The following is a 142,274-nucleotide window of genomic DNA, read 5'->3' on the forward strand; positions in this document are numbered from 1 at the left end:
ATTCCTTTAGGGCTTTATAAATGTCCAAATTATTTATATCCCATCTATATGTAAGAAGGAAGGTGATGGAATCCCAGTTGAGCTATTTCAAATCCTAAAAGATGATGCTCTGAAAGTGCTGCACTTAATAGGCCAGTAAATTTGGAAAACTCAGCAGTGGTCACAGGACTGGAAGAGGTCAGTTTTCATTCCAATCTAAAAGAAAGGCAATGCCAAAGAATGTTCGTACTACCACACTTCGTATTGCACTCTTCTCACAGGCTGGCAAAGTAATGCTCAAAATTCTCCTTGTAAGGCTTCAACAGTAGGTGAACCCAGAACTTCCAGATGTTCGAGCTGGATTTAGAAAAGGCAGAAGAACCAGAGATCAAATTGCCAATATCTGTTGAATCAGAAAAAGTGAGAGTTCCAGAAAAACATCTGCTTCATTGACTACACTAAATCCTTTGACTCTGTGGATCACAACAAACTGTGGAAAATTCTTTAAGAGATGGGAATACCAGACCACCTTACCTGCCTCCTGAGAAATCTGTATGCACAACAGGAAGCAACAGTTAGAACTGGACATGGAACAACGGACTGGTTATAAATTGGGAAAGAAGTACATCAAGGCTATATATTGTCACCCTGCTTATTTAACTTACATGCAGAGTATATCATGCGAAATGCTGAGCTAGATGAAGCACAAGTTGGAATCAAGATGCTGGGAGAAATATCAACAACTTCAGATATGCAGATGACACCACCCTTATGGCAGAAAGCGAAGAGGAACTGAAGAACCTCTTGATGAAAGTGAAAGAGGAGAGTGAAAAAGCTGACTTAAAACTCAACATTCAAAATACGAAGATCGTGGCAACCAGTGCCATCACTTCATGGCAAATAGATGGGGAAACAGTGGAAACAGTGAGGGACTTTATTATCTTGGGCTCCAAAATCACTGCAGATGGTGACTGCAGCCATGAAATTAAAAGATGCTTGCTCCTTGGAAGAAAAGCTATGACCAACCTAGACAGCATATTAAAAAGCAGAGACATTACTTTGCAGACAAAGTTCTGTCTAAAACTATGGTTTTACCAGTAGTCACGCGTCGATGTGAGAGTTGTACCATAAAGCTGAACGCTGAAGAATTAATGCTTTTGAACTATGGTGTTGGAGGAGACTCTTGAGAGTTCCTTGGACTGCACAGAGATCAAACTAGTCAATCCTAAAGGAAATCAGTCCTGAATATTCACTGAAGTACTGATGCTGAAGCTGAAGTTCCAATACTTTGTCCAGGTGATACGAAGAAGTGACTCATTGGAAAAAACCCTGAAAGACTGAAGGCTGGAGGAGAAGGGGACGACAGAGGATGAGATGGTTGGATGGCATCACTGACTCCATGGACATTAAGTTTGAGCAAGCTCCAGGAGTTGGCGATGGACAGGGAAGCCTGGCGTGCTGCAGTCCATGGGATCGCAAAGAGTCAGACATGACTGGACTGAACTGAACTGATACATAAGAAGGAATCAAGACAAGAAAAAGAAAAAAAATTCCTGAAGAAGTAACTCTTCTACTAAGATGTTTGTGTTAGGTAAGAGTTAACAGTTACAAAAGAAACAGGCCAGACTCAAACTACCTTTAGCAAGAAAGTGATTTTTATGATAGAGTTACTGAGGTGTTTTATCAGATTCAAGCACAGAGAAGCATCAAGGCCCCAGGTACCACCAGTGCCGGTGCCGTGGAGTTCCCCTCGCTTCAGTCACTGCAAACAGGCTTTCTCTGTGGTGCGAGGCAGGACTGCCGTCTCAGCTGAGCTTTCCATCTTGCAGCTTTTACATCTGAGAGACTCTGCTGATGCTTTCTCTGGTTCTAAGTTCAAAAGTGCTGAAACATCTACACTCATCAGGATGGATTCTATTAAAAAAGGAAATCGTAAGTGTTGAGGAGGATGTAGAAAGTTTGAAACCCTTGTGCACTGTTTGTGGGAATGTCAGATGGTACAGTTGCTATAGATAACAGTTTGGTGTTCCTAAAAATTTAAAAAGAGAATTGCCATCTGATCCAGTAATTTCATTTCTGGGTATATACCCAAAAGAACTGAAAGGAGGGTCTTGAGGTTTTTATACACTCGCAGTCATAGCATTATTCACAGTAGCCAAAAGGTTGAAATAACCCCCACATGTTCATCGATAGATGAACAGATAACCAAAATGTGGTATATACATACAATGGAATATTATTCATCCTTAAGGAAGGGAATTCTGACACATGCTGCAGTTTGGATGAACCTTAAGGATATTATGGTAAATGAAATAAACCAGTCAAAAAAAAAAAACTGTACAACTCCACTTACATGAGGTATCTGAAGTAGTCAAATTCATAGAGACAGAAAGTAAAAAGGTTGCCAGGGCCTGGGGCAAGGAGGAAATGCGGAGTTGCTTAATGGGTATAGTATCAATTCTGCAAGATGGAAAAAAGCTTTGGAGATTGGCTGCACAACAATATGAAATGCTTAACATTACTGAACTGTGCACTTAAAAATGATTAAGATTGTAAATTTTATGTTATGTATGTTTACCACAATTTAAAAATAAAGGTCCCAGGAAAGGGGTTTATTAATTCAGCTTGGATCTGGTGCTTACCCTGTGGCCCATCAGCCAGGGTAGGACGGAGTCTTGAAAGAACAGGGCAGTTCCCATGGAAACCAGGTAGGTGGATGTGATTTCCAGAGGTGGAGCATGGGGGTTGCTGTGAGGGAGGGTAACTGGTTGTGCAAGCAGTGAATATCCACTGTGGAGAAACTGCCTTCTAGTCAGCAAGATGCTTGTTTTTCAAAGCAGCAGGGGTGATTATGTTGTGTCCAAACCGCTGGGGTATCACTTGCATTTATCTTCATCAGTCATCTGTCACAGTCACGCCTTACAGAGATACAGCTCACTGGGGTTTAACAGAGTTACATATCTCATTAGTCTTTGACAAAAATCTTTGAAATAGTTTCTACAAATGAGCAATCAAACTCACAGTGTTCAAGTGTTTTAATGTAGAGGTGGTGTCAGCTGTGAGGGACTCAAAGCCAATTTGAAATCATTTAGGTATAAAGAAGGATGTACTGGCTCATGGAACCTGTGGACAAGTGAACAGCCAAGCCCCTCCTGAAAGGCCGGTCAGGTGCCTGTGGTATCAGGAACAAGTGCCGCCAGGGACTCAGGCACCACCAGCACGGTCTGCCCCGCCTTTCCGTTCTCGTGTGCTGACTTCACTCTCTCCTCCACGCCCACCAGTTTTCTTCAAATGATTGCTGGAAGCTTCTACACCTCACATCAGAAGTGGACCTGAGCCCCAAGTTCAGAAATCCTAAGGAGGGACTCTTGAGTGGAGCTGAATTCTGTTGTCCACCCCCTACTCCAGATTAATCAAGAGAACTGGTCACTTGAGAACATGGCAGCTCATTATAGAAACACGTGACTAGCTTGGGGCTTGAGGAAAAAACAGTTTTCAGAAAGATTGATGCTGAGTAGAGAGAACAATCGGTGTCTGCAGCAGTGACACCGAGCCAGTTAAGTGGCAGATGAGAGAAGCTCAGGTCATCTGACTGCAGCCCTCAGTGGCGCGCATGCATGGACACACACACACACACACACACACTGCTGAATGCTTTTCATGCAGAGGAAGGCCCTCTGTGTGCAAGGCCCGCACATGCACACACACACACGCTGCTGATGCTTTTCATGCAGAAGAAAGGCCCTCTGTGTGCAAGGCCTCCAGGACAGTGCATCTCACCTGTGAGGCTGGGGTCAGCCTTTGAGTCACCAGATTTGGAGTGATGAGCCATCTGAAAGTGAGACTAGACAGAGAACCGTTTAGGCCTATATTTTTGGTCTGAGCTTCCTTGTTCATTATGAAGGGGATAGAGGGATACAGACCATTGTATAAATGTTATTTGTGGATTCAGAAATGTATCTGGGTCCTGTTAGATCTGAATAATGAGGTAGAGTTGCATGAAAATCACTGAGTTCTTGATGGCAGATAGAAGTGCCAGTCTACCTCCCCAGACGTTCACAGTCAGAACCCTCACATGCTTTTTAGACACTGCCTTCTTGATAATGACACTCGTGCCTTTCAGTTGTTCTAAATGTGAACATATAAAGAGAGCAGGGACTTCAGTGATCATCTGGTTCAGTTTTCATACTTGCTTTGAATGTGAATCCTTTAGGTTTTTTTTTCCTTTCTCTAAAGAAAACGTCACCTGAACTCCAATATATATAATATAGATAAGAGCAGAGTGACTTGGGGTCTAGGTAGGTCACAGAGGACTCTGAACTGTCTGATTCAGTCCCTTCTCCTGTGGAACACACTTTGAGAATCACAGATCTAGAGCAGCCTTTTATTTCACAGGTGAAAAAATTGAGGCTCAGAGAGGCTAAGTGGGTCCCTGAAAACACCACAAAGAGCAGCAGAGCTGTGACTGGAAGCCTGGTCTCCTGCCTTCAGAGTTGTGTTCTTTCTGCTATTTGACGCTGCTTCTAGCTATTTGGAATGAGCACTCCAACAAAGTAGTTGTAGTTTCCTTCAGGCACACGATAACTTGAATTGGACTAACATGAAGGCAAGTAGAGAACTTTGGGAGCCTAATCCAATAAACAGATAAAAGCTTTATGGTTAGCAACATCTGTTTAAATTGTCCGACAGACTTGATGGGTGCTTACTATTCCCCATTTCAGGTGCTGTAGATGTATCAGTGAACAGGACAATTCCTGTCTTCAAAGAAGTTCAAGTCTTCCAGGCTGTTTCAGTGAATGTGATAAATGCTGTCTGTAATAGAGATGATTGTACCTGACCCAGTTCAGAGGAGCCTGGGGAGACTTTCTGAAGAAATGACATCTAAGCAAACACCAGAAAAAGTGACAGGAGTGAGTCAGATAGGGGAATGTTAGGAGAAAGGCTGGCTGTAGGATTTAGGTCATAGAGGGCCCTGTAAACGATTAACCCCAAGATAACAACCTCAATGGGTTTACTGGAGAAATCACTCTAGGTTGGAGGCAACCTAGAGGCAATAGAGGCAGGGGGATGGTTCTAGTGTCAGTATTGATCAGGTAGAATTGGCAGGACTTGATTGGTTAAATGCTGGTGGTGAGGCAGTAAAAAGGGTCCTTTGGCCAATACGGAGAGCACCTCAGGAAGAGAATGCCTGAGGATTGGCTGGAGGCATCGGACGAGTTCCCTTTGGAACTTGAGATTGACCTGTCTGCAGAGAATCCTAATGGGAGCTACTGTATAGAACTGGATATTCAGGTTGAGCCTGGAGAGAATTTGTGTTGAGGGAGGTGTTACTAGTTTAGGTAGGAAAGTCAGGGAAGACCCTCTGAGGGATGATAACACCTGAATGCAGAATGCTGTGGGCCATGCATAATTCTAATTGCCACTGGAAAGAGTTGAAGAGGTCTTTTTGGTTTGTCTTTTGCTGTTTTGTCTGTTTGATTTTAGCAGTGGAAGAATATAATCTGATTTGCAAGTTAAAAGATCAATTTGGCGGCTATGTGGAATATGGACTCTAAGGCTAGGGAATGTGGAAGCAGGAAAAAGATGTTCTGGCTGGAAGCCTGGAGTTCAGAAGTTCTGAGTGGGTTGATGGTTGTTACCTGCCTCCCTGCCTTGGGACAACCCCTCCCCAGTTTATCTAATCCCATTTATGATTAGATGTGATCATGTAAATTAGAGATCACTTTTACATAGACATCTTTAGTTCGAAAAAGGAATCAGAGAGTCCAGCCCTCTGTGAGATAAGAAACCCTGCCCCTGGGTTCTAGTTGATTAGACAAGTGTAGGACCCAAGGCTGAGTCAATCAGACTCCTCCTCCCAAGGATTTCAAATTACAACTCAATCTTTGCTGGGTATGTCGAACACGGAAATGTAATGTTTGAACACATACACAAAATAAATATTGGTTGTATGAACGGGTGCATGGCAAAAAAGATCTGCAGAGAAAGAGGAAAAAAAGCTGATATGCCAGGGAGGCCCAGATGAAAGAGCTTACTGCAGGCTTCCCACCCACTTCCTGGTTTCTGACCCTCCCTAAGCCTCAGGGGCTTCCTGGGGTTCCTGGACACCTTCATTTCCTTTTGAAAAGTCCCAGTTTTGCTTATGTGAATTTCTTTAAAGTGCAGTTTAAGGAGCCCTGCTCTGGGGGTGTGCACCCGATTATTGCTGCTGTCCAGATGCCCATGATGCTCTTCTCACCTGCAACTGGCGGGGCCCTTGTTCCCCACAGCCTCGTCAACTTCGGGCTTCCTTACCTCTTTTTTTTTTTTCCGCCTAGTTTTATAGTCCTGTAATGTTGTCTTAAGGCAATTGAACTTGCACTCACTTTATTCACTAGTGAAAGTAAGTGAAAGTGTCACTTGCTCTGTCATGTCTGAATCTTTATGACCCCACGAACTTTAGCCCACCAGGCCCCTGTGTCCATGGGATTCTCCAGGCAAGAATACTGGAGTGGGTTGCCATGCCCTTCTCCAGGGGATCTTCCCGACCGGAGGATCAAACCTGGGTCTCCTGCAATGCAGGCAAATTCTTTACAGTTTGGCATTATTCTAAGATAACTTTGTATTCATCTTGTTTGCAGTTTAAGCCCTCCCTGAGTGAAATCCAGTTTCACACATACTTAATTTAGCTCTCTGAAAAATAAGTATGTATTTGGTTTCGTGTTGTTGTTTTTATTGGTACACATATTTCCCCACATACTCTTTCTTTCCTTTTAATATTCTACAGAAGATAAAACACAAATCAAGCCAGTCATCAAGCATCTGTGGACTTCTCACTGATCAACCCTGGGGATATAAACTGAGGCTGTCAGGGCTCCCCCGCCCCCGCTTTTGCACCCCCTGTGGAAGCTGGTTTCGCTGGCCCTCCTCTTCTCTAGGGCCACAAGTCCTCCCTGCATGATCTCAATGATCTCATCTGCTCCCAGGCCTCGGCTCCCGCTTGTTTCGCAGGAAGAGCAGGCTTTGGTGTTTGCTATGTTTTTATGATATGTGACTTTCACCCTATGCACTTTGTATTCAGAGTTTGAATGTTTGGTTTAACTCATGGGAAACTCCACCGAGTTATTTTTGTCCCTGTCAGAAACACCGTGGTTCTGTCCCCAGCTACCCCGAGGTGAACTGGCTTGGGCATTACACTGTGTCTTCAGATGGCCCAGCGGATCCGATGGAGCTCACGCAGATGTGGCTCAGCAGAGCTCACCTACTTGGATTTTCGCCCTGCGCGCTGCCCTGCAAGCCCTGGCAGCGGTGAGGCTGCCTGTGCCACCAGGGGTGACACGCTGGGCACCTCTTGGGAGGAGCCAGGCTTGCCTCTGCCATCTGGACTAAGTCTGCCACCCAGTCCAAAGAGGGATATGAGGAGTTTGGGGGGAAATGGATACATGTATATGTGTGGCTGAGTCCCTCGGCTGTCCCCCTGAAGCCATCACAACATTGTTAATCGGCAGTTGTTGTTTAGTCCCTGGACTCTTCGGCAGCCCGTTGGAGAGGAGCCCAGCTGGGTCAGGCTGTGCTAGGACAGTCCAGCCAACGTCAGTCACCATCCATGGCGCTCTGCGTCCGCACTGCCGTCACCCGTGCTGAGGAACACAGTCCCCGCTCTGCTCCTCACTTGCCGGTGAAGGCCTTCTCTTAACAGCTGCCTGCCGTTGCCCTGGAATCCATCACCCAGCCGGAGATGGGGGCCCACCCATGCCATGCCCCAACAGAGCCATTTCCTGTGGACACTCACTGTCCACAACAGCTCAGGAACCTTATAAGCCTCAAAAAATGAAAAGGGTGGGATCCTGTCACTGAGTATCAGAGTTGTAGGAAAGTCTTCAGAACAGACACTGAGGCTGTGACCCTATTTCCCATGGCTACACCCCAAGCCAGACTGAGCCCCTGGGAAGGAGAAAGCACTGAGTTGGATTCATCACTGTATCCCTAACACATGGGTGGTGCTTGGTAGACATTTATTATGTTGAAAGAGTGAATGAAAATCACAGCTTAGTGGGGAAGACAGATACACAAGCACATCATTCTAATACAACACAATCACTGAGATAAAAGATGATGGAAGAGGAAAGGGGTCCAGAGACATAGTGATTTCCCGAGGCTATACCAGAACTGGTGCCCAGGTTTCTCAGGCTCCCTGCTCCGGAGCACCACTGGGGCAGGTGGATGCTCTGGGGGATGTCAGCCTGCCTGTGCTGCTGTCTCCCAGCACTAGCTGCAGCTGATGGGCTCTGGGTGCATGACCCAGACTAGGGAACAGGTTCTCCCTTCCCTGCTTTTGCCGTTGGGCTTCAGAGATGCCAGTCCATTTCTGAGCTCATCTGCCCCGAGAACTGAAAGCTGGTCACGTTTGGCCATGTGTTTAAGGAAGTAGAAAGTGAGGCCCTGAGAGGGAGAGAAGCTTGCTCTCCTCTCCATGTTTCCCCCACCACACACACACCTATATTTATTTATATATTTATTTGGCTGCATTGGGTCTTAACTGTGGCACTCGGGATCTTTGTTCAGTCATGCAGGACCTTCCATGGAAGTGCACAGACTCAGTCATTGTGGCGTGTGGGATTAGTTGCCCCACTGCATGTGGGATCTTAGTTCCTCAGCCAGGGATCGAGCCCACATCACCTGCATTGCAAGGTGATTCTTAACCACTGGACCACCAGGGAAGTCCCCTGCCCCATGGCTTTAAAGAGCCTGCCTTGTTCCCTGGAGGCCTGGCTGCCCCCTACCCTTGGGTTCCTTGAGACATCTCTGAAGACTTGTATTAAATTCTCTTTTATTCAGCTTGGCTGAGCGGTTTTTGTTCTGCGCAGCCAAGAGTCTTGGCTAACATTTACGTCATTGATGTCACCATCACGCTCTCAGCAAACACTTCCACACCTCCCACCTTGCCCCACACTTTGGTCTGAGAGCTCTACATGCAATAACTTGTTAAATCCTCATAACATTTCTCTGAGGTAGGTAGCACTATCATCTCATTCTCAGATGTGGAAACTGAGGCACAGAGGGTAAGTAACTTGCCCTGGTCACACAGCTAGGAGGTGGTGAAGCTGGGATTCACTCACATCCAGACAGAGCCCATGCCCAACACTGCAGTTTTACCATATATTGTTGAGCTGAAGTTTGTATTTTTAGACATCTTTAACACATTCTCTTGGAAGAATTTCGTTCTAAATGCTAAACACCACCAGGAGCCCTGAGTGAGTCCTAAATGAAGCTGGGTGGGTCCGAGAGCCTAGATCTCTCTGTCTGCCCCCCAGGTCCTGCCTCTCGCTTTGCCGGGCCTGGCAGAGGAAGCGCGGGAAGGAGCTGCCAGGCCAGGCCAGGGCTTGGCGGCAAAGCTGCTTGTGCGCGGGAGGCCAGAGCCGCGCCCTGGCACCTGGCAGGCAGCCCGGCCCCACCGTTGAGAAAATACCTGGAACAAAGGCGTCCTCCCGCCACGACTGGCCGCCTCTCCTGTGCCTGCAGGGCCGAGGCTGAGGAATCTGACCCCCGGGCCAGGCCAGGCCGGGTCCTTACACGGCCTCAGGAGGCCCAGCCGGGAACACCCGCCGGGCTTTCTGGGGTGGGCATCCCAGGGGGTGCTCTTCCTCTCACCCCATTTTCACCCAGGGGCTCTTTGGGCTGCCTGGACTTCCGGTTACTGCCACTCTCCCGCCAGGTGTCTTCACAGGGCAGGTGGTTCACAGCTCTAGGGCCTGGCAACCCCCAGCCAGGAGGGCCATCTCATAGCCCTGGCTGCTCAGCGGAGCAGACTGGACGGGTGAGAGCCCCTGGTGGAGAGCCAGTGGCCCCACAGAGGAATCTGAACTAGGGGCCCGGGAGAGTGAAAGGTAGAAAACTCTGGACACCCCCCTCAGGGTAGTGGCGTGGTTCTTGATGGACATATCTTGAGCAAAGCTGGACACTCCTCAGAGGGGAGAGCCAGCCTCCTGAGCGGGTAGCCAGCCTATGGCCCATTCCTTCTCCTTTCTCCCCTCCTTCCTGTGAACAAGACTTCGGGAGCATGAATATGGGCAAGAGACCACCCCACCGCAGCTCTTTCATTCAAAAAACCCCGGAGCCCCAGGCCCAACTCCCAGCCCCAGCCGGCAGCGCGCCTTTCCCCACCCCTGTGCTCTAGTGACCATGTCAGCCGGGCCACCGCAAGCCCGTGTGGTGCTTCTGGTGACTCAGCTAAAGAAGCTGCTTTCTCCAGGTGGACGCAGCCTTCCTCCAGGGCCCCCAGCTGTGCCAAGCGGAGCAGGGCGTGGAGCTGGACTTCAGCCCCTGCTTGCTTCTCGCTCTGTGCGTGTGTGCAGACCCAAGCGGCGGTGCTTCATGCAGAGCAACAAGGCCTGGGAGGAAAATCCCCAGCCGGGACCCTCGGCCCCTGATTCCCAGGCCAATCCCTGTTCCCCTGACCTGGATATTCCCTGGGCTGGATGAAGGAAGGCCATTTCAGAGGTGGTCCTTCTTCATGGGCCCGAACCAACTCTAGAGAGCAGGGCAAGGATTCAAGAGGGGTTCCCTAGAAAAAGCTCCCAACACCACTGAGGGACGCCTTCTCCGCAGGCAGCACCTCCTGGCCCCGGGGCAGCCCCTGGAGGAGGAGCTCCCAGCTCCTTTGGTGGCCTCAAGGCCACTCTGGGGGCAGGATGCTAGCCGGGACATGCTCTTACGCCTGGTGTGTTAGTCTATGTGGACGATCAGGCAGAGGCGGCACGGAGCCAGCACCCTCTGGCCCGGCTTTCTGGTCCCTGTGCTTACTGCTCCGTGCTCGGACCCAGGAGCCTGGAGGCTCGGGGCCTGGCCAGCCTGTTTCTGCTCATTTCAGTCCCTGTAGTTCATCACAGAGCCCAGGACATGGGGCCCTGACCCACTGCAGAGCCAGCTCAGAGCATGGCCTGCACAGATGAATGAGAGAATCATCCAGAGAAAGAGGCCCTCATGAGGCCACTGGGGCTGCCAGGGCCTGGGGTTCCAGGACCATGGCCCCAGCCTTCACTGCAAGCAGGACTTCCTAAGCCTCACGCCCTTTTCTACAGAACGGCATCAATGACGCCTGCCTCCCTTGGCTGCTGCACAAATTCCTATTAATAATAACAGCAGCAGTAACAATAATATACCACCACTTCTCGAGCACTTCCTCTCTGTTAGAGCTTTGCATGAATCCTCACAACAGTGCAGGAAGGAGTTGCTCTCCCCATTTTACAAAGAACTTGGTAATGACTTAGTGAAAGAAGCCTTGCTCAGGAAATGCAGCTGGATCCCTTGAGTGTGCAGGGCAGTGTGGGTTGTGTGGGGCCCCTGGTGTCTGTGGAGTTCACAGCTGGGGAAGGAGCCCCCACCATGGTCCAGAATCCATGCTCCCACCCTGTCTTCCCCAGGTCACCTAAGTCTAGGGCCAAGGTCAAAACTGCCAGGAGGCTGGAGTCCTGGGCTCTGGTCCCCCTTGCGCTCCTAACTGGCTCTGCCACCTGGGTCGGTCACTCTCCCTCCCTCACCCGGTTTATCCTATTGTAACGTGAGAAACAGGGATCAGATCCCTGATACCAAGATCTCTCACCACAAAGAAAGGCTGGAAGTTCAGGCAAACATGGAGCCTGTGTCTGGATGTCTGGCTACTCTCTGCCCCCTGGTGGACACAAGCAGCCTAGCACCCAGGGGGAAACCCGTGCTACGTGCCAAATCACTTGTCCTGTTCTACTCTTTGCGACCCCATGAACAGGTATGACCTAAGTCAAATCCCTTATACAGTGGAACTGAAAAATAGATTCAAGGGATTAGATCTGATAGAGCGCCTAAAGGACTATGGACGGAGGTTCGTGACATTGTACAGGAGACAGGGATCAAGACCGTCCCCAAGAAAAAGAAATGCAAAAAAGCAAAATGGCTGCCTGAGGGGGCCTTACAAATAGCTGTGAAAAGAAGAGAAGTGAAAAGCAAAGGAGAAAAGGAAAGTTATACCCATTTGAATGCAGAGTTCCAAAGAATAGCAAGGAGAGACAAGAAAGCTTCCTCGGTGATCAGTGCAAAGAAATAGAGGAAAACAATAGAATGGGAAAGACTAGACATCTCTTCAAGAAAATTAGATTCCAAGGAAACATTTCATGCAAAGATGGGCACAATAAATGACAGAAATGGTATGGACCTAACAGAAGCAGAAGATATTAAGAAGAGGTGGCAAGAACACACAGAAAAACTGTACAAAAAATGATCTTCATGACCCAGATAATCATGATGGTATAATCACTCACCTAGAGCCAGACATCCTGGAATGGGAAGTCTAGCGGGCCTTAGGAAGCATCACTATGAACAAAGCTAGTGGAGGTGATGGAATTCTAGTTGAGCTATTTCAAATCCTAAAAGATGATGCTGTGAAAGTGCTGCACGCAATATGTCAGCAAATTTGGAAAACTCAGCAGTGACCACAGGACTGAAAAAGGTCAGTTTTCATTCCAATCCCAAAGAAAGGCAATGCCAAAGAATGTTCAAACTACCACACAATTGCACTCATTTCACACGCTAGTAAAGCTCAAAATTCTCCAAGCCAGGCTTCAACAGTATGTGAACCGTGAACTTCCAGATGTTCAAGCTGATTTTAGAAAAGGCAGAGGAACCAGAGATCAAATTGCCAACATCCTTTGGATATTGGAAAAGCAAGAGAGTTCCAGAAAACATCTATTTCTGCTTTATTGACTATGCCAAAGCCTTTGTGTGGATCACAACAAACTGTGGAAAATTTTTCAAGAGATGGGAATACCAGACCACCTGACCTGCCTCTTGAGAAATCCGTATGCAGATCAGGAAGCAACAATTAGAATTGGACATGGAACAACAGACTGGTTCCAAATCGGGAAAGGAGTACGTCAAGACTATATTGTCACCCTGCTTATTTAACTTCTATGCAGAGTACATCATGAGAAATGCTGGGCTGGATGAAGCACTAGCTGGAATCAAGATTGTCAGGAGAAATATCAGTAACCTCATATATGCAGATGATACCACTCTTATGGGATAAAGTGAAGAAGAACTAAAGAACCTCTTGATGAAAGTGAAAGAGGAGAGAAAAAAATTGGCTTAAAACTTAACATTCAGAAAACTAAGATCATGACATCTGGTCCCATCACTTCATGACAAATAGATGGGGAAACAGTGGAAATAGTGGCAGACTTTATTTTTGGGGGCTCCAAAATCACTGCAGATGGTGACTGCAGCCATGAAATTAAAAAGACGCTTACTCCTTGGAAGAAAAGTTATGACCAACCTAGACAGTATATTAAAAAGCAGAGACATTACTTTGCCAACAAAGGTCCATCTAGTCAAGGCTATGGTTTTTCCAGTAGTCATATATGGATGTGAGAGCCGGACTGTAAAGAAAGCTGAGCGCCGAAGAATTGATGCTTTTGAAGTGTGATGTTGGAGAAGACTCCTGAGAGTCCCTTGGACTGCAAGGAGATACAACCTGTCAGTCCTAAAGGAAATCAGTCCTGAATATTCATTGGAAGGACTGATGCTGATGCTGAAACTCCAATACATTGGCCACCTGATGTGCAGAACTGATTCATTTGAAAAGACCCTGATGCTGGGAAAGATTGAAGGTGGGAGGAGAAGGGGACGACCGAGGATGAGATGGTTGGATGGCATTACTGAAGCGATGGACATGAGTTTGAGTAGGCTCCGGGAGTCGGTGATGGACAGGGAAGCCTGGCATGCTGCAGTCCATGGGGTCACAAAAAGTTGAACATGACTGAGCGACTGAACTGAACTGAACTGAATGCAGGAGACCTAAGAGATGCCGGTTCGATCCCTAAGTTGGGAAGATCCCCTGGAGAAGGAAATGGCAACCCATTCCAGTATTTATGCCTGGAAAATCCCATGGACAGGGGAGCCTGACAGGCTACAGTCCATGGGGTTGCAAATAGTTGGACACGACTGAAGTGTCTTAGCACATGTCCTACAAGTAATCCACTTTATTAGTTTTTTATGTATCCTTTTCAGGTGAGTAAATACTATCAAATATGGATATGCATTCTTATTCAGTCACACCCCTCTTTTACTCAAGGGAGGACATACTAGACTCTGCATCTTACCTTTTTCACTTAAAAAAGTGTTTTGGGGACTTCTCTGGTGGCCCAGTGACTAAGACTCTGTGCTTCCACTGCAGGGGCCCTGGGCTTGATCCCTGGTCAGGGAACTAGATCCTGCATGCTGCAACTAAGATCTGGTATGGCCAAATAAATAAATAAATAAATAATTTAAAAATATAAATTATATTTCAAAAGGAGTTCTGTAGTTTAATCAGTCCATAGAGAGCTTTCTTCTTTGAGCTTCCTAATACGTGATGGGGTGTAGCAGAGTTTATCGGCCAGTTCCTTCCTTATTACACTTGAGCTGTTTCCAGACCCCTGGCTATCACAAACAAGACTGTAATGAGTGATCTTACCTGCCCAGGGCTGATGATTAGGCAAGTGTCAAGGGCACAGCAAGAGTGTCAAGAGCACGGCAGTGGCAGGGCTGAACCAATTGTTAAAATATTGAAATGCTTGTGTGGTGCCTGGTAAATAGTACCACCGCATCTGTAACAATCAATATACTTACAAAACTCTGCTCGAACGCTTCAGTTCAAGCTGTGCTTCTAGGCTGACAGGACCTCCTGGTTGATTAACAATGTCAGGACCAGCTGGGAGGATGGCCCATGCTGCAGGGGGACTTTGTGGCTGCATTCAGCATTCTTTATAGAACATTTTGTATTTTAGAACATTTGCCGGTTTATCATTCTCCTCTAATTATCTAGCTCCTACTGCTTGTATATATTTTAGTTTTCACTGAGCTTTTATTGGTTCATTTTAATTCTTGTTCAGTAAGATGCATGCAGTGCTTTGATATCTGTAAATTTAAGACTTATGGTAAAGTGTTAAAAACAAACACCAAAATGAACAAACAAGAAATGTTGGATGTTTCTGAATATTTCTTTTAAATAGTTTATGTGAATCTTCCTTTCTCGGGAGGAAGAAGAAACAACAACCATAATCCATCACAGCCTGGGGTAGCTTTTTATTACTGTGTCCAAATCTACAGAGACTGGAGAATTTATTGATATGCAAGAATCAGTACAAAATCAGACAAATAATTTACGTTTATAGAATAAAAATATTGATAGTTTTGTGCTTCAGATTATTATGGACTGGGTACGTGTGCTAAGTCACCTCAGTTGTGTCCGACTCTTTGGGACCCCGTGGACTGTAACCTGCCAGGCTCCTCTGTCCATGGGATTCTCCAGGCATGAATACTGGAGTGGGTTGCCATTTCCTTCTCCAGGGGATCTTCCCATCCCAGGGATCCAGCCAGCATCTCTTACATTTCCTGCATTGGCAGGCAGATTCTTTTCCACTAGCGCCATCTGGGAAGCCTGGGTGATTCAGATCAATCTTATTTTTGAGGAAAAGTTGGACATGTTCACTTAAAAATCATTCTATCTAACACCTGAATGGGTTTAAATGAGTCCATTGGGAATTCCATCGTGGTCTGATGGTTAGGGATTCATGCTGCCACTGCAAAGGGCATGGATTTGATCCCTGGTCTTGGAACTAAGATCCCACAAGCCAAGCAGCTTGGCCACAAAAAGAAAAAAGAAAGAAAGCACCTCAACTCTATACCATCACAATCCCTGAAATTGTACTAAGAGCATCCTAGATTGCAAATTTCTCCAGGTGTTGGGCAAAAGCAAAAGAGTAAGTCCCCTCTGGACTTGGTCTCTGGAGGAAGATAACACCACTCTCAGCCTGAAATTGTTTCTGTAAGGAATGGTCCAAATACAGTGATGACCCAGTACATGCACATATGTAAACACAAACACACAGCAAGCACATGAGGAGTTAACATGAACAAAATCAGTACAACAATAGATGAAAAAAAAAACAGACCTCAGAGATTTCAGGTATTGGAGCTATAGACAGATCTTTATTGTATTTTTCAAGTGTTTTTCTTTTGGGCTATTATTTTCTTTTTTTTGGCTGCACTGTGAGGCATGAAGGATTTTAGTTTCCCAACCTGGGACTGGGGCTTCCCAGGTGGCACCATGGCAAAGATCCCACTGGAGAATGCAGGAGACTTAAGAGATGTGGGTTTGAACCCTGGGTCGGGAACCCCTGGAGTAGGAAATGGCAATCCACTTCAGTATTCCTGCCTGGAGAATCCCACAGACAGAAGAGACTGGTGGGCTACAGTCCATTGGGTCGCACAGGGTCAGACACGACTGAAGTGACTTAGCACACAGCACGCAACCAGGGATTGAATCCCTGCCCTCTGCAATAGAAGCACAGAGCCCTAATCACTGGACTGCCAGGGAAGTTGCCCAGTATTTGTCTTTCTCTGTGTGACTTAGTTCACTTAGCATAATGCCCTTCAAATCCATCCACGTTGTTGCAAATAGCAAAATTTTGTTCTTTTTCATGCCCCAGTAGTATTCCACTGTATATATGTACCACATCTTCTTTATCCATTCATCTGTTGCTGATCTTTTAGATTGCTTCCATACCTAAGCAATTATAAATAAAGCTACTATGAAAATTGGGGTGCATGTGTGTTTTCAAATTAGTGCTTTTGCTTTTTTAAAATAGGTACCCAGGATAGAATTGCTATTTTTAGTTTTTTGAGAAACCTCCATACTGTTTCCCACCGTGTCTGCAAGGGCCTAGCACTTTTTGAAATGAGCAGCAAGCCAGTCTCATCCCCTGGAGAATGAATGGGCACATCAGCCTCCTGTGGTCTCCTTGACCTGCCCCGTCATCTCTCTGATAAGCTGCAGAGACTGCTCAGTGCCAGGTAGTTTGATTGAGTCCAGCAAGGATAGACAGGGGCTCTCAGGGCCCAAGGTGGCTGCCTTTCCCAATAATCCAACCCCTCAATGCTCCACATTTGTAAATGAATTCAAATTTTCACATGAATAGACCATCCTATCAGAAATTCAGATTAGACCCCATCAGCAGAAGCCCAATCGGCCATATGAGTCCAGGCTGCAGTAGTGACCCAGGCTCCTGGACTCAGCCAAACGAGTAAGTCCCAGAGGGATAGGTAGGGGTTGTTTCAGATAACCTGAGCTTCCTTCTTTGTGCTGTAGGTGGACTGTTCCGCTTAAAGAAAGAAAGTAAAGTCGCTCTGTCATGTTTGATTCTTTGCGACCCCATGGACTGTAGCCCACCAGGCTCCTCCATCCATGGACTTTTCCAGGCAAGAATACTGGAGTGGGTTGCCATTTCGCTTAGACTATGGCATTAATTCAAATTCACATGCATACAACCATACACCCACAAGGGAGTATAAAGCTAGACTCCTAGCCATTGCAGCCACACAGGAGAGCTTAGACAGACCTGCTAACCTTGGACCTGTGCCATCTCTGTGGCTCCGTGGCTAAAGTAAAAGGTGCGTCTCTGGTTTTATTTTTTTTCTGGCTGCGCCATGCAGCTTGTGGTCTCCTAGTTCCCTGATCAGGGATCGTGCCCCTGCAGAGGAAGTGCAGAGTCCTATCCACTGGACCCTCAGGGAATTCTAGGTGGGTAACTGATTATGGTCTTGGGATCATGGTCTCTGTTGACAAGGAATGACTCATACTGCTATACAGAACCGGGGTCAGTGTATGCTCCTGGTTCCTAGAACCCCCCTTTATCTGGGAACCCAACAAAGAAAATGTGACCCAAGGGGCAGGGCAATTGTCAATAATTACAGAGGGTGATAGATAAGTCAGAAAGCAACCCCCATCCTTAGTGGGGAAGCATTCATGCCTCACTCTCCCCCACATAAAAACGTGCACCTCCAAGACTTTTGTGGTAACAGACTGGGGCCAAGTTGGAAGCTATACATGCAGTGGGTTTCGCCATAGCTAAGGGACTTAGGGCCAAGGGCCCAGCACATTTTGTTGGCGCAAGTCAAAGAGGTTATTTGAACAAAAGCAAAACATATAATGAACTTCAACTTTGGGACTTCCCTGGTGGTCCAGTGGTTAAGGCTCTGAGCTTTTACTGCCAAGGGCAAGTGTTCAATCCCTGGTTGGGGAACTAAGATCCCACATTCAGCATGGCCAAAAATAAAATAAAATAATAATAAAGGAAACAAACCCCCAGACTCAGCCTTCAATGTTTTCAGATGACAGAATAAACTCTTGTAAAATATGCTATTAAAAAAAAAATTCTTCTGGCTTATTGAGCCCTGAAACTTGGTCAAAGTATGCTTATAAAGCTATGTGAGTTGAAGGCAAAAGAAAAAAATCAATAACATTAAGCCAATTAATCAAGTATGACATTTAAATTAATGATCTTCATGACTGGGTTGATAATAGAGATATTCTATAATATATAAAAACCTCACACACCTACTAAACTGGAGAATATCAGTAGTAACATTTCTAAAGAAATTCTCAATTTCATTCACTGTATGTTTTTTTCTATTCAATTTACATGACTTTATATAAAAAGGTAGGACCTTTCTTGTTACCTAGTCCAATAAACAACCAAAATAATAAAAAAAATCTTACACAGTATTATAATGGTTAGAATAACTTTGAATATAAACAGTTAGTTCAGAACAAGCTAAGAAAAGTTTTAACACCATGAACAATATCACTGCTTTTGAAGAAAAATTCTCTATTGAGAGGACACAGGACCTAATAATGATCAATTTTTTTTAAATGATGATCAATTTAATGGAGAAAGTATAAGAAGAGTTTAATGTCAAATCATGGCTCAGATGACAGTATCATTTAGCTAGTGACAATTGCATTATATGAGTAACATGCTCACATTTTCTAAAAACCAATATATGATTTGGAAATCATTAGAATAATTTGATGAATAGGTTGTGTACATGCTCAGTCATGTCTGACTCTTTGAGACCCCACTGGGCTGTTGACCACCAGGCTCCTCTGTCCAAGGAAATTTTCCAGGCAAGAATACTGGAGTGGGTTACCATTTCTTCCTCCAGGGAATCTTCCAGAGCCAGGGATAGAACTCACATCTCCTGCATTGGCAGATGGAGTCTTCACCATTGAGCCACCTTAGAAGCCCATAAAGAAAGATTATCACCTACAATTTTGTGTCACTTGTTAATCATAGAAGATGTAGACAAAAGGGAATATTTTAAAATTATTGCTATACAAGCATATAGACAAATACACATACATTTTAATGATCACACCCACTTGTTATATATTTTGAATATCATCCTTTTACATATATCATTTCTCAGTCCAGAGACATGTCTATACAGCAAATTCTCGCAAGAAGGATTGCTGAGTCTAAGTGCAAGTGCATTTAAAATTTTGACAGATACTGTCAAATTGCCCTTGGTAGACACTGTACTATTTTTGTACTCCCATCAGGAATTTATGAGTACCTGTTTCCTTACAGTCTCATCACAGCTGTATTGATAAAATTTTTGATTTTTTTTTGTTCTTTTGATAGGTGTGAAATTTTAGCTCAATGCAATTAAAATTTGTACTTTTCTTATTATGAGTGAAGTTGGCATATTTTTTATATATTTAAAGATTGCTTGCATCTCTTTTCTTGTGAACTGTGTATTGATGAAGGTCATGTCAAGCATATTAAATTTTATTTATTTTATTTTTTTAATTCTAAGAGCAATAGGAAAGTGCTATAGGGTTACTTATTGGGAATGAATATATGCAGATTTGCACTTTATAAAAGCACTTCTTGGACTTCTCTGGCTATCCAGTGGTTAAGACTCCATGCTTCCAATGCAGAGGGTATGGGTTTCATCCCTGGTCAGGCAACTAAGATCCTGCATGTTGTATGGTGCAGCCAAATTAAATAAATAAATAAAATAGAGCAAGCACCTCTGCAGCTATATCCTAAATCTTCTCCCTTCACAGTATCCTGTTTCCCTGCAAAGAATAGTGCAAAATTCCCAGAAGCCTGGAGAGATGGAATTCTGAGCACAGAAGAAGTGTCCTTGGATAGGAGGGAATTAAGGGAGGAGAAGGCAGTTGTGTGACAGCTTCTATTTTCTCTGTCAAGTAGAACATTCCATCATTTGCCAAGTGTGAACAGGTTAGAAGAGAAGATAGAAGTCTGAGAACAGTGTATCTAAACAAAACATAATAAAAGTGAATAGCAGCCTTGAAATTGGTAACTATGAATTTACAGTGTCACTTACATGCCCTGTAGTTCATGTTCTTCGGCAATTGAGCAGCATGGATGTAGGCACAATGGAGATGGGTAGCTGGGTTCACCTAGAGTTTGGAGTTTTGATGTGTAAGTGGTAAAGGCAATGGGGTTCAGATTGTTTGAGGAGGTGATGAACAGGGGACTTCCCTGCTAGTCCAAGGGTTGAAAGTCCGCCTGCCACGGCAGGGAGCGTGGGTTCGGGCCCTGGTTCGGGAAGATCCCACATGCCACAGGGCAACTGGGCTTCCATAGCCACAGATACTGGATCCTAAGAGCCCCAGAGCCAGTGCTCACCAGCAACACGAGAAGCCACCGCGATGAGAAGACCATGCACTGTACAAAGTGTGGCCCCCGTGCAGCAGTGAAGACCCAGCACCGCCAAAAATAAATAAGTAAATGAAATAAAACAATAGAACATGAAATTTAAGTTGGTTAAAGAGCAAAGCTGAAACTAATGCTGAAGCTGAAACTCCAATACTTTGGCCACCAGATGCGAAGAACTGACTCATTTGAAAAGACCCTGATGCTGGAAAAGATTGAAGGCAGGAGGATAAGGGGATGACAGAGGATGAGATGGTTGGATGGCATCACCGATTCAATGGACATGAGTTTGAGTAAACTCTGGGAGTTGGTGATGAACAGGGAGGCCTGGCGTGCTGCAGTCCATGGGGTTGCAAAGAGTTGGATACAACTGAGCGACTGAACTGAACTGAACTGAACTGAAAGAGCAAAATGAAGTCAGAAAAGAGTTGATGGATAGGGAGAAATTGGATGGTTCAGTGAACTGGATGTCTTGAGGAGGTTCAAGAAGAGAAGAGTGTGATGGGTGGAGAAAAGCAAGTTGGAAAGACGCAAAACTGTGAGCTTACAGTGACTCTGCTCTTTGACAAGGTACAGGGGGTTGTCACAGATATTAGGGGTACAGGGAAGTTCAGAAGACAGTGAGGAGGTAAGGAATAAGGAATCCGGGAGGGCAGAGTCATGGGCCATGGTCCTGTGCCTTTCTTTGCAGATAGAAGCTTTTCAGAGGATCTTGGCCACACTTGTGTGGAGAGTGTGTGGAAGCACAAGAGTTTGCATTGTGTTTCAGTTAGAATTTTTTAAAAATTTATTTATTTTTGCCACACCACACAGCTTGTGGGATCTCAAGTTCCCTGACCAGAGATTAAAATCAATCCACAGCTGTGAAAGCCTGGAATCCTAACCATTAGGCTAACCCATAGGGTTAGAATATTTTAGAGAAATCATTTCTTTCAAGCAGTTTCCAACGAATGCAAATGGAGCAATTACAAAAATAAAGCATGTGTGTTAAAAATTATAAAGAAAGCCTCAACAAATTCTAAAGCGTTAATGTCATACAGTCTAAGTTCCCCAATCATGATTCAGTAAAATTGCATATTATAATGGGCTTACATGTTTGGGAACCATCCTACTGATAAATACATTTTGTTGAAAAAGGAAATAAAAAAGAAATTTGAAAAATATTTAGTTCTGAATGATAATGACAGAAGTACAGGTCAAAGTTTGTGGGACACAGCTAAAGCAGTACTAGAGGCAAATTTATTATATTAAAACACATTTAGTGGAAACAGTGAATGTATAAAAATTAACAAGCTCTCAAGAGAATTGAAAACATACATTCATACAAAGTGTAAGCAAATGTTCAGAGCAGCAACTGTTTAAAATAGCCTCATAATAATGCAAATGTTTTAACTATTGTATACATATAGTACAAACAATACAGATGTCCATTAAATGGTGAATGGATAAACAAAATGTGGCATGTCCATACAATGGAATGTTTCCACCATAAAATGGAATAAAGTACTGCTACATGCTACAACAAAGATGAACCTCAAAAACATATTAAGTAAGGACACATATGATTCCACTTTTGTGAAATGTCCAGAAAAGACAAATCTTTAAAGAGAGGAAGTAGATTGGTGGTTGCTTAGGGCTGGGGATGGAAATGGGAATAAACTGCAAGTGGGTGTGTTTCTGTCTTTTGAGGGTGATGGGAAATAGTTTAAAATTATACTGTGGTGATGGTTGAACAACTCTGTAACTATACTAAGAATTATTCAATTTTATACTTAAAACAGGTTAATGTTATGGTGTATAGATTATACCTTAATGAAGTGTTAAAGATTAATGAGGCAAGCATTCAATTTAAGATGGTGAAGAACAGCAATAAAACAAACCCCTAAAAACAGGAACAAAGGAAATGATAAAGTCACAAATCAAGGAAAAAGAGCAAAAAAAGAAGGAAAAATATTTTAAACTTATTTTCTTGAAAAAAATACATATAGTTGGTAATTGTCCAGAGATGGGGTAGTTATCATAGAGCCTGAATCCATTTACAACTTAAGTAAACAACTGCCAGTAACAAGTATGTCCTAAAGCTTGTAGTCATTACATTCTTCACTGATGATAGGATTTGCCAATTCAGTTGTAGGATCTGGCTTCTGTTGATTGGCTAGTCTGTGATCATTTCTAAAGTCCAAGCACTTCTCATGTATTATCTCTTTGCATTCTCAATAATAGCCCAAAGAGGTAGGTATTATTATTATCCACATTTAATGGATCTCAGAGGAGGGGAGCCTTGGCTGAGGTCACATAGCTCTGGGGTCTCTAGTCTATTTCCCCCAGGTGCTAGGCTGCTGGTGTCCACCAGGGGGCAGAGAGAAGTCAGACATTCAGACACAGGCTCCACGTCTGAACTTCCAGCCTTTCTTTGTGGTGAGGGATCTTGGTCAAGGATCTGACCCCTGTTTCTCACGTTACAACAGGGTAAACCTGGGGAGGGAGGGATAGTGACCAACCCAGGTGGCAGAGCCAGTTTGAAGCACAAGTGGGACCAGAACCCAGGACTCCAGCCTCCTGGCAGCTTTGACCTTGGCCCTAGACTTAGGTGACCCTCCGCACCCAGGTGAGACAGGATGGGCATGGATTCTGGACCACAGTGGGGGCTCCTTCCCCAGCTGTGAACTCCACAGACACCAGGGGCCCCACACAACCCACACTGCCCTGCACACTCAAGGGAGTCAGCTGCATTTCCTGAGCAAGGCTCCTCATCACAGTCATTACTAAGTTCTTTATAAAATGGGGAGAGCAACTGCCTCATAGCACTATTGTGCAGATTCATGTAAAGCTCTAACACAGAGGAAGTACTCAGAGAAGTGGCTATATCACTGTGGTTGTTGCTCTTTTTATTATTACTAAATTTTATTATTAACAACACCAACCAAGGGAGGCAGGTGTCACTTCTGCCATTCTGTAGACAAGGAGGTGAGGTTCAGGAAGTCCTTTGGCAGTGAGGGGTGGGGCTGAGATCCTGGGACCCCGGCCTTGGGCTGGGGTGAATTAGGGACAGCTGTCCTGCTGCTATCATAGCAATCTAGGTGCATACAATTATGATCCCATCTTACACATGAGGAGTAAGAGGAGGTTACACATAAGGAGGCTGGGGATATGTGTCACAGCTGGCATGGACCTTTGATAGGAATTCCTGCCTGTCTGACTCCAGAGCCTGTGCTCTTGACCATTACCTTACCCTCAACCATTGCCCTCTGCTGCAGCAGTGTATGAAGTAATCAGTGCAGACTTTCGGTCATTAGGGTGTGTTCATGTGCATAGTTGTTGGATGATAAGATGTCTGAGGTACTCTATACCTGACCCCTGCACTCTGCTTAATCCATCTAGAGTGTGGTTTGAGTAAAAATGTCTAGGCGTTACTCTTGGTCAGTTTTTTCGTATGGTAGTAAAATATACATAGCATGAAAGATACCACTTTAACTGCTTTTAGGAATACAGTTCAGTGACATTAAATGTATTGACATTGTTTTCCAACCATCACTACCAACCATCTCCAGAACTTTTTCAGCATCCCACACTGACTTTCATACCCATTAAAAAAAAATAACTCCTCTCTCCCCTTATCCCCTGGAAACTACCATTTACTTTCTGTCTATACAATTTTGATGACTCTAGACATCTCATGTAAATGAAATCATATCTGTCCTTTTATGTCTACCTTTAGTTAAGCGTAAGGTCTTCAAGGTTTGTCGATGTTCTTCAGTTCAGTTCAGTCGCTCAGTCATGTCTGATTCTTAGCGAATCCTGCAGCATGCCAGGCTTCCCTGTCCGTTACCAAATCCCGGAGCTTGCTCCATTGAGTCAGTGATGCCATCCAACCATCTCATCCTCTGTCTCCCCGTCTCCTTCTGCCTTCAGTCTTTCCCAGCATCAGGGTCTTTTCCAATGAGTTGGCTCTTCACATCAGGTGGCCAAAGTATTGGAGCGTCAGCTTCAGCATCAGTCCTTCCAATGAATGTTCAGGGCTGATTTCCTTGAGGATGGACTGGTTTGATTTCCTTACAGTCCACGGGACTCTCGACAGTTTACTCCAACACCACAGTTTAAAAGCATCAATTCTTTGGCATTCAGCCTTCTTTATGGTCCAACTGTCATGTCCAAACATGACTACTGGAAAAACCATAGCTTTGACTAGATGGACCTTTGTTGGCAAAGTAATGTTTCTGCTTTTTAATATGCCATCTAGGTTTGTCATAGCTTTTCTTTCAAGGAGCAAGATTCTTTTCATTTCTTGGCTGCAGTCACTGTTCACAGTGATTTTTGGAGCCCAAGAAAATAAAATCTGTCACTGTTTCCATTGTTTCCCCATCTATTTGCCATGAAGTGATGGAACTGGATGCCATGATCTTAGATTTTTTGAATGTTGAGTTTTAAGCCAGTTTTTTTCACTCTCGTCTTTCACTTTCATCAAAAGACTCTTTAGTTCCTCTTCGCTTTCTGCCATAAGATTGGTGTATATCTGAGGTTATTGATATTTCTCCCCGAAATCTTGATTCCAGCTTGGTCTTCATCCAACCTGGCATTTTGCATGATGTATTCTGCATATAAGTTAAATAAGCAGGGTACATTTCCCTAATGACTAATAATGCTGAACATCTCACATGCTATTGGCCATCTATACATCTTCTTTGGAGAAATGTCTATTTAAGTCCTTTGCCCATTTCTAAATTGGTTGTTTGTTTATTGTTATTTAGTTTTATGAGTTTTTTATTTATTCCGGATATTAATTTTTTATCATATACATGACTTGCAAGTATTTTCTTCCATTTTGTGGGTTGCCTTTTACCCTATTGACAATGTCCTTTGATAAACAGTTTCAAATTTTAATGATAATTAAAAGTCCAATTGATCTGTTTTTTCTTTTGTTGTCTATAATGTTATTGTCATCTTGATAACTTTTTTTTGTTATTAAGCCATCCCACATGGCTTGTGGGATCTTAGTTCCCCTGAGCAGGCATGGAACCTGGGCCATGGCAGTGAATGTACTGATGAGTCCTAATCACTGGACCACCAGGGAATTCCCATCATCTTGATAACTTTTAACTATATTTCTAACCATTCCAATATGGAGGTCCTTCTCTATATAGATTTCAAGCAATATTCCTCTTCAGTTGGGCCATTTTCTTTATATAGATTTCAAGCAACATTCCTCTTCAGTTGGGCCATTCATAGAAGAGATTGTGCATGTGTTCTCAGATGCTCAGTCGTGTCCAAGTCTTCATGACCCTATGGACTGTAGCCCACCAGGCTCCTCTGTCCATGGGATTTTCCCGGCGTGATTACTGGAGCAGGTTGGCATTTCCTACTCCAGGGGATCTTCCCGACCTGGAGATTGAACCCCCATGTCCTGCATTGATAGGCGGACTCTTTACCACCTTGCCTCCAGGGACACCCCATAAGAGAGACATCCCCTTGCCAATGGTGAGGTTTGTGTGCTCGTCTCAGGCAGCACAGGTTGGAGGAGGCCCTGCTGATTTCAGGCCAGTTCATGGACGCTCTGCAGGCCTTGTTCCTCTGGTAGTACAAGATGAAGCCAAAGCTGGCTGAGGACCAGCCTGTGCATGGGAATCTCAATCTCATCACGAACCTCATGGATGCCCACAAGGTAAGGGATGAGATCTGGGCTTAGTGGAGGGCAAAGCCATTGGGTCCTCCACCCATGAGTGCCTTCTGCTTGTGCTGCTCTTCTAGGGGAGAAAGAAAGTTTCAAAGAGTCTGCTTTTTGGAGAGGGGGGTCTCCTTCCTCTGTGTGTTTAAGCAAACTCCTGCCAGAATTCTGCATCAGTCACAAAGAATTGACCAAAGTTGGTTTGATTCAGATTTGGCAATGTGTGAACTTCATTTTGAGAGGTTTCTCCCACCTCCACCCCCATCCCTGGTCCAACCACCCACTGGTATCATTCGAGTCACAAAATGGATTTAATTTCATGTGGATAGATGCCCTTTTCCATTGACTCCCAAGATAAATGTGAGGACCTTTTAACCACTTTGGAACCATAAGCATCAGTATTTAGAATTGCATGAGTCTGTCATATTTAGCTGCACAAAGCCTTCTGTTTCAGTAGGGTGGATTCACATAAAGTGACACTTTATCATTATCTCTGATTAACATTTTGCATCTTGAAGTCTAATGTCTACCTGATATTAATACAGCCCCTCCGGCCTTCTTACTCTTTTATTTGCATGATGTAATTTTTCCACCCATTGACTTCCAACTTGTGTTTTGTATTTACAGTGAATCTTTTAAATGATATGGTTTTGAAAAGATTATGAAAGTGAAAGTTGCTCAGTAATATCCGACCCTTCACGATCCCGTGGACTATACAATCCATGGAATTCTCCAGGCCAGAATACTGGAATGGGTAGCCTTTCCCTTCTCCAGGGATCTTCCCAACCCAGGGACTGAACCCAGGTCTCCCGCATTGTAGGCAGATTCTTTACCAGCTGAGTCACTGCTGCCAAGTTGCTTCAGTCATGTCCGACTCTTCGACCCCACAGACAGCAGCCCACCAGGCTCTGCCGTCCCTGGGATTCTCCAGGCAAGAATACTGGAGTGGGTTGCCATTTCCTTCTCCAATGCATGAAAGTGAAATGGGAAAGAAGTCGCTCAGGTCGTGTCCAACTCCTAGCGACACCATGGACCGCAGCCTACCAGGCTCCTCCAACTATGGGATTTTCTACGCAAGAGTACTGGAGTGGGTTGCCATTGCCTTCTCCAAGCTGAGCCACTAGGGAAGCCCAAAAATACTGGAGCAGGTAGCCTATCCGTTCTCCAGGGGATTTTCCCGACCCAGGAATCGAACGGGGGTCTAGCTTATCATTTGTTCTTGCTTTCCCCCCACCCTAAATCATTTGACAATCTCTGATTTTTAATTGGTGTATTAACAGGAGGTAACCTGACCCACTGGCTGGACATTCCCCATGAAGACAGGACTGTCTCATCGTGCTTAACACCTTGAGTCCGTAATGAACTGAATAAACGCGGTGAGAAAGCGCCTAGGGAAGAGCAGGCTATGCAGAAGGGGATAGTCAATCAAAGAGTTTCCACGATGATTCTTCTCTCAAAAATCGCTGAGGGCCGTAATAATTAAGACGCGCAAAAAATCAGGAAGGGCGCCAGAGCTCCTTGACCGGTGGGAGGCATATCTCGCGCGCGGCTGGACCCGCACCGGGGTCCGAAGGGCGCACAGCAGAGCTGGTGGTGATAGCGCCGCTGCTGGAGCTGCTGGGGCCGCCCGCCAGAGGCGCTGATCCGGAGCGCGCCGGAGCCAGGTGGGTGGGCGCGCCGCGAGCCGTGACCCAGCGAGTGTCAGATGTCCCGGAAGGAGCCCCCCAAAAGCGCAGAGGCTGGTCAGGAGCTGCGGTGGCGAGGAACTCCTGCCCGGATACTACTGGCGAAAGGATGCGCCCCACTCTCTAGGCTTGGCTGGCACCTGCGAACCCCTCCACCTCTAGACTAGCCTGAGGCGTTTCGGGCCCTGGGGCGACACCCACGCACCAGGCAGGGCTTTCGGGTCACTCCACGGCGGGACAGAGAGTTAGGATCACGCCCCGGCAGGGCGATCAAGAACATGCCCTGTGCGAGCGCAGGGTCCGATCTCAGATCGCGCCTATACCCTGGGTTCCCCAGGCCCAGTCCCCGCGCCCTCCGGACAGCGCGGCCAGAGTGGGCAGCGGAACCCAGGACGACAGCTAGCCCCTGACGGCTGGGCTGTGGACTCCTCACTTGTCCCGCCAGCCACCTACAGGCGGGTCTCACCTCGGGGCCGTCGCGACCCGCCACCCAGCGCCCCTTCCTGGGGCACAGGTTCCTAGCCTTGTCTCCGCCCCCGCACCCCCATTGGTCGGGTAGGAGGGGCGGGACCCGACGGCTCCCAGCTGGACTGAGAGAGGCGGCCGCTGCCCCTCGGAGAGGTACACACTCGGCCCGCGCCTCCCGGAACCCGACCGCCCGCTCTCCCTGCGCCTCTAAGCTGAGCGGCCTCGGCAGCAGCCGGACTGTCGGGCGCAGCGGAACGGACAGACTAGCCGACCGTCCCTGCTTCCCGGAGGAGCCCCTGCCCGAGGCGGTGCGGCCGCAGCCGACGGTCCGGGAGCTCTAGGGACCGCGCCGCGTTCGCGGGCGACCCACGCCCCGTCCCGCCGGCCCCAAGCCAGGCCCGCCGCGCACCGTCGGGGCGGCCCCGACCCGGGCCCCGCTGGGAGCGGATGCGCGCGCGGTGAGGCCGCCGCGTCCCGCCATGGCCGCGCGCCCCGGGCCGCTCTGGCTGCTGGGCCTGGCGCTGTGCGCGCTGAGCGGCGGCGGCGTCCCCGGCCCGCGCCCCCCGCTCGGCTGCCCGCATCGCCGCCTGGGCCCGCGCGAGCGCCGCGACCTGCAGCGCGAGATCCTGGCGGTGCTCGGGCTGCCCGGCCGGCCCCGGCCCCGCGCGCCCCCCGCCGCCCTGCTGCCGGCGTCCGCGCCGCTCTTCATGCTCGACCTGTACCGCGCCGTGGCCAGCGACGACGACGAGGACGGCGGGGCCCACGAGCGGCGCCTGGGCCGCGCAGACCTGGTCATGAGCTTCGTCAACATGGGTGAGCGCGGGTCCCGGGCGGGCGGCGGCGACCCCGGGAGAAGGCAGCGAGCTGAATGGCCCCACGGGGGCTGCGCGCGAGCGGCTGGGGCGTGTGCGCCACCTCGGGCAGGGGGAGCGCCTGCTGGGGGCGGGGAGTCACCTTGTCGTGGACAAGGACCTGCGGGAGGAAAACCTGCCCGGCTCAGGGATGTGGGGGTCGGTGAGCTGCTGGACCAACTGGGACGGACGAGGAATGTGAGTCCCAGAGGCATGTACCTTCACCCGCCCCCAGACACCCCAACGTAAGATCCTGTAGTGTCGGGTGGACCCGGGTAGTGCCAGGAAGACAGTCTGGTCCTGGCGAGACGGATGAGTAAACAGAGGCCGTGATGCTGTCCCTGTGATAAGGGCGGTGTGAAGAGCAGGACAAAGGTCAGAGTGGAAAACCCTGTCACGGCATCAAAGCAGCAGAGTTGAGGTGAGGACCCAGATGTCCTGAGCCCACACTGAGCAGCCTCTTCCCTGGGCCACCTAGGGGTGGGGTAGGGGAGGGGAAGGCATGGACTGAGCTCAGTGGGGCAGAGACTGTGGTCTTGTCACCCTGGGCCCACATCTGGGACTTGGCTTGTCAGGACTGAGTGTCCAGGCCCAGTGAATGACCCGATGGGCAGTTTGAACCCGCTTTGTTCTCCAGGCAAAGCCCAGCTTTTCCTCTCTGCAGGAATTATACTCCAAATCATGAAACCATTTACCCTTAAAGTTCTCAAAGATCACTTTGTCCATAACTAAACTTTCTTTAATTTACATTCATGAACATAGGTCTCCCATCCGCTTTGTTTCCTGTCTGAGGCCAGTGAGGGGCGGGGATCTGGGCTGCGGCAGACGCCAGGCTAGACCTGGGGACCAAGGACCATAGATCAGGCCGAGGTGGGAAGAGCCGTGGGACCCAGGGCGGGGACAGGCCCCTGGCCAGGAACACCAGCCTCCCTTCACCTTGTAACCCTCCCAGCAACCCTGTCGGCAGACATGATATTCATCCCCATCTCCCGGATGAGGACAGTGAGGCTCAGAGAGGCGCTGTCTGGCTCAGGACAACGTGACCTCTGTGTGGCTGAGCCAGGACAGGCTCAGGGTGTTTGGTCTCCATCCCTGGCTCAAGGAGGTGACAGTTCTGTGTCAGGAGGTCAGGCTTTCATGGTGGAAAGAGCTGTCAGAGGGGTTTCGGCAGAGGGATTCATGGGTCAGAGTGACAGCAGATTTTATGCATCTTCAGCCATTTGCTTTCTCTGGTAGGGCAAGAAGAGGGGACAATCTGGGAGGCCTGTCCCCTCAAACCAGACCTGGTGATGGGTTCAGGTGAGAGCGAGCCGCAGGAGGCAGCCGTTAACCTCTGCTGAGAGCCCTGTGCCAGGCTCAGGACTTGGGCTGGTGGATTCTAGATGCCACCTTCGTGGTTAGAGATGGACAGGGTGGGGAGCTGGGGACAGAGGCATCCATATGTGGAACTGAGGCTGGAGCTCTGTGCTGGGGACAAGCTGACTCCGGGCACAGGACCAAGAAGTCCTGTGGATACAGTCCCCCTGGGAATGCCCTCACAGGAGCCCTCCATCTGCGTGAGTCACCACCTAGCCAGGTCCCTCTTCCCCAGCACCCCCCGGGCAAGGGGTACACGGCCCTGGTGGGCACTGCTGCTGTGAGTGAGCAGCACCCCGAGCTCAGGAGGACCTGGCTCCCCTCCTGCCTCTGCTGTGTGGTCCTGGGGACGCCCCTGCCCTCTCTGAGCCTCAGATCTCTCCTTGCAAAATGGGGCTCCTCGTGATCTGTCTTCAGAGTTGTTGTGAGATAGGTTGATAGAGGGGGAGGGGCAGAAAATCAGCCCCCTTTTAGGGGAAACCAGCCCTGGTGAGTGTTGACCGCGGTCTCTCCCAGCTGCTGCTCAGCCTTGGTGTGGATGTATGGAAATGTCCTCACCTGTCTATAGACACACAAGACCCAGAAACAGATTTTTAAAGCCAACCAAAGGTGTCTCTGTTTTTGAACAATTGAAAAATTAACATTTGAAGTTCCATAGTCCTTTTAATACTCATTTCATCCATGTAGCAACTTGTGAAGCTGTTTTACCAGCCATGGGCTCAGAGAGGTTAAATAAGCAACCCAGGGCTACACAGCACATCCGCGGTATCATCCAGACCGTGGATTCCAAATTCCAGTTTCTTCCCACGCCACCTCTGCATGTTTCATGGAGATCTAAGGCTTGTGACGCTGTGGATTAACAAGCCGATCTTTGTTCAGGGGAAGCCTGGTGTGTGGGCAGGTCCAGCCAGCTGTCAGAGGGCCTTCTTTATTCTGATGTACTAATTGCACTAGTAAAACTCCTTCAGTTGGAGCAGTTTAACTGGTAATTACGTGGGCTGATGTGGGGATTAGGCACCTACCAGCGTTGTTTCCTGCTTTGGAGGCCCCGGCCCCGGGCCCCTGAAGGTCGGCGGGCCCTGAACCACTGTGGAGTCCAACAGCAGAGTCGCTGTGGCGTCAGCGCCCACACCGAGGCTCCCACATCTGTGGCCTCCAGCTCCCCTCACCGGCCTCATGGCTCCTGAGAGGCCAGGCCTGGGGCTTGCTGGGCCCTGACCCTCAGCAGCGCCCGTAGGACCCGGGGGCCTGGGCCTCTCAAAGGCTCCCGTCCAGGGGTCGGGCCTCCATCCGTGCGGACACTTCAGGGGCCAAGTTGTGACTACCAGGGCCTGTGCTGGGGGCCAGGGCTGTGGTCAGAGCTGGGCCCCGCCTGGCCTGCCTGTCAGTCTCTGCCCGTGGACTCTTGGCTCCCCTTGGCCAGAACACAGAGATAGGGCTGGGACCTCGAGGAGTGGACAGAGCTGGTCCCTGGTGTCGCCTGAGCTCCGGGGAGGAGACCCTGAGCTGGGAGGCAGCACCCAGGGTCTCGGCTCTCCTGGGCCTGCCGTGGGTTCCTGCACGTCCCCCCTTTTATCTGGTCCCTTCTCAGCACACCGCCCACCCCTCCGCCCAGCTCAGGTGTGACTGGCTGGACCCCGAGTGTGTCAGGCCGGCCCGGCCCCTCTGGAGAGAGGAATGAGGCAGGAGAGACACCTCTCATGTTCCTCCTGAATCCTTCCCCACCTCCTGTCCGCAGAGCGTGGGTGCCCATGCTCCAGACTGAGAAACTGAGGCACAAACGGCTCTGCAGGCTGACGTGTAGTCAGAACTGAACGGGACCGTCTTCTCCTTTGTCCTGACCCTTCCCTGAGCTGGACTCACTCTTTCCCATGGGCCCGGGCAGCTGAGGAGAGGGGTGGGAAGGAGCTGAGGCTCTTGGATTTGGGAGAGGCAGGGCTACGTGGGGGTAAGGGGCCTGCCCGGGGCCTGTTCAGCCCCCTGACTTGGAAGGGGTGACGCTTCACCCCCATGAGCCCCGGGGTCACTTACTTTGGTTCCTTACTACGGAATTCTTTGATATTTTCCTGAATTCACTCAACAGTTGTGTGGTGCTTGCTCTGTGCCAGGCTCCATTCTAGCTCCTGGGACATAAGAGGGAACGAAGCAAAGAGCCTCTTGTGGAGCTGACCTTCTGGTGGGAGAGACGCACAACCGTGCATCAGTCACGAGGTGACGGTCACCTGGGCTACAGGGACCCCCTCTCTGGGTGCCAGGAGGGGATGGACAGCGTGAGGACAGGCAGGACTGGGCTGGGGGTTCTGACCTGGGCTCGGAATTTGCATCTTGACTCGGCCTCCTACTCTCAGTGTGATCTGGACTCTCCAGTCCGCCTCTCGGAACCTCAGTCTCCTCCGCAGTAAACGGAGATACTCACGGTACCCTCCCTGGAGGCTGCTTAGGGATTGTGTGAGCTGACACCCAGTGACGAGCACATGCCGAGACCCTCCGTGTCTGTCCTTTCATCTCATCTCACAAGTACTGTCACATCTTTGTTTTCAAAGGCTCAGAGAAGTTAGGCGGTTTTCCCAAGGCCACACAGCTGGTCATCTTCCAGCCTGTGTATCTTCTGCTCTTGTCCTACACAGAAGTGGCCTCTCCCCCCGGCCCAGGGACCATTGTCAGGTGCAGTACGTGCTGCTGAATTGGACTGTATTAAATGTGAGACTTTGTTGTAAACTAGGACATGATTTTTAAAATATCTTTGTTTTGGGATTTACAGAACTAATGCATGTTCACTAGAAAATTTATGCCATATAGATTCGTTATAGAATTTCATCATAGAAAATTCAGACCATGTGTCTGGAAATATATCATATGGAAGCTTCCAGTAATCTTCTGTGTACCTTAGAGAGAACCAGTGTCTTAATCCTTTAGCGTAACCCTCCCCACAACCAGCCCTGATTTTTTAAAATTAATTAATTTGGCTGCGTTGGGGCTTAGTTGCATCATGCAGTATCTTTTGTTGCAGTGCATTGATTCTCTAGTTGTGGTATAAGCGCTCAGTAGTTATGGCACACGGGCTTAGTTACTCCACAGCATGTGGGATCTTCCCAGACCAGGGATCGAGCCTGTGTCTCCTGAGAGGTGTGTTCTTAGCCACTGGACCACCAGGGAAGTCCTTAGCTCTGATTTGAAAAAAAAAAAAATCAATTTGTGTTCATCTTTTCTAAGATCTTTTTTAAGATCTTAAGTGGGATCTAAGCGCCTGCTGGTTTGCCTTTTTGTCTTTCACTTAATAAATCCTTTATCCATCTTGAAAGTCAAATATTGAAATGACCACATTATTTCTCTTTTTATCTATCTACCTTTCATTTATTTATTTTCATTTCAACTTTGTTGTTGTTCAGTTGCTAAGTCATGTCAGACTCTTTGCAATCCCACGGACTGCAGTATGCCAGGCTACCTTGTCCTTTACCATCTCCCGGAGTTTGCTCACACTCATGTCCATTGAGTCAGTGATGCCATCCAACCACCTCATCCTCTGTCACCCCCTTCTCCTCTTGCCCTCACTCTTTCCCAGCATCAGGGCCTTTTCTAATGAGTCAGCTCATCACATCTGGTGGCCAACGTATTGGAGCGTCAGATTCAGCATCAGTCCTTCCAATGAATACTCAGGGTTTATTTCCTTTAGGATATTTCAACTTTATTGACGTATAATTGACGTATAAAATTCTAAGTTATTTAAAGTGTACATCAGGATGGTAAAGCATCCCCCCCATCCAGTTAACACATTTCATCACTTCCCATATGTATCCTTTTTTTGCATATGTAAGAACATTTAATTTCTACTCTTTTAGCAAATTACAGTTATACAACACAGTATTATCAATTGTAATCACCGTATTTTACACTAGATCCTCATACCTTATTCAATTTAGTACTAAAATTTTGTACTGTCTTACCAACCTCTCCCTATTTCCCCCACCCCCAGCTCCTGGTACATACTTTTTCTGGTCTTGTGACTTTTTTTTTTTAAACCCACATATAAGTGATACCATGTCATATATGTCTTTCTCTGACTTATTTCACTTAGCATAATACCCTCAAGTTTCAATCGTGTTGTTGAAAATGACAGGATTTCTTTTTCTCTCGTAGCTGAATAACTTTCATATATATATATGTATATATATACACACATAGATATTATATTTATATATATGCTGTATCTTTTAAACAATATTTATCTATTTATTTGGCTGCCTTGGGCCTTAGCCGCAGCCTCTGGGGTCTTTTTTTGCATCGTGTTGCTTCTCCTTAGTGGCACATGGACCTAGTTGCCCCACAGCATGTGGGGTCTTAGTTCCCTGAGCAGGGACCAAACCCATGTTCCCTGCATTGGAAAGCAGATTCTCTACCACTGAACTGACAAGTAAGTCCCTGCCATTTCTTCTTTGTTCATCTGTAGATGGAAGCTGAGGTTGTTTTCAGGTCTTGGCTACTGTGAGTGGTGCTGCAATGATCATGGGAGTACAGATAGCTCTCTTTTTTAAAAAACTGAGATACAAGTGACATCATATATCAGTTTCAGGTGTACAACATAATGATTCAGTATTTGTGTTGAATACATAGTTATACTTTTTTTTATTCCTTGATATTTCCTTTTTATTTCCTTTGGATATATATCCAGAAATGGGATTGCTGGATCATATGATAGTTCCATTTTTAATTTTTTTTAGGGACCTCTATACTATTTTCCGTAATGGCTGCACCAATTTACATTCCCACCAAGAGTGCACAAGGGTTCCCTTTTCCCTACATTCACTATCTCTTATCTTTTTGACAACAGCCATTCAAAGAGATGTGAGGTGATATCTCAATGTGGTTTTGGTCCTGTTGGCCATTTGTATATCTTCTTTGAGAAAAGGTCTATTCAGTTCCTCTGCTCATTTGAAAAACTGGATTGTTCGAGGTTTTTTGCTGTTGCATTGTAGGTGTTCTTTATATGTTTTGGATATTAACCCCTTATCAGGTATGTGGTTTGCACATATTTTCTCCCATTTAGTAGATTGCCTTTTCATTTTGTTGATGGTTCCCAAGAGTTGGAGATGGATGGGTCTCTTTTCTCCAAAGCCCTGTCTGCCACCAGGATGGTGTGCCCTGTGAATCCCTGATGACTGACTACCACTGTCCAGCCCCCATCTTCTCGGTCTTTTTTCACTTTTCTGGAGTAAATGACTACTACTGCCCCTAGGTGACAGACAAGAAGTAGAGTGTCAGAGTCTAAATGACTGACCCAAGGTCCTGGGTACCCAGATTCAAAGGAGCAGCCACGAGAGCTGGGTCACAGCCCCGAAGGGGGTTGGCCTTGGTAATGGGAGAGCAGAGCTCGGAAGACCAGGTTTTAATTCAAGGTCTGCTACTTGACATCTGTGAAGTTTTGAATAGCTTACTTAAAATCTTGGCATCTCAATTTCCTCATTTTTATTTATTTTTGTTTCTTTGACCGGGCTGGGTCTCTGTTGTGGCATGTGGGATCTTTAGTAGCAGTAGGTGAACTCTCAGCTGTGGCATGTGGGATCGAGTACCCTGACCAGGAATTGGACTCTGGCTCTCCGCACTGGGAGCGAGGAGTCTTAGCCACTGGACCTCCAGGGAAGTCCCTCCTCATTCTAAACATCAGGATAAATAATATCTGTATCACAGTGCAATGGTTAAATAAGTAGGTTACAACACTGAAAAACTTAGCCAGTGCTTGAAAAGTGAAGTCAGTCGTGTCCAACTCTTTGCGATCCCATGGACTGTAGCCTGCCAGGCTTCTCCATCCATGGGATTTTCCAGGCAAGAACACTGGAATGGGTTGCCACCTCCTTCTCCAAGCAAGTGCTTGGCACCGCTCAATAAACACAGCCAGAATGATGAGGAAGAGCCTGCTGTGTTTATCTACCTTTCCGCCCCCATCATTGAGGGCCTGGAGCTGAGTGGTAAGAGAACAGTGCCAGGATCAGATCCCCACTCCACTGTGTACTTTTTAGTGGATGCTATGGTGCTGCCCAGATCTTCTCTTTGGGGTTGAGTCACTCATTGCCCCAGCTTCCTAGAGGGTGGTCTGTCCCTACTCATTGCCCCAGCTGCCTAGAGAGTGGGTCTGTCCCTAGGCATCAATCCACTAGCTTCTTGCTTAAGGTTGGGCTCCCTCCCTGGGGTCACTGCACATCCAGTGACAGGCTTATCAGAATATAAATGCCCAGCCTCATTGCCTCAAGGAGGGACAGTTCTGAAGGGCCATCAGCCCCAGAGCTCCCCTTGCAGCTGGAGTGGGCTTGGCCCTTTTGTTTGCATCACCTGTGCCCGCTCCTGCTCCCTGCATTCCCTGCAAGAACCCTCTCCACTAAACCAGTCTGTTGCCCAGGAAGTCTGACCTAGGATATATTTATATGGTTTTTAGTACATATACTTATTTATGGCTGCACTGGGTCTCTGTTGCTCTGTAGGCTTTTCCTAGTTGCAGTGAGCAGAAGTTACCCTTTAGTTGCGGTGTGCAGGCTTCTTATTGCAGCGGCTTCTCTTGTTGTAGAACATGGGCTCTAGGTGCAAGGGCTCAATAGTTGTGGCATGTGGGCTTAATTGCCCCTCAGCATGTGTGATCTTCCCAGACCAGGGATCAAAACCGTGTGTGTCCCCTGCCTGGGCAGGTGGATTCGTAACCACTGGACCACCAGGGAAGTCCCCTATTTATTTGATTTTTGTGTAAGTTATTTACTGCTCTGTGCCTCAGCTTCCTCATCTGTAATAGAGAAACGATAATAGCCATCCTAGGCTGGCTGTGACTGTTGAACGACTTAACTCTGTATAAAGGGCTGAAACAGTGCCTGGTAAATGCCCAGTAAATGTTAGCTCCGTTTGTTGGTTTGTTTTTAGTGTCAGTAAGTCCAGCTGGTAGTGACAAGACCTAAAGTAAAGCACAGTTATTTTCTTTGACTGCTGGCTCTGTCCCCTGAGCAGCAGCCATTCCTTCAGAACAGTCTAGGGCTCCAAGTCCACAAAGGGTTCTGGGGAAGCCAAAGGCTGCCAGACCCAGGTACGGAGAAAGTTGGATCCTTCAGCCTGCGGTCATTCCCTCACAAATATTCCTGGGAACCCAGCGTGTGCTTTAGCCCTCCCTGGTTATCTTGGTGTCCACTGCAAAGCAGAGTTGAGCCCAAGGTCCACTCATTACAGTGGGAAAGACAGCCCCACGGAAAACCCAGTATAAATGATCACCAAGTGGGAGAAATGGCCATTTCCCCACTCAGATATGAACATGAAGGTGCAGTACTGCAGAAGAGAGACCAGATCCCTCTCTCATCAGTGGGAGATGAACAAAGCCAGAAGATGGGGACGAATGGCCTCTTGGCTGGGGGCAGGGAAGTCTTGGGAGGAGGTGGAGTTATACTGAACCTTGAAAGAAGGGTAGAATTTAGTTAGACGGGAGTGAGAGGAGAAGGTGGAGAAGCCGAGGGGAGAAAAGGAGGTGAAGAAGCTCTGTTCTTGGAACTCCAGTTCCTCGCATGGAAATGCACTCGTGGCTTCTCTTGCTCGAGGTGCTTCTGTGTGTTTCTTCCTGCCAGCTTGGTACTCAGCATTCAGTTCTGGTCTGTGCCACCCCGCCGTGTTCCCTTGACACGTCCCTGACCTGACAAGGCCTTAGATGAGGAGAAGGAGAGTAGACTTTGCAGACAGACACGCCTAGATCCTCATCCCACCTTGGGGGTTCTGGGTGTGGTCTCGTGCAAGTTGGCCACCTCCTCTTATCTTCAGTGTTCTCAGCTCCAAAATGCAGTGAATAATGCTTCTTTCTCAGGGTTGCTGTTGCCGCCAGCCTCCAACATGGCTCTCAAAGAACCCTGCCTCCTGGTTTTCACGTCCTCATGCCCCACCACACTGGGGCAGAGCTGGTCTGTGTGATGATAGTTATAAAAGACTGCAGCTTCCCTCTTGGGCTCTGTGTGTGCCCCGCACCCCCCACCCCCAAGGGAGCTCATCCTGAGGGAAGATCATGTTGTGAGAGCTCCACAGTGGGAGGCTGCTACCCTCAGCCCCAAGCATGAGCTGAGGATCTGTTCATCCCAGTCAGGTCTCCAGGGACCTCAGCCCCACCCGACAGCTTGCCTGGCGCCTCTTGAGCGACCCTGAGCCAGAGCCACCCAGCTAAGCGCCTGGATTCCTGACCTTCAGAAACCACGTGAAATAGCAAGTGCTGCTTGTTCTCAGCTGCTACATTTGGGGTGATTTGTTACACAGCAATAGCTAACTCACACAGTGAAGTAATGATGAACAAAAATGCCCAGGATGCCCCCACCTCCGCCAGCCTGCCAAGAGACCATGAACAACCTGAAAGCAGGGACCAAACCTGGCTCTCATGCCTTCCCCCCAGCCCTCCCCCCACCCCTGTGTGGCCAGCTCTCAGGGCAGACTGGTGACGCTGAGGGGAAGCAGCCGCGGGAGGCAGGGAGCACCGAGAGCCAGGAGAAGGAGCACAGAGCAGGGCCAGCCTCCCCGTCTGTGCGGATCACCCTCCCCTCCCCTGGGACCTGAGTCCCCGCAGGGCCCTGCCTGGAGGACCGTGGCCTCAGCAGGTCGCTGTCAGGCACCTGTTGATGGAAGAACCTTGTGAACAGGTGACCACTCCCCTCCCCTCCATCCCAGTATCACCACCAGAGCAAGTCCAGGTCCACTCATTTCACACAGGCTCCAAGTCTACAATTCCACGTGCTGCTGCTGCTGCTAAGTCGCTTCAGTCGTGTCCAACTCTGTGCGACCCCACAGACGGCAGCCCACCAGGCTCCCCCGTCCCTGGGATTCTCCAGGCAAGAACACTGGAGTGGGTTGCCATTTCCTCCTCCAATGCATCAAAGTGATAAGTGGAAGTGAAGTCGCTGTCATGTCCAACTCAATTCCACGTGAAAGACCCCTAAACTGACACCTGACGCCCGGCGATCCTCTGCCCCCCTGGGCCTCAGTTTCCTCATCTATGCAGGGTGGCCCTGAAGGCCTTTCCAGCTCCCACCAAAGAACGTGCCCCCCACTCTCCCTGCCCGCTGATGCCCCCCCACCCCCACCCTGGGGTGAGGCAGGCTCAGGGAGGGAGCACACGGCCAATCCTCACAGGCACGCGCTCCCCGCGGGACAGAGGACATGTGTCACCATGACCACGTACTTCTGGAAAGCCCCACAGTTCGGATCTTTTCCTGGTTGACCTGGAGGAGCCGCATCCTCCTTGCTCACATCTCCTGGGATCTATTTTTGGCCGTGACGGTCTTGATGTGGTGCAGCGGGCGGGTGCCCCTTTTAATTTGGGCTCTGAAGCTGGCTGAGGTCTGGATGGTAATTATGAGCACGGAACCATTTATGGAAACAGGCCCTGAAAAAGTCAGTAATGAGAACTGACTAAAAATGCCCCAGAATGAAGCGGGGGCCTGCTCTCGGCAGCGCTGAGATTCCTGGATGGGAGGGAGCCCTTCAGGGGCCTGAACCAGGAGGTGATGGAGTCCGCGGCTCCCCTGGGACCTGGGGCCGCAGAGACTGGGTCTTGTCTTAGGTCTGAGGGGCCCCTTGGCCTCGTTACCGGTGGGACCAGCCAGACAGGCCCAGCCCGTCCGCCTCCAGGGCCCTGAGGGAGCCTGTCCTTGTCGGACTGTGAACAGAGGTGAGTCCCGCAGGAAAGTGAGAACATGGGTGGCTTCAGATGGAGGCCCAAGGTGACCTGGAAGCCACTCCCAGACCAGCAGGACGCCCCAGTTCAGGGGCTCCACTGCTGGACACTGAGTCGCTGTCCTGGGAACCAGGAGCCCTTGGGAAGAGGGGCCGGACATCCCCTCTCTGGGCCCCGGGGACATGGGGGGCTGGACGAGCAGACCGCAGAGGCCTCCCGTTTCCACCCCATTGTTCAGTCTCTGTCCTCAAACTGGTCATCGCCCAGAGGACAGATGAGCCAGGGATGGGGACCCCGGGACAGGGAAAGGGAGAGACTGGCAGGCTGTTGTGTGGGATCAGGGGAGGGCAAGGGGCTGTTACAGCTGGACCGAGAAGAAAATAGCCTTCATGCTTGGGGGGATGGGGCAACCGCCCGGAGAGGGCTTCAAGGAGGGTCTCCTCTTCAAGGAGGCCCAGGAGACCATGAGGATCGGCCGGGCCAGCTTGGGAGGCCTTGAAGCAGAGCCAAGCTTAAGACCCTCCCGTGGGCCCTGAGGGGCTGGGGAAGGGCTTGAGGGATGGTCAGACAGGGCAGAAGATTCTAGGTTCTTAGTAGCCACAACAAACTGGAGGAAGTGGGTGTCTTTTGAAGTCTTACTTTTTTGGTCAGAAATAAGATTCAGATTGTCCGGGTGACTGTAAATTTTGTTGAGGGCACAAAAATAGCCAAAGCCTATGTAGCTTCTGGGCGGTGTACGTAGGGTGTGGCCTCTGGAGCTCTAGCCTGTGAGTGGTGGGTGCAGGGCCTCAGAGGGGAAAGGCAGAATGAGGATGACGGACATGGTGGTGGAGGCTGCCTCCTGCCCACAGAGGGCCCTTCCCTCAGCCGGGGATCCTGGAGGTGGTTTATCAGAGGCTGGAGGAGAAGGCTGAGGCTCCAGTTAGCACTCACTGGTGAATCATGACTGCTCTTTGTTCGGAGGGCCGCATTAAGGTGATCCAGAAGGTAAATTCATTTGCTGCTGCTTCCGCAGACAGAAGGAAATGGCAACCCACTCTAGTATTCTTGCCTGGAGAATTCCATGGACAGAGGAGCCTGGTGGGCTACAGTCCATGGGGTTCCAAAGAGCCGGACATGACTGAGCAACTGAGCACACACCCCAGACAGAAAAGCTGGATCAGTGATTGAACATTTTGGGCTGCTTTTATAATTTTTGGAAAAGAAACATATGCCTGTGGAGCCAGACATAACTCTGTCTTCTCCCTGTGCCCAATAAAGAGCTCTGTGGCTGTCCTTTCACATTTTTCCCAGTGTGTCTTTGGAACTCTTGTGTTCCAAAGGATAAATTCAGGATATTGCAAAAGCATGTTGCCGAAGTCCTCTCCATGGTATTCCTATCAGCACCATATATGGGAATATGCACAACTGCACTTACTTATTTCCTTCTCGCAGGTCATACTAAGCACCCCTGGACAAGTCCCACACCCCTTCCAATTCCTTGAGCCCAGATCACTCTGTAGTTCACTTACAATAGAAATGACACCCCCTATTTTACTTGTCTTGTTTGTTTCCATTCTGTCTCCCCCATTAGACTGGAAACACTGTGAATGCACAATCTTTTAAAAAGAATATTTAAATTTATTTATTTGGCTACACTGGATCTTAGCTGTAGCATGGTGGTGGTTTAGTCACTAAGTCATATCTGACCCTTGTGACCCCATGAACTGTAGCCCGCCAGGCTCCTCTGTCCATGGGATTTCCCAGGCAAAAATACTGGAGTATGGGTTGCCATTCCTTTCTCCAGGGGATCTTCCCGACCCAGGGATCAAACCCGTATCTCCAAAATTGCAGGCGGGTTCTTTACTGCCAAGCCACAGGGGAAGCCCCAGGATCTTTAGTAATCACATATGGGATCTAGGTCCCTGACCACGGATGGTACCTGGGCCCCCTGCATTGAGAGGATGGAGTCTTAGCCACTGGACTACCAGGAAAGCCCCTTGAATGCACTGTCTGTTTCTGTCTTGTTCACTGCTGTGTTCCCAGTGCTCAGAACAGTATGCTTTCACACACACTAAGAATTTGATACATTTGTTTATAAATTGAACTTGATAAATGAATGGATTAATAAATGAATGATGCATACATTTATTTAGAAAACAATCACTCAAAATCTCCCCTTCCCCTCCACCCCTTGGCCTTGGAACTGCTGACACGGCCTCTCACATCTTCGCTCAAAGTTAGGAGATTGCAAGTCAAGCTCATCCCAAACTCCTGTTGAACAACCATTCCTCCCAGTCGGTTGCCTGACTGTTTACAAACTCCTTTCATGACCTCGTGAGGAAAGCTGGGCTGTCTCCTCATTCTTGGTTCACACAGGAGGAGACCAGGTCTAGAGGGGAATGTCCGTTCCTGGTTAGTTCAGGGACAGGCCTGCACCGAAGCCCTGACCCCTGGCCAGGGCCCTCTGGGCTGCCTTAGGCTGCCTCCCTGGCCGAAGCAGGCTTGGTCTGCACAGTTAACACGGCGGATAGAGAAGTGCCAGAAAAATGCTTTCTTAGAACACCAACTTTTGGAAAAATCTCTCTCCTAACTCAAGGCCACAGGCACTGAAAAAGCTGCAAATCCAAAGTGGCCTCTCCCTCCCTCCCCACTAACCCTAACCCTAGCCAATTTCTAATGAAAGTCATTTTCCTAAAAATGTCCCACCGCTAGTGCTTGCCTGGGATAGCTGGGGCAGGCAGTTTCCTGTGCGGGAACTATGGGGTGGGGGTTGGGTGGGCATCGCTTTCACAAACCCACAGCACAGAAGCTGGGAGCTGAGGTCAGTCCAGGGGAACAGGGCTCTCTGGACCCAGCACATGTGGGCCCCCAGGTCAGCAAAGGATACAGAGACTGCTGAGCTTGGTGTCCATGGAGCTGGCCCGTTTCTGGTGGTTCCCTCAGTCCTGGATCCAACGTGAGTCAGTGTCAGGCCTGCAGACAGGTTCCCAGGGACCCACCTGTCAGCCCCCTCTGTGCCTCGGGGGCAGATACACTCAAGGATGCTTTGAGAGGGGTCCAGCACAGGGCATGGCTGGGCGACCCCTTTTCATTCTTGGGGTCACTCCCTGGAACAGCTAACAGCCTGGACCTAGTTCATCCTGCAGATCAGGGCCGCTTCCATAGCCATGTAACAGAGGTGGTCTCTGCAGTTACCTAATCCATGGAAATTGTCCCCAAAGCTGTGTGTGTGTGTCTGTAGGGAGGAGGGGACTCATGTGGTGATATTCATGGTGAGCATCACTTGGCGAGGGTCCAGAACCCTGCCCTCCATGCCCTGCCTGTGTGGAAGGACCTGAATCCACCTGTGTCATGCTGCCCACGAAACAGCCTGGCCCATGGGTGGGCATTTGCTGTGGGTCCAGCCCCCGACAGACAATGGAGGTTCTGTTCCCTCCTCCCTGGTCTGGGGATGAAAAGCCCATCTCCTTCCCAAACACGTGTGTCCACCGGCCCCACCCAGCACAGCTGTTTGCCCATCCCTGGACCAGGTCCCCACCGCGAGGACAGGAAGTGCTCCCACATCCTCCTCCACCACCAGCCTGGTGACTTGTGGTCGCTGAGTCCAGTAGCCAGAGAGAGAATTTTTAAAAAGACTCACAAACATGTAATTAAAATCTCAGTGTTGGTTTTAGGGGAAGGCTTAGGGCGGCTCCCGCCCCTGCTTTATGGAAACACAGATTTTTAGTGTTTGAAAGTGACAGAAGGCTAAAGTGAGATGCCCTAAATATACTGTCCTGGGCATTTCCGGCAGCTGGGGAAATGTGGGGTTTACTCCACTCCTGCGGTCTCCCGCCCAGACTGTGAGAGCAGCCTCGCTACCAGCTCACCTCGGGCCCCTGCAGTCTGGGCTTTACCCTCGCCTCCACACACAGCTTCCACTCCACCCTCAGACCACAGCTCCTGCTGCCCAGAACCCTGGCCCTCCACGGTCAGAGCCCAGCCCACGCTCCGAGGCCAGGATTCCAGCCCTTGCGTTTAGGCCACAGCGAGACTCACACCCCGAGCCCCAGCTCTGCCCACCTGTGTGTAGAGGTCCCCTCTGCCTAGAAAGCCTGTCCTCCAAGACTCCTTCCTGTCCTTCAAGGCCAGTTCAGGTGTCGCCTCCTTCAGGAAGCCCCCTCAGATCACGCCATGGGACCCTTCAGCTTCCCCCGCACTCGGCACAGCATCTTTGGGCGCTGTCATCCTACCTCGCCTTCTGGTCCTTTCCGCGTCTCCCTCAGGTCCCCCTCCTCCTCCCGCTTGGCCCTCTCACCCTTTGCTGGGTGTCACGGCTGCTATTTTCCCTGCTGGTGCCATTATCCCTCAGCTCTCAGCCACTGCTCATGCTGGTCCCTGGCGCTATGGTTTCCTCTCCCTTGACATCATGGCACATCCACTCTCACCCCCAAGGCCCAGCTCCTAAGTCAGCTACACGCCCAATCTCCTCTCACCTGCCATCCAGACACCAGCAGGCGCTGGGAGCCCTTGTCCCACTCAAGTGCACTCAGCTATGTCTCTTTTCAGCCTTGGGTCTTATCTGTCTCCCCAGAGGAGGGACCTGTCCTGTACCCCATCTGTGGGTCCAGCAGGACGCTGAGCGGGGCAGGCCAGGTTTGGGGCTTGGGGGCCAGACGTGGACGCTGCCCTGTGGCATCGCATGTGCCGGGCGCTGAGCCAGGCATCTCACCACACGGCTCTCGGGGCCCTCTGAGCACCCAGGAGGCAGAGCTGGGACAAGCCTGTTCTCGAGAAGGCAGTCAGTCCCGCCTAGACTGCCCAGGCCCCCGGCTCCCACCCTGGAGCCCGAGCCCGAACCACGAGTGACCGCCAGCCCCGCTCTGCCTTGCAGTGGAGCGCGACCCCGCCCTGGGCCACCAGGAGCCCCACTGGAAGGAGTTCCGCTTTGACCTGACTCAGATCCCGGCCGGGGAAGCCGTCACGGCCGCGGAGTTCCGGATTTACAAGCTGCCCAGCACCCACCCGCTCAACCAGACGCTCCACATCAGCATGTTCGAGGTGGTCCCGGAGCAGTCCAACAGGTGCCTGCCCCACACCCCCCTACACACCCGCTCAAGCCTCTGTCCGAGTGTCTGGTCCAGGCCTGGGGTGCATTTCCCAGAAGACAGAAGGGGAGCTTCCTGGGCAGCCCACCCTCAGAGAAGATGTTTGGCCCAAGGCCTCGTGTCACCATGGGGACAGGCCAGCATCAGCCCTGGATTCAAGTCCCCGCCTTGCTGTCTTGGCTGTGGGACCATGGATGGGTCACTGAACTCCTGAGCCTCAGTTTCCCCATCTGTACACAGGCTCTGTAACACCTTTGTAGAGTAGACAGTGAAATAAGGCCTGGAAGGCACCCAGGCCAGAGCCAGGCGGGTAGATGCCCCACTCATGGTCCCCCGGCGGGCACTGGAAACACAAAGGCAGCTGTGCCGGCCCTCGGTTAATTGTTCTTTCGTGTCCACAGGGAGTCTGACTTGTTCTTTTTGGATCTTCAGACGCTCCGATCTGGGGACGAGGGCTGGCTGGTGTTGGACGTGACAGCAGCCAGTGACCGCTGGCTCTTGAACCGTAACAAGGACCTGGGACTCCGCCTCTATGTGGAAACAGATGATGGTAAGACTGGGGTCAGCACCGAACCGTCCTCTGGGGGCTCCTCCAAGGAAGCTGCTGGCAGCAGACACAGCTGGAGCCCCCTCATCTGGCCCCGAGGGCTGGCCTTTCTCAGGCGAGGGGACCCAGTGGGTAGAGGGTGAGGGTTCCTCAGTGCGGGACAACAGTAGGGCAGGTTGCTTGCCTTTCCAGGCCTCAGTTTCCTCATCTGTAAAATAAGGATTCATGCCTTCATTCATTCATTCAGCAGGTGTTTGAGGGAGAGCCTCTTTTATCCCGGCAGTATGACTAGAAAACCTGAAGGTGGGCCCATGGTTGGTGTGTCTGAAGTGCAATAAGGGGCCGCCGTGGCTGGAGCATGGGGGGCCAGGGAGCGATTGTGAGGAGGTTGAAAGAAGTGGTCAAAATATGAAGTATGAAATCAGTATTGTTTTATTTAAGAGCAATGGAGGATGGCAGGATCTGATTCAGCTTTTTATAAAACAACCCTCTGAGATGCTCCCCGGCACGGGGGTTGTAGCATCTCCCTCTCCTTCAGTGTGGGCTACACTTTAGTGACCTGCTTCCAAAAGTATGCACAGACTGAGGCAGTAAATTTAATTTACGGGGGAACCTCAGCAGCACCCCCTCAACCAGGCGCTCGGGCTCCCATGAACACCTCATGTAGCTCCCAGACAAGATGAGAACCCTTTACCTCCGTGGTCTTTATCCCTGAAACCCAGAACCCCAGTCTCACCATGAGAAAAACACCAGACAACTCGAAACTGAAGAACTTGCTACAGAATACAAATACAAAAACTGTCAAGGTCATCAAAAACCACAGGAAATCTGAGAAATTCACAGCCCATAGGCGCATAAGGAGTTGTGATGACTAAGTGCTATGTAGGACCCTGGGTGGGATCCTGGAAAAAGACACTAGAGAAACTAGTGAACTCGGGTCAGTCATGGTATTTAGTAAATATTAAGACACCAGTGCTGGTTCATTAGTTGTAACAAACATCGTTCAGTCACTAAGTCGTGTCTGACTTTTGCAACCCCATGGACTGAAGCCCGCAGATCTCTGTCCTCTACTCTCTCCAGAGTTTGCTCAAATTCATGTCCATTGAGTGGGTAACAAAGGTACTATAGTTGTTTAAATGTTAACACTTCCCAGGGGAAACCTGGTCTGAGTGTATAACTCTCTTTACCATCTTGGTGTATTGTCTATGAATCTCAACTATGGTAAAATGAAAAGTTCATTTGTCTTAGGTATAAATAAAGACCCCCTGACTTCAGTTGGGACAGTAGACTCTGGGGGACGAAAGTGAAGTCAGAGAGGCCCCAGAGCCTCACAGGGTCGCGGTGGGAGCTGGGGGTGGGGGAGCTTGTCCAGTGTGAACAGAGGAGGGTGCTTGGAGAAGACGTAGGTGACAGGAATGAGCCAGTGGCTCTTTTTAACAGGTTTGGTGTTGTTCTTGCCCGAGTTGGGGAAAAACAGAGGAGGAGCAGGTTTGAGGCAGGAAGGCAAGAGGTCTCTTTCGGCAGGGGTGTCGCTGAGGTCTGGCTAGACATCCGTGGAAATGTTCCAGGACCGGGAGTGCTGGGGACACAGGTGTTGGAGCCCGTGACCCAGAGGTGGATTTTTTGGAGGGTGGGGGGCGACGGGAGTGGGGCGACGGGAGTAGCGTGCCTGGGAGGAAGGGTGACGATGGCGAGGGCAGGAGGCCGGGGCCCAGGCTTCCCGGGAGGGACGTCGCCTCGGGGTCTCCGAGCGTCAGGCCCCGGATCCCTCTGGTCCTCCAGACGATCCAGGCGGTCCCGCCTCCCGCCTTCGCGGCCTGGGAAGCTCGGCCCCTCGGGCCCTCTGAGCACGGAGACCGAGCGGAGCGGCGGAAACCAGCCGGGCGGGCGCTTCACGGCTGGGCGCCCCCTGCTCTGTGACGCGCGGGCGGGGACGCACGGTTATCTCCTGTCCCCGCCTGTCCCCGCTGGGCCCGGAGCCCGAGCCGGAGCGGAGCGGACGATGGCGGCTCTGCGGCTCTTGGCGTCGGTGCTCGGGCGCCGGGTTCCCGCCGGCCGCTCGGGGCGCGCGTTGGCCAAAGGTGGCGCGTGCGGCTTCGCCTGCAGCGCCCGCGCGCGCCAGGTTCTACACGGACCCGGTAAAGGCCGTGGGAGACATCACTGACGGCTCGAGGATCATGATCGGGGGCTTCGGGCTCTGCAGGATCCCAGAGAACCTGATAGGGGCGCTGCTGAAGACCCGCGTGAAGGACTTGACCGTGGTCAGCAGCAACGTGGGGGTGGAGAACTTCGGTCTCGGCCTTTTACTGGGGACCAAGCAGATCACCCGCATCATCTGCTCCTACCTGGGGGAGAACTCGCTCTGTGAGCACCAGTACCTGGCAGGCGAGCTGGAGCTGGAGATCACGCCCCAGGGCACCCTGGCCGAGCGCATCCGCGCGGGGGGCGCCGGTGTGCCCGCCTTCTACACCCCCACGGCCTACGGGACCTTGGTCCAGGAGGGAGGCGCACCCATCAGGTACTTACCGGACGGCCACATCGCCATCCTCAGCCAGCCCAGGGAGGTGAGGGAGTTTCATGGGCAGCACTACCTGTTGGAGCACGCCATCACCGCTGATTTTGCTTTGGTGAAAGGCTGGAAGGCCGACTGGGCAGGAAATGTCATCTTCAGGGCCAGCGCCAGGAACTTCAACGTGCCCATGTGCAAAGCTGCCAGAACCTCCGTGGTGGAGGTTGAAGAAATTGTGGATGTGGGGTCCTTTGCCCCAGAAGACATCCATGTTCCTAACATTTATGTAGATCGCATTATACAGGGGGAAAAATATGAGAAAAGAATTGAGCGCTTAACCATCCGGAAAGAGAATGATGAAATATGCAAGTCTTCAGATAACATAAGGACACGGATCATCAAGCGGGCAGCTCTTGAATTTGAGGACGGCATGTATGCCAATCTGGGCATCGGCATCCCTCTCCTGGCCCCCAACTACATCAGCCCCAACATCACCGTGCACCTTCACAGTGAGAATGGGATCTTGGGCTTGGGTCCCTTTCCATTAAAAGAGGAGGTGGAAAAAAAAAAAAAAATAAAAGAGGAGGTGGACGCGGACCTCATCAACGCGGGCAAGCAGACAGTCACCCTTCTTCCCAGGGGCTCTTTTTTCTCCAGCGATGAGTCATTTGCCATGATTCGGGGGGGACACATCAACCTGACCTTGCTGGGAGCCATGCAGGTTTCCAAATATGGTGACCTGGCTAACTGGATGATACCCGGCAGGAAGGTGAAAGGCATGGGGGGTGCGATGGATCTGGTGTCCAGTTCCAAGACACGCGTGGTGGTCACCATGGAGCACTGCAACAAGGCCAACGAACCCAAGATCGTGGAGAAGTGCACCATGCCGCTGACTGGGAAGCGGTGCGTGGACCGAATCATCACCGAGAAGGCCGTGTTTGACGTGCACAAGAAGACAGGACTGACCCTGATTGAGCTCTGGGAAGGCCTAACCGTGGAGGACATCAAAAAGAGCACGGGGAGCCCCTTTGCCATCTCCCCAAATCTCAGACCCATGCAGCAGGTCAAAATGTAGCCCGAGAGTGAACCTCAGTCCCAGAGTGTGTGCTTCTGCCTTCACCTCCCAGGACTGCATTCCAAGGAAGCCACAGTCACAGTTGTACATTTCACCAGCATCTGGCCGGCTTTAGCCTGCCATCCCAGACTGGTTGCCCCTGGATAGGCTTTGTTCTCTCAGGAGAGACATGCCTTTAATTAAAAACCAAAGGAAAGCAAAGACGTTGACCTTGTATGTCCTGTGAATTCTGAGAAAGCTCTGCTCCCATCGCCCTCCTCACTGTCTGTTATATTTACATTAAATTCTATGCGGTTTGAGATGATCCCATAGAAAGGGTTTCATTGAAGTGCCTGTTGGCATGAATGAATCATGAACCATAGGGAAAGTGACGGGGGAGGAACAAGTCCACCCAGAGTCTGCGTCTGGAGTTTCCTAGAACCATGAAAACATACACACGTAAATGTGAATTTGTGATCAGGAGAAATGCTATCTTAGAGAATGACTTTTTTTTCTTTTGGCCCCTTTGACTTTCCTTCTGGAACTTTCATTTTGTCCCTAAAGTTTGTTTTCATTGTAGCCTCACCTCTGCCCCCCATATTTCTGTTTCTTGTAGCTAAGCATATGTCTCTAGAAGGGAAGCAAGAGTGTCTAGGCAGCCAGTAAACTGGTCATAGGAGCAATTGAAGGGGGAGAGACCGTGAGTACTAATGTTCTGTGGGGTGGTCTCCTCTGAATAAACAGTCTAGCCATGTGCTTCCAAAGGCTTTGGCTTAGGATGGGAGGGATCTACAAACCTGACAGATGGACTTCAGTGAATTTTCTCATCTCAGATCATCCAGATCAGACACTGGACCCTTCCTCTCTATCACAGCCTAAACCAGCCTTTTGTTCATACTCCCTTGAGACTCAAGAGAGGCAGAGAGGTACTTCATCCTGAATCCACAGTCTCACAAGCTAAACAGAAAAAAATGTGTGTGTGTGTGTATGTGTGTGTCTAGGGTTCAAACTCAGGCCTGCCGTGGAACTCAGGCTTTCTCAGTGAGGCCCTAGGGCTGCACAGGAGCTCGTGGGTAAGAACACGAAGCTCCAGCTGGTCAAGGAAGGCCTTTCGGAGCGGCCTCCCTGGAGCCTCACCCTGGCGGGAGGCCCAGATCCTGAAGTGAAGACAGTGCCCCTGAAGGGACAGCCACGGGGTGTCAGGGGACCATCACCAGGCGGGCAGGGGATGGGCGTCACCGGGTGGACGGTGCAGCACCTTCCGGGGCTTCTGGAGACGAGGACTTGACGTGCCCTGGGTGTCGGGAGAGGTCTTCCAGCAGCAGCCAGGACAGGCAGAGGTTTCCAGAAGCAGAGCAGTGAGAGGGCTGGTCAACAGCAGAAAGAAGGAAAAACGCTGCGTTCCTAGTTCTCCCGGCGAGGAAACAACCTGCGGGACAAAAGCACGCCTGGTCACAGCTGGTTTCCCTCCAAGGGTCCCCAGGCGTCCTGACTGTCCTTCAACGTGGACACCCATGACTGCAGGCTGAGAAGGGGACAGGGGCTGCAGGGAGGGTCAGGTGGCACCCAGGGCAGAAAGAGGCCTTGGGGACGGATGGGAGCGACCTTGGCCTGACCCATGCGGAGGGGGCTGATGGGGAGGACTCAGATATGGGAGGAGGCTGGACGTGTCGGGGGCCCGCCTGGCCCAGAAGAGCAGCATCTTCATCTGTGCCTGCAGTGGGGGAGGGAAGGCCACAGTGGCCCCCATCTCCAGGCGTGGCCACACACCCTCGTCCCCTGCAAAGGGACGGCATGCCTGCCGGCACCCTCACAGCTCAGGTCTAGAGTGGGGACTCTGGGCCCCAGAGGCTCCTGGAATTCCCACTCTGCTTTCTCGAATGGGTCCTGCCAGAGTCAGGCAGCCTGGGGGCCACCACCTGGACAACCCAGGCCTGCCCTGTGACCCCACCTCTCTGCCCCCAGGAGACCCCAATATCAGACAGTTGCACAAAGAAAAGCCCACAGTGGGCCCAGCCTTGGGGCACTGAAGGTCTCCCTGGCCCGTCCGTGGACAGGGCTCTCCAGGGACTCACAGGACCGGGGCTGCACACACAGGCCCGGAGGGCTGCTGGGCCAAGGCCACCCCACATGTCCGCTGGGCATGGAGCTCCACTCCAGTGCTGCGTGGCCGACAGCCGTCCGCCTGCCTGTGTCACTCCTTGGCCACCTCCTGGTGCCCTCGGGCCCTTTCCCTCTGCGGACGGGCTGCTCTGTGTCTTGTGGCTTCGCCTCCTCACGGGCCGGCTCTTCCTGGGTCCCTCACTTGCCATGATCCGAACTCCCCGAACGGCTTCTCCCCGGGCCCCTTCAGTGTCAGCTCCTGTCTCAGCAGGGTCATCTCTGCTGAGCCCTCTGATGGGCCCAGTGCATGTAGTGGCAGGTGATGTCATAGGTCAAAGGTTAGTTTCTGGTCAGTTGGTTGTTCAGTCAACTCTGGCCCCTGGACTTGGGCGTAGTAAAGTACAGCCGTGTAAGGGGTGACCCTTGAGGTAAGTTGTGTGTGGGGCAGGCAATGTCCTTGACATGTCGTGTGCAGTGGAGATCATGAGACCGACCCGCTAATGTGTACACTTGCTTCATATCAACACGCCTGTGTGTGTTTGTGTGTACACATACATTTATGTGCACGTGTGTACATGCCTGTGCATCAGTGTTGTAATATTGGGGTGAAATGTATGTGGAAATGGGATGCTCCGCCTTGTGTTTTAAGAAATGTGACAGTGAGCTTGTAGTCACATCCCTGTTGTTTAGTCTGAGAAAATCCCATCAGGAAAGGAAATGACATTTTCCCTTTATGGAAAAGGAAAAGACTTTCTCATCTTTATGATGAAAGCCAGGAAATAACCTAAATGTCTAAAGATGAACTAATATCTAAATGTTCAGATCTACTCAAAGGAATTTTGTATATTTGAAACGTTCATAGTTGAGACTTAACCGAGAAAATGTTTAGGTGGAAAAATTGGGGAAAAAATACGGATTTCTTTGCTTTGCGGAAAATTTTTTTAAAAACTATTTTTTATTTTGGTTGTGTGGATCTTTGTCGCTGTGCAGGGGCTTTCTCTGGTTGCGGCTAGTGCAGCTGCTCTTTGTTGTGGTGCCTGAGGATTTCACCGTGGTGGCTTCTCTTGTTTCAGAGCACAGGCTCTAGGCACACGGGCTTCAGCAGTTGCAGCACTATGCTCACAATTTAAATTAACATGAAAAACGAAAGCCTAGAAAATGTGAAAATGGTGTATTGTAGTGCGGAAGGGGTTTTATGGGTGATATTTTTTCTAAGTTTCTTTACAGTTGTTTTTATATCACTTTGACGATTAAAACACAAGAGGTTATTGGGAATACAAAGAGGTACAAGAAGATGGTTTTATTGGTGGAGCTGACTTTTCCAGGGATAATCAGTGTGTTTTTCCTGCATCCTCAGGCTCTAGGCGGATGTGGGTAAAATTCTGCTTTTACAAGCATCCCTGCTTTGAGGCTAAAGCCCCAGTTGTGTCTTTGCCCACAGCCTTTTCTCTTTCTTCCTTTTTAAACCACAGACCTGGTGGCTAAGAACATAAGTGGACAAGAACTTGGGCTCTGGGATTAGATGCTTGTGTTTGAACCCGACTCTGGGACTTGGAGTAAATGTCTGCCTGCTGAGCCTGGGGTCTCCTTTGGGGGCTTTAGGGGGCGGTATCAGCAGAGCAAGCACTGAGCCCACCCTTTCCCCAGTGAGGGCTGTAAATCCTACACTGATCCCCAGAAAGGATGGGGTGGGAGCTAGAGCCGCACGATAGAGGTTTGACCCTGGTTCTGAGAGTCCCCGGCAGTGGGGCTCTGGGGAGTCACTGAGCAGCTCTGTTTCTCGGTGAAATGATGGGTCCGGGGTCACCGTGAAGACCGGCTGAGAGCCTCACGTGAACTGACAGGAGTCTGTAAAGCGCTGTTAGCACCAGAGACGCCCTCGGTCATCACTAATCCTGACCCTGCGCTCGCGAGGCCCCTCCCTGACCCCGTAGCCGCGCCGCCCCGGCAGGGGGGTGGGGGGAGAGCGGGCAGGGAGGTTGCGGGGCTGGGGCTGGACTGGGGACCCGGGGCTTCAGAGGCGGAAACCCAGGCCCAGTGGGTCCCCCGAGGTCTCAGCCTAGAGCTCCCGGCCCGCCCACAGAGAGGTCCCCGCTGTGTCCCCGCGCAGCGCCCGCCCCCGAGTGACCCCTCTCTGCTCTCTCCATCTCAGGGCGCAGCGTGGATCCTGGCCTGGCCGGTCTGCTGGGGCGACAAGCTCCGCGCTCCAAACAGCCTTTCGTGGTCACCTTTTTCAGGGCGAGCCCCGGCCCGGGCCCCGCCCGAGCCCCTCGAGCGGCGAGGCCGCTGAAGAAGAGGCCGCCGAAAAGAACCAACGAGCTGCCGCCCCCGAACAAACTGCCGGGGATCTTCGGTGAGCCTGGGGACGGAGGCGGGGACGGAGCTCCTCTGGCCTCAGCGCGGTCAGGCCGACGGTCACCCCGCCGCCTTTCCTGACACCCTCTGCCCTGCCCCTGCGGAGCGACGCCCCCAGAGTCTCCGGGGCAATGAGCATCCACCCTTGCTGCCCGCACCGCCCCAGAGTCCCTTCTCTGCCTCGGGGGCTCAGCAGGCCTCGCCCTGGTCTCTGTCAGAACCAGGGGTCCCTGCGGGCCTCCGTGCTGCCCCGGGCGCCCCGCAGGCTCCAGGTGTCTGTGTGAGGTCACCCCACCAGGTCGAGCCCCGCCGGGTCAAGGCCACCAGGGGCCCTTCTTCCGCGGGAGCCAGCCTTTGCCTGGCCTCAGTGGGCGCCACTTGTCCTGTGGGATGGGCGTGGCAGGACAGGCGGAGGAGGTCGGGGTGACTCCAGGGAGAGGAGGAGGGGCCCCTGGACGGCCGAGGGCCCCTGGGGCTTTTACTGGATTATCAGGACCCCACAGGCTGAAAGTCAGGGGAGGCTGGGCTGAGTGTGGGGTGACCGCAACCATAGGGAGCCATCGAAAGTTCTTGAACTGGGTCATGGCACCAGCAGAGATGCAGACATGGGCTTCACGAGACCAAATGGGTCAGTTTCCCACCATTTATTATTCAACAAATGTGCGCGTCATGGCTCCCCGCCCTGGCAGCAGCCCAGCAAAGTCCTTGCCCCTCGTGTCCCCGTAGACGACGTCCACGGCTCCCACGGCCGGCAGGTGTGCCGTCGGCACGAGCTGTACGTGAGCTTCCAGGACCTGGGCTGGCTGGTGAGTGCGACTCTCCTCTTTCCTAAACGACCGTCCCCATCTGGAGACCCCAGGTGCGTCCCAGGGGAGGCAGACCCACAGAGAACTTGGATTGTCTTTATTTTCCTCTGTTTTCCAAGTTCTCTAAAGGGAGAATGTGTTGCTTTGATAGTGAAAAGCGCTGTTTTGTAAAACCATGAATATGGAGACCGAGTCCTCAGCCGAAAATGTCAGAGCTGCAGCAGGAAAGCTGAGGCCAGGGTGGGCTGTGCCTCTGAGGGCGCTGTGACTGGGGCGGTGGGGGAGGACACAGCTGAGCGCTGATGGCGCGTGAAGGGGATGGAGCTCTTGCCCAGATCTGCCCACCGAGGGACTTTGGTGGATGTCTGGCCTGGTGGCGGGGGGGGGGGGGGGCACTCTGCCCTGGGAGGTGTCCTGAGGCTGAGGGAGGGAGGGGGCAGCCCTGAGTCGTGCTGTGACAGGTGCTGGATGAAGGGCTGGGAGGGCGCATGGATGGGACTCACCTTCTCCCATTACCTCCCAGGACTGGGTCATCGCCCCCCAAGGCTACTCAGCCTATTACTGTGAAGGGGAGTGCTCCTTCCCGCTGGACTCCTGCATGAACGCCACCAACCACGCCATCCTGCAGTCCCTGGTCAGTACCGCGCCCTCCTGCCCGGACACCCGGGGGAGAGGGGTTCACCCCGGGGAGCGGGGCGTGCAGCCAGGAGGTGATGGTGGCACTGCTGTGTCAGGGAGCCTTCTTCACATGGAGACCTTCCTGCCTGCACGTGCAGTGAAATCCCACAGCCGTACGGAGACCGCCCCTGTGTGGCCACTCTGTGGAGACCCTGCCTCCCATGCACCTGAACAGCGTGCAGGAGGCTCTTGCTGACTGGTGTGCACACATACACACGTGTGCACTCCACGTGCACATGGGGGGCATTCACGTCCATTGGGTGGGCCTGCCTGCTGGCGGTCAGAGGCACAGCACATTCAGGACAGGTGGGCGTCCCACACGCCCACCTGTGCCCCAGGGACACACATGTGCACCGTGTTCACTGTTGAGTGCGGCCTCCTGTGTGGGCCACACACCCCGGGGGTCAGGCTGGGGGACACACGTGGACGCTCTGTCCTCTCTTCCCGCAGGAGACTCACAGGGCGCCCTGTGCCCTCTGGCTTCGGCTGCCCCTCCCGTCCCTCTCCTTTTCCTTCTGGGTCCCTCTCGCTCTTTGTGTTTCTACAGATCCTAGGGCTTCTGATGCCCTGGTGTCTGGGGTAACTTTTGCTGGACGTTTCTAGTAGGAACATGGTTCCTTATTGCTGCTTATTGCTAAGTGTTTGCAGTGGTTTGTGTGTGTGTGTGTACTGAGGCTTATTTCTAGAATGTTATTTCTAGTTAGAGGCTACTCAAGCTGATGCCACAGAGTGAGTGAGTGAGTTAAGAAAGCAGCTTGGACCCCCGGTGATGCCTCCTTTCCTGGTGGTCACGTGGGGTTTGCCGGACACCTGCTCCCCCAGGAGCCGCCTTCCTTGCAGAATCTCAGGGGTGATGAGAGTGTGTGGGCTTCTCTGCCCTGTGAGGGGGGCACGGGTGATGACGGCACTGCTCCCCCAGGACTGGTCCCCTGGCTCTGCAGCAGCCCCGCCCCTCGGTCCCCGAGCTGTCAGTCAGCAGGAGGGAGCGCCAGCTCTGTGCTAGGTGCTGTCAGGGCAGTGGCTGCCCTCGGGGGAGGCTGTCAGTGAACACGAGAAGAAAGGAACAGCCAAGACCATGGGTCCCCTGAGGAAGGGGAGACTGGGGTGAGCTGGGCGGGCTCAAGGACCCTGGCTTGGAGGGGAGGAGGACAGAGGCAGGTGATGTTGGGGTGGGCAGGGCCTCTCCCACAAGCTCGGCAGGTGGTGGAGTTAATCCCAAGTAAACTGAGGGGTGGAGCAGGTTTCAGAGAAGCAGGGCCTCATCTGGGCACTCTCTGGAAGCATCTCTGGCAGCTGCAGGAGGACAGACCGTGTCATCTAGGGTGGAGGAGGCAGGGAGGAGTGAGGAGCTGCTATGGTCCCGACAGGAGGACCAGGCACCTGGTGGGGTGAGAAGTGGATGGTGGAGGCAGGAGGGCAGGAGCCCAGGCCTCCAGGTGAGACCCTCTCCCAGGACGAGGAGGGGGCAGCGAAGGTGCTGGGTTGAAGAAAGGATTGGAGGGAATCAGTGGTTCTGCTTCCACCCCCATGTGTGTGAGACCCTGCAGGACCCTACGTGAGAAGTTGGGGGCGCTGCAAATCTGGAGTCTCCGAGTCATGAGAGCAGAAGAGATTTTCTGGAGGGACAGCGGAGGTGGGAGAGGTGGGCGAGGATGGGCCTCCTCCCTGGAGAGGCCTGGGGAGGAAGAGGAGCCTGGGTGGGAGGGAGAGGGGTGAGATTGTGGCTAGGGTGTCCTGGGGCCGAAGAGGAGGAAGTGGGTCCCTCCAGCCTCACCCCCCACATTCCCCATGCAGCAGCTAGAGGGTGGCACTGAAGCACAAATGTGACCACCTCCTTCTGGGCCAGGAAACCCCCCGATAATGCATCCCTTATCCCTGGGAGAAGTCTGAGCCTTTGGCCTATGACTTGGGGCCCCTCCCTGGCCTACCCACCTCCCCAGTGCCCCCCAGCCCACGTCCCAGTGCCTGCACCTCCCTGCCTCTGCCCAGGGCCTCCTCGCCCGCCCTGTGCCAGGCCAGCTCCTGCTGCTCACCCTGCTGCCTTGTCTCTGGGTCCTTCCCAGCCAGGGTTGGTCTCAGTGCTCGTGTTCCCCGAGCGAGGACGGCTGCTGTGTGCTGTGCTGCTCTTTGGGTCCTGGGTGTTTGCTGGGATGTTCCCGTGTCCCCTCCTCTCCTGCTGAGGATGAGAGCGGGGACCATGTCTGGGACACTTTTGTATTCTCCACCTGGGTAGGGTTGGCACAAGGCATGTGAAATACATTTGTGTTGTGTTGTGTTGTGTTGGAAGGGAGGAAAATACCATTATACCCATTTGGCAGAGGAGAAAACTGAGGCGCACAGATGCATGACTCTTCCCCAAGGGTGCACAGGCAATAAGTTACAGAGCCTCTGATTTGGTCTCCCACATGGTTCTAAAGTGAATTGAATGGAAAGGCAAATTAGGCTTCAGGTCAGTCTGTTTGGTGCAGACAGGGCAAGGACCATCCTCTCTGTCGATCACCTGGTGAAGCTGGTCCAGGATGGACTTCCAGAACAGCTGCACCCCTGTGGTGCTGACTCCTCTCTTGAGGGTCCCAACCCAGGAAAGGCCCTCCCAGGTTTCCAGCTACTTAAAGCCCCATGGCTGGCTGGCACAGGTGGGCAGGGTCGCCTGGTTTCTTTCATGTGGGCCTATGAAAGTGGAGCCCAGCCACCCCAGGTGGAGGCTGGGAAGTTGGGGAGCAGTGCTGGACATCTGGCTGGACATCCCCACAGAGGCCTCAGCTCCCCCTGGGGCCTCAGAGAGGCTCTGGGCCCCAGGCCAGCCTGGTGCCTGGCTGACGGTCCTGGCAGCAGGCTGGCTCCGAGCTGGGGCTCCCAGGACAAGGCTGGGTTCTGGGGACCCCGGGCCAAGCTGCTGGACAGGACACCCCCCCCCCCCACCCCAATCAGCCAGCTTCATCCTGGTCCTGCTCATCGGCCTCGGTGAGGGCTGGGAGGTCCGGTGGATAGATGCAGGTTCCCTTTTCTCTCAGGCCTCCACTGACTGGGGGTGCCTTCAGGGCCTGTCCCTGTGGTGCCCTAATGAGGAGTCCAGTATGAACTGCAGCTCATCCTGCCGAGTCTCTGCCTAAACATTTGTGTAGAGGCTGCCCCAGCTCCCTCAGATGGGCTGTTTTTAGGAGTAGAGCTGTTTGCAGGAGGGTAGCAGGGACTCCCGGCCCTCTCCCCCCTCCCGGCCCTCTCCCCTCTCCCGGCCCAGCCACGCAACTGTGCAGGTGACTCAGCCCCTGTGCCCCCAGCGGTCATCTGCCCAGAACAATCCCTGCCTGGAGGTAGTGGAGGTGCTTTGAGAAACAAAGGTGTCAGATATCCCAAGAGTAAGCCTGGAAGTCTGGGCTTTAAGAGGTGTAACAGGGACCTTCCTTCACCGGCTCCCAGCCTGGAGGGGCGGATGGACCAGAAACGGCTCATGTGGACAAGACACGATCAGGGATGTTAATAGAAGCGATCAGGGACGGAGGGGCAGAGGGGATGGGGGGCGGGGAGGCGGTGCTGCAGAGGGGCAGAGGGGATGGGGGAGGGGGAGGGGGAGGCGGTGCTGCAGCAGCGCCAGGCCGGCGCTGGCACAGGTGCGGGGGACCCGCAGGGTCAGGGTCGCCCCATCTAAGGGGAGGGGCTGTGGCAGGAGCCCCAGATGCTCAGTCTGAGCCTGAGGGCAGTGGGCAGGGCCAGGGTCAAGGGGGCGGGGCCGGGGCAGAGTTTACGCTAGCACCTGCCCGGCCGGGCTGCGGGGGGAGGGGGAGGGGCAGAGGGGAGGAGAGGGGGCGGGGGGGAGATGGAGCTGGGAAGGGGCCAGCGGCCGGAGCCCCAGGCGGCAGGAGCTGGGCGCTGGGACGGGGGTCCCGGGAGGAGCCCGCGGTTCTCACGCCTCTGCCCGCCGCCCCCTCCCCGCCAGGTGCACCTGATGAAGCCGGACGCGGTCCCCAAGGCGTGCTGCGCGCCCACCAAGCTGAGCGCCACCTCCGTGCTCTACTACGACAGCAGCAACAACGTCATCCTGCGCAAGCACCGCAACATGGTGGTCCGCGCCTGCGGCTGCCACTGAGGCCCCGCCCCCGCCGGCCGGCCCTCCGCGGTCGCGGGGGCCAGGAGTCCCCCCAGCGCCGTCACAGCTCAGGCAGGGTGGCAGTGAGGGCCCCCCTCTCCTGCCCACATCCTCCAATGGGCTGGTCCTTCCCAGGCCCTCTGCCCCATCGCGTGCCTGATGTCCTGGTGGAACTCTGCATGGTGGTCTCAGTCATCCAGCAGGGTTCTACCCCAGCTCCCTCCCCAGAGGCTCAGGCTGACTTATCTTTGGGGTTGACAGAGAGTCCTCTCTGAGGACCCACTCTTGTCCATTGCTGGCCCAGCTGCGGGCGGATGTGGGGTGAACTGAGGCACCTGGAGTCCAGGATGGCCACCTCAGGCCCTTCACCACCCAGGACTGGGTTTGGGGATGTGCAGACAGGTCCTGGTCCATCTCCAGTTGCCTGACCCTCCCGGGTGCAAAACCGGGCATTTCTGGGCACTCAGAACGTGGAGTCATCTTCAGTTTTCTATATTTGTGCATCTGAATGACCAGACTGTTGGCCACAAGGAGGCATGTGGGTCACCTCCAGAAAGAGCTGAATGAATAGCATGATTTAGGGCCAAGGCCAGTGTCAATTACCTTCCCTGTCCTCCTGCCTTGATCTGTCTCTGCTGTCTGGGGAAGATGTGCCTTGCATGGACACTTTGGTGAAACAAAAAATCTTGGGGGCTTTATTGACCCCATCTGTCAGTCACTGTGTTGAACAATCAGGAGTTCAGCTCTGTGAAAAAGTTACCTTTTCACTGGGCCCAGTATGGTGGATACATTGGGTGGCCCAGGATGATAATGCCCAGCAAGGGTGACAAAGTTTCTCTTAACTTTCTGCATGGCAGTCATCAATTATCAACCTTGATATTTTTTCATTCAGCTCTGGAGAGAATTTCAAAGTGATCAGCGCCAAACTCAGGTGGCCACCACCAACTGATTAGAGTTGTTTGTAGAGTGAAAACTGCCTGCCTTCTCCTGCTAAGGAGCAATTCACTGCACCCAGGGACACTGGGTGGCCTGTGGCCAGGCATGGGGCAAGGGCAGGGCTGGCCAGCACCTGCCTGTGTCCAGAAGTTGTCAAAAACAGACTGGTCACCCAAGTCTGCGTCACCCTGTGTGCCCCAGAGTCCCATCCTGTTTCTTGGGGTCTGTGAGCCAAAGAAAAGGCGTGCATCCCAGGGGAGTGACAGGTGGCAATTAGGCCGAGTTGGGTGGGGAGGTTCCCGGAAACCACTGTTCTCCTTGGAGCAGCCACCGGCAGCTGGAGTGTTTATTTGATTTCTGACTTGGTAAGCCTGTAATTTTACCTGGTGTAGCAGACAGAACCCAGCTGTCCAAACCCCAAAATATCATTAAAAACAGATCCTGGGCCCGCCCCAACCCAGGGGCACAGCCCAGGATGACACCCCGGGAGTTCACTCTATGCCGAGGGGCTCCGGGAGCGCAGCAGGGGTGGAGGAGGGGGCTGGGCTGTGGGACAGCAGCCCCTCCGCTTGGACCTGGGAAGGGCTCTGGGAGCCAGTGCACCGGAAGAGACCCCTCCACGGACACAGGAAAGCAGTGAGCTCCGCAACAGTGTAGGGATCTAGGCTCTGGCCTACATGTTAGGGATGTGCCTTTTGACTTCCTCCTCTAGGCCTCATTTCCCATCTGTAATACAAAGCTTTTTGATCTGCAAAGGACCTTCAGCCTGGGAAACTGTGTCTGCCAAGCTTGTCTCACACTGAGCCCAGAGGCAACCTGGAGACCCTGAACGTGGAGCTCAGGTGGCCATCATGAATCAGAGCTGGCATATAAGGTGGAACCTATTTTTATTCTAGTGCTTACCTAAGAGTTTTCTCGTCCCAACAGCAAAGATAGTCTCCTGTGCATGTGCTTAGTCGTTCAGTCATGTTCGGCTCTTGTGACCCTACGGACTGTAGCCCGTCAGGTCCTCTGTCCATGAGATTCTCCCAGGCAGTACTGGAATGGGCTTAGTTAGGGGCACACCAGGCATGTCTGTCCGGTTACCCAAAGGTTGGCAGATGCTGAGCACACCTCACCTCCCAACCAAGCGGTGCTTAGGGATGGAGCTGCAGTCTTGCTTTCATCCGGAACAACTGAAAAAGTGTTGTTGTTTATGTACCTGGTAGTCAGACTTCAGCAACTTTTGCCATCCGGTCACTAAGTGAAATCAAATAGGAAAAACCCTGAGTGGTGCCACAGTAGTAAATGAACACAAGGCCCATGTATTTTATCCCGAGAGTTATCTTTGCTCAGCCAAGCGGTGCAGTGGCAAGAGAGATGCCACCATTTCCCTTTCTCTTGCTCAGGGCCTGGCTTGTTTACCTGGCCAGACTAGAAAGATAAATAAAGGTGGTCAGTTCAGACCCACTGACAGCAATGGGAAGTCAATGACAGCTGATAGGTAAGGAGGATATGGGGAAAAAAAGTGAAAGGAGAAACACACAAGTTTTGCTATTTGCAGTATAATCCTGGCCTCAAGAGCAAGTCATCAAGTCAGGTTCACTGTTTCAAACCAAGGTAGGCTAGTAACATGTTCTGGAAAATTTCCTAAGAAATAGGAAAAGAGGCAGCAGGCATAACAAGAGCACGGATTTTTGAAGCCAAATGGACTTGAATCCTGGGTATTCTTCCTCTGTAGAGCAGGATAGTGGCGCTCTCCTTCCAAGCTATTAAAAAGTCATCTGTGTACACAAACATTTAGTACCATTCTGGCATATAAATATTTAACAACTGGTGAAAGTCAATTGTGTTCAACTCTCTGCAACCCCATGGATGGTAGCCCACCAGGCTCCTCTGTCCATGGAATTCTCTAGGCCAGAATACTGGAGTGGGTAGCCTAGCCCTTCTTCAGGAAATTTTCCTGACCTAGGAATTGAACCCAGGTCTCCTGCATTACAGGTGGATTCTTTACCAACTGAGCTACCAGAGAAGCCCCTAAGAATACTGGAGTGAGTTGCATTCCCTTTTCCAGGGGGTCTTCCTGACCCAGGGACTGAACCTGGGTCTCCTGCACTGCAGGCAGATTCTACTTAACAACTGATATCTGTTGGTTTTATTACAAAAGAATTTGCTAGTTTTGCGTCCCTTCTGTGTTTGGTCACTAAAACTTTCTTCTTCTGAGAATGTATTTTGTGGGTGATGGTGTTTGTTCAGAGCTGTGCTTTTTCCTAAAACATTTACACACCACAATCCTTTGAGGACAGGACTTGTGTTCTCACTGCTTTAAAGGTCTGGGCAAGTGGCCGGTTACGCGGCAGTGGCCGGGGCAGTGACTCCGTGCTGTGTGTTCCCAGGAGCCTGCTGAGGGCGCTCAGCGCTGCCGAGGTGCCCTGTAGGCAATCTAGACAGGGCTTGTCCATCCTGAGTGTCACTCCTCATGGGGAGGCCCTTTATAAGCACTTGACCCACTTTTTTTTTTTAATGTGCTTTTATTACAGCAATAATGCAATTTAGAAGGAAAGTTTGCAAAAAACAAAAAAATAAAATACAATTCAAATTACCATAATCCTACAAGTCAGATAAACATGCTAGTTAATATTTTGTTGAATTTATTTCTAGGCTTTTTTCTTAGGATATATATATATATATTATTATTAGGATATATTATATATATATAATATAGATGTTTACATATTACAGATAGGTATTTGTACAAAATTGGAATTATCCTGTATTATATAAACTGCTTTAGATGTGCTTTCTCCACTTTATTATATGGTATAATTTCCCCTAATAAATACGTTTTGAAAATATATTTTCAAACTGGAACTCTTCGTTTTTCACCACTAAAAAGTAGGTTCAACAGTCTTTTTTTTTGCGCCAGCAGCATCTGGAGCAGACATGCTGTGAAACACTCCCAAGCCACAGAGTCCTGGGGCCACAACCCTGGGTCTCTTCCTCTGTGCAGCCACCACACCCAGCAAAGATGGGGCCTGGCCCTGGAGGAGCTAGTGAGGGATGGTGTTGGTTAATTTTCTGTCTATAGCTAGGCCGCGGTATCCACAGTTTAGCCAAACACCAGTCCAGATGGTGCTGTGAAGGTATTTTTCAGATGTGACTGACACTTAAATCAGTATGTCTGAAAGTAAAGCAGATGACCCTCCCCCAAATAGTGTGGGTGGGCCTCATGCAATCAGTTAAAGGTCTCAAGAGACAAAGACTAGGATCCCATGAGGGAAAGGAATTCTGCCTTCAGAACAGTCTTTGGACTCAAGCTTCAACATCAACTCTCCCTGGGGCTCCAGCCTGCTGGCCTGTCCTGCAGCTATCAGACTTGTCAGCCCCCACAACTGTAGAGCCAGTTCTGTATAATGAATCTTTCTCTGTGTACACATATGCACATCCTATTGGTTCTGTTTCTCTGGAGAACTCTAATACAGGGACCATATGGTCTGTCACCAATTACTCCACTCTGTCACTGCAGTAAGAATATGTAAACCAATGGCTATGACTGTGTTCCAATAAAACTTTACTCATAAAACCAGGTAGTGGGCTGGATTAGAACCAAGGGGTTTGCTAACCTCTTGTCTCCTGACAAACAGGTATAGTACCTAGCATGGAGAAGGCACTGTGAGTAATAAAGTATCATTTAAAAAAATCTGTAGAATGAAAGTGAGCAAATAAGCAAATGCATCATGGAGACAGAAATACACTCACTGGCTCTGAGGCTGGCAGTGTGATGTGGGAGTGGAGGCACTGAAGACAGGAATTTTTCCACTGTCTTTGATGCCCATGGTGTTGACGGTCATCTGACAAGGGTATCTGGCCTGAAGATATATCACCCAGCATCTCAGGGAATTGTCCAAGGGAAGAAAAGAAAAGCTGTGGGGAATAGATTATGCCCTATTCCTACCAACCTGTCTCGGGGGACACTTTAGCCCTGACAGGCGACATCTGACAACTCCCAGGAACTAGCTGGAGGCAGCAGTACAAAAACTAGGATTTATTTACCAGAAGAAAATGTCCAGGAGTCACACAGGTGGGCCCAGGAGAAGCCCTGGCGGCAGAGGCCTGGAAAGGCCACGCCCAGCTGTCCACAGTGGGGAGGGCGGCCCTGAGTCCAAGGCCACACCTGAGGAAGGCCGGAGGTGGCGCAGGCTGTGCCTGCAGAGGAGCTGCCCCACGCTGACCCCGAGGAAGGGCCAGGACACGAAGCCCCGCTCGCTGCAAACAGGACACCTTGGGCGCCGGATCCCCGGTTTGACAGCTCCCCTCTCACACGTACTCCCCACAGTCGGAGATGATCACCTTCTGCTTGGGCTTCCCGTCCTTGCTGCCCTGGGCCTTTGCGGACCGAAAAGAAGAGGAGGAATCAGGGGAGGGAGGGTGGAGAGTAAGGGTGGCTCAGGGGTACCCGCCCCTCTGCCCATCCCACCCCCACCCCCCAACAGCAGCTTGTTGTGGTCTCTCTCTCTAGGTCCCCGATTCAGCTCTCCCACATTCACGGCTGTGCCCCAGGGGCCCCGGCAGCCACCTACCTCAATCTGCCGCAAGACATCCAGGCCATCCGTGATCTCCCCAAACACTACATGCTTGCCGTCCAGCCAATCTGTCTTGTCACATGTCAGGAAGAACTGGGAGCCGTTGGTGTTTGGGCCAGAGTTGGCCATGGAGAGCAGGCCTGGGGGAGAGAAGCGCCCGTCAGCTCCCCCGACCCTGCTGGTGGTCCTGGGCATGGAGGGGGGAGTGCAGATGCTGCCTCTGCACCTGCAGACGGGAGGGCGAATGGGACGAGGACCAGGAGCTGACTATGTGCCGGGTGGAGAAGAGTGGCTTCAGTGGACCAGTGGCGCTGGAAGTCAGACTAGAGGGGGACAGAGAGAACCAATGACAGGGAGTCTAGACAACTTTTTCAAGAAGTTTTGGTGAAAAAGGGGACCAGAGGCGTGGGTGATAGCTGAGGGGGGACATGAGTCAAAGATCGACACTGTGTGCTTTTGTGCTGATGGGCTGATCGAGCAGAGCAGGGGACAGGCATTACACGAGGCAGTGGCGGGGCGCAAGTGCAGAACCAGGTTCCGAAGGGCGCGGGGTAGGGAGGGTCTGGGTCGCAAGCAGAGGGGAGGTGGCTCAGCCCCTGTACTTGGCGGGGAAGTCGGTGCAGGCAGGTGTGGACAGATGCAGGAGGCCAAGCATCAGTGGGGGCAAAGGGTGAAGTGGAGGTTTTAGGAGTGAAGGAGGCAACTGTCGTCTCTGACCAAGACTGAGCATGAACTAGGGAGCTCTGTCCAGTGCGGCTGCCGAGGGCCCCCTAAAGAACTGCAGTCTTAAATATCAGTACAGTTCTGTATTTTTTTCTAGCTGCTGGGGAACCAACCACTGAAATTTTTTACTAGAGAGTCTGACAGAGAGAGGCAGGCAGAGGGGTTGAGGGAAGAAGAGCGGGCTTACAATGGCTGACCACAAAATTTACGCTACGCCCACAGCTGTGGACACAGTGGGGGACGGGCAGCACTCAGACGGAAACAAGCTCGCTCCGCTCCAGCCAGGCCGAAGGCCTCTCCTTTGTTCCCTGGGTCTGGAGGAGACCAGAACCACAGCCTGTCACCCACGCGTGCGCAGTCATCCTGCCCCAGCCCGGCCCACCGACCATCATCCACCAATCAGATCCCACCTGGTCCCGTGTGTTTGAGGATAAAGTTTTCATCGTCAAACTTCTTCCCGTAGATGGACTTGCCCCCGGTGCCGTTGTGGTTAGTGAAATCACCGCCCTGGCACATGAACTGGGGGATGATGCGGTGGAAGCTGCTGCCCTTGAAGCCAAAGCCCTTCTCATGGGTGCACAGGCAGCGGAAATTCTCTAGGGCCAAGAAAGGAAAAGGCGCCTGAGTCAAAAAACAAACCAATGGGGGGACTTCCTTGGTGATCCAATGGTTAAGATTCCATGCTTCCAAGGAAGGAGTACAGGTTCAGTCCCTGGTTGGGGAACTAAGATCCCACATGCCTCGGGGGCATGGTCAAAAAAACCCCAAACAACGAGATCTCTAACTAGACTCTGAAAAACTATGTTATATTTGTTTAATGTTCATATTTTCATTTCAAAATACGACATGTTCATTATAAACCTTTGAGATACTGACTATCTTGAAGGATTAGAAGGGATTCTAGTTAAAGAAGGCATGAAAACATGCATTATCCACCCTAAACTGGTGGTAAAGCAATTTTTAAAAAGAAAGACCAAACAGGATCTTAGAGAAAAAGACAGGTCAAGTCTTTGTGACTTTGCACTTGGCAATGTCTTAACTGCAACACTGAAAGTATAAGTAACAAAAAATTGGCAAATGAGACTTCATCAAAATGAAAAACTTTTGGACATCAAAGGACAGACACTCTCAACAAAATGAAAAGGCAACTTAGGGAATGGAAGAAAATATTTGCAAATCATATCTCTTAAGTGTTTAACATCCAGAATATAAAATGAACTCCTACAAATCAACAACAAAAAACCAACCTAGTAAGTAAATATGCAAAAGACTTGCACAGACATTTCCTCAAAGAAGATAAACAAATGGCCCCTACCCCTAAGCACGTGAAAAGATGCTTCACATCATTAGTCATTGCTGTTGCTGCTAAGTCGTTTCAGTCGTGTCCGACTCTGTGCGACCCCACAGACGGCAGCCCACCAGGATCCGCCGACCCGGGGATTCTACAGGCAAGTACACTGGAGTGGGTTGCCATTTCCTTCTCCAGTGCATGAAAGTGAGAAGTGAAAGTGAAGTCACTCAGTCGTGTCTGACTCTTCGCGACCCCATGAACTGCAGCCTACCAGGCTCCTCCATCTATGGGATTTTCCAGGCAAGAGTACTGGAGTGGGTTGCCATTGTCTTCTCTGCATTAGTCATTAGGGGAATACAAATCAAAACCACAATGAGATCCCACTTCCCAACTACTAGGATGGCTATGATAAACAGAAAACAAGTGAGGATGTAAAGAAACTAGAGTGCTTATACATTGTTTATGAGAATGGAAAATGGTGCAGCCACTGTAGAAAGTAATTTGGTAGTTCCTCAGAAAGTCAAACTAGAATTACCATATGACCCAGCATTTCCAGTCTTAGGGAGGCATCCAAAATAATTGAAAACAGGGATTTAAATACTTGTTTATACACAAATGTTCACAGTATCATTATCCATAATAACTGGCAAGTGGAGCCAGTGTTCAAGTGTCCATCAACAAATGAGTAGAGAAACAAATTGTGGACTATCCAGACAAGGGAATATTACCCAGCCATACTGATGCCTAAAAGACCCCTGAAAAAACAGTGCTAAGTGAAATAAGTCAGACATAAAAGGACAACTACTGTTATGACTCCATTTATATGAAATGTCTAGAATAGTAAATTCAGAGAGACAGACAGTAGATTAGCATTACCAGAGGCTGCGAGTAGAGAAAGGGGAGTGACTGTTTAACGAGTCCCGAGTTTCTACCGGGCTTCCTTGGTAGCTCAGCTGGTAAAGAATCTGCCTGCAATGCAGGAGACTCCAGTTTGATTTCTGGGTCGGGAAGATCCACTGGCGAAGGGATAGGCTACCCACTCCAGGACTCGAGCTTCCCTGGTGGCTTAGACAGTAAAGAATCCACCTGCAATGTGGGAGACCTGGGTTCAATCCCTTGGTTGGGAAGATCCCTTGGAGAAGAGAAAGGCTACCCACTCCAGTATTCTGGCCTGGAGAATTCCATGGACTGTATAGTTTCTACTAGGGGTGGTGCAAAAGTTTTGAGAGTAGATAGTGGTGATGGTTGTATAACATTGTGAATGCAATTAACGCCAGTAAATCATACACTTAAAAAATGGATAAAATGACTATCCCCTAAAAAGGAGTGAGAGAAGAGACAACAGCAACTAAAAATCTTCGGGACCTAGAAGACAAACAGATGAGCCATAACTGACAGAGCAGACCTAACAAAGCTGAAGCTTAAGCTGATAAAGCCAAGAAGCAATTTGATTTCTGCTGCAGAAATTCCAAAAACTCAGTGACAAGGATGAAGGTGGTTCTAAAAGCAGTAAGTCTGGTTGAAAGCTCACTTAAAGTAGCTAGCCCCCAGATCCTCTCTCTTCCCTAGCCCTGGCTGCTGGTGGGAGGTCTACCCTCCAGCAGGTTAAAGCAGAGGGTCTCTGGTCTGGGATGCTCTACACATACCTGAGGGTTGAGTTATGGAGACAAACGGAGATTTAGTGAAGTTCATATACTGCTCCCACAACCTCCCACCTTCCATGATGGCAAACAACTGGACACAGGACCATTAGCAAGAGACTAGAGTCTTCTCTGTGGCCTCTGCTCTATCCAAGAGACTGTAACTCAGGGATATGGATATCCAGGGTCCAACAGAAAGACAAAATCACCTCATAGAGGAAGCCTCAGTCAGCAAGCCTTACCAATGTCCAGGGAGTTTCCAAGCAGAGTTTAAGGACCCTAGTCTTAAATATGAGAAAGGCATCTAATGTGAAAAGCAAAGATTGAAACAAGCAAAGAGATCAATAACAAACAAAGAAAAACAAACAGGAAAAAAAACTGAAAAAAGTAATTTCAAATATAAGCTGTATAGGAAAAAGAAACTTTAGTATACTAATCTCTCAAGTTGAAATGATAGTACATGCCTGAAATAAGCACAGGGTGCTATGAAAAAGAACATTTAGAAAGATTCCAAAATATGAGTAGAGAAAAATCAGAAGGGATAAAAGTAAAGAGATAACTCAAGGAAAATTTTTCAAAAGATAGGACTGTCCTAATTGATGGGTGTGGTATGCAGGATATTGGCTTCTGAAAGATGTCTGTGTCCAAATTCCTGGAACCTAAGAATATGCTGCTCACAGCAGAAGGTACTGTGCAGATGTGATTAAGGTTACGGACACTGAGATGGGGAGAGTGGCCTAGATTACCTCGGTGGGCCTAGTATAATCACAAATCTATAACCAGAGAACCCTTCCCAGCTAAAGGCAGAAAGAGATAGTTAGAAGTAGATGGACTGTTGTACAGCAAAAACTAACAAAACATTGTAAAGCAATGATATTCCGTCTCCCCCACAACCCACCCAAAAAAAAAAGTGGATGGAAAAGGAGGCAAGCGATTCAAAACATGAGAGGGACTGAATCAATCACTGCTGGCTGTGATGACAAAGGAAGGCGGTCACAAGCCTCTGGAAGCTGGGACCAGCCCTCAGCTGCCAGCCAACAAGGAAATGGGTACCTTCATCTGCAGATGCAGGAAACTGAATTCTGTCAACAAGCTGACTGTCTCTGGAAACAGATCTACCCACAGAGCTTCCAATAAGGAATGTGGTAACCCAGCCACCACCTTCCTTTAACCTGGTGAGACCTGTGTTGGGACTTCTGGCCTTTACAACAGTTAAGACAATAAATTTATGTTCTTATAAGCTGCTAAGTCTGTGATAATTTGTTACAGCAGCAAGAGAAACCAATACAGTAGGGCCCACTGAATATCTGGCAGCATGGATGGAAGGAGACCTATTCCAAGGGGACAGGATTTCAGAACACAGACACAGACATCCTCCGAGCCTCCAGACCAGTATCTAACAGCTTTTAGGCATCTGAATCACTGAAGAAGTTGAATTTTAATTTTATTTAACTTGAATTAATTTAAGCTTAAAGAGTCACATGTGGACAGTGACTACCATATTCGGACAGCTCAGCTCTAGACAGAAAAAAAAAGGTTTTGTATAAAGGACCAAGAATCAGAATGACATTAGACTTCTCTAGAATTCTACATCCAAACTATCAGATGGGAAAGTAGAAATTTTCATACATCAGTCTCAAAAACCTGACCCTCCCAGCTCTTTTCTCCAGAAGCTACAGAATTACGTCATCTACCAAAATGAGGGAATAAATCAAAAAAGACAACAGAGGTTCCAACATAGGAAGTGAAGGCAGGAGATCCCACGACAAAAGCTATGAGATGGGCCTGGAAGGCAACTGGTCCAGGCCGGGGGAGGTCAGAGGGCTCCAGGGAGGAATAAGTGAAACTGACAAAATATCTGATGTGTTTGAACATGATGGAGATTTATAGAAGCAGGAAAATTTGGGAAAGCTCAGGAATATATGTACAGAATACTAAGCAAATGTGAAAACAAGATAATTATGAATTCCAGGGAAAACAAAGTGCTGTGTATGAAAAGGAGCTATCACAGTATGATGCTTACATAGTCAGAATAACCTGTGACCTAACCAAAATTATGGTAACAACATGAGGAGGATGAAGGAGCTGGGAAGGTGATTTAAAAAGCTAATTTCTTAACTTCTCAAGTGGGAAGCCAATAGATGTCTAAAATGAAAAGATATTAAAACAAAAAAAAAACAGAAAGTAGCAACATACATCTGTCATCTACAAATACAGAGGTTAAAAACCAGAAGAATCAGTTAAGAGTTGAAACTGGCTGCCTCTGAGAAGCAGCAAACGGTGCTGGGGGATGCAGCAGGGCAAGAGGACAGCATGGGGGGGCACTGCTGTGTTTTTCCAAACAAACTGTGAAATTAACACTCCTAACTATATGTCTACATAATAATATTTAGATTAAAAGAAGAATAAACAGAATTCAATATTTAACAAATGAAAAAATGTTCAAGAAGTTGTTAGTTATCGGTAGTTACTTCTGAAGAGTACGATTAAATGTGGAGAAGGAACAAAGACTCAGGTTTTCAATTTATTGCCTTCAATACTGTTGGAGTGTGTGTGTGTGTTTACTTTAAAAAACAAACCAGCCATGAATACGCATTCACTTGTATTACAGAAAAAACTGCTCACCTGCTGTCATGGGCACGACGTCTGAACGCAGGAGCATTTGGATGCGGCCAGCCGGCTTGTTCCCAATCTTGATGTCCATGTACACCTGAGGGTTTGACCGGGCCTTTTTTACAGCGGGCTCTCCCTAGATGCAGGAGAAACGGCCAGGTTAGAGAGAACGCCCTGACTCCCCAACTAGGAGAGCGAGTGTGAATGAACACACCTGAGAACCCAACTACAGTGAGCAAGCTGAACAGGGTGACGACAGGGAAGGCCTTGGGGCTGCAGAAGAAGGTGAAGGCCAGAGCCATGACCCCAGCTGGACATCCAGTGACAGGAGACTTCAGCACGGTCTACCTGGAGCCCCACCCTGCAGGCATGTCATCTCATCACACTCCCTCAGACACATGAGGCTGCCTCACTTTCACCCTCCCTGGGGTCACAAACAACACTTTTCTGGCCCCAAACAGACAACCCTCAACACCTTCACACCCCAGCTCAAGGTCACCCACCTTAATCCAGTTAAACGGGCCCATTTCTGCAACACCACCCCCTCCCTCTGTGTGTAGCCCTGTGTGTGCACAGGCTGGCTGCAACGGAAGCAAGGAGCACCAAAGTGCTTACAATGGAGGTGACCGGGACCTTGCTTTATACTCCACTTGAAGGCACTCTGCTTAGCCTCTGCATTTCCTGCTTGTGTCAGTGTGCATGGAAAGTGGCAAGTTGGTGAGTTGGAGGACACAGGATGAACAAGATTAGAGGAGGGAGGGTGAGACTTGCAGCAGAAACGTCTGAAGCTCAGGGCTAGAAACAGAGGCCAGGAGAGTCCAACAGCACATGAGAGGCTGTGAAAGATCAGAGTGACTGCTGCTGTTTTGGCAGAGATGGGAGAGAGACCACGAGTCAAGAAAGAAACCCGGAACACCAGTTACAAGGGGGAGGGGCAGCCGGAGAGGCAATGGTTAGAGAGGTGCAGTGAGAATCAGAAGAAAGTGCCAAGGCAGGTTCCCTGGGAGGGAGGACCTCAAACCTGTGCCAAGACTGAAGGGAAGGTACCCCCACCCTGCCCTGCCTCCCCTGCGTCAGGACAGGAAGACGGTGAGCTGGGAGCCCAACACTTGCGTGAAGGAGGGGGACTGATGAGGAGGGTGCAGAGACCCACTCACCGCCCTTCCTCACCTCACACTTCCTCCTCTTCAGTAACAATCACAGAACAGAATCCAGCAGAGCTGAGAAGCTCCTCAGGCAGAGCACAAGGGCGAGAGACTTAAAGCTTCTCTTCAGCTCACTCATTACCAACCCCCACCAAAACACCCTAAGTTCACTTTTCATTCTCTCTGCTTTTGCATGAGCATTGGCAGATTTCCATAAAAACCTAAAAAAACAAAGTCTCCTGGGGGAAGTGCCAGCCTGCAATCTTACCTCCCGCGTTTCCACTTTGGGGGGCTCTGACCCCTCCTCCTCTTTGTTCTCCTCAAGAGTCTTCCCAGAGAACTTCTTCAACCAGTCATCATCAGACCAAACTGAAAAGAAAGAAGCGAGCAGATGAGGACAAATTCAAGCCATCAGCCAGCTGCTAAGTAGGTGCTCTGGTCAGCGAAGCAGAACACATTCTGAGGCCCTCTCGGCCAGAGGTCTCCACTTTGGGAAGTCACACGCGTCAGGCAAGTTCCCATCTTTGCCAGCCCTGAAGTCCAGCTCTTCTGTGTGTTAGTCGCTTAGTCGTGTCTGACTCTTTGCGACCCCATGGACTATAGCCTCCCAGGTTCCTCTGTCCATGGGATTCTCTAGGCAAGAATTCTGGAGTGGGTTGCTATTTCCTTCTCCAAGCTCTCAGCAGGGCTATGTGAAAAGGCTATGCCCCAGGGAAAGGCGCAGCCCTTGCCAGTCCCAGCCCCTGATGGAACCTGCCAGGAATATTGAGAAAACTGGGACAGATGAGAGATCAGGCACGGCTTCTCTCATAAAGCAAACAATTACTCTGGTGTGGCTGAGAAGCTCACATTCTTTATTTCCCCACAAAGGTGGCAGAGGTCCTTTGCCAATGTAAACCATCCTCTACTACTGTCCGCCAGAGAAGCATTCAGTGCCTACTTTCAATAAAACTGGGACAGGAAGGCAAGCAAGGCCAAACTCGCAGGTGTGACGGGGCATCTGTATTGTTCCCACTCACCTGGTCTGGAAGAGCCTTCCTTAATCCTCATGGGTTTTGCCAAATTGACACGAATTGTCCGTCCAAAGAGCTCAGATTCATTCTGAAAAGTGTGAAAATCCAGTTGCTTAAACTGTTAGGTTAAAAGAAAGTCAGACACTTTCCATTTACTTCTGATACGTCTGAGACAAGTTCATGATTTGTTGTCCCTTAATCCCTGATCCCCTAACAGCAAGTTATGCACCTGCCACAAAGCAGCCTGTGGGCTGCAGAGAATTTCCTCCCAGGAGTCATCATACAGTTCCTTTCTCTTTTCTTTTAAATTTATTATTTCCTTATTTGGCTGCATTGAGTCTTAGGTGCAGCACATGAGGTCTTTCTTGTGACCCATGGACTCTCTAGCTGCAGTACAGGCTTAGTTGTTCTGTGGAATGTGGGATCTTAGTTCCTTGACCTGGGATTGAATCTGTGTCCTATGCATTACAAGGTGGATTCTTAACCACTGGGCCACCAGGGAAGCCCCTTTCTTTTTTAAAATTGAAGCATAGTTGATTTACAATGTTTTGGGTGTACAATAAACTGATTCAGTTATACATTATATATATATATGTATCTCCTTTGTCAGATTCTTCTCCATTATAGGTTATTACAAGACATTAAATAACAGGTTTCCTGGTCTATATAGCAGGACCTTGTTGTATATCTAGTTTATATGCAGTAGTATGTGACCTCCTTTCTTTCAATACTAGTAATGACCTGTACTAACAAAAGTGACACTGTGTTCAAAGCACTCTGAAATTACAAGGATAAATGCAATTTCCAAGTACCTGAGTTCATTTTCAAAAGTCAAGGTCAGCCTTAAGCAATGAGAAGTGATCTTGCTCTGAGAGCTGAGGAAAACATTTGATGAATGGGAAACAGAGAACAAGAATAAAGGAAAGCCTTATTACCCTAAGATAACTGGTACCAGGAAAGGTCACTCAATATGAAATCACTTAAAGGCAGTGAAGAAAATTTCATGGTAAAATGTGAAGGGGAAAAAAATTGGGACTGTACTATGATGAAACTAAAATTAATGAAAATAAATTTCTTATAGTTAAAATTCAGCTTTTAAACTACAGCCTAATTTGAAGAACAGAGATATAATGGATGTTTATACATCTGCAGTATTTTTTTCAATAAAATCCTATCAACAGTATAGATTATCTTTGCATTTCTTATCTGATGTGCAAATCCTAAGTATCCTGAAGAGGGAACACACACTCAAGAGCTGCATCATTGCCCCAAGGAGCTCTCCAGGCTGTCCCAATCACTTGGATCAGTAGCACATCCTATCATTATCCTTATCAAATTTCTCTTCTCAATTGTTAACACTTCACGAAACCCTGCCTTTTTTGTAAAATATGCAATTTCACCATGCAATCACTTTGCATTGTTTGCAATTTCCTATCCTAGACACAGGCAGCCAGTGAGAGACTGGTCAACGAGGATGGTTAGCCTTTACATTAGTATCAAATGGAGAAAGGTATTTGAGAAAGGACAATTTTATAAGTGATCAACTCACAGTGAATATTTTCACAGGGTGACAATCTGTACATACTTCCTCATGCAACCTTGTAACTTTGGAGGTTTAGCAAACCCAATGTAGAACTAAGTGCCCTCTGTACCACCAAAAAGCAACTTCTGTAAGAAGCAGGATTCCCAGCCTTACCATGTTGTCAATAGCTGCTGCAGCATCCTGCCAAAAAGACAAGGTATAAATTTAGGTTTGCAGTCAAATGCTTCTTGTAGTGTCTAAACACACACTTGGTAAAATGACAACAAAAAAACAATCCAACAGAAAAAGCTCTCTTTTTCTTCCTCACCCTTGTTGCATGTGTCTAACAAAGTGCACTTCCTGGCTGGCTTCAGCTATTTGCCATTTAGTGGAAGACAAAGAAAGTATCACCAGTGCTGCCAGGGAGAGATGCTCAAAGAGCAGGACTGCAGGAGTTCTGCAGAGCAAGAGGGGCAGGACCTAGCAGGTCTGCGATGTTAATCACAGCGCATGGTTTCATCTGAAGGCAGCTTTCCTTCAAACCGTGTTTCTCATCTCTCTGGAAGCATCAGCATGAGGCCCAAACAACCAACCCCAAATGAAGAACAGCTCCCTTTGTAATCAGTAACAATAACAAGCCAAAGACTTAACATAGATAACAGAATTTTCTCACCTCTGCCAACTCAAATTCAACAAAAGCAAATCCTCGGTGCTTTTCTGAAAAAAGGCAGACAATATCAAGCAATTATCATATTGAGAAATGGGAAGAAGCAGGTGGTCACAAAGAAAGTGAAGTCAGTCACATGCCTTATCCATTTACTAGAAATTCTACACCATCACTGTTTAGGAAAAAGGCATCTTACTCTGATTCTTTCTAGTTTAAATAACACTTCAAGCAACATTAAACTGTTTTGTAGTGAGTCAAAGTCAGTCATGTCCGCCTCTTTGTGAACCCATGGACTACCAGGAGCCTACCAGGCTCCTCTGTCTGTGGAATTCTCCAGGCCAGAATACTGGAGTGGGTAGCCTTTGCCTTCTCCAGGAGATCTTCCCAACCCAAGGATCAAACCCAGGATATTTTTCCGCATTGCAGGCAGATTTTTTACCATCTGAGCCACCACGGAAGCCCGTTTTATAGTGAACATAACTAAATAATGAACTATACTTTTAATCTTTAAAAGCAGGATTCTTTACCAAAGCCAAATCAAATCTTAACCTTTGCATGCAAGACAGCTAGAAAAATGAAGTCATTTAACCTATCAATCATTCATTCCAAGCATACATTCTGAACATCAACTGTGCATAAGTCATGAATCCTAAAACCTGGGTAAGGATGCTCAGATTTGATCCTCAGCAAAACGTAATCTAACCAACGCCAACTAGAAGGGCCAAGTGCACAACAGCATTAGTTTAAGTAACCAATTAACCTTACAGAGTCAACATAACCTTATTGTTTTTATACATATAAAGGTCCCAGGGAGGTTAAATCCATATACAAGGTTGATGACAGAGCTGAAGCCACACAACTCGTCTCAGGACTCAGCACAGCATAGGTTGCTGAAAGCACAAAACACTCTCAGGCCTTAATGAAGCTGAGGTTCTTTTGTCTCCTTGGGAAAAGAATTCACTGAGAGGCAAAGCGACATGGAAGAGTACTTTATTAGTATAGGACGCGTGTGAGAGATACAAGGAGGCAGGCAAGAGGGAGCTGTGACAAGAACTTAGTGGGGTACAACTTAATTTACTTTTAAAATTCATTTCTTTATTTATTTTTGGCTGTGCTGGGTCTTTGTTGCTGCATGGAGGCTTTCTCTAGTTGTGGCGAGTCGGGGCTACTCTCTAGGTGCATGGGTTACTCTCCAGTGCGTGGGCTTCTCATTGCAGTGGCGTCTCTTGTTGAGGAGCACAGCTCAGTAGTTATGGAGCACTGCCTCAGTTGCCACGAGGCATGTGGAATTTTCCCTGCATTGGCAGGCAGATTCCCAACCACTGGATCACCAGCGAAGTCCTGGGCTATACTTTTATAATTAAAGAAAAGTGAGGAGGAGGAGAAGACTACCCTCTTCCTCGTTCTTTGAGTCTCCCATCATTAATTCTTCCTACATGCTGGGTAGGGGAGTTTTTGACCCTGCATGGCCCCACTGGGACTGTCATGGAGCTATGGAAATGAGCAAGAAGGCTCATATGGTAAATCATCTCAGGTTTCAGTATAATGTTACCTTTCCCCTATATTTTTGTTTTTAGGGTGTGCACAGGAGCAAGGCCAAAGGATCATTAACTTACTGACCTCAACCAGCAGAATGCAGGTATCACTGCTATATAGTGCTGTTGTTAAGCAGGGCTGCTTGGTTTTGTTGCTAAGCAAGCTGGCTTTCTTGAGTGATCAATTAACTCACAGGGGTCTCCCAAAATTCCCTCTCTATGATCCCCTAGTGGGATTTCTAAACTAGTTGTGTACTCTAGAGCGGGGCCTAAAACTCCAATCTTAAAAATGACAACAAAGGTTAAGACAGAAAACTGAACTGCAACTGTGATACTAATTGAAGGAAAAGTTCTCCAGGTGCAAAGAAGCTGAGGCCCCATTGTTGAGGCTGGGCTTTCCTGCTACCCTATTTAACAGCACAGCTGCCAAGAAGAGAGCCGCTGTAGGAGAGTGCCTGGCAGGCAGTTTGAAACAACAGATCTCCATACAGCTCGAAACCAATCTTCCTACTGGCTAACTGAAAAGCTTATCTTACTTCAAATGCAATATATGGGATCTGAAAAGCATACTGCAGCTCACAACCACAAGCCTCAGAAAAGTCCTTCTGCATAAAGATCACTGTCAGGCTGCCCAAAGCATGTTTAGAATGTACTGTAATATGACTTACAAAAATTTTAAGTTCTTTCCTAGCAGGAGGATTCTGGGCATGAGAAACACTAAGACGACTCACCTGTTTCATAATCCAGAGGAATCTGGATATCCGTGATGTCTCCAAAAGGGATAAAAGCAGCATGGAGAACTTTGTCATCCACCTCCTCCGCGAGTCCACCTGCAAAGACACCAAGTGCCTTCTGAACTACTGTCCTCCAGTCTGTTGAGAAGTCCCGGCTGTAAAATTAGCATGTTGCCAGGGAAGGGATCTTTCCATTCAGTCCTGAGTTCATAAACATCCCTCTCATTTGCTCCTTCACACTTACTTATGAAGCACACTCTTCACTCTCCTTTCAGACCTTCACCTAGCCCAGAGATTCCCTCAACAGCCTCATAACTGCCTCCCTTCTCCTCCACAAAGCCAACCAGTACCATCCTGGGAACGTCCAGACTTTAACTCATCACTTCCCTGCTTAAAGTACCTTATCCTCGGGATAAAGTACAAACTTAGCACTGTACACAAAGCTGTTCACAAGGCCCTGCCCTTCTTCAGCCTCTTACCCTTTGCTTCCCCGCAAAACGACGCATTTGCCTCCAAGTGTTAGGCTATTTTACACCTTTGGGCTTTTGCTCTAGCTGCTCCCTTTCAGTAAACACACTTGCTCCTACTTCGCTACCTGCCTAATTCCAGCTCATCACCGGCGTCACCGCAGCCTGAAAACTTGCTCTCACCTCTCCAGATAGAGGGGTCATTTCTCCCCACACCGAGGCCTATGTCACCAGTGTCCGTCCCCACCAAAGCTCTCATCAAACTGTGCTATTGAGGTTATTCTCATTTTTAGCCGGCTAGCCTGGGAACTCTTTCCTTCAAGAGTGGGGGCTGAGCCATCGCTGCGGTGAATGTAAAATGAATGAACGCGAGGATTCAGAGGTCCCTAATATTCCTCCCACCATTGCCCCGTTCTCAGGTGATGAAGAGATTCCTGTTAGAGGTTGGCGGGCTTCGAAGAGAGGTGCAATTACAGTTATGTCTCAGGCTCACTCCCTGAGGCCAAGCAATACCGCCACAGATGCCACCTAGACAGCTGCTCGCCGCCTCTCGCGTCCGGAGACCTGTCCAGCTCTACTCAACGACCCACTCGCGGCCCGGTTCGCCCAACCTCCGCCTAGCGCCCAAGCCTGCTCACCCACGTACAACACTCGCTTGGTAGTGGCCATCTTGCTCTTGCGCTCTTCCGCCGGAAGCCTGCGTTCGACCCGCCCCTTCCCCAAGGCTCCGCCCCCGCGTACGGCGATCGCAGACCCCGCCCACTCTGGCATAACCCGTGCGGGCCTCTGGGTGCCGTGGGGCTGCGAGTGCAGCGTAGGTGCGTGTTGGCACCTGAACCGACACGGCTCCGGCTCTGCCGGTGCTCGCTGCTGCGGAACACACTCCCTTGCGGAGTCAGAAGGAGTCCGCAAGCAATAAACAACCAATAAAGTACGGTCCACGGGCCACCCCGCCCATCTATTTTTGGACAACCTGGAGCCACGAATGGTTTTTACATTTTTAAAGAGCTGGGGGTCGGGGAAAGAAGAAGAAACAAGAATAATATTTCGTGACATGTGAAAATTGTATTAGATTCAATTTTCATAAAAAAATTTTATCAGAACGCAGCCTTACTCATTCTTTTTAGTATTCATATGTGAGTGCTTTCAGGCTGCAGGGCAGATCCAGAGCCTACAAAGCTTGAAATATTTACCATCTGGATCTTTGGGGAAAACGTTGACCGACTCCTGGAATACATCAACTAGTAGCAATACATAAATTGGCCTAAGTGGTACAAAATAATGGGGCCACTTCTTTTAGGCACAGCAGTTGGTTAAGACCTCTCTGCGGCCACATTTAAGCTGAAACCACATTTAAGCTGAAACCTTAAAGAAGAGGAGCCAGAGAAAGGAGGGAGCAGGGGAAAAGGTTTCCGGGAGAGGAGACAGCTTCTGCACCTTCCAGAAACTGAAAGGCCAGATTGTGGGCCTTGGGGAGGAGAGGGACGTGGAACATCAGACAGAACAGGTGGGTAGGGATGGCAGGATGCATGACTCTGCAAACCATGTGGAGTACTTGGGGGCTTTGAGAAGCTACTGAAGGTTGTGATGGATAGTTTGGTCACATTTATACTTCAAGATAGTCTGTGACCATTGTGCCCAGAATGATTTGGGTGGAAGCCTGGAGACCAGGAGGTTAATGCAGTCGAGACTAAGAAAGATTGATGATGGTTCTGTCCCCCAAGTCTACCCTCTGGCTTGTTCCAAGGGTGACCTTAAGGAAAAAAAACACCTCAAGTCTCTAGAGCTCCTTTTTTTTTTTTCCTTATAATTTTATTTACTTATTTATTTGTGGTTGTGCTGGGTCTTTGCTGCACAGACTTTTTCTCTAGTTTCAGGGAGCAGGAGCTATTCTCTAGTTGCTGTGTGAGGTCTTCTCATTGCTGTGACTTCTCTCATTTCAGAGCACAGGCTCTAGGGCTTGCATGCTTTAGTAGTTGTAGCACAAGAGCTCGGTAGCTGTAACTCCCGGGCTATAGAGTGCAGTTTCAGTAAGGTTCAATGGCACACCAGCTTAGGTGCCTTGCAGCCTGTGGGATCTTCCCAGACCAGGGATAGAACCCATGTCTCCTGCACTGGCAGGCAGATTTTCCACCACAGAGCCCCCAGGGAAGCCCCTAGAACTCCCTTCTTCAATCAGTATTGCTGATGACAAGGCTGCTGGAGCCCTTGATACGGGCCATGACATGGCCATGCCAAGTCAACCCCTGCCAACACTCCAGCTCTGGCCCTGACCATGTATTCAATTCTCTTGTCTCTGCTCATTTGGCTCTCTCCTTTCTCCATCGGGAGGCACCCACCAGTCCTTGCTGAAGGTCCTGCTTACCCCACAGATGGGGGTCATGGCCTCCAAATCCAACAGTTGACTCGAAAACATCCTGTGACTGCAGCCAGATGTGTGTCTATCTCTTTCTTTGACAACAAGGCCTGTGCCTACTGTGTTCCCAGAGCTAAGCAGTGGATACAAACACAAACCTCACTGTCCTCAGGACAAACCAGAGGGATACCACTCATAGAAATGAGGCTGTGAGATCTGATTACAAGATTCCCCTGTGAACCTGTCACTATTCCCTACTAACAAGGTCACTCTCAAGGGAATCTGACAAGGTATCCTTTATGAAGATGTGGTATTATATATATTTATATATTTGGTCTTTGTCCCCACTACCTGGCACAGAGCCCTTAAAACCCTTAGAATTTTCTGAAAGAGGCTCTTTTTAAATTCATAATGAACCCTTTTGACCATACCTGAGTTTACTCTAAGGTTGTGACTCATGGTGGAGTTATGTATTAGAGTTCTACAGAGAAAAAGAACCTATAGGAGAAATATATACAGTAGGAAGATATCTATATGTATATATAGATATATATACACACATTATATAGATACATATGGAGAGATTTATTATGAGAACCAGTAAAACCAATTGTATAAATCCTGGTTCAAGAGTAGGAAAACATTGCGATGTCTCAGCTCAGTCGTTCAGGCAGATGAAGGTGCGAATTCTCCTCTCCTCCACCTTTTGTTCCATTCGGGCCCTCAGTGGACTGGATGAGGCCCACCACCTTACAAAGGGCAATAGCATTACTGAGTCCACTTATTCAACTGCTAATCTCATCTAGAAACACCCTCTAAGACATTTAGAAATAATGTTTAGCCAACTATCTGGGCACCCTATGACCTAGTCTAGTAGATACATAAAATTATCCAACACAGGTCCCTAGATAGCTTCTAGATGGGAGCTGATCACCGGAGGAACTAACTACATGATTTATAGGGTTGGAAAAGAAGGGATAGAAACTGAGTTCAATCACCAATGGCCAGTGACTTAATCAATCATGTCTGGATAGTAAAACCACATGTAAAAACACTAAATGTGGTTTTAAACTGGAGCAGGCATCAGAATCATCCGGAAGGCTTATTAGAACACAGGTTGCTGGGCTCCACTCTCAGCGTTGTTGATTTTGTAGGTCCAGGGTGCCAAGATTGTTCATTAATAACACGTGCCCTGGTGACCTTCAAGCTGCTGGCCCAGGAAGCACAGTTTGAGAAACATCTCTTCCAAGGAAAGAAGTGACATATCAAGAGCAAGGCATAGAACCAATCCCTTCTAACTGAAAACAAAAATGAGTATACGGTGTATGAGAATTTTCAAACAGTAATAAAACAACTAGAAAGTTAGTCATTTTTTCTTTTTGGGAGGGGGAATGTGACAAGGGAAAAAACTGTAATTGCTGGGCCTTTGGATCCTGAATAGAGAATGAGGACAAAGAAATTATCCATAAAGGAGAAATTATATAAGTCTTTTCTTTTTTTTGGCTGTGCCGCAAGACTGAGTATTGAACCTGGCCAGTGAGAGTGTAGAATCCTAACCATTGGACTGCCAGTGAATTACCAAAAGTCAGTCATTTTTTGTTCATCATGTGCAGGCAACTCTGATCAAACTTTTTTAATTGTCTGAGTCAGGGGTCCCCAATCCCCAGGTCACAGACCAGACTGGTCCAGAGCCTGTTAGGAACCAGACCACAGAGCAGGAGGCGAGTGGCAGGAGAGAGAGCAAAACTTCACCTGCCGTATTTGCGGACTGCTGGTATAAAACAATTACTGTGGCTACTCTTAAACATATTTCCTATTGGTACATTTGAGTACTTATCTTTAATAAATATTGTATTCTATTTAAAACTAAAGTGGGAATCTATATGGTCAGTCCCCAAGACATCTGGACTCAGTTACATGCGCTTATTTGGAGAGTAAATTCTTAGTGGTTCAGAATGGTTTGTGTTCCTTCAAGCTCACTTAGGGCACAGTTTGTGTCTCTAACCCTTGTGTAACTATGGATTCCTGCATTTAAAAAGTATTCAAAGAGATAGTTGCATGTGATTTTTCTCTTTCAAGTTACCTTTTTTCCTGGAGTGAAAGTTTACATGAGGTTAATAAGACAAAAATATTTGCAAACAACGGGATTCAGCTTTGAAAAATGTACAATAAAATATTGTTTTAAAATTGTCCCTTGTAGATGGCCCATAGGCACATGTCAAGATACTCAGCATCACTAATTTTCAGAGAAATACAAATCCAAACTACAGTGAGGTATCACCTCACACTAGTCAAAATGGCTTCAAATAAATGCTGGAAAAGGTGTGGAGAAAAGGGAATCCTCCTACATTTTTTTTGTGGGGATATAAATGGGTGCAGCCACTATACAGCACAGTATAGAAGTTCCTTAAAAAACTAAAAACAGAGCTACCATATGATCCAACAATCCCACTCCTGGGCATATATCTGGAGAAAATTCTAATTCAAAAGGTTACATGTACCACAGTGCTCATAGTAGCACTATTTAAATAGCCAAGACATGGAAGCAACCTAAATGTCCATGAACAGATGAACAGATAAAGAAGATGTGCTACATCTACACCCAATGGAACACTACTTAGCCATAAAAAATTGAAATAATGCCATTTGCATTTGCAGCAGCATGGATTGACCTAGAGATTATCATACTAAGTGAAGTAAGCCAAACAAGTAAGATAGATATATGATATCACTTGTATGTGGAACCTAAAATATGATACAAAGGAACTTATTTATGAAACAGAAACAGACTTACAGACACAGGAAACAAACTTATGGTTACCGAAGGGGAAGGGAAGGGGATAAATTAGGAGTTTGGGATTAGCAGATACAAACTGCTATATATAAAATAGATAAACAACAAAAGTCTTACTGTATAGCACAGGGAACTATATTCAGCATCTTGTAATAACTTATCATGGAAAAGAATATGAAAAAGAATATATGTATGTGTAATGGAATCAATAAAAGACAGAAATGGTATGGACCTAACAGAAGCAGAAGATATTAAGAAGAGGTGGCAAGAATACACAGAAGAACTATACAAAAAATATCTTCACGATCCAGATAATCATGATGGTATGATCACTCACCTAGAGCCAGACATCCTGGAATGTAAAGTCAAGTGGACCTTAGGAAGCATCACTATGAACAAAGCTAGTGGAGGTGATGGAATTCCAGTTGAGTTATTTCAAATCCTAAAAGACGATGGTGTGAAAGTACTGCACTCAATATGTCAGCAAATTTGGAAAACTCAGCAGTGGCCACAGGACTGGAAAAGGGTTTTTATTCCAACCTCAAAGAAAGGCAGTGCCAAAGAATGCTCAAACTACTGCACAATTGCACTCATCTCACACACTAGTAAAGTAATGCTCAAAATTCTCCAAGCCAGGCTTCAGCAATACGTGAACTGTGAACTTCCAGATGTTCAAGCTGGATTTAGAAAAGGCAAGGGAACCAGAGATCAAATTTCCAACATCTGCTGGATCATCAGAAAAGCAAGAGAGTTCCAGAAAAACATCTATTTCTGCTTTATTGACTATGCCAAAGCCTTTGACTGTGTGGATCACAATAAACTGGAAAATTCTGGAAGAGATGGGAATACCAGACCCTCTGACCTGCCTCTTAAGAAACCTGTATGCAGGTCAGGAAGTAACAGTTAGAACTGGACATGGAACAACAGACTGGTTCCAAATAGGAAAAGGAGTACATCAAGGCTGTATGTTGTCGCCCTGCTTATTTAACTTCTATGCAGAGTACATCATGAGAAACGCTGGGCTGGATGAAGCACAAGCTGGAATCAAGATTGCCAGGAGAAATATCAACAACCTCAGATATGCAGAGGACACCACCCTTATGGCAGAAAGTGAAGAAGAACTAAAGAGCCTCTTGATGAAAGTGAAAGAGGAGAGTGAAAAAGTTGGCTTAAAGCTCAACATTCAGAAAACTAAGATCATGGCATCCGGTCTATGCCATGGAGACATTTGAAAGTGAAGACATTTGAAAGTTACTAGAGTAAATTCCAAATAAATCCATAGACAGTGTATTAGACATGGTTCTCCAGAGAAACAGAACTAATAGGATATATTTATGCCATTTTTATTATTTTTTATAAAGTATAGATCATATGTAAATTAACAATAGGAATTGGCTCAAGTAATTGTAGAAGCCACAGTCTGCCATCTACAAGCTGGAGAACTAGGAAAGCAGATGGTATAAACCAGTTGTGTCCTAGGGCCAGAGAACCAGGAGAACTGATGTCCAAGGGCCAATAGAAGACAAATGTCCCAGCTCAAGCAAAGAGCAGATTTGCCTTCTTCCAGCTTTTTGTTCTACTTGGGCCCTCAGTGGATTTAGAACATAGTATATCCTTGACCTGGGAGGTAACGTAGTTAGATGTGTCTTTCAGAAAATCACCCAGGTTTTTGCAGAATGAATAGGGAATGGGTGAGATGGGGTGAGGGAGTGATGTATATACAGTTCTGCTCTCTGCCTCCCTCCTGTTTACAGGCTCTTGCAGCCTGAAGGAAGCCAGAGCCTGCAGCGGGCAGGGAATGAGCCAGGAGGCAGGACCGAAGGGGCTGGGAGGTCACTAGGATGACTCTCTGGCTTTTGCTTTCCTGAATAGGAGGTTGGTGGTGCCATTTACTGTGGTAAAGGTGAAATGAAGACAGGAATTTGGGAGTCTGTGAAGCTGACATCACGGAAGTGGATGACCTCGCTCAGGGGAGGGTGAGTGGAGTGAGAAGAGGAGATGGTGCAGGATGGAGCTCCCGGATGCCAGCATTTAACAGGTGAGCAAGAGGAGGGCGAGCGAACAAGAGCCTGCAGAAGGCCAGCCGGGGAGATGAAAGGCTTGGGGCACAAGTGGCAAGCCAGATGCTTGGGCAGGATTTTCTGACAGGTATCTGTAGTTAGTTTGGCCAATTGTATTTTTTGTTCTCATTTCGTTTTGCTCGAATGGTGCTTAACATGTTCTTTGTTGAGATATAATGCACATACCATAAAAGTCACCATTTCAAAGTGTACAATCAGTGTTTTCTGGTACACTTGAGAAGTTGTACAACTATCACCACAGTCTAATTCTAGGACATTTTCATCACACCTTCAAAGGTGCCCCATACCCATTAGCAGCCACTCCCTGTTCCCCCTGCCTTCAGCCCCTGGCAACCACTAATTGACCTTCTGTCTCTGTGGGATTTGCCTATGTTGGATATTTCATATACGTGGAATCGCATAATATGTGATATTGCAAATTGCATAATTTGTGAGATTGGCTTCTTTCACGTGCATAATCCTTTCAAAGCTCCTCCATGTTGTAGCATGTGTCTGTACTTCATTTCCTTTTACTGCTGCATAATAATCTGCAATCTGAGTATATCACATCTTGTTTATCCACTCATCAGTTGATGAACTATGAGCTCTTATGGATTACACTTTTATGAACATGCATATACTAATTTTTGTGTGAACACATGTTTTCAGTTCTCTTGGGCATATACCTAAGAATAGAATTGCTGGATTATATGGTAAATCTGGGCTACCCTGGTCGCTCAGATGGTAAAGAAACCGCATGCAACCCAGGTTCGATCCCTGGGTCGGGAAGATCTCCTGGAGAAGGGAATGGCTACCCTCTACAGTATTCTTGCCTGGAGAATTCCATGAACAGAGGAGCCTGGAGGGCTGCAATCCATGGGGTCACAAAGAGGCAGACACAACTGAATGACTAATATGTGTACACATGGTTACTCTATGTTCAGTTTTTAGAAGAACTCTTAAGTCTTGTTGTATCACTAACCAGATATAGGACTGTGGCTCAGGTCCCTCATCTGTAAAAATGAGACAATAAAGGACATTTTTGCCATTTCCAAAGTAATTGCACTGTTTTACATTCCCATCAGCAATGTATTAGCAAGTCCAGTTTCTCACATCCTTGCCAACACCTGTCAGGTGTCTTTTATTATGATAGCCAAGCTGGCTAGTGTGAAGTGGTATCTTAATGTGGCTTTGATTTGTGTTTATCTGAATATTAATGATGTTGAGGATGGCCATGGTGTTTTCCTACGTTGAAATTTAATTGTACGTATCACTAGACTTTTCCCCCATTGATTTGTTTTTCTCGTGTTGATTTATAGAGATTTTCCAGCTGATTGTTTCTGTACTATAGTTACTGTTATTTAATAACATGGTCCAATCCTCCTACTCCATCATCCCGTAGGATTGATTGTGCCCTTGCAATCATATATTGTCTCCAATGTTTTTGGTCTGTATTTTGGCTTTCTATTTCTTTAGCATGATCCTGAATTAATTCTATCCTATTTATAAATCTTTATATCTTGTATTTTGTTCTTTTTTTTCCTGAATTATCTTGGATATTCTTGGATGTTTAGTCTTTCACATGAATTTTAGAATCTACCTTTCTAGTTACATGAAAAATCCTCATACATTTTTATTGGAATAAATTGAATTTGTAGGTTTATTTTAAGAAAGAAGTGACATCTTTATGACAGTGAGTACTCCTATGCATAAACATGTTATATCGCTCCATTTTTTAAATATTCTTTTTATAACTCTAGAAATATTTTGTATTTTCTCTGTAAATGTCTAGCTCATTTTTTATAAGATATATTCCTAGACACATGAGAGTTTTTACTGACATTGTGGATGGTATTATTTTGCCTATCACATCTCTAGCTTCTCATTCCTATTACAATCAATATGATAATCTATTGATTTTTGTGTATAAATTTTGTATCTGGTATCCCTGCCAAACTCCTCTGTTAGTTCAAATAGTTTTTCTCTAGATTTGCTAAATTGACAATAATATAACCTGAAAACAGAAACAGTGCTGTCTCTTCCTAATTTTTTTTTCCTGCTGTGTTGGGTCTTCATTGCAACACACAGGTTCTGGGATCTTAGTTTCCAGACCAAGGATCAAACCCATGTCCACTGCATTGTAAGGCAGACTCTCAAGCCCTGGACCACCAGGGAAGCTCCTATTTCTTCCTAATTTTTATCCCTCTTGTTAGTTTTGCTCATTATATTAGCTAGAAAGTTGAGATGGTGATGAATAGTAAAGTGACAGAGAGCAATCCTTTCTTGTTCTTGACTCAGTGGAAGTGCTTCCAAACTTTCATCTTAAGTATAAAGTTTAGCTTTTGGGTCAGTCAGTCAGTCAATTCAGTCGCTCAGTCGTGTCTGACTCTTTGCAACCCCATGAATTGCAGCACGCCAGGCCTCCCTGTCCATCACCAACTCCCGGAGTTTACTCAAACTCATACCCATTGAGTCGGTGATGCCATCCAGCCACCTTATCCTCTGTCGTCCCCTTCTCCTCCTGCCCCCAACCCCTCCCAGCATCAGGGTCTTTTCCAATGAGTCAACTCTTCACATGAGGTGGCCAAAGTACTGGAGTTTCAGCTTCAGCATCAGTCCTTCCAATGAACACCCAGGATTGATCTTCTTTAGGATGGACTGGTTGGATACCTTTTAAAAGCTACTTTCTATTCTTAATTTGCTAAGCGTTTTTATAAGGAACCTATGTTTCATTTTGTTGAACTGTGTTTATGAATTTTTGGAAGGATCAATGGATTTTCTCCTTTATCAGTTAGCTAATCACAGTGATAGATTTTCTAATGTTAAAGTATCCTTTTGTGAGTAAACAAAATTAATTAATATCAGTCCTGGGCTGATGCCAGCCTGCCTGACACTGACCTTGGTCCTCCACAATAATGTTTTCTTGGAAACAGCAGAGTTCGAATAAAAAAGGGTTATAGTGAATATCTCCTTTGTTGTGTGCTTAAATTTAGGGGGGTTGTCAGTGGGCTTACACAACCAGAATGATGTAAATTATTGGTGGGAAATAGAGGCTGCAACTCCTATGAGTCAAGGTGACCCTCACACACCTTGGCTCAGCTGTACATGACCTGTGAGTTAAGTGACAAAGGAACTTGTGTGCTTGGGTAGCTGTTGGGCCTCCCAGGAAGATGCCATACCTCCTGCTTTGTCTTCTAGATTAAAATCTATTTGTGTCTCATGGGTCTGATTGCCAACTTGAACCCAAAATCATAGTAGTGGTAATGCACATTCCAGTGGTCGTGATATATGATTTTTTTAACATGTTGCCAGATTCTACTTGCTAGTGTTTTATTTTAGGATTTTTGCAAATATATTAGCATCCAAGATTGGTTTGGCACTGGTTATAGAAGTCCACAATTCTTATCTGCAATTCCAAAATTCAAAAAGTTCTGAAAACAGGCAATAAGTTTTCTTTGTGGGGAGGGGACACATTTTCAGCAAACTCACTTGGCCACTAAACCTGATCTGAACTAATATGAGACTATTTATAGATTTAATTTGTCCTACTTAATATGTTTTATGGCAGAAATAGTAACATATTTGATTGTAGGGGACTGGTCCCAACTGTGCTGAGGGTGTTAAATACAAAATATTTGGATTCAAATATTTGAATAATGGAGATATTAAAAAATATTGGAGATTCATTAAAACCAGTTGTTGTTGGGTAATTTGATTAGCAAAAACTACTGCTTTGGGGCTGGATAGTTTGAGAAGAAAAACTTTTCAGGGATTTTATTTAGCATGGTTATGGAGGCCAAGTTTTAATTTTACCTCTAGAGGGCAGTCATGGATCATAAATTGGTAGGACTGTTTTAAAAGACCATTGTGCCGGCTACGTCTCTTCATTTGTGTTGGACTCTGTGCGATTCTGTAGCCCACCAGGCTCCTCTGTCCATGGAATTCCGTCCAAGTAAAAATACTGGAGTGGGTGGGTTGCCATGCCCTCCTCCAAGGGAACTTCCCAATCCAAGGATCGAACCCGAGTCTCCTGTCTCCTCATTGGCACACAGGTTCTTTACCACTAGTGTCACCTGCTGCTGCTGCTGCTAAGTCACTTCAGTCGTGTCCAACTCTGTGTGACCCCCATAGACGGCAGCCCACCCACCAGGCTCCCTCGTCCCTGGGATTCTCCAGGCAAGCACACTGGAGTGGGTTGCCATTTCCTTCTCCGATGCATGAAAGTGAAAAGTGAAAGTGGAGTCGCTCAGTCGTGTCCGACTCTTAGCGACCCCATGGACTGCAGCCCACCAGGCTCCTCTGTCCATGGGATTTTCCAGGCAAGAGTACTGGAGTGGGTCCTGGGAAGTCCCAAAAGACCATTACCTAAAAACAGATTAAACTGAGTGCCCGATTTTAGTATGTATTATGTATTAGAACTGGACATGGAACAACAGACTGGTTCCAAATAGGAAAAGGAGTACGTCAGGGTTGTATATTGTCACCCTGCTTGTTTAACTTGTATGCAGAGTACATCATGAGAAATGCTGGGCTGGAAGAAGCATAAGCTGGAATCAAGATTGCTGGGAGAAATATCAATAACCTCAGATATGCAGATGACACCACCCTGATGGCAGAAAGTGAAAAGGAACTGAGAAGCCTCTTGATGAAAGTGAAAGAGGAGAGTGAAAAAGTTGGCTTAAAGCTTAACATTCAGAAAACTAAGATCATGGCGTCTGGTCCCATCATCTCATGGGAAATAGATGGGGAGACAGTGGAAACAGTGTCAGACTTTATGTTCTTGGGCTCCAAAATCACTGCGGATTGTGACTGCAGCCATGAAATTAAAAGACGCTTACTCCTTGGAAGGAAAGTTATGACCAACCTAGACAGCATATTAAAAAGCAGAGACATTACTTTGCCAACAAAGGTCCGTCTGGTCAAGGCTATGGTTTTTCCAGTGGTCATGTATGGATGTGAGAGTTGGACTGTGAAGAAAGCTGAGCGCCAAAAAATTGATGCTTTTGAACTGTGGTGTTGGAGAAGACTCTTGAGAATCCCTTGGACTGCAAGAGATCCAACCAGTCCATCTTAAAGGAGATCGGTCCTGGGTGTTCATTGGAAGGACTGATGCTGAAGCTGAAACTCCAATACTTTGGCCACCTCATGCAAAGAGTTGACTCATTGGAAAAGACCCTGACGCTGGGAGGGATTGGGGGCAGGAGGAGAAGGGGATGAGATGGCTGGATGGCATCACCGACTCGATGGGCATGAGTTTGAGTAAACTCCAGGAGTTGGTGATGGACAAGGAGGCCTGGCGTGCTGCGATTCATGGGGTTGCAAAGAGTCAGACATGACTGAGCGACTGAACTGACTGACTATTTCCTCCACTTGATAGATGAGGAAACCGAGCCTTAAAAAACTAAGTAATTTGCTTATTTCATGGAAGTTGTAAGTCACATAAAGCAGATTTGGGATTTTAACCAAGATCTGTTAGCCATTAAAATCCATGCTTTTACCCACACTATATTCTCAGTCTCTCTCTCTCTCTCTCATTCTCCCTCTCTTGCCTTCTTTCTCTTCCCAGTAGAAACAGTATACCAAACTGGTTACATGTACCAACTGTTAACAATTCTAAACTCAATCTGCTGGACTAGGAAGGCTGCAGGGCAGAATGATGTCAGGAAATTGAGTCCCATGAAGAGCAAGTCATCTACCAAACCTACCAACCTCTGGCTCTATAGCTTGCCAGCTATGTGACCAAGAGAAAGTTAACTGCTCTGTGGCTCAGATTCATCATCAGTAAAAGTGATATGATAAAGGAAATTTTTGCTGAGTCTTGAGCATATACAAGTACACTGTATGACTCTGAACCTGTATTGCTAATAAAATGCAAGAAAACTATCAGGTAGGGTCCCAGAAGAAGGAACCAAAGCAACTCCCTCTTAGAGAACTGATCAGAATCAACATAAAACAAAACAAAAACAACAACAAAAGCCAGCTTGATGATGAACTTACTATGCTTGTGATTTATGTCTTAGATGTACTACTTGGACTCAACCTAATGGACCTATTGGGTTAATAAAATCTTAAAGAGCCACAGATGGAATTGGGGCTCTGCTTCATTACACACCAAACAGTTCTGTGTGGACAAGCTAAAGACTTGCTTAAACCGGCCGATCACTTCTCTTTATTTGTTGTTATTCAGTCACTCAGTCATGTCCAACTCTTTGCAACCCCATGGTCTGCAGTATGCCAGTCTTCTCTGTCCTTCACCATCTTCTGTAGCTTGCTCAAACTCATGTCCATTGAGTTGGTGATGCCATCCAAACATGTCATCATCTGTCATCCCCTTCTCCTCCTGCTTCAATCTTTCCCAGCATCAGGATCTTTTCCAATGAGTCAGCTCTTCGAATCAGGTGACCAAAGTATTGGAGCTTCAGCTTCAGTACCAGTCCTTCCAATGAATATTCAAGACTGATTTCCTTTAGGATTGACTGGTTTGATCTCCTTGCTGTCCAAGGGACTCTCAAAAATCTCTAAAACCCAGTTCAAAAGCAACAATTCTTTGGCACTCAGCTTTCTTTATAGTCCAACTCTCACATCCATGCACGACTACTGGAAAAACCATAGCTTTGACTCTACAGACCTTTGCCGACAAAATAAGTCTCTGCTTTTTGATATGTTGTCTAGGTTTTTCATAGCTTTTCTTCCAAGAAGCAAGAGTCTTTTAATTTCATGGCTGCAACCAGCATCCACAGTGATTTCAGAGTCCAAGAAAATAGAGTCTGTCACTGTTTCCACTGTTTCCCTGTCTGTTTGTCATGAAGCGATGGGACCAGATGCCATGATCTTTGTTTTTTGAATGTTGAGTTTCAAGCCAGTTTTTTCACTCCCCTCTTTTACTTTCATCAGGAGGCTCTTTCATTCTTCTTAGCTTTCTGCCATAAGGTACTCCTTATAAACAGTGCCTTTTCCTCTTAGAAGCTCATCTTTGCTTTTGGACTGGGAGCCAGTCTTTGAAATTCCTGTTCTTCCTTGTAGATTACCTTTGTTGTTGTAGTTGTTTAGTCACTGAGAGTAAACCCTCTGTGCTTTAGCTAACTGTCCTGAGTTGTTTGCTAACCTTTAATATGAAGACCCAATCTTACATGGCCTAACTTCTGTACTAGATCAAATCTCCCTGCCTTACTTGACAGTACAGTCTTTAACACTCACTACATATCAGGGTCTATTTTTCTTTTAGTAGGGATTAGGGTTACTATGTCATGAGAATATTTTGATAATGAAACAAAATGATACATGTAGGGCACTTAGAACAAAGCCTGAGGTGGTAAGAACTCACCAAGTGTTATTGTTATTTGTTCAACAAATATTTTTTTGAGTATCTAGGACATCAAGCACTATTCTCCATTCAAAGGACACTTTGAAAGCTGTGTGTATAACAGGAAGAGTCTGATCAGGAGATAGAAACTACATTGGATATTTGAGCAGAGTTTAAAGAATTGTTACCAGAGACTTCCTTGTTGGTCCAGTGGTCAAGATTCCATGCTTCCAGTGCAGGGGGCTTGGTTTGATCCCTGGTTGGGGAACTAACGTCCCACATACCACGTAATGTGGCCTTAAAAAAAAAAAAAGACTTGTTACCTAGGTATAAAGTTATTAACTGGGTAACTGACAATTCTAGAAAAGGACAGTAAGCTATCTTGGAAGCAGCAATAAAGGAAGCATCTATCACCTCTTAGGCTGGGAGAATAAAGGGAGGTATATATTTAAATTATTAAAACTCAAGCTTAGTGGAGTGGTCCTGCTGAGCAGAAACTCAGATCTCTGAGACAGGGGTACAGTTCAGCTGTTGCTGGATTTTCTGGGTGAAGCACAATAAGGCTGATTTGCAAGTGCTGGAAAAGCTGCAAACTGAATTCAGCAACCTCCCCAGGAAGGAAGTACTGTGGCCAGGGTAAAGAAGCATTGCTGGGGGATGCTCACCAGTTCAGGAAGTCCAAGGCAAGAAACCAGTTCCTTCTTCCTCCTCCAGTCTTGTAGACACCCCTCTCATACCACCTCTGCACAGAGTCTAAGAGGATCTTGCTTTTGGCAAAGCAGAGATATGGTTGCTCTGGTCCCTGCCCCAGCACCATACTGCAGAGTGTAGGAGGGTGGGTTGGAGTTAACAGACCACAGGTTAATTAATACACAATCCATTCCTTCATCTCTTCAGCATCCCCACACACCTTCACATATTTCAACTTCCATGAGACTATAAAAACAACTTGATCTTTCTTTCCAACAAGATACAACTGCCCTTTATTCAAAGGAAGACATCTAATTCTCTCCTCCAAATAAGATGCAAAGTTACAATAATCATTATGTCCATCTTTGAGAGACATTTATACCATCCATTTCTTTTTAAAAAATATATATTTATTTATTTGTGTTGGGTCTTAGTTGCAGCATGTGGGATCTTAGTTTCATGCCAGGGATTGAATCCTCATCCCCCTGCATTGGAAGGCAAATCCCTAACTACTGGACCACCAGGGAAGTCCCTCATACCATCCATTTCTAAGATATGTTAATTACTTCTTAAATTTAGCCTTAATCCCAAATGGTTATTCCCTTGAGCTTGTCATTTCCTTTCTATACGCACTCTAGGGCATTCAGAAGGATCCATCCCAGACCACAGTCCTTGTAGTCATCTTTACTGCCCTAAGACCAAGTGAAACAGCCACTCTGTCCCATGGTGTTTCAATAGGCACTTCATCACAATCAACCACAGATGACAATTTAATCTGTTTTGATGTCACTGCATACCATGGATTGCTCGTACTTTCCATCATTAAGGGAGCTCAGCACTGAGTTCAACTCTAAGAACACAACCAAGGCAATGTCATAAAATTCCTCTTCTGGTACCAATTTCTCAACCAGCTAGGGTTCAGTTGAGAGACAAACCCCATCAGTTATTTGGACAGATACAACTGATCATAAATCATTGCAAACTAGGTATAAACTTGTTGATTGGGTAACTAAAAGAGCAGTAAAAAATACACCAACTCATCATAGATTGTAGCAGTTGGGGGAAGCAGCTACCACCCCTAGGGCAGAAGGACCTAAGAGAAGAGGTGTGAATAATCAGAACATTTACGTGTAGAGGAGGGGCACTGTAGCTGAAACTCAGACCCCTAAGAATGAGTCACTGCTTAGTGTCTCCGAACCTGGAAGAGGGTCCCGTGGGGCTGAGACTCAGACCCTTAGGAACAGGGCACTGTCTGGCTGATGCTGGTATCTTAGAGACAGCACAATTGGAGCTGTCTCTGCAAGAGATGGAGATTGTGATTGGATGTAGCTTCTGTTACCAGGGAATAGAAACATTGCCAGGGTGATATTCTGAAAATGTAAGCCATCAGAGAGCCCAAAGGAAGCCAGAAGCAAGTTTCTTCTTCTCCCTGTGTCCTTGCAAATTCTCTCTCCCCGTATGTTAATCATGCCTTTTAATTTTCTGTTATCTGATGCTTGGGCATCCTTGGGGCCTTTTTGACCCCAGAGGGACTGCTTCTTCCAGGGCTAGCTAATATCCCCTTTAGAGACAGCAATGTGCTTTTCATATGCAAACCAACTGATCCAGAGCCTGTGACCCCAGCCACCTTCACTGTTGGGCTCTCACACTCTGGGCCACTATCCACCCACCCAAATCACCAGAAGGCCAGGTTCAGTTCATCCGCTCAGTCGTGTCCAACTCTGCAACCCTATGAACTGCAGCACGCCAGGCCTCCCTGTCCATCACCAACTCCCAGAGCCTGCTCAAATTTGTGTCCATCAAGTTGGTGATGCCATCCAACCATCTCATCCTCTGTCATCCCATTCTCCTCCTGCCCTCAATCTTCCCCAGCATCAGGGTCTTTTCAAATGAGTCAGCTCTTCGCATCAGGTGGCCAAAGTAATGGAGTTTCAGCTTCAGCATCAGTCCTTCCAATGAACACCCAGGACTGATCTCCTTTTAGGATGAACTGGTTGGATCTCCTTGCAGTCCAAGAGTCTTCTCCAACACCACAGTTCAAAAGCATCAGTTCTTCGGTGCCCAGCTTTCTTTATAGTCCAACTCTCACATCCCTACATGACTACTGGCAAAACTGTGGCCTTGACTAGACAGACCTTTGTTGGCAAAGTAACGTCTCTGCTTTTTAATATGCTGTCTAGGAAGGCCAGGTATTAGACAACTAAGGAGAGTCTCTGTACACCAGAGCCCAGTGAAATTATTCAAACTAGCCAGTCCTAAGCCTGCTTACGCTGCTTTGTCCATTCCTTCTAGTGAAAACCACAGTAAAGACTCTTTCCACATTTTCCCCTCACCCCTTCTGCCTCCTGACCCACCCTGGTGCTTCCCCATGTGACCCTGAGTGGCAGCCATGCCTCCTGTTTCTAGGGAACTATGAGCCAACTTCTTCCTTCATGATGATCTGTTCCATTATCTGTATGTCATGATTAAACAAGTTCCAGGTACCCTTAAAACATTCTGCAGCAACTCCTAATGACAGAGCCTAACAGGAAACCAGTTAGCAAAGCAGAAATGTGGGCTTCAGAGGCCCAGCTCCAGCCTCACAAAAGAGGGTACATAAGGGAGGGTGTGAAGCGGAGAGATCACAGTGGATGCTCTGGCTGGAGTGCAAGTTAATTAAGGTCTGTTTGTGAAGGAGCTTCTAGTCTAGGACAAGATTAGTTTGTGACTGTACTGTAACAGTGAAAACTGCACCTTTGAGACATGCTTCGCCTGAGACCACCACACAGGCAAGTCCAGCAGGGATGGCCTGGGAAAGCTGGGGCTGGGGGAGGGTTTGTAACTTGAGATGGGGCTGTCAGAGAAGGCTTCGCTGAAGTGACCTGGAGCAAAATCCGCAGGAGGGGAGGGAGTGAGCTGTGCGGTTGTCTAGGAGCCATGTGGATATCTGGGAGCAGAACATTTGAGGAGTGAAAAGAGTAAGGGCAGGGACTTCCCTGGTGGTCCAGTGGTTAAGACTCTGTGCTCCTGATGCAGGGGCCCGGGTTCCATTCCTGGTGGAGGAACTAGGTCACACATGCAGCAAATAAGATTTCACATGTTGCGGTTAAGATCCACTGCAGGCAGATAATTAAAAAAAAAAAAAAAAAAAGAGTATATAGGACAGAAAATTTTAAAAAAATTAATAAGTGCAAAGGCTCTGAAATAGGATGGCCCTGTCAGTATTCTTGGGCTTCCCTTGTGGCTCTTTTCCCCTGGTAAAGAATTTGCCTGCAATGCGGGTGACCTGGGTTCGATCCCTGGGTTGGGAAGATCCCCTGGAGAAGGGAATGGCTACCCACTCCAGTATTCTGGCCTGGAGAATTCCGTGGACTGTATAGCCCACGTGGTCGCAAAGAGTCAGACACGACTGAACGACTTTCACTTCACTTCACTTGTCTTCAAGAAATGACAGCATGTGATGTTCATTTTCTGTGTCAGCTTGGCTAGGTCATTGTGTCTAGTTCTTTGGTCAAACACCAGTCTAGCTGGTGCTATGAAGGCATTTTTTGGTTGTGGTGAACACTTAAATCACTCAACTTTGAGTAGAGAAGATGACCCTCTATAACGTGTATGTGTTTGTTGTGGGGGAAGGGGGGGCGGGGCTCATTCAACCAGCTAAAGACCGTAAGAGCAAAAACCGAGATCCCCCTGAAGAAGAAGGAATTCTGCTCCCAAACTACACAGAAACTCTACTTGAGTTTTTAGCCCTCAGACCCAAGACCACAACATCAACTCTTGCCTGAATTTCTAGCCTGCTGGCCTGCCCCGTGGATTACAGGCTTGCCTGCCCTTACAATTGTGTGAGTCAATTCCTAAAACAAATCTCTTTCTCTATAGTTATAATGTGCATCCTATTGGTTCTGTTTATCTGAAGTCCTCTGACTAATACAGGCCAGGGTGGCAGAAGAGAGTGACTAATGGGCTAAGGACTATGAGATGGAGCCAGAGGTGAGGTGTGGGAGAGAGGAGCCCTGGAGTAGTGCCTTGGAGACAGCAGGAGGGCTTCGGCCTTCATGTGGGTTGGGAAGTCACTGGAGGGTTCTGAGCAGAAGGGCAACATCTTCTGACTCGTGTGTTCAAAGCTTCCCGGGCTGCCATGAGGAGGATGGATGGCAGGGCAAGGAAAAAGGCAGGGAGCCCGGGAGGAGGCCCCTGCAGAGAGGGACACATAGGGGTGGGTAGGGGGAGTGGCAGTGTAAGCGCTGAGAAGTGAAGAGATGCCTCTTAGACACTTGGCTGTTGGGCATCCAAATCTGGACTTCAGGGGCCTGGTCTGGAGATGTAACTCTGGTGGCTTTGGGCTGGCCCCGCCCATGACCACGCAGGGATGCTGGCTGAGCTCCACCCAGGACTGGGGCCTGGGTTCTCCACTCAGCACCTCCAGTGTGGGCTGTGTCCTAGGGAGCCTGCTGCAACCCCCACACCTCCCCCAGGCAGGTCTCCCAACAGAAGAATGGGCCTCTGTGCCCGAGGCTGTCACCCAGGCCTCAGGCCCACTGTTCACTGCACGGGGTCATTCCACTGAAGGCCACAGTTATTCACAGAAAACAGGAACAAGCTTGGAAAACCCCAAACCCAGTTGTTTATTAACCCAGCCCTGAGGGAAGGCTAAGCAGACAGTCCTGACTTTCTCACCAGAACTGGTTTCTGTTAGTCCTGGCAAGGCAAACGGGTTTCATCTCATGTGCAAACCTAGATTACTTAGGCTTGGATGTTGCTGTAAGTCGTGTCCGACTCTTTTGCGACTCCATGGTCTGTAGTCCGCCAGACTCCTCTGTCCATGGGGTTTTCCAGGCAAGAATACTGGAGTGGGTTGCCATTTCCTTCTCCAGGGGATCTTCCTGACCCAGGGATTGAACCCATGTCTTCTGCATTGGCAGGTGGATTCTTTACCACTGAGCCACCCGGGAAGCCCCTTGGCTCTGGATAGAGCTATATTAGCCAGAGGGAAGTGGCATGGTCATCCTTCAGGAATGGAGACAGGAAAATGGACAGGGGCAGGAGAAAGGAAAAGCTGCTCTTCCAATACCTGTGACATGGCCGTAACATTTAGCTCTGTCCTCTCAAAGCAGCCCAAATAGTGGAACTGAGGATTGGCGTGGGGGTGGCAGATAGCTAAAGCAGTGGGCCAAGTAGGGAGAAGTTGGTGTGGAGCCCATTCATTTATTCAGCAAATAATTACAGCCTACATGTACCAGTCATTAAGCTCAGTGTAAGGGATGAAAAAGTAGCAACAAGACGACTCTGTAAATCTGCTGTGCTGTCTTAGTCAGCTCCAGCTGCCATAACAAAGGAACACAGACTGGGTGGCTCAGGCAGCAGGACTGTATTTCTCACAGTTCTGGAGATCAGAGGTCCAGGGTTAGGTGCCGTGGCCAATTCACTTCCTGGTGAAAGCTCTCTTCCTGGCTTTTGGACAGCCATATTCTCACTGTATGGTCTTCTTCTGGGTTCTTACATGCCTTTCTTCTGTGCGTACATTTTCTAGGCGAGAGGGGAGAGAGAGCTCTCTTCTTTTTTTTTTCTTTCCTTTTTGGTCATATAGCTTGGGGGATCTTAGTTCCCTGACTAGGGATTGAACCCCGGCCCCCTGTAGTGAAAGCACAGAGTCCTAACCACTGGACTGCCAGAGAATTCCCTCTCTTTCTTCTCTAAGTTCAGCAGATCTACTGAGGGATCAGGGTACCACCCTTGTGACTATTTAATTTTGCATGCATGTGTGCTAAGTTGTGTCCGACTCTTTTGCGACCCCATGGACTGTAGTCCATCAGGCTCCTCTGTCCGTGGGATTCTCTAGGCAAGAATACTGGAGTGGGTTGCATGCCCTCCTCCAGGGGATCTTCCTGACCCAGGAATCAAACCCACATCTCTTCTGTCTCCTGCATTGGCAGGCAGGTTCTTTATCAACAGCACCATCTGGGAAGCCCTTATTTAATCTTAATTACCTTCAAATACCCTTGTCTCCAAATAGTCACATTGGGTGTTAGGATTTCAACATGAATTTTGTGGGGATAAAATTCAGTCCACAGCACCTGCCCTCATGGAGACTATAGTCTCATGAATACTGACAATTTAACAGTATAAGAAAGTAAACAAAGATATAATTACAAGTTCTCTTAAAAAAGTAAACAGAGTGGGGGACTCCTTGGTGGTTAAGAATGCAGAGGATGCAGGTTTGGTCCCTGGTCTGGAAACTAAGACCCCACAAACTGCAGGGCAACTAAGCTGGTGAGGACAACTACTAAGCCCATGCACCACAGCTAGAGAGAAGCCTGTGCACTGCAACGAAGAACCCATGGACCACAATGAAGATTCGATGCAGCCAAATTAATTAATTAATTAAAAACAATAAACAGGGCACTGTGATTGAGAATAGCAGAGAGGGTGAATCTAATTTCTACAGGGAGGTAAGTGCTCTGTGAGGATGTGACATTTAGGTCTGGATCTGAAGTATTAGAAATAGCCATTCAACAAGCAGGAAAAAGATGTTCTCAGAAAAGACATCCACAAGTGCAAAGGCCCTGGGGCGGGAAAGAACTTAGTATGTTAGGGGAACTATAAGCACAACGTTGGCTTTTAAAAGATCGCTCTCCTTTCTGTGCAGAAAATAGACCGTATAAGAACAAGAGCAGAGGAAGGTAAACCAATTCCAAGGCTATTGCAGTCATCCATATAAAAGATGATGCTGGTTGGAACTAGAGTCTTAAAAGAAGAGATGGAGAGAAATTGACTGATTCTAATATCTATCAGTTGAAGCTAGACTTGATAGTATTTGATGGTTGATTAGAGTTTGGAGATGTGATAGCAAAGTGAAGAGAAGGCTTCCTAGGTGGCTGGCCTGAGCCACCAGTTAAATTGTGGTGCCATGTATTGGTGTGGGGATGTCTGTGGGAGGCATGCATATGGCAGGGTTAATCAAGAGCTCTAATGGGGATGTGTTTGATTGGAGATTACTAATAAATACCTAAATGAAGAGACTACAAAAGAGGCCAAGGTGAGGCCAGTGAGTTACAGGAAAGGTGTGTTGCACAAGTCGATGAGGAAAGTATTTCAAGGAGGAATTTGTTCAATTGCATTGAAAGCTGTTGAAGGGATTAAGAGGGACAAGAATGTAAAATTGATATTGGATTTGGTAGAGTGGTGGACTTTTGTACCCTGGACTGCCTTTAGGTAGGAAATGAACACTTTTCATTTGCATAGAGACAGAAGAGATAAACCACAGGAGTGGTTTGTAAACTTGGTGATAGAAAGAGAACAGAGTTCCTCTTTTTTCCTAACAAAATGTCAATAAAATGACCTCATGAGTTGTGGCCATGAGTCAAAAAAGGCATATGAGATCATAAAAATGCCATCAAACACATTTTAGGTAACATGACCTACAAGACCAACCTGTGACTATAAAAAGGGCTTATAACAGTTGTGATGGTGAGAAAAATCACCATGGATGTTCCCAATGCCCTGTCTCACCATCTGAACATCTCCAGGCATTCATAACTTCAATAAATGACTGGTGATGGTTATTAGTTAGGATGAGTAACACTCACTGTTGCAACAAACATCCCCAAATGTAAATGGCTGAACTTAACAGATATTTCTCGTGCATGTCACCAGCCAATGCAGAATGGTGAGGGCTTTGCTCTATAGTCATTCAGAGACCCAGACATCTCCCACCTTAGAAGTCTACCTTCTAGGTTCTTGAAGTCCTCTCCATTCAGCTGATAGGTGGCGAAGACAAAGGGTCATGCTTGGGAGGTCTGTATGAGGAAGTGAGGCATATCACTTCCACTCACATTCTGTCGGTTAGTTCTCAGTCACATGCCTATACCCCAACAGTCCCAGGTGGGGTCCCCACCAAGACCAGCATCAAGCACCCAATGTGTATGTGAGGGTGTCTCCAGATGACTTCAGCCCTCAGCTGTTGAATTTTCTCAGTTGAGGACCCAGACACCAAGGAACTGAAATCCACTGCTTCCCACTCTGCCCTGAACAAAAGCCTACACCTATGTAAATTTTAATCCTTTAATAAATTCCTTTTTCTATATTATTCTCATGTTTCTATTTATATGATCTAAATTCTAACCAACTATGGACTTGAACTGAACATAATTGCCACTCCAAGTGGTATGAGTGCTGTACTCGTGGGTTCCATATCTTTTAAGAAAACAAAATCCTACTGACTTACTACTTATACAAGTGTTAGAACACACCCACAGTAAAACCAAAGTAAAGGGTAAATTATTTAGGAGCACTAACAAATGAGTAATTGGAGGATAAAGATAACCTGATGATTCCTCTGAAGCACAGAGCAGAGCTCTCCCTGAAGAATGAGCAATGTGGTGTGTGCCGTGGGCAGGGACGTGGGCGAAGCAGCAGAATGCCATCAATTTTTCTCAGAAGTGGCTATTTTAGGAGGCCCGTTTATCAATGTTCATGATGGTATACAATGAACAGATGAACTTATAACATACTTATAAAGAATTGATTGTACTATTTATTGCAGCTGCTACCTACCATTTCCCAACTAATATCTTAGTATTTCAACGTTTCATCCTCTGTCACAGGCTTCAGAGTACACACCCACCCAGCAGCCCCGTTAGCGCCTGCTATTTTGGGGGGCAGGGGGGCTGGGTGAACTGGTGATTTAGTTGGATGTCTCCCCACCTGCAAATCCTCCTTTCAGGATTCAAATTGTAGAAACATTTTGCTTGATCTTTTTAAACAAGAAAAACATTTCCTAGCTGCAGGCCATCCCCATGTCCTTACCCCATGCATATCTGGTTTATTCTGTGGCCCTTTCTTTCCCATCCAATGTTCCTCACCCGAGGGCACTGACTACTCTGCTTTTATTTCTCCTCCTTGGGTTTCCAGTTTTCCTGAATGTAAAATACAGAAAATATAAAATGTAAAATAAGATGGACAAGTGAGCAGTTTTCAAACTTTATCACAATGTATTGAATATAGTCCTCTGTGCTATATGGTAGGACTTTGTTGTTATCTGTTCTATATATAATAGTTTGCATCTGCTAACCCAAACCTCCCAATCTGTCCCTCCCCCACCCCCTTGGCAACCACAAGTGTGTTCTCTATGTCTATGAATCTGTTTCTGTTTCATAGGTAAGTTCACTTGTGTCATATTTTAGATTCCACATATAAGTGATATCACATGGTATTTGTCTTTTCCTGTCTGTCTTATTTCATTTAGTAAAATAATGTCTAGGTCCATCCATGTTGCTGCAAATGGCATTATTTCATTCTTCTTTGTGGCTGAATGATGTTCCGTTACATACACACACACACACACACTTGTATGTATACCACATCTTTGCATCTTCTTTATCCATTCCTCTGTCAATGGACATTTAGGTTGTTCCCATGTCTTGGCTATTGTAAACAGTGCTTCTGTGAACATAATAGGGGTGGATGTATCTTTTTGAATTATAGTTTTGTCTGGGTATATGCCCAAGAGTGGTATTGCAGGATCATATGGCAACTCTAGTTTTCTGAGGAGCCTCCATACTGTTTTCCATAGTAATTACGTTGATCCACATTCCTACCCACAGTGTAGGTGGGTCCTGGGACTGTGATTAATCCTGCTTCTGAAAGGAGGACACCAAGCTTCAGTGAAGCCCGAGTAGGGAATGCAGGGCAGAGTTGGGACTCCATTCAGACCTGTCCTGAAACACACTCTTTTCTTTCCTACGTGTTCACCCAAGAGCAGGAGCCGGAACTTGGATCCAAAAGTGACCCTGAAACTCACTCTAGCTCCCTGTTGTCCACCAGGAAGAGGGGGATGAGCTTAGCACTTCCCTCTCCATGGCGGTGACTCCCCCAGGCTTCCCCAGCCTCTTAATTAAGCAGACACCCTCCCTGCCCCCACAACCCAGATAGCCCCCAGTATCAGGAATGGGGAGCCAAGCTGCTGATCACCTTCTATATTCTGGGTGTGGCAGGCCTGCAGACTCCTCTTCCAACGGCTCTTACGTGCTCACCCCTCTCTACCACGTGCCAGCACTTCCGGTCCAGACCTCCATCCCCTGAACCACCCCAGCTCTCAGGCCTCCAGCTCACTCTGAGAAATCCTGGAAGCCTGAGAAATCCTTAAACGTGTGATTCAGGTTGTTGATGTTACCCACCCGCAGCCACGAAACAGTCTGGTGGCCCTTGATATAAAACCCAACCCCCCGGCCGAAGTCTCCTCTCAGGGAACTCACAGCTGCAAGGGTCTCCCCTGAGATCTTGTGAGAAGCCGCTCTTGCCCCACCTCAGGGTCTCTGCCCACACAGTCCCTCTGCCTGGCACCCTCCTCCTTGTCTCTCATCAAGCTGGCCACTCACCGTCCTTTAGATGCCATCTTCACTGAGGAGCTTCCCCACACCTCCCGTTTGGCTCCAAATTCCACACCCCCTTACTCCTTCAAGCACTCTGTTGTTTTCCTCAAGGCCTATTACAACAACAACGCGTAATCACATAGTTATTGGCTTACTTTATGTCTGTTGCTCCTGTTTGACAGTAAACTGTGAGAGCGGTTGCCATGTTGGTCTTTATGATGGTTAATGTCATGTGTCAACTCAACTGGGCCGTAGAGTATGTCTGGGACAGTGTTTCTGCATGAGGTTAGCATATGACTCAGTGGACTCAGTAAAGAACCTGGGCTTCCAGGTTCTAGTGGTAAGGAACCTGCCTGCCAATGCAGGAGACATAAGAGACACTGGTTTGATCCCTGAGTTGGGAAGATCTGTTGGAGGAGGCATGGCAACCCTCTGTAGTATTCTTGCCTGGAGTGTCCAGAATCCCATGGACAGAGGAGCCTGGAGGGCTACAGTCCATGGAGTCACAGAGTTGGACACGGTTGAAGCGACTTAGCACGCATGCACACACTCAGTAAAGCAGTGGGCCTCAATTCCCAGCATGGTGGGCCTCATCCAACCCACAGAGGCTCAAATGGAACAAAAAGCTGAGGGAGAATTTGCTCTCTCTCCTGACTGTCTCTGAGCTGGGACGTTAGTCTTCTTCTGCCACAAACTAGCACTGGCTCTTTTGGGTCCCCAGCTTGCTGGTTGCAGATGTGGAAGATGCTCCTTCTCTCTTTCTCTTGATAGATAGACAGATAAATGCTTTTAGTTCTCTTTCTCTCAAGAACCATGACTAATACAGTCTGCTTCACATTTGTATCCCCAGAGTTTAGTACTTACTACATTTAATCCAAAAATGCGTATTAAGTGAATGAATGAATGATGCAAGTTAAGAGAAGAATGATGGAAGAATGATGCAGGATTCACATGAAAAAGGAGGCTCAGGATTGCAGAGGTGGTGAAGCTGAGCCTTTCCCATCAGATCCTCACTGAGCTGGTGGCCTGCTTCACAAAGCCTAGAGGCCTGTGTGAGGGGAGGAAGTCTCTCAGCTTACACGCCTATCCTCAGTTTTTCCAGTATTTGTCCTAATTTATCTTCTGATCACCTCAAAGGAGAGTGTGTCCCCATTTTCCTTTCGCAGATGGTTCCACTAATCTTTGCCCTCAGAATCTTCTTTTTACCCCTTTTCCTCTGCACCAAGGACCGCCCCCCCATCTCAATAACATCTCTGTCTTCTAGAAACATCTGAAGTCAGTGACCACTGTCCGGGGTCCTCTTCTGTTGTCACTTATCTTTTTCTGGCTCTATCTCTGGCCCTTTCCTAAGCACTTAAGATGCATTGTTGCAGACTCACAGACAGAGAAAACAAACTTATAGTTTCCAAAGGGGAAAGATGGTGGGGAGTAAATTAGGAGTATGGGATTAACAGGTATACATCACCATATATAAAATAAACAATAAGGATATACTGTATAGCACAGGGAATCATATACAATATCTTATAATAATCTATAATGAAAATGAAAAATTATATATAATGTATAACTGAACTGCTTTGCGATTTACCTAAAACTAACACAATTTTGTAAATCCAGTATACTTAAATTTTTTTAAAATGCAATTTTACATTTACTCTTCATAACAACTTGGTAAGGTCGGTTCTAGTTTTATCTCATTTTCACAGATGAGGAAACCAGAGGGGTTAGGTGACCTGTCCAAGGTCACACGGTGAGTGAAGTTAACCATGCAACCATGGCTGGAACAGAGGCCTCAACTTTCCGTCTCACCATCTCCTCATGCACCCTCCCTGCCCTTGCTAGAATAAATACTTGAAGGAAGAGCCACCCATCTCTCCTTCAAAGGCCTCCAGAACCTTTGTGAAAGTGTTATTCTCTCAGTTGTGTCTGACTCTTTTCAACACCATGGACTGTTGCAAAGAGTACCTTTGCATGGAATTCTCCAGGCAAGAATACTGGAGTGGGTTGCCATTCCCTTCTCTGTCCAAGGAATTCTCCATGAAAGAATACTGGAGTGGTTTGCCATTCCCGTCTCCAGGGGATCTTCCCAACCTAGGGATCAAACCCGGGTCTCCTGCATTGCAGGCAGATTCTTTACCATCTGAGCCGAAACTTTGGGGCCACTTAAAGGCCCCCTTTCAAGGTTAGCCCAGAGTGCCCTCTGCTGACACTGCTTCTTATTGCACCTCCTGTCTGACCTTATGTGGCCTTCATTAATTGAGAGTGGTTTGGCTGCAAGCCCTAGAAACCAGCTCTGGCTAACTTAAGGTGAAGAGGGCAGAAGGTATGTGGGGCAAGCAGGGGATGAACATTAGAAGGGGTCAAGGGATAGCTCAAGGATTCCAAGACAGGGTTGAACAGCCAAGAAATTGCCACAGAAGGGCAGACCTGGAGACCTCCCAGCAAGAGATTACAGGGCTTTTTTCCTAGAGCACTGCCATCAATGGGTTTCTTGTCCATTGACACTAAGATTTCTATGCCTCTGCATTCAAAATTCAAAATTCCCAGCATTTGATCAGTTATTGCCACAAGCCGTGGGGCCACATGACAGCTCTCTCCTCTAATGGCCAGGCTGGCCCCTGTATGCTTTGACCTGTTCCAGTATTCCCAAAGGCCCTTGGAAGTGTTAAGAGGCAGCCAGGCATGCTAGGATGTGTGTGTGTATGTGTGTGTGTGGCCAAAGGACAGGGCTTGTCATGGGTTCAGTGGCTGAGCATCCCAGGGTCAGGGAGAAAGAGATGTGCCAGAGATGCACAATGGCAGACAGGAGAAGATCAGCAACTGGATCAAGGAGCAAATTCCTTGCACCTGCCCAAACCACTCCTCAGCCCACCATTTCCATCACTTTTAAAGATTGAAATTCAATTAAAGTTACAGTTTACCAGCTCTACTCCATGAAGGGCAAACTTAAAGCTCCAGCTTCTGGGGGCAGGGAGGGAGCTCTTACACGCTCACCCCCTTCCTTGTGATTGCTTCTCTGCTGTGAGTTTCAGGGAGGAGGGAGAAAGGAAAAAACAGGTTTCTCATGTGACTGCCCGTGGTGAGTTGGGGCAGGCCTCTTCCTGTGGGTCATAACCGCCCTATCCCTGCACAAGTAACCACACAGCAATTGCTGCACTCTCAGTGTGCTACACCAGGGGTGACGCTCCAAACATTTAACAACCGCAGTAGCACAGGCTCCAACCCACTGGAACAGTTGCAGGTGAGTTGCCCGTCTTAAAAGCCCCCTTCTGTGTCAGGCCAGAGGCAGACGGGCAGGGCTGATTCCGCATGGTGGTTCAAAAGCCCAGGGAGTCCTACTGGGATTGGGGCAGGGTGGTGGGTGTGGCAGGTGACACCTGAGAAAATGGCTATTTACCAACTCATGTGAAAATGTCTCAATATTTTAATGATTGGTATATTGTTCTGGTAAATTTCAGCCCTGCCACCACTAACCCAACTCATTGCCTGTAGCCTCAGAGTCAGTAGTGACATCCCTACAGACTCTGCTGGTGAGAGATCTGGCCCTAAACCATTCTTTTTGATATGGACGGACTCTTGAAACATAGTCACATTTTTCTGTTGACCTTCAGCTGGCATCACACCAGGTTCCTCTGCAATAGTCCAAGCAAGCCTACAGCTCCCAATCTTAGGTAGCCTTTTTATCTTGAACTTCAATTTCTGCAGCAGGTGGTGTCCAATCTAATAACCACAACTTTTATGTGATTATGAAGCTTCCCTTGTGGTTCAGCGGTAAAGAATCTGCCTCCAATGCAAGAGATGTGAGTTCCATCCCTAGGTCAGGAAGATCCCCTGGAGAAGGAAATGGCAACCTACTCCAGTATTCTTACCTGGGAGATCCCATAGACAGAGGAGCCTGGTGGGCAACAGTCGATGGGGGTCACAAAAGAGGCGGACACAACTTACTGAGTAAACAACAAATGACAATATGCGATTCTTTAAATTAAAATTAAATAAAAATGTTAAATTCATTTCTTCATTAGCACTAACCACATTTCAAGTACTCAACAGTCATGAGTGGCTAGAAGCTACCATATTGGATAAGCATGGAGGTATAACATGCTCATGGTCACAAAAAGTCCAGTGGATCAGTGCTGGACTACAGGATCTGTTTTCTGTAATTCTCGGGAATTGACCACTCTAGGGCACACTGTTTTCTCTCTCCAACTGGCTCTATCACTACATCATCTCTCCACAATGCTTTTTCCTATATTGTCCTACCCCAGCCATGGCAGTAGTGACAGATGATACATTAATTATATTAGTACCTTATGGGTCAGCTGAGACAGAACTGAGAAATGAGTTGACTCCCCTTCCTGATTCTGTGAATTATAATTAATATGTATATTTTGTCTTTGGTGTCCCCCCCCACAATTTCCAAAACCCTTGGAATTTCCTAAATGGATAGAGAATGGTGTCTTTCATCATGTTAATGAGGTGACTTTTCGCATGCCCTTGGGTTACCTAAGGATGGAGCTGGTTGCCAGCGGAACCAACTTTTTGGTTGTAAGGTTGGAACTTTCTGTCCCATCCCTTGACCTCCTGGAAGGGGAGAGGGGCTGGTGATTGAATTGATCACCAATTACAAAGTTGTAGTTCAGTTGCCAAGTTGTGTCCAACTCTTCGCAACCCCACGGACACCCAGCTTCCCTGTCTCTCACTATCTCCTGGAGCTTGCCCAAGTTCACATCCACTGAATCGGTGATGCCATCCAACCATCTCATCTTCTGTTGCCCTCTTCTCTTCTGCCTTCAACCTTACCCAGCATCAGGGTCTTTTCCGTGAGTCAGCTGTTCACATCAAGTGACCAAAGTATTGGAGTTTCAGCTTCAGCATCAGTCCTTCCAAAGAGTATTCAGGGTTGATTTCCTTTAGGACTGACTGATTTGATCTCCTTGCTGTCCAAGGGACTCTCAAGAGCTTTCTCCAATACCACAGTTTGAAAGCATCAATTCTTTGGTGCTCTATCTTCGTTATTGTCCAGCTCTCACATCCGTATATGGCTACTGGAAAGACCATAGCCTTGACTACACAGACCTTTGTCAGTCAAGCGATGTCTTTGCTTTTTAACACAAAGTGTAACACATATCTTCCCTGCCAAGAAGCAGTTGTCTTCTAATTTCATGGCTGCTTTCACCAACCACAGTGATGTTAGAGCCCAAGAAGAGGAAATCTGTTACTGCTTCCACCTTTTCCCCTTCTATTCGCCATGAAATGATAGGACTGGATGCCATGATCTTGGTTTTTTTAATATTGAGCTTGACCTCTCTCTTTTCTCATCCTACTATGCCCTCCTCTGTATAGGCAGGGGCTGGAAGCCTATAAATGACATTTCTCAGACTTCTTTATCAACTGGCTTCCCATACAATTCAGTTTAGTTAAGTTGCTCCGTTGTGTCCAACTTTTTGCGACCCCATGGACCGCAAATACACCAGGCTTCCCTGTCTATTACCAACTCCTGGAGCTTGTTCAAACTCAAGTCCATTGAGTTGGTGATGCCATCCAACCATCTCATCCTCTGTTGTCCCCTTCTCCTGCTTTCAATCCTTCCCAGCATCAGGGTCTTTTTCAATGAGTCAGCTCTTCCCATGAGGTAGCCAAAGTATTGGAGTTTCAGCTTCAGAATCAGTCCTTCCAATGAATATTCAGGACTGATTTCCTTTAGGGTTGACTGGTTTGATCTCCTGGCCGTTCAAGGGACTCTCAAGAGTCTTCTCCAACACCACAGTTCAAAAGCATCGGTTCTTCAGCGCTCAGCTTTCTTTATGGTCCAACTCTTACACCCATACATGCCTATTGGAAAAACCATAGCTTTAACTAGACAGACCTTTGTTGGCAAAGTAATATTTCTGCTTTTTAACATGCTGTCTAGTTTGGTCATAGCTTTTCTTCCAAGGAGCAAATGTCTTTTAATTTCATGGCTGCAGTGACCATCTGCAGTGATTTTGGAGCCCCCCAAAATAAAGTCTGTCACTATTTCCGTTGTTTCCCTATCTATTTGCCATGAAGTGATGGGACTGGATGCCATGATCTTAGTTTTTTGAATGTTGAGTTCTAAGCCAGATTTTTCACTCTCCTCTTTCACTTTCATCAAGAGGCTCTTTAGTTCCTCTTTGCTTTCTGCCATAAGGGTGGTGTCCTCTGCATATCTGAGGTTAATGATATTTCTCCCAGAAATCTTGATTCCAGCTTGTGCTTCATCCAACCCAGCATTTTGCATGATGTACTCTGCATAGAAGTTAAATAAGCAGGGTGACAATATACAGCCTTGACATACTCCTTTCCCAATTTGGAACCAGTCTGTTGTTCCATGTCCAGTTCTAACTGTTGCTTCTTGACCTGCATACAGATTTCTCATGAGGCAGGTAAGATGGTCTGGTATTCCCGTCTGTTGAAGAATTGCCCACTGTTTGTTGTGATCCACACAGTCAAAGGTTTTAGCATGATCAATGAAACAGAGGTAGATGCTTTTCTGGAATTCTCTTGCTTTTCCTATGATCCAACAGATGTTGGCAATTTGATCTCTGGTTCTTCTGCCTTTTCTAAATCCAGCTTGAACATCTGAAAGTTCTCAGTTTACGTACCATTGTAGCCTGGCTTGGAGAATGTTGAGCATTACTTTGCTATCGTATGAGATGAGAACAATTGTATGGTAGTTTGAACCTTCTTTGGCATTGCCTTTCTTTGAGGTTGGAATGAAAACTGACCTTTTTCAGTCCTGTGGCCACTGTTAAGTTTTCCAAATTTGCTGGCATACTGAGTGCCACACTTTCACAACATCATCTTTTAGGATTTGAAACAGCTCAGCTGTAATGCCATCACCTCCACTAGTTCTGTTTGTAGTGAAGCTTCCTAAGGCCCACTTGACTTTGCACACCAGAATGTGTGGCTCTAGGTGAGTGATCACATCATCGTGGTTATCTAGGTCATTAAGGCCTTTTTTGTACAGTTCTGTGTATTCTTGCCACCTCTTCTTAATATCTTCTGCTTCCATTAGGTCCATACCATTTCTGTCCTTTATTATGCCCATCTTTGCATGAAATATTCACTTGGTATCTCTAATTTTCTTGAAGAAATCTCTAGTCTTTCCCATTCTATTGTTTTCCTCTATTTCTTTGCATTTATCACTTAGGAAGCCTTTCTTATCTCTCCTTGTTATTCTTTGGAACTCTGCATTCAGATGGATATATCTTTCCTTTTCTCCTTTGCCTCTTACTTCTCTTCTTTTTCTCAGCTATTTGTAAGGCCCCCTCAGACAACCATTTTGCTTTTTTGCATTTCTTTTTCTTGGGGATTGTTTTGATCACTGCCTCCTGTACAGTATCATGCACCTCTGTCCATAGTTCTTTAGGCACTCTATCAGATCTAATCCCTTGAATCTATTTGTCACTTCCACTGTATAATGGTAAGGACTTGATTTAGGTCATACCTGAATGTGGTTTTCCTTACTGTCTTCAATTTAAGTCTGAATTTTGCAATAAGGAGATCATGATCTGAGCCACAGTCAGCTCCTGGTATTGTTTTTGCTGACTGTATAGAGCTTCTGCATCTTCAGCTGCAAAGAATATAATCAACCTGATTTCAGTATTGACCACCTGGTGATGTCCATGTGTAGAGTCGTCTCTTGTGTTGTTGGAAGGGGATGTTTGCTATGATCAGTGCATTCTCTTGGCAAAACTCTGTAAGCCTTTGAGCTGCTTCATTTTGCACTCCAAGGCCAAATTTGCCTGTTACTCCAGGTAACTCTTGACTTCCTACTTTTGCGTTCCAGTACCGTATGATGAAAACGACATCTTTTTTTGGTGTTAGTTCAAGAAGGTCTTGTAGGTCTTCATAGAACCGTTCAACTTCAGTTTCTTTGGCATTAGTGGTTGGGCCATAGACTTGGATTACTATGATACTGAATGGTTTGCCTTGGAAACAGACAGAGATCATTCTGTTGTTTTTGAGACGGCACCCAAATACTGCATTTTGGGCTCTTATGTTGACTATGAGGGCTACTCCATTTCTTCTAAGGGATTCTTGCCCACAGTAGCAGATATGATGGTCATCTGAATTAAATTCGCCTATTCCAGTCCATTTTAGCTCACTAATTCCTAAAATATCAATGTTCACTCTTGCCATCTCCTGTTTGACCATTTCAAATTTACCTTGATTCATGGAGCTAATAACATTCCAGGTTCCTATGCAACATTGTTCTTACAACATTGAACTTTACTTCCATCACCAGTCACATCCACGACTGGGCATTGTTTTTGCTTTGGCTCAGCCTCTTCATTCTTTTTTTTTTTCAGTTTTAAATTGACTTTTATTTATTTATTTATTTTAATTAATGTATCTATTTTTTTTCATTTATTTTTATTAGTTGGAGGCTAATTACTTTACAATATTGTAGTGGGTTTTGTCATACATTGACATGAACCAGCCATGGAGTTACATGTATTCCCCATCCCGATCCCCCCTTCCCACCTCCCTCTCCACCCGATTCCTCTGGGTCTTCCCAGTGCACCAGGCCTGAGCACTTGTCTCATGCATCCCACCTGGGCTGGTGATCTGTTTCACTATAGATAATATACATGCTGTTCTCTCGAAACATCCCACCCTCGCCTTCTCCCACAGAGTCCAAAAGTCTGTTATGTACATCTGTGTCTCTTTTCCTGTTTTGCATATAGGGTTATCACTACCATCTTTCTAAATTCCATATATATGTGTTAGTATGCTGTAATATTCTTTACCTTTCTGGCTTACTTCACTCTGTATAATGGGCTCCAGTTTCATCCATCTCATTAGAACTGATTCAAATGAATTCTTTTTAATTGCTGAGTAATATTCCATGGTGTATATGTACCACAGCTTCCTTATCCATTTGTCTGCTGATGGACATCTAGGTTGCTTCCAGGTCCTGGCTGTTGTAAACAGTACTGAGATGAACATTGGGGCGCACGTGTCTCTTTCAGATCTGGTTTCCTCAGTGTGTATGCCCAGAAGTGGTATTGCTGGGTCATATGGCAGTTCTACTTCCAGTTTTTTAAGAAATCTGCACACTGTTCTCCATAGTGGCTGTACTAGTTTGCATTCCCACCAACAGTGTAAGAGGGTTCCCTTTTCTCCACACCCTCTCCAGCATTTATTGCTTGTAGACTTTTGGATAGCAGCCATCCTGACTGGCGTGTAATGGTACCTCACTGTGGTTTTGATTTGCATTTCTCTGATAATGAGTGATGTTGAGCATCTTTTCATGTGTTTGTTAGCCATCTGTATGTCTTCTTTGGAGAAATGTCTGTTTAGTTCTTTGGCCCATTTTTTGATTGGGTCATTTATTTTTCTGGAATTGAGCTTCAGGAGTTGCTTGTATATTTTTGAGATTAATCCTTTGTCTGTTGCTTCATTTACTATTATTTTCTCCCAATCTGAGGGCTGTCTTTTCACCTTGCTTATAGTTTCCTTTGTTGTGCAAAAGCTTTTAAGTTTCATTAGGTCCCATTTGTTTATTTTTTGCTTTTATTTCCAATATTCTGGGAGGTGGGTTATAGAGGATCCTGCTGTGATTCATGTTGGAGAGTGTTTTGCCTATGTTCTCCTCTTGGAGTTTTATAGTTTCTGGTCTTACATTTAGATCTTTAATCCATTTTGAGTTTATTTTTGTGTATGGTGTTAGAAAGTGTTCTAGTTTCATTCTTTTACAAGTGGTTGACCAGTTTTCCCAGCACCACTTGTTAAAGAGGTTGTCTTTTTTCCATTGTATATCCTTGTCTCCTTTGTTGAAGATAAGATGTCCATAGGTTCATGGATTTATCTCTGGGCTTTCTATTCTGTTCCATTGATCTATATTTCTGTCTTTGTGCCAGTACCATACTGTCTTGATGACTGTGGCTTTGTAGTAGAGTCTGAAGTCAGGCAGGTTGATTCCTCTAGTTCCATTCTTCTTTCTCAAGATTACTTTGGCTATTCGAGGTTTTTTGTATTTCCATACAAATTGTGAAATTATTTGCTCTAGTTCTGTGAAAAATACCGTTGGTAGCTTGATAGGGATTGCATTGAATCTATAGATTGCTTTGGGTAGTATAGCCATTTTGACAATATTGATTCTTCCAATCCATGAACACGGTATGTTTCTCCATCTGTTTGTGTCCTCTTTGATTTCTTTCATCAGTGTTTTATAGTTTTCTATGTATAGGTCTTTTGTTTCTTTAGGTATATATACTCCTAAGTATTTTATTCTTTTTGTTGCAATGGTGAATGGTATTGTTTCCTTAATTTCTCTTTCTGTTTTCTCATTGTTAGCATATAGGAATGCAAGGGATTTCTGTGTGTTAATTTTATATCCTGCAACTTTACTATATTTATTGATTAGTAATCAATCTAGTAATTTTCTGGTAGAGTCTTTAGGGTTTTCTATGTAGAGGATCATGTCATCCGCAAACAGCAAGAGTTTCACTTCTTCTTTTCCTACATGGATTCCTTTTACTTCTTTTTCTGCTCTGATTGCTGTGGCCAAAACTTCTAAAACTATGTTGAATAGTAGTGGTGAGAGTGGGCACCCTTGTCTTGTTCCTGATTTCAGGGGAAATGCTTTCAATTTTTCACCATTGAGGGTAACGCTTGCTGTGGGTTTGTCATATACAGCTTTTATTATGTTGAGGTATGTTCCTTCTATTCCTGCTTTCTGGAGAGTTTTAATCATAAATGGGTGTTGAATTTTGTCAAAGGCTTTCTCTGCATCTATTGAGATAATCATATGGTTTTTATCTTTCAATTTGTTAATGTGGTGTATTACATTGATTGATTTGCGGATATTAAAGAATCCTTGCATTCCTGGGATAAAGCCCACTTGGTCATGGTGTATGATTTTTTTTTAATATGTTGTTGGATTCTGTTTGCTAGAATTTTGTTAAGGATTTTTGCATCTATGTTCATCAGTGATATTGGCCTGTAGTTTTCTTTTTTTGTGGCATCTTTGTCTGGTTTTGGAATTAGGGTGATGGTGGCCTCCTAGAATGAGTTTGGAAGTTTACCTTCATCTGCAATTTTCTGGAAGAGTTTGAGTAAGATAGGTGTTAGCTCTTCTCTAAATTTTTGGTAGAATTCAGCTGTGAAGCCATCTGGTCCTGGGCTTTTGTTTGCTGGAAGATTTCTGATTACAGTTTCGATTTCCTTGCTTGTGATGGCTCTGTTAAGATCTTCTATTTCTTCCTGGTTCCGTTTTGGAAAGTTATACTTTTCTAAGCATTTGTCCATTTCTTCCAAGTTGTCCATTTTATTGGCATAGAGCTGCTGGTAGTGGTCTCTTATGATCCTTTGTATTTCAGTGTTGTCTGTTGTGATCTCTCCATTTTCATTTCTAATTTTGTTAATTTGGTTCTTCTCTCTTTGTTTCTTAATGAGTCTTGTTAATGGTTTGTCAACTTTGTTTATTTTTTCAAAAGACCAGCTTTTAGCTTTGTTGATTTTTTTCTATGGTCTCTTTAGTTTCTTTTGCATTTATTTCTGCCCTAATTTTTAAGATTTCTTTCCTTCTACTAACCCTGGGGTTCTTCATTTCTTCCTTCTCTAATTGCTTTAGGTGTAGAGTTAGGTTATTTATTTGACTTTTTTCTTGTTTCTTGAGGTAAGCCTGTAATGCTATGAACCTTCCCCTTAGCACTGCTTTTACAGTGTCCCATAGGTTTTGGGTTGTTGTGTTTTCATTTTCATTCATTTCTATACATATTTTGATTTCTTTTTTGATTTCTTCTATGATTTGTTGGTTATTCAGAAGCGTGTTATTTATCCTCCATATGTTTGAATTTTTAACAATTTTTTTCCTGTAATTGAGATCTAATCCTACTGCACTGTGGTCAGAAAAGATGACTGGAATGATTTCAATTTTTTTGAATTTTCCAAGACTAGATTTATGGCCCAGGATGTGATCTATTCTGGAGAAGGTTCCGTGTGCACTTGAGAAAAAGTTGAAGTTGATTGTTTTGGGGTGAAATGTCCTATAGATATCAATTAGGTCTAGCTGATCCATTGTGTCATTTAAGGTTTGTGTTTCCTTGTTAATTTTCTGTTTAGTTGATCTATCCATAGTTGTGAGTGGGGTATTAAAGTCTCCCACTATTATTGTGTTACTATTAATTTCCTCTTTCATACTCGTTAGCGTTTGCCTTACATATTGCGGTGCTCCTATGTTGGGTGCATATATATTTTTAATTGTTATATCTTCTTCTTGGATTGATCCTTTGATCATTATGTAGTGTCCTTCTTTGTCTCTTTTCACATCCTTTATTTGAAAGTCTATTTTATCTGATATGAGTATTGCGACTCCTGCTTTCTTTTGTTCTCCGTTTGCGTGGAATATTTTTTTCCAGCCCTTCACTTTTAGTCTGTATGTGTCTCTTGTTTTGAGGTGGGTCTCTTTTAGACAGCATATATAGGGGTCTTGTTTTTGTATCCATTCAGCCAGTCTTTGTCTTTTGGTTGGGGCATTCAACCCATTTACATTTAAGGTGATTATTGATAGGTGTGGTCCTGTTGCCATTTACTTTGTTGTTTGGGTTCACGTTTATACAACCTTTCTGCATTTCCTGTCTAGAGAAGATCCTTTAGCATTTGTTGAAGAGCTGGTTTGGTGGTGCTGAATTCTCAGCTTTTGCTTGTCTGTAAAGCTTTTGAATTCTCCTTCATATCTGAATGAGATCCTTGCTGGGTACAGTAATCTAGGTTGTAGGTTATTCTTTTTCATTACTTTTAAGTATGTCCTGCCATTCCCTTCTGGCCTGGAGGGTTTCTATTGATAGATCAGCTGTTATCCTTATGGGAATCCCTTTGTGTGTTATTTGTTGTTTCTCCCTTGCTGCTTTTAATATTTGTTCTTTGTGTTTGATCTTTGTTAATTTGATTAATATGTGTCTTGGGGTGTTTTGCCTTGAGTTTATCCTGTTTGGGACTCTCTGGGTTTCTTGGACTTGGGTGGCTATTTCCTTCCCCATTTTAGGGAAGTTTTCAGCTATTTTCTCCTCGAGTATTTTCTCATGGCATTTCTTTTTGTCTTCTTCTTCTGGGACTCCTATGATTCGAATGTTGGGGCGTTTCACATTGTCTCAGAGGTCCCTGAGGTTGTCCTCATTTCTTTTGATTCTTTTTTCTTTTTTCCTCTCTGCTTCATTTATTTCCACCATTTTATCTTCTACCTCACTTACCCCATCTTCTGTCTCCATTATTCTACTCTTGGTTCCCTCCAGAGTGTTTTTGATCTCATTTATTGCATTATTCATTTTTAATTGACTGTTTTTTATTTCTTCTAGGTCTTTATTAAACATTTCTTGTATCTTTTCAATTTTTGTCTCCAGGCTATTTATCTGTAACTCCATTTTGTTTTCAAGATTTTTGATCATTTTTATTATCATTATTCTAAATTCTTTTTCAGGTAGATTCCCTATCTCCTCCTCTTTTATTTGACTTGGTGGGCATTTTTCATGTTCCTTTACCTGTTGGGTATTTCTCTGCCTTTTCATCTTGTTTAGATTGCTGTGTCTGGAGTGGGCTTTCTGTATTCTGGAGGTCTGTGGTTCCTTTTTTATTGTGGAGGTTTCACCCAGTGGGTGGGATTGGACGATTGGTTTGTCAAGGTTTCCTGGTTAGGGAAGCTTACGTCAGTGTTCTGGTGCGTGGAACTAGATTAATTCTCTCTGGAGTGCAATGGAGTGCCCAGTAATGAGTTTTGAGATGGGTCTATGTGTTAGGTGTGACTCTGGGCAGCCTGTATGTTGACGTTCAGGGCTATGTTCCTGCATTGCTGGAGAATTTGCATGGTATGTCTTGCTCTGAAACTTACTGGCTCTTGGGTGGTGGTTGGTTTCAGTGTAGGTATGGAGGCTTTTGGACGGTCTCTTATTACTTAATGTTCCATGTAGTCAGGAGTTTTCTGGTGTTCTCAGGTTTTGGGCTTAAGTCTCCTGCCTCTGGATTTCAGTTTTATTCTTCCAGTAGTCTCAAGACTTCTCCAACTATACAGCACTGATAATAAAACTTCTAAGTTAATGGTGAAAAGATTCTCCCCCGTGAGGGACACCCAGAGATATTCACAGAGTTACATGAAAAAGAGGAGAGGGAGGAGGGAGATAGAGATGAGCAGGAGGAGAAAAAGGGGGACTCAAGAGGAGAGAGATAGATCTACACGGTTGTCTGTTCCCAGAGTGTTCTCCATAGCCCAGACACCCACAAAGATTCACAGAATTGGATTGGGAAGAGAAGGGGAAAGGAGGAAATAGAGGTGTTCTGAGGTAGAAAACGGAGAGTCAAGATTGGGAGAGAGTAATCAACACACTCCTGAATAAAAATGGGAACTGAATATTGGATTCTTAAATGTCCAAAATTTATATCACATACTGAAAAACAAAGATTAAAAATCTAGAGTAGAGGTTAGACTCTTAAAAATACAATATTAAAAACAAAAACACAAAAAATTTTAGAAATATATATGAAGTTTGGTTTAAAAATAGGACTTCTCTCTTGTTTTTTTTTGCAAGGTTATAGTGAAATGAAAATGAAAATTAAGGAGTAGTAGAGGAGTAATAGAGGACTTTAAAAGGAAATAAGAGAAAAAGAAAAAAGAAAAGAAAAAGGAAAAAAAAAGAAAAAAATTTTTTTCCTAATTAAAAAAATCATAAAAATCTATGAAAATGAAAGTTAAGGAGTAATGGGGGAGTAGTAGGGAATTTTAAAAGAAAATAAAAGAGAAAAAATAAAAAAGAAAAAAAAAATTTTTATTTAATAAAAAAAAGTAAAAATATATCTAGGAATTTCTCTGGAGCTGTTGTGGTTAGTGTGGGTTCGGTTCAGTTTCAGATAGCTCCTCGTTCCAGCTTACACTTCTCGATATCTACAGGCCCCTTCCGGTGTAGTCAGTGTTATCTACAGGGATTTTAATCTGTTGCATCGGTCCCTTCTAAAGCGGTTCCCTTTGTTTATTTGGCTTCTGTTTGCCGGTCTCTTCAGTGCCTAATTTCCGCCCTGACACAGGCGGGCGGAGGTGGTCTCTTGTTCAGGTTGCTAGTTCTGTCGCGCTGCGGGGAGGAACTGGAGCTGCTTTCCCCATCTAGCTGCTCAGGCTCCCGGCTGCTCTATATGGAGCGTGCCCTGCACTGCGCGCGGGTCCAGCCCTCGGGTGTTCCACAAAAGCGCGGACTCGGCTGCGCCTGCCTTTTGTGCCTTCCCCGCCCGAGCGGCTCAGGCAGCCAGGAGCTTGACGGGCGCACTCTCCCTGGGTGCGGTGCACCTTCTCCCCTCTGCGGTCCCAGCCTCAGTTTCCGCCGGCGCCAGTTGGGTGCGTGCGCCTTCTCCCTTCCGCGTCCCCAGGCCTAGTCACCACCCACACGGTCGGGTGCGTGCGCCCTGTGTCTAGCGGCGACCCTCCCGGCGGATGTCGACCATCCAGAATCTCAGGAAGTCTTTGGTTAGAAACTGGAGGCCTGCTTGCAGTGTGGTAGGGGATGCAGTCCTTGGGGCCGAGCCGGCCCCTTTCCCCTCCCCCCTGCCTCCTGCCTCCAGCAGGGCTGGGCCAGTCCGCAGCCGCCGGCTAGCTCCTCTGGACTTGCTTGGTCCCTTTGTTCTGTGAACGGCCGGCAGTGTGTTCTGGCCGGTTAGTTTTCTCTCTCTCTTTTGCTGTCCCACAGTTTAAGTTGGTAACTCACAAAAGCTCCCTCCGATTGCCCTCAGAGCCCTCAGGCCCGGTCCTTACCCTAAGCAATGCCGCCTGCTCCTCTCCGTTCCGCCCCCACTTGCTGCTGGTGGATGCGGGCGTCTGGGGTACTTTTCTGCTGGGAGTTGCTTTTAGGCACGTAATCTGTGGGGTTTATTTATTTTTCCCCTTCCAGTTAGGTTGCCCTCCGAGATTCAAAAACTTCCCCCAGACCCACCAGTGCGAGGGTTTCCTGGTGTTTGGAAACTTCCTCTATTAAGACTCCCTTCCCGGGACGGATCTCCGTCCCTAGCTCTTTTGTCTCTCTTTTTATCTTTTATATTTTGTCCTACCTCCTTTTGAAGACAATGGACTTCTTTTCTGGGTGCCTGATGACCTCAGCTAGCAATCAGAAGTTGTTTTGTGAAGTCTGCTCTGCATTCAGTTGTTCTTTCCATGAATTTGTAGGGGAGAAAGTGGTCTCCCCGTCCTATTCCTCCGCCATCATGGCTCCTCCCCTGGCCTCTTCATTCTTTCTGGAGCTACTTCTCCACTCTTCTCCAGTAGCATATTGGGCACCTACTGACGTGGAATGCTCATCTTTCAGTGTCGTATCTTTTTGCCTTTTTCATCCTGTTCCTGTTAGGTTTTTCTAATCAAAGGTACTTGTGGGAGTTTGGAAGAGAGGAGAAGCATTTCTTCCTCCAGTAATGGAGTGTGTGTATGTGTTAAGTCACTCCACTAGTGGTAGAAACAGCAAAAACAATGAGTGGTTGCAGGCTCCTGGATTCCTTCTCAGGCAGCACTCTTCCAGAGGTGATGGTGATGACTGGCACTCCAGCAGCCTTAGCAGCATGGCGCTCTTGAACTCTGTCTGGCAGTGACAACAACAGTAGCAAGTGACTTCAGCAAGGATGTGAGCTCCTTGCTTTCTGCAGGGCAGCAGTGTTTGTGGTTCTGCTAGTGGCTGTAGCAGCTGTACCAACTGCCTTAGAAGTGCAGTCAACATGGGGTCTGGAGAGCATCATCTTCCTTTGGCCCCTCCAGCCCGTGGGTAGCAATGGCGTCCTCTAATTAGACATCTCTGGGTAACCTAACTGTTTTGTTCCTCCAGTCCTTCTAGCATTTTTATGTCCATCCCTTGATTTAAATTCACTCTTTGACATACTAGGATTTTTTTTAACTTTCCCTAGAAAATGAAAGGAAATTATATGAGCCACTTTCAGCTTCCCCTACTCTCTTTTTCCATTTTCATTGGTTGGAGACCTTAGGAAATGGTAGAATCACAATGTAGAAGGAGCCTTGAATCCAAATCTCTGTAAGAAGGAGAGTCACCCGTCAACATGACACTGACCCTAGACTGTACGTAAACAAGAAATAAATTTCTAATGCATTGAGTGGTTGGATCTATTTGTTACAGCAGCTTAACCTCTGCCCCAACAAATATAGCACTAATGGTGATTTATATATTTAGGTGAATATAGTGCTTACTTGTGCCAGCACTCTTATAAGCAATTTATCCTCATTGAATTCCTTACACAGCAGTACTTTTTATGTGCTCATTTATAAACTAGGAAAATGAATTGCAGAGAGGTTAAGTAATTTATTCAAGGGCTGTCTAACTTGAAATTCATTTACATGCTTGAAAGTCTATATAGAGAAAGCTGTTTAGTATACATTATTATTAGTAGTAGTAGTAGTATACTCTGTGTGTGTGTGTGCATGCGTGTGTGTGTATGTCTATATATTTTCCCCCATTAGGTTTTTTCTCTGCTTGCCTCCACTTTCTACTCTCTCTGTGCTGCCCCAAAAGGCTGATCTGTGAATTTGCATCAGCTGAGCTACTTTGTCTTCTGACTTCCGGTTGTGTTTGGCCAATGGAAGACATGAATAGGAGTATGGCACATGGGAATAGAAGGAGATTAACACATTTATTCCAGCCACCCTTGAACACTGTACCAGGTCAGGGGCCAGCTGTTGGCAGTGACTGTGTTCCTTTACCAAAAGCCACGACTTCCACTGGAAGACTCTCCTAAATTAATAACTCTGTTCCCTCCCTTGTCCCTTGAGGCTTAGAGATGGTAATGGCTCTCCATCGGTACCAGCCCCAGGATGCTTGACAATACCTTGCTGATTTTTCAACCCTGCCCAGATCTGTATAAATAGTCCCTTCATTGACCTATCTTCAGTTAGAGTGCCATCTATTTTGTGTCTGCACTCTGATCAGTTCAATTCAGTCGCTCAGTCATGTCCAACTTTTTGCGACGCTGTGGACTGCAATACACTAGGCTTCCTTGTCCATTACCAACTCCCAGTGCTTGTTCAAATTCATGTCCATCGAGTTGGTGATGCCATCTAACCATCTCATCCTCTGTCATCCCCTTCTCCTCCTACCTTCAGTCTTGCCCAGCATCAGGATCTTTTCCAATGAGTCAGTTCTTCACATCAGGTGGCCAAAGTATTGGAGCTTCAACTTCAGTATCAGTCCTTCCAATAAATATTCAGGACTGATTTCCTTTAGGGTTGACTGGTTTGATTTCCCTGCAGTCCAAGGGACTCTCAAGAGTCTTCTCCAACACCACAGTTCAAAATCATCGGTTCTTCAGCGCTCAGCTTCCTTTATGGTCCAACTCTTACACCCATACATGCCTACTGGAAAACCTTTGTCAGTAAAGTAATATCTCTGCTTTTTAACATGCTGTCTAGGTTCATCAAAGCTTTTCTTCCAAGGAGCAAACGTCCTTTAATTTCATGGCCACAGTCACCATCTGCAGTGATTTTGGAGCCCCCCAAAATAAAGTCTGTCACTGTTCCCAATGTTTCCCTATCTACATGCCATGAAGTGGTGGGACCAGATGCCATGATATTTTAAGCCAGTTTTTTCAGTCTCCTCTTTCACCTTCACAAGAGGCTCTTTAGTTCCTCTTCACTTACTGCCATAAGGGTGGTGTCATCTGCATATCTGAGGTTAATGATATTTCTCCCAGCAATCTTGATTCCAGCTTGTGCTTCATCCAACCCTGCATTTCGTATGATGTACCCTGCATAGAAGTTAAATAAGCAGGGTGACAATATACAGCCTTAACGTACTCCTTTCCCAATTTGGAACCAGTCCGTTGTTTCATGTCCTGTTCTAACTGTTGCTTCTTGACCTGCATACAGATTTCTCATGAGGCAGGTAAGGTGGTCTTATATTCCCATCTCTTGAAGAATTGCCCACAGTTTGTTGCGATCCACACAGTCAAAGGCTTTAGCGTCATCAATGAAGCAGAGGTATATGCTTTTCTGGAATTCTCTTGCTTTTTCTATGATCCAACGGATGTTGACAATTTGACCTCTGGTTCCTCTGCCTTTTCTAAATCCAGCTTGAACATCTGGAAGTTCATGGTTCGTGTACTGTTGACGCCTGGCCTCAGGAATTTTGAGCATTACTTTGCTAGCATGTAAGATGAATGCAATTGTGCGGTAGTTTGAACATTCTTTTGCATTGCCTTTCTTTGGGATTGGAATGAAAACTGATCTAACTCTGTGTGTTTTTATAATTTAGGAACTTCTGTTGTCCTTGATAGGAACCACCCGTCTTCCCTCCTCTGGATACACATGCTTTACTAGGAATTGAACTTACCTCCCAGTTCAAGGGGTGGATAGGTAACTCAGCCCTGGCCAAGGAGAGCACTACATCCCCCTGTTCTCAAAAACTGATTCTGAGTTTAGCCTGGATCCCAAATCAGGCCAATGAGAACCAACCCAAGGTGTTGACTGGCTGCTCTGCAAAAGAGAAACTCTTCTTTTCTGTAGGACTCCCCTGGAAAGGATGTTGGCTAGAGATGATAGCCGATATCTTGCCTTTATATGGATCCCAAGAACCAAAATTGACACTGACACAAGAGAGCAAAGCCACGCCCTAGAAAAAGGTCAGATTTTTTTTTCAAAGGTCAGATATTAATCACATTGTTTAAGCCTCTGAATTGTCACCCCCTGAAGTCCAATCTCCTTCTGGAGTTTTCCCTTGCTAGAGCTCCTACTTTCTATTTTTGCTTAGCCCATTGTGAGACGGATTTTCTGTCATTTGCAACCAAGAGTCATAACTGATAGAGAGATATGACAAACTCACATTTACTTCCTGCAAGCAAACAAAAGTCACCTCTGGAGAGCTTAAGTTTAAAAAAAAGAAAGAAAATAAATTTGAGGGAAGGATGTGAAATGGCTCACAGAGCCAAAGGAAAAGCAGAAGTAGGTCTTTGGAAGAAATGTGTACCAAAGTGGTTCTGAGGATTCAGATAGCAGGAATGAATTATAGCATTATCAGGGCACTGCTCTGGAATAAACCAGAGCTAATCATTTACCACCCTTGAGTCACTTTACTCAAGATTCAGATTAGCTTGAGAGGAAGAGCAAGAGAGACTATTTAGCCTTACTTGAGTCTTATGGCCAATTCTTGTCCATGGGAAGGCAGGACACTTGGATTGATAGTTCCACCAAGACTGTATACAATGGGGAAGGAATGATGCCCCAAAGTAAAATCTGTTCTAAGCACTTGGCATATATTAAAATTTTAATTCTTAGAGTAGCCCTTTGGTATAGGTATTGTTATTATAATCCTTGTTTTACAGATGAGGAGATTGAGACACAGATAAAGTAACCTGCCTGTGGTCACCCTGCTGGAAAGTGACAGATGCAAACCCAGGCAGCCTGGCCCCAAGGTCTATGCATTTGACCCACTACACCATAGGGCTTCTCCAGCAGAAAATAAATGAGAGCAGGGCCATCAAAACACAAGGTCCCCTGTAGGTAATGCTCAAGGGAGAGAGTATGGGGAACTTCCACTCTCCATATATGTATTAACTGTGTATTAACAAGAAAAAAATAATTGATTTCTATTTTGAAAATTGAAAAAAAAAAAAATCCTGCTTAGCCAATAGAGAAAAGGAAAGAGCCCAAAGCTGGTGATCTCACTCTCTCTCAGCCACTAAGAAGACTACGAAATATCTAGAACCCAGGGGAATTCCAGCTGTCACCAGGCTGCACTGAGAAGGCTGAGGAAACCCAGGGAGTCAGGAAGCGTTATCCATCATAAAGGCACCGTCTGGGACCAGCAAGGGGAAGAATGCTAGCATTTCAGTAAAGCAAACTGAAGCGGCCGGCCACTGCCTACAAATGTCTGCCTTCATCGAAACCCTGCTGGGCTCAGTTCTTCTGTGCCCGCTTTTGGGGGTCTCCTACACAACCACACTGTTCCTTTTTCCCTTCAGGCTGCTCCGCCCTCCTCATTCTGCTGAGCCCCTTCCTTCAACATGCCACACAGGTGCTGCCAAGCCTGAGAACAGATCGGTCACAACTCCAGAACTTTAAGCTCCAGAACTTAAACCTCACTCCTCTGGCTCAGTCTTTAGCTACACAACAGTGGAAACAACAGCTCTATTCTGAACACTCTCCTTTCCCAGGAACACAGGTCAGTTAGTGGTTAAGAGTGTGCACTTTGGGGACTTCCCTGGTGATCCAGTGGCTAAGACCCCAAGCCCCCAGTGCAGGGGGCCCAGGTTCAATCCCTGATCAGGGAATTAGATCCCATATGCTGCAACAAAGATCAAGGATCCCACGTACCACAACCAAGACCCAATGCAGTCAAATAAATAAATATTTTCATTTAAAAAAGAGTGTGTACTCTGGAGTGAGACGGAGGTTGGAATCCCAGCTCTGTCACTAATGGGCTGTGTTACAATGGGCAAGTTCTCTAACATTTCTGAGCTACCAGTCACTGTCATGAAATAAAATAATGATACCAGGACTGAAATTTAGTCCCCCCACACACTGGTACAGCTGGTTGTTAAAACATCAAAATATTTCTAAATTGATTGGTAAATAGTTAGCCACAGCCTTGGGCTCCTATCTTCCGAGCTTCTCTCCTGCCTGCTCCCCTTGATCCAGTAACTAAAGTGTTCATTTTTCGAAGAACAGAGTCCTTGATCTAAAACTAAGGCCAGCATCCGTTCTGACTGGTAACACTTGTGCCTGAACTGGTTGTTAGATATTTCAAATGTCACCCTTGGCAGAAGTCATATTTGGGATGATACAGATAAAGGACTTGGCAGAGTGTCTGGTACATAGTGAAGCAACTCAGTCAATGTCAGTTGCTATTGCTTTAAATGTTGAATCTAAAGGGCAGAGGCAGGATCAAGATCAGGTCTCAAGTGTCTTAAGCTGGTGAAGATGGGTTATGACTGGCAGTTCAGGAACAGTCACAGGGCCTGTGATGATTCATGGGCAAGGCTGTGTGGATGTCCTGCCTGGTTTAAAGAGCCAGAGCAGGACCAATATATCCCGCTGGGCTTTGCCTTTCTAATGCCTTGAGGGATCAGAAAAGACTATTCCAATCCAAAACCCTTCCCACTGAGTACCTGAAAGATCTTAAAGAGAGACAGTACTGTGTACTGGCTACAAGTGTGGACTCTGGAGCCAGACTGCTTGAATTTGAATCCCAGCTCTGCAGCTTACCAGCTGTGAGAACTTGGGCTGGTTATTTAACTGTTAAATGCCTCAATCTATTAAATGGGAGTGATAGAAGTACCTGCCCTGGGGTACTTTCCTGGCGGTCCAGTGGTTAAAACTGCCTTTCAATGCAGGGGTTGCAGGTTCCATCCCTAATCAGGGAGCTAAGATCTCACAGATCTCAGGGCCAAAAAAACCAAAACATAATATAGAAGCAATACTGTTAACAAATTCAATAAAGACTCAAAATAGTCCACATTAGAAAAAATCTTTAAAAAAATGTACCTGCTTCAATGAGTTCTTATGAGAAATAAATTAGGCAATACATATAAAGAGTTAGAATTGTGTTTGACACAAAGTAAGCTCTCTACATGTCACCTACTGTTAAGAAGCTCACAAGTGTAGCAGAGAGCAGTCAGATTCATGCCCACAAAATTCTGTCCAGAATGACAGTCTTTCTTCACCCTCCTAGCTGAAATTCTTCCCCTGCTGCCCTGGGCCTACTGTGTCAGCTCCCAATTTTACAGACTGAGGAAGGCACACAGAGAGAAGGGTCTTGCCCATGCTCATCTGTGGGCTCCTTGGCAGAGATGGGATTCCATTTGAGTTCCAGAGTCCATTTCCATCATCTCAGGCTGCTTCTCCTCACTTGCTCATGCCTTGGACTATGATCTCCGTGAGCAGGAATGAGTCTTTGCTCTTCTCTGGGTTCCCAGGGCCAGGTGCTCAGGACGTGACAGAGTCAGGGTTTTCAAACACCTGTCTTTGGGATGTCACCCAACTAAGGGGCCAGGGACGTGCCAGGTATGCCGTCATTCTGCTAGTACCCCGAAGAGAAGACAAAGCCTGCAGCTGGGAGGCTGGGACAGCAAAACAGATTCAAGAGGTGAACGGACGCTTCCTAAGGAAAAATAGAGAACTCCACTGGCTCCTCCCCAGGGAGTTTGGCTCTGAAGTTTCTGGGCTCAGCCAGAGAAACCTAGCTTCCACTCCTGGCAAGCTGGTCCTCATCCCCTATCGCCCCTCCCACCTCAGCGCCCTCAAAATTGGCAAAAGCCCCGCCTCTCTTTCAGCCCCCTGTCCCCCAACATCCTCTCTTCGATTCAACCAATCCCCAGAAGCCCCGCCCTACTTTTGACAGATGCCTAGACGTCCCTCCCCCACACGTGGCCCAACCCTAAGCTACCTGCTCCCCTTTCGCCCGGGATTTGGAGTAAAAGGGTTCCTTATTATCTCCTTGGGTTGGGAGCTCTCAGCTGCCAGTGCAGCTGGAGTGGGCGGCTGGGCCCGGCATTGGGGAGACCCCCAAATGCTGGGAGGAGGTGTTCCCAGGGCCCTGAAACCTTCCAGACCCGCTCAGTGTAAACCGCCTCGAGCTTGTGTCAACATCCGAGGCCAGAGACTGGCGGGGGCTGGGGACAGGCTCTGTCTACGGGACGGGAAGACGGGAGGGTGGGAAATGGAGGGGTTCATGGGGCAGGCAGAGAGATACCTCTCGGGGAGATCCCGTGAGGCCTCCTGGGACTCTGTGAGAAGCAAGGAAGGCCTGTCTGGGGGAAGGATCGAAATTCTAGCGTGGGGTTAGGTAGAGGCTGGGTACTTCGCCATCCTCGCCCACCTGCCATGGCCTGGGGGGAGTGGGTGTGTTGGGGGAAGCGATGAATGATGTGAAGGCATGGGCTGCTGACCACCTCATCTCTTCCCTCCCCACTCAGTTCTTCATGGCCCTCCTCCGATTTTAGGTGGGATGTGCGGGGGAGGGGGGGTCACATCTTGTGACTCATCCCCTTTTCCATCCCCACCCACGCTGGGCCCAAGAAGGAAAGGCTTAGAGCCTCTGCTGTGGTTCTTCCGTTCCCATAGCAACCGTGCGGTTGTTTTTCCGAATCCACTTCAATCGTGGACACTTTTAACCTCAGACGATGGCCTGGGGTCTGAGTCTCGGGGCAGGATACAGGCGAAGGTACAGCCCTCCCCTTTTCCTTGCGACTCTGGGAAGGTCACCGCGGGCGGGCGAGGCGCGCTCCTGTAGCGGGGCCTCACTGGCCACCGGGTCCCCACCTGAAACCCCGCCTGCCACTCCGCCTCAGCCGACCCAATCAACGCCCAACATGCCCGGGGGAGGCGGGGCTTATGCAAATCGTGTCGCCTCCGAGAGACACAGAGTGATACAAGAGCTGGGAGGCGGCTTCGGCGCGGACCTTGGAGAACCTGGAGGCCGGCCCGCAAGCGCGTCTCGGTCCCCGCGACCCGCGGAGGCTCAGAGTCATCCAGCGACCCGGCGAGCGGCCTCAGGTAACGCGGGTAGGGCCGGGTGGAGGCACGTATCCCCTCCCCCTCCACTCTCCATTCCCTCGTCTCCTGCTCCCTCGGATTCATCTCCCTGACCCCTGATTCCACCATAGGCGGCAGCTTATGGGGGTCCCGCCCCTGGCCAGGGGACCCCCACTCCAGTCCGGGCCCCACGGGTCCCAGGGAAGGAGGCAAAGAAGCCTCCTTAACCCCAAAGCAACAACTGCTCTGGTCCCCAACACACACACACACACACACACACACACACACACACACACACACACACACACACACACACCTGGGGGTGTGGTGGTGCTGATGCTAGAGGAACCCCTCCCCCTCCCCTGTGGGTAGTCAGTTCAGCCCCATGACCACCTCCCACCTCCACAGACAGCCCCTAGCCACACCACCCAGCCCCAGGAGCAGCTCACTGCACTTCACATCACTGTGTCCCTGTCCGGAAAGACAGACTCCACCTCCACAGAGAGCCCACTCCCACTTCACACAGCCCCTCAGACCGTCCCCACCTCCACCTCTCAAGCTGACAGAGCTCACAGCATATCTGGGGGCCACCCAGTTCTCCTCCTCATGACTCTCTCTCAGCAGGCCCCCCTCCCCATGGTCTCAGTGAGAGACAGAGGCCCATCTTCTGGCTCTTTCACCTGGCTTCAAGATAAACACCACCCCTCAGCAGACCACCCAGACCTGTCAATCACTGCTGCCAAGGTCCCAGCCTCCTCCTTTCCCCTCACCCCTCACGGCCAAAGCACCAAGTTTTCTCATTCCACCTCTCAAATATCGTTCTAATTCGTACCCTCTCTGGCCTTCTTGCACGCAGCCACTCCCTCTCCCCTGTCTTCCTTCTGCTCAGTGGGGATCATGCCAAAGCTCCATGCGGACTGCATGGCTCCCTCCCTAAGGCAGCCTGAGTCTGGAGGGCAGAAGGACTTGCTTTTGCCTCAGTTGCTGTTTGACCAAGTCACTTCCCTCTCTGATCTTTCATGAGATAGGAAACAGAGGGTGGGTGGGCAGGGCAGAGAGTGAATCTGATGAGATGGTATTGGACAACCTTCCAACACTGACGCACTCTGATTCTATGACTGACTGTGAGAAAACAGGACCCTTTCTTTCTTTTCCTAAACTGTTAGGACATTTCAGAAAGGAGGTCTGAGGGGCTTTAGTCCTCACCAAAAGGACATTGCTTCTTACCCAGGCCTGGGTATGGGCCTCCCCTTTCCCACACACTCTCCAGGCTCAGGCTCCACCTTAGCAATTAGGAGTCCCTTCTTGACCAAGAGCCCACAAGGCATGTGCAGCTCCAAGGTGGAGGTGGTCAAAAAGCCCACCTTTGGTTTTTCATCCCCTGCCGCTCACTGATAAGGAGAAGGAGAAAACACGGCTATTGCCACCATGGCTGCTGCTTGGAGAAGAGCAAAGGGAGGAGAAGAAAAAGAAAAATCTCCTGACCAGGGAGCTATTGTCACCATGGCAACAGTCTCAGCACCAGCTCCTCTGAAGCTTGGTGAGGGTGTGGGATTATTGCCTCCCTCAGTCCCTCCCACCCTCTCTGCCACCTTCCCATTTGGAGCCCACAACCCTGAGTTCTGCCCTCTGAAAGAAGCCTCTGAGCCCAGAGGCACAGTGTCTTCATGCATGGGGAAGTGCCAGCTTCTTCAGAGCTGGAGGCAGCCCTCAAGAGGAGCCTGCCTACGTTCAGCCAGGCCACAGCTCCAACAGAACATGCCCCCATGGGTTCTGGCCTTCTTCCTCCTGCTGATGGACTCCACTTGACCTTGGGTGAACTCTTCCTTTCCTCAGATCTAGGTTCTATTGTCTCTAAGTGGGTGCAATGGCAGGAGAACACAGATAAACAAAACAGCCTGATGCCGTTCCAAGGAGAAAGAAGGGGGTTCTGCCCCTTGAATATAATCCACAAAGGGACATTCGTTGAACATCTCTGGATTCCAGAGTAGGTCTCCGCAGGGCACTTCTGTCCTGCCACAGAGGGCAGAGTGGGAACCTGTGTGGGGGCAGCTACAAGAAGGACAATGGGAATGAGGGAAGATGACTTTTCTCACTGTCCGAGCTGCTCCCAAGCAGACAGGGTTATATTGGGAGAAGGTAAGCTCTTTACCATGGAACAAAATGTCTAGAGAAATGTTTCTGGCCCAGACGAAGATGTAATGCAAAACTCTTCCCCAAATCAGGCTCCATTCTGGAATTCTAGAGCACCAGGTGAGGGTCAGAGAGCTCTGGAGTCTACACACCTGTCAAGGTCAACTCTGTAGCCCCACAGGGTCTACTCATACCCAGAATGCCAAGTCCAGGCTGCTGACTGTCCACTCTCCAGTCTGGGAGAGGCTGATCATAAGGAAGTGGGCTTTAGTCAGCCCCTGAAGGCTGATTGTAGCTGCATCAGCCCAGAAGAGAAGGAAGGATTATGAACAACAATTGAAGTAGGTTCTGACTGAAGTATGTAGTTGTGAGGGGAGCAGTGGGAGGTAAGGCTAGACAGTTGATTTGAGACACGAGATTCTAGAGGGCTCTGGAGTTTGAGGGGACCCATGGGTATGGTAACCCTTAGCCTATATTGTACCTCTGGGCAAAACTAGAAAAGACATTCTGTTGAGCAGAGGAATCACAAGGAAAGCCCTCCCTTTGAGGCAGCTGAGCCCACAGGATGGCTTGGCAAGCTGTGCCTCAGCTGGGTTTCAGCCCCTTTGGCTGTGCCCCTGGCCCTGACTATGCAGTGGGGTGGGGGGGAGAGGATGTGGTGTACATTCCAGGAGCACTTCAAAAGAAGGAACAATAGGCCTTAGTAGCAAGTGGGACCTAGGGAAAAGGAAGAGGGGAAACTAAATGCAACTATTATTGTATTCCCTCCCTGGTCCCAGGGAGGGAAGAAAGGGCGATGGAGAGAGAAGGACCATCACAGGTTGAGGGTGAATCTGGCTGTAGATTCAGAGGCCCTGGTGGTCCACCCCAAGGGTGGATATTTCCTGGGTATCAGATAGTGTTACCTGGAGCCAGCAAAATGGTCCCATTGAGGCCAAGAGGCAGATCAGAGCCATAGTTTTCCTGGTAGGCTGGTAGGAGTCTGTAGTGGACAAGAGGTGATTCAGAGAGGGCAGTCCAGGCAGGTGGCATGGATTAAGCCTGGGTGTAACTCTGAGCCAGTTTTCTCCTCTCTCTGGGTTCCAGTTTTTCACTAACATAAGGGGATGATCTTAAAGGGCATCACTAGCTTTGGCCTGCTGACCTAAGAGTGGTAGAAGGAATGAAGAGAGATGAAGCCTCCTTCATAGTCCCCGGTGGGCCTGGAATCAAATGGGGACTGAGAACAGGTATGGTCAGGAGACAAAATGGTGGGAAGGCAGCACAGAGCAAGGGAGAGAAAAGGGGCAGAAGGTAAGAGCCACATAGACTCCACCACACACACACACACACACACACAGATGTGTGCGCCCTGGCAGATTTGCAGTCTTATACAATGACGTGCTCCCGCCCACTCCCACTGCTTATGCAGACACTTGGGCACGTCTCACAGGAGACAGAGGGAGAGGCTCTGCCTCCCCCATCAGACACCACTACCTCTGCGTTCTCAAACTTTCTTGACTGTACCTCAGCCTTCAGTGTGCTTTGGAGGAGGGGGCAGCTGAGGATGGAGCCCGCCTCCTTCTGCCCATGTGCTTTTGATTCCGGTCCCAGGACAGCTGTGTGGGACCCCCTGGTTCCAGATTCCTGAAGATGGCACGCCTCCCCCTCCCTGGCTTCCCCTGGGCGCATATAAGATTCATCATCCTCTGGGGGTGGGAGGCAGGCAAGGATGTTGCTGCCTCCACTGCTCCTTGATCTTCTTCATGGTCCTGTAGAGGGTCTGAGGCCCAGAGGTATTCTATAACTCAGGAGTTCCCAACCTCTGGGATCTAATGCCTGATGATCTGAGGTGGAGCTGATGTAATAAAGATAGATATGAAGTGCACAATAAATGCAATGCACTTGAATCATCCTGAAAGCATCCCCCCACCCTGGTCTGTGGAAAAATTGTCTTCCAGGAAATGGTCCCTGGTGCCAAAAAGATCGTTGCTTGAAGTCATGAAGCAAGGAGAGAGGGCATGGAACTGACCAAACTCAGACCTGGCTGTCTAGGGTACTCCCAGCAGTAAGGATTAGAAGCCAAACACAGGCATGCACTGGGCTGTGGAAGTGGAATTCCTTCTGCCAGCCTGCGGGTGTCCTTTTCCAGAGTGTCTTCATGACAGGCTACCCTGCAGCTGGGGTCTGGCACCCTTCCAAAGAGACTCCGCGTGGGTCAAATTCACCTCCCAGGTCATGTCCTGGGGAAGTCAGGCTCTAGCAGGACGTTCCCCCCAGGGAGGTCTGGCAAGAATGTCAACTCAGCCTTCAGGGCCTGCCAGGGGCCTCACTCCAGCCAGGCTTCCTGGGTCCCTCTGCAAGAACTTCCTCAGGCACAAGATACTTGAGGGGCTTATGGTCCCACTGGGGCCTGACTCTTCACCCTCCCCAAACCTGCTTCTCAGAAATACCACCTCTATCCATTCAGCCCCGGATCTGAGCATTGGCTGAAGTCCTCTGTCACTCTCAGCCCCACAATCCACTCAGTCCCCAGGTCCTGCCAGTGCCCGCTCCTAGCATCTCTCAGTCCATCCACATCCCTCTACCACCCCACCCTATTGTCATCACCTCTCACCTGAACTCTGCAGCAGAGCTGCCCCTTCTCTCATGACCCAGGTCATCTCGTACACTGTAGCCAAGAAAAAAATCTAAAAAACGCATTCCTTCTCTCTGGGTCCCCAGCACCATATTGTAAACAATCTATAAGTATTTGTGTAATGAATGTGGTCTTTCCAGCCTTTGCTTTAAAACCACAGGAGCTTCTGTGCCCCACGCCAGACTCCTTGGCATGGATTTAAGGTGCTTTACAATCAGCCTCTTTGATCTAATCATGAGTTAGTGAAGTCTGGCTCATGTTGACTTTATCCCCATCATCAGCACAGGGCCTGGCACACAGTCAGCCTCAATAAATGCTCAGGGAATGAATGAACTAATGAAAAGGAGAATGCAGTCAGAGTCATCAATGCTACTAGCTAGGATTTCTGTTTGTACAAAGGAAGGAGGGAGAGAAGCTTCTTGCTCGGGAGGCCTGGAAGGTCTTGAGGAAGAACTTGGGAGACAGCGCCAGGGGAACACATGAGGAACCTGCCAGGTAGGAGAGGAGCTTGTAGAGGTGGGTAGAGGCTGAGTGCAGAGAGCTCTGAATAGCAAGGAGAGGATTACAACTATTCTATGGGTGTAGGGAGCTATGGAAGGTGTAAAGAGGAGAGGAGAGGATGAAGGCTGTGATTTGCAAACTGGTCAGTGAGAAAGAGGAGAGCTGAGCCCTGGGAGGCTAGAGACCCTGGTTGCCAGTGGAGGAGAACTGTGAGGAACTCCGGGCTGGCGGAGCTGTGAGGAGAGCGGAGGGGCCTGCTTGGAGAGGAGGCCCTGTAATCAGGATGTAATGAGGGGAAAGCCCCCACTTTGTGTGTGGGGGAGGAGGGGAGTGGAGGAGAGTTAGGAGCTTCTATGGGAAGGAGTGTGGTGCAATGACAGAACCCTTCTGTAGGAGGTGGGGGTGTCCACCGTGGAGGTGAGAGGAGGAGGGACCCCCCCACACCCCCGCTGTGGAAGGAGGGGGTCCTGACTGTGGGAACGTGGAGTTTGTTAGAGGAGGGGGCTGTTGTGGAGAAAGGGAACCCCGTCCTACAGAGACTTGGCGGAAGGCTGCTGAGGTGACGGCCTTGCCCTGGACCAAACTGAGGGAGCCCCCTGTCCCCCAGGCCCTGCCATGGGGAAGACCAATAGCAAGCTGGCCCCAGAGGTGCTGGAAGATCTGGTTCAAAACACAGAGTTCAGTGAGCAGGAGCTGAAGCAGTGGTACAAGGGCTTCCTGAAGGACTGCCCCAGCGGCATCCTCAATCTGGAGGAGTTCCAGCAGCTATACATCAAGGTAGGCGGAGCCCGGCACTCCGGGGGCGGGCTGGAAGAGAGGGGGCGGGGTCAGACACCCCGGGGGGGCGGGCCGGACGGGCGGGGGGCGGGTCCGGGCAACCAGGGGGCGGGCCGCGAGCGCGGGGCTGTCGCTGCGCCCCAGCCCCTCGTGTCCCCGCCTCAGTTCTTCCCCTACGGCGACGCCTCCAAGTTCGCGCAGCACGCTTTCCGCACCTTCGACAAGAACGGCGACGGCACCATCGACTTCCGGGAGTTCATTTGCGCCCTTTCGGTCACCTCCCGCGGCAGCTTCGAGCAGAAACTCAACTGGGCCTTTGAAATGTACGACCTGGACGGTGACGGGCGCATCACGCGTCTCGAGATGCTGGAGATCATTGAGGTGGGTTGGGGTGACACACTTCCTGTCTTCGCTGCCAGGGCCGTTCTCCAGCCACCCTCTGCTCAGGCCTCGGGAGCCCCCTCGCCAGACCCCACCACTCCCCTCCACCCTCCTCCCAGGATCCAGCAGCTAGCCTTGGTTGGGTGCTCAGGCTAGGACCGATCTTGTGCTAAGGGCTTTTACCCAACAAGTCTAGGGGGTAGGTATTGTTAGAAACCCCATTTTATAGTTGAGAAAATGTATCAGGTGGTGGTTCTTGATCCCAAATCTAAGAAGTCTGACTCCAGAGTCCCAAGTTCTTAACTTATTGTTCTTTCAACAAATATATATTCTTTCAGCAAGAGTCCAAATTCTTAACTCATTGTTCTTTCAACAAATATATATTCTTTCAGCAAGAGTCCAAGTTCTTAACTCATATTCTTTCAACAGAGACTGCCACATGCCAGTCTTTGTTCAAAGTTCTTGCTTTCATAGGACATTCCTTCTAGCAAGAAAATTTAACAAAACAAAGCCTATGCTATGTCAGGCAGTAAGTATTACAAAGAAGATAAGCAAAGCAAAATAAGGGGAGAGGGCGATGAAGGAAAAGTGATTTTGTGTAAGGTGAGACGTGAGGAGTAACCTGGATAAAGTGAGGGAGCTAACCGCATCGTTGTCAGGGGGAAGAGTGATCTGTACATGAAAGTGTTAGTGGCTCAGTCATGTCTGACTCTGTGCGACCCCATGGACTGTAGTCGGCCAGGCTCCTCTGTCTGTGGGATTCTCCAGGCAAGAATACTGGAGTGGGTTGCCATTTCCTTCTCCAGGGGATCTTCCCGTCCCAGGGATCGAACCCAGGTCTCCTGCATTGCAGGCAGACTCTTTACCCTCAGAGCCACAGGGAACAATAAATGCAAAGACCCCGCGAGACTGTGTTTCCAGTGTTCAAGGAGTGACCAGAAGCCCAGGGTGGTGGGAGAGAAGTGAGCAAGGGGAGCGTGGTAGGAAGGGGTCAGACAGGGGTCAGGAGGCCGTTTCTTGGCATCATCATCTGGGGAAGAGACTTGACTTTCTTTTAAGTGAGGGTTTCTTCTAACCCCTTAAGGGCTCTCTATTCTTCATGTGGAGAATGGACTGAGTGGGTGGGAGGGCAGCAAAAGTAGGGACAGACCAGTTGGGAGGCTTCCACAGCAGTCCGGTCACAGGGGGATGGAGGCGACAGCCATGGAGCATGGAGGTGGCAGGCAGTGGCTTGTTGTGGGACCTATTCAGAATTAGGGCTGACAAAATTTGCTGTAAGATTAGACATGGGTGTGAGAAAAGGGGAGTCAAGAATGGTGCCGAGGCTTTCGGCCTGAACATCTAGAAGAATGAATTTGCTGTTCACTGAGACAGGGCCCGCTGGGGCAGAAGCAGGTTGGAGGTGAAGAGTTGGGTAATAGACACATTTGGTGTGAGATGCTGATTAAATAGCCAGTCTTAGTGACTATACATCACCTTCCAGTATCCTCACACGGCCCCTTGTTCTCCATGCCACCCCAGGTCCCTTCATTCACCTCCAATCCCCTGTTCCTATTGTGAGTGTTCACACCTCCCTCCTTGCCCCACCAGGCTATTTACAAGATGGTGGGCACTGTGATCATGATGCGCATGAACCAGGATGGGCTCACGCCCCAGCAGCGTGTGGACAAGATCTTCAAGAAGATGGATCAGGATAAGGATGATCAGATTACTCTGGAGGAGTTCAAGGAGGCGGCCAAGAGTGACCCGTCTATTGTGCTGCTGCTGCAATGTGACATGCAGAAGTAGAGGCGGGTGAGGGGCAGGGCCCCTGGCCAGGAGGGGCGTGGCCACCTCCCAACCTAGTGACCTCTCTGGCTGGCCCTTCCTTAGGGGGAGGGGACTCCAGCCTCACTCTCTGGCCCACCCACCCCTCTGCCCAAGCCCTTGTTCTCCTCAGTCAAGATCCTTAAGGGACCACCTCACCCTGGAATAGAGACAGATCCTCAGGTATTTAATGGTCTAGCCCCAGCCCCAGTCTTGGCCCAGAACCAACATCTGCTGGGCATAGGGGAACTGGTTTTTGCCCCAAGGTGCAGGGTGGTGGGAGGGGGGCTGGGTTCTGCTTTAAAATTCTGTTCTTCTGGGATTGTGCTTTATAGGATGTGGTCCTACAGACCCCAGGTAACAGGCCAAATTGGATCTGTCCTTCACTGAGGACCCAGAACCCTTAAGGGTGGTCTGTGCCCTACCCCCACAACTCTACCTGGCCCCTCCAGCCCCAGCCTTTGGAGTGTTCACTCAGTCCTTTCTTCAGCTAACGTTTATTGAGCACCTATTCAAGGCCAGGCACCCCTAGGTGCTAAGGCTATGGTAGTTTACAAGACACATTCTGGCCCTCTGGCAGCTCATAGGGTAGTGGTCAGGGTCTCAGACAGGGACATTGAGCTCAGGTGAGGAGAGCATATAGTAAGGCTGGTTAGTTTGAGAGGAACAGTTAAATCTTTCTGCTCAGCTCCACACAGCGCTGCAGAAGGATGAAAGGAAAAGTATTTGGAAATCTAGGAACCATGTCCGTGGGGATTTTAAGAAAAATTGAAATGGATATTTTTTAATACCCTTTAAAAGAGCTAAACTCATTTTATTAGTTGAGGATATTAAAACGTACTTTATATTACTTGGTTTCTTGTAAAATGATTAAGTGAATATAGAAAGTGCTAATTTTCAGGGGGTTAAAAAGAGCTGAGAAAAAAAGAGAGGAAAATATCACCCAGCTTGCCAGAGGACACGTTTTCTTATCAGGCTAAGTCCTGAAGTGTCACTGTCAGCAGCTGCTGCTGCTTCCTTTTCAATAATCTTTTTTTCAATTCAGTGAGCGACTCTCTACTTAGTGCTGGTTAGGTGCTGACTTCAGTAACAGAGAACATAAGGCTTGCCAAGAGTGAGACGAGTGTAGTTCCCACATCTGGATTTGGTCTAGTTTAAGGATGGGCTGTGTTCTTTCACTGCTACAGAAGCAGAAGGAGCTAGAAGAAGAGGACCAGCCGGCCACTGTTTAGGCTGCCAGGCTGCATTTATGGATTAAATGCCTAAACATGTGCCGGGCATGCTCCATTTGAAAGGCTTTTTCTAACTCCCAGTCCTGAATCTGCCAGGTAATTTGTCATCTTCCAAGTACACTGGCTTTGCTTTTCAATGTCTGCTTTCCAATTTTGGATCAGTGAGCTCTACAGCTGCATGCCTTGACTGCCAGAAAGTTAATCTTGCTTCTTCATCAAGTCTTTCACTTTACTTTCTCCTGTACTTATAATCAGAAATTGGCTTTGATGTGCAGTGACAGTGGATTTCCTCTTGAACTGCTGGTGAAAACAGTATAGTTCACAGGTGCTGTCAACCCCGTGTGGGAGCAGGGAATGATTGCTGAGAGTGATTCCCTTCAGGAAAGGGATGCAGCATACCTCTTACTTCTGAGTGTTCACCTGTCCTCCCTCTCTGCAGACGGAAACTCTTGGGGAAGCTGACTTTTTCCCTCAAACTCTACTAAACCTTCCTTGCTGCTGCCCTTGGAGACAGCAAGTCCACTGAGTTGTCACCCTCTTTTTATCCTTCTGCCTATGACCAGCCACATGGTCAGGCTGGGGAATTCACATCCTTGGGCAGTAACCAGCAAGTTTTTATCCAGTAATGCCTCAAGGGATGTTCCATTACTCTCAGGAGCTGGCCGTTCAGTCTGTTTTATGCTGTCAGTCAGTACCAGAGATACATTGGACTCTACAGCCCAGCTCAGTTTAGACTTCCAGTGGAAGGCTTTTTACAAAGTGGGGTTCCTATCCCCCAAATGTTGACTCTAACCTAATTCACAGTCACACAGAACTTCATGCTTTAAATCCTGCCATTGACCCCATCTCATTCTATCCTCACAGCCTAGGGAAATAGGACTTTTCATTCCATTTCTCCGTCTTGGAAACTGAGGCACAGAGGGCGTTCCCAGCGCATGAGCACAGTCAGGAGGTGGCACAGTGCCCAGACCTGAGCCCAGGGCGCCATGAGGGTTTCTTCCCTTCATAGCCTCTTCCCTGCTCACTCCTCTGACTCTGAGTGGTACAGAGGTTGACTGTAAAGAAAGCTAAGTTGGTTTTGGTCCTTTACAAGCTTCCTGCTAAGAAGTGTCTGAGGCTGTGGTCTTCCAAAAAGAAATAGGAGCTTGATTGAAGGCCCCACATTTTCAAACATCTTATTTTCTATTTCTGGGCAGCTCTGCTAACAGGTCAGTGCTGTCTTAGGAGGCATCTGACTCAAGCTTGGCAGCATCTTGCAGTGTCTTTACTATCTTCCTCCCTAAGGGAACTGTTTCTTTCTCTCTCTCTCTCTCTTTCTAACTAGTGGGCAAATCCTACTCATGAAAGCATGTTTGATCACTCCAAGCTTCTGGAACACATACCATGGGTGATATTTGCTGTTCAGGTCAAAGGTTCTCAGCCATCCCAGCAGGGTGAACACATAATGTCAGGCTGGGAACTGAGACCCATCTTGCTCATGGGAGGAGCCACAGGCAGGCCAGGCTTTGCTCCCACATGCTCTTGGATGTCCTGGGAACTGTGTGCTTGGGAATTCCCGTGGTAGAGCACCAGCCCTGCCTTGAGAAGAGAGGCAGTCCTCCTATCCCTGCCCCAGCAAAGAGGGACTTGCCACAGAGCACAGAGTTAGCAGAGACTGAAGTATGACTTGTATAGACACTAAAACATATAGACAGTTAAAATGTTGATACATGCAAACTCTCCCTTGAAGTTCTGTATCTTCTTGCAGCAACTCTGTGAATTACAAGGTCCCCAGTCTGCCTTCTAACTGTATTCTGCCCTCATTCATCCTTTTGGGCTAATTGATGAGCCCCTTATTTCTTTTCTTTAAAAATCATCACTGGGACTTTGTGGCGGTCCAGTGCTTACGATTCTGTGCTCTGACTGCCAAGGATCTGAGTTCAATCCCTGATTGGGGAACTAAAATCCCACAAGCCAAGTGACTCAGCCCAATATATATATATATATATATATAATTATGAAGGGGAACTTCAGATGTCTTTTGAGTTGTAGTCAAGATTATATGACTTGCCTTTAAATCAAAAGTTAAGAAAAAGGAAGCCCATAAGCAAAGGCACTGGAGTTTTTGCTGACAATAGCATAGTCCCTCGAGGAAGAAATTCATCCTACTGCAGAGCAAGAGAGAAGGAGGAGAGGGGAGAGAAAGGAAAGAGAAGAGGCTGGGCAGGGGAGTAAGCTGACCCTGTAAATACTTTTACACAAAAATTTACTAAAACAACAAGTATTTCCTGAAGATCCACCCTGGGTGAGGCTTTTTGCTGACTTTAGAGATCACTGTGGGGGCAAGAATACATTGCTTACATATTTTATTCATCAGTTTTGAAAAAAACGTCATTCGAAGCTGCAATTGAAAAGTCTCAGAAATATGTGGAATTTTCTTTCCAAAACTTTCAGGGTTTTCTTTTACTTTTTCCAGAGGGTGGGAGCAGGACTGGGCCTCCCAGGGCATCTGGCCCTGCTTGCTTTGGTGGAGGCCTGGAGAAGTGGGGGGGGGGGGTGCTGGGTGGCAGAAAGGGGGGCCTCCCAGCCCATTCTCCAGCGTGGCCCCCTCTCTCCTGATGTGCTGCTCCTGGTTGTGCCTGCAGTGACTGTCCTCACTGTTTGACCCTGTGCTGTGTGGTGTTTTAGTTTTTTTTCCACTGACATTGAATAAAAAGTGTGATCGTGCTGGGGGCCTCTTCTCTTCCCCCAGTGGAGACAGGGCTGGGGTGAGGAGAAAAGGGGAGAAGAGACCTGAGGGAGCTCACACAATGGGGGAACCTTGGCATCCTCCTTGGGGCAGAGGTCCTTGTTCCAGGTTACAGGGAACAGAGACCCACTCAAGCTAGTTCAAAGCAAGGGGTGAGCGGATGACAAGGGACCCTGAAGATGGAAATACAAGAATGGCTGGGCCTCAATAAAACAGGAGCTGTCAGTGAGACCTCTGCCCTCTCCTCTCTGGGCCTTGAGGGTTCTCATCCCTTTGGCAATATTCGCTTCTATGCTCTTTTCTTTAGTTTTTCTTAAGACCCCCTTGATTTCCCTGCACAAAGCGGCTGCTTCTTCGTATCCAGACTCATCAATGACTGACAGCTCCCTTCTGTTTCTCTTAATTCAGTTTTCAAGCAAGGGAATCTGATTGGTTCAGTTTAGCTTTTCCTGGGAGCCCTTGGTCCATTTATCAGTGCCAGACCAGACGCTGACCCGAGGGGCCTGGGGGCAGAGTACTCTCCCCAAAAGGGAGCTAGTGGCAGCAGGCCTTGGACTCAGTTTCTCCTTCTATCCAACGGAAGACATGGTAAGAGCCCACATGAGTTAATGGGCCATTAGTGGATAGAGGGCAGCCGGGAGAAAGGCCGAGAGTCAGGACTACAATTAGTCAGTCCACCTGGTGCTTTTGGCACACATTAGGAAAAGGTGCCCCTTGGAATGTAGCAATCCCATAAGCATGCAGCTAGGCCAGTAGATGGCACATTTGAGCTAATGAGACCAACATACCCCTTTCTGAACAATCAGCCTTGTCATGCCCCAGTTCACAGCTTGGCAAGGGGCACAGAGCCTGGATCTCAGCCCCTGCTTGCCCCCCTGCCCAGGGTGTTGTGTAGTACAGACACTGTTCCACCATCCACAGGAGCCCAGAGCCCTGAGACCCGCTTACGCTGACCCAAAGGTGGTGGGGTGGGGATGGGAGTTGGTGGCAGTGTTTTTCTTAGAACAAGCCCCCCTCAATAGCCAGAGAAGCACTGTTCCCTGCAGGGAGTGGGGGCCAGTGAGGGGGGAGCGGTCAGCTGAAGGTGTCTGCTTCCTCCTGAAACGCTCAATTACTTTTACAAGGATTTTCTCAAGGACGCTTGGAGGGGGCCAGCTCCCTTGACAGGAAGCAATTAGGACAGAGGAAGGAGGCTGACCTGGCCTCAGGGCAACAGAACCTAAGGAGGTGACTCAGAGAACTGGGGGGCTGCTGTTTCCAGCTGAAGCCACACTGGAGGGAGGGAGAGCCTTGTTCCTGCCTGGTTTGAGGGCACAGGTCAGTCCACCTCCTGCTTTCACATTTGCCTTCTGCGCCATCTGGCCCTGAAGAACCAGAGTGTTCCTCCTAAAGCATGGACCTGACCATGTTAGCTTTCCAAGCCCTGCTTCTTGCTCCAGTATAATAAGTTCCTTCAGAGTCACTCTCTGCCCTGTCACCTGCTGACCTCAGAAGCCTGCTCTGCTTCCCACCACTCCTCCTGCACATGAATCATTGTGAATTGCCCTCCATTTCCCTAAGGGATCTCTTAGGCTTCTGTGCTTATGCGCAAGCCACTGCCCCTCCCTGGGCCACCCACGCCCCTGTCTCAGTGATCTCCTCTGTGAAGCCCTCCCAGATCTCAAGCAACTGGCCCCTCGTGTCCACACAGGCCATCATAGTCACCAAACAGCTTCCCATGCAATTCCCTGCCAGCTGAGCTGAACACACACTTACATCTCTGTTTTTAAAACATTTTTGAAGGAAATGAAGGATCAGAGAATGGATGGTAAGGCCAGGACTTGAACTCAGATCTC

General features: G+C 48.0%; 4 protein-coding genes across 6 annotated transcripts; 3 read left to right on the forward strand and 1 right to left on the reverse strand.

Annotated features, from left to right (window-relative positions):
• The first annotated feature begins 28,482 nt into the window (after nucleotides 1–28,482).
• Nucleotides 28,483–62,255, forward strand: BMP8B (bone morphogenetic protein 8b). The gene is made up of 7 exons (XM_043876777.1): nucleotides 28,483–29,123; nucleotides 45,046–45,235; nucleotides 45,661–45,809; nucleotides 53,625–53,825; nucleotides 54,554–54,633; nucleotides 55,157–55,267; nucleotides 59,249–62,255. The coding sequence occupies exons 1-7, from the start codon at nucleotides 28,790–28,792 to the stop codon at nucleotides 59,396–59,398; spliced, it is 1,215 nt and encodes a 404-aa protein (XP_043732712.1). The 5' UTR covers nucleotides 28,483–28,789; the 3' UTR covers nucleotides 59,399–62,255.
• Nucleotides 45,824–50,538, forward strand: LOC122677039 (succinyl-CoA:3-ketoacid coenzyme A transferase 2, mitochondrial-like). The gene is given in 3 exon segments (XM_043876776.1): nucleotides 45,824–47,918; nucleotides 47,920–48,871; nucleotides 48,902–50,538. Coding segments are annotated over 3 exon segments (1,866 nt in total). The 5' UTR covers nucleotides 45,824–47,493; the 3' UTR covers nucleotides 49,391–50,538.
• A 2,088-nt stretch (nucleotides 62,256–64,343) lies between the features above and the next one.
• PPIE (peptidylprolyl isomerase E) lies at nucleotides 64,344–78,953 on the reverse strand. Of its 3 annotated transcripts, none has more exons than XM_043876778.1 (10): nucleotides 78,885–78,953; nucleotides 77,777–77,875; nucleotides 75,517–75,560; nucleotides 75,018–75,044; nucleotides 73,328–73,409; nucleotides 72,577–72,677; nucleotides 71,176–71,299; nucleotides 66,030–66,215; nucleotides 64,894–65,036; nucleotides 64,344–64,699 (listed from the first exon to the last, which is right to left on the reverse strand). In XM_043876778.1, the coding sequence occupies exons 1-10, from the start codon at nucleotides 78,913–78,915 to the stop codon at nucleotides 64,631–64,633; spliced, it is 906 nt and encodes a 301-aa protein (XP_043732713.1). In that variant the 5' UTR covers nucleotides 78,916–78,953; the 3' UTR covers nucleotides 64,344–64,630. The 3 variants fall into 3 exon arrangements, with proteins under 3 accessions (XP_043732713.1, XP_043732714.1, XP_043732715.1); XM_043876779.1 differs by having other exon boundaries at nucleotides 78,893–78,938; XM_043876780.1 differs by lacking the exon at nucleotides 78,885–78,953 and adding an exon at nucleotides 78,760–78,816.
• A 48,977-nt stretch (nucleotides 78,954–127,930) lies between these two features.
• HPCAL4 (hippocalcin like 4) lies at nucleotides 127,931–140,417 on the forward strand. Its single transcript, XM_043877917.1, has 4 exons — nucleotides 127,931–128,285; nucleotides 134,123–134,292; nucleotides 134,458–134,673; nucleotides 136,264–140,417. The coding sequence occupies exons 1-4, from the start codon at nucleotides 128,102–128,104 to the stop codon at nucleotides 136,459–136,461; spliced, it is 768 nt and encodes a 255-aa protein (XP_043733852.1). The 5' UTR covers nucleotides 127,931–128,101; the 3' UTR covers nucleotides 136,462–140,417.
• The last annotated feature ends 1,857 nt before the right edge of the window (nucleotides 140,418–142,274 follow it).

The sequence above is a fragment of the Cervus elaphus genome, chromosome 20 (genome assembly GCF_910594005.1).
Source record: "Cervus elaphus chromosome 20, mCerEla1.1, whole genome shotgun sequence".
In the NCBI taxonomy this organism is placed as follows: domain Eukaryota; kingdom Metazoa; phylum Chordata; class Mammalia; order Artiodactyla; family Cervidae; genus Cervus; species Cervus elaphus.

Excerpts from the sequence above, each read along its gene's own strand:
- BMP8B (XM_043876777.1), top strand. The coding sequence starts at position 28,790 with ATGGCCGCGCGCCCCGGGCCGCTCTGGCTGCTGGGCCTGGCGCTGTGC. Across the intron at positions 45,810-53,624 it reads CTATGTGGAAACAGATGATG|GGCGCAGCGTGGATCCTGGC; the intron begins GTAAGACTGGGG and ends TCTCCATCTCAG. Across the intron at positions 55,268-59,248 it reads ACGCCATCCTGCAGTCCCTG|GTGCACCTGATGAAGCCGGA; the intron begins GTCAGTACCGCG and ends CCTCCCCGCCAG.
- HPCAL4 (XM_043877917.1), top strand. The coding sequence starts at position 128,102 with ATGCCCGGGGGAGGCGGGGCTTATGCAAATCGTGTCGCCTCCGAGAGA. Across the intron at positions 128,286-134,122 it reads GACCCGGCGAGCGGCCTCAG|GCCCTGCCATGGGGAAGACC; the intron begins GTAACGCGGGTA and ends CCTGTCCCCCAG. Across the intron at positions 134,293-134,457 it reads TCCAGCAGCTATACATCAAG|TTCTTCCCCTACGGCGACGC; the intron begins GTAGGCGGAGCC and ends TCCCCGCCTCAG.
- PPIE (XM_043876778.1), bottom strand. The coding sequence starts at position 78,915 with ATGGCCACTACCAAGCGAGTGTTGTACGTGG. Across the intron at positions 75,561-77,776 it reads TCCTCTGGATTATGAAACAG|AAAAGCACCGAGGATTTGCT; the intron begins GTGAGTCGTCTT and ends GCCTTTTTTCAG. Across the intron at positions 73,410-75,017 it reads CAGCAGCTATTGACAACATG|AATGAATCTGAGCTCTTTGG; the intron begins GTAAGGCTGGGA and ends CACACTTTTCAG.